This window comes from Benincasa hispida, chromosome 1 (genome assembly GCF_009727055.1).
Source record: "Benincasa hispida cultivar B227 chromosome 1, ASM972705v1, whole genome shotgun sequence".
In the NCBI taxonomy this organism is placed as follows: domain Eukaryota; kingdom Viridiplantae; phylum Streptophyta; class Magnoliopsida; order Cucurbitales; family Cucurbitaceae; genus Benincasa; species Benincasa hispida.
In genome coordinates, this window is record NC_052349.1 from 67,317,746 (window position 1) to 67,432,718 (window position 114,973).

The 114,973-nt window shown below is 35.0% G+C and overlaps 8 protein-coding genes across 19 annotated transcripts; 4 read left to right on the forward strand and 4 right to left on the reverse strand.

The window, feature by feature from the left end:
• Window positions 1-13,744: 13,744 nt before the first annotated feature.
• LOC120070167 (5'-nucleotidase SurE) lies at window positions 13,745-18,458 on the forward strand. Its single transcript, XM_039022021.1, has 10 exons — window positions 13,745-14,343; window positions 14,582-14,676; window positions 15,229-15,296; window positions 15,387-15,430; window positions 15,568-15,645; window positions 15,735-15,888; window positions 16,812-16,961; window positions 17,149-17,259; window positions 17,574-17,639; window positions 17,959-18,458. Exons 1-10 carry the CDS (start codon window positions 14,054-14,056, stop codon window positions 18,055-18,057), a joined length of 1,155 nt encoding a protein of 384 aa, XP_038877949.1. The 5' UTR covers window positions 13,745-14,053; the 3' UTR covers window positions 18,058-18,458.
• A 21,934-nt stretch (window positions 18,459-40,392) lies between these two features.
• Window positions 40,393-41,172, reverse strand: LOC120078683. Its single transcript, XM_039032985.1, has 3 exons — window positions 41,029-41,172; window positions 40,864-40,935; window positions 40,393-40,812 (listed from the first exon to the last, which is right to left on the reverse strand). The coding sequence occupies exons 1-3, from the start codon at window positions 41,170-41,172 to the stop codon at window positions 40,393-40,395; spliced, it is 636 nt and encodes a 211-aa protein (XP_038888913.1).
• A 7,855-nt stretch (window positions 41,173-49,027) lies between these two features.
• Window positions 49,028-56,800, forward strand: LOC120084370 (aminopeptidase M1-like). Of its 6 annotated transcripts, none has more exons than XM_039040164.1 (20): window positions 49,029-49,329; window positions 49,417-49,562; window positions 50,360-50,462; window positions 50,608-50,794; window positions 50,887-50,980; window positions 51,070-51,120; window positions 51,337-51,490; window positions 51,672-51,776; window positions 51,869-51,985; window positions 52,172-52,285; window positions 52,616-52,798; window positions 52,920-53,235; window positions 53,393-53,514; window positions 53,612-53,709; window positions 54,395-54,584; window positions 54,668-54,782; window positions 54,879-54,946; window positions 55,034-55,111; window positions 55,578-55,655; window positions 56,372-56,800. In XM_039040164.1, exons 1-20 carry the CDS (start codon window positions 49,102-49,104, stop codon window positions 56,552-56,554), a joined length of 2,730 nt encoding a protein of 909 aa, XP_038896092.1. In that variant the 5' UTR covers window positions 49,029-49,101; the 3' UTR covers window positions 56,555-56,800. The 6 variants fall into 6 exon arrangements, with proteins under 6 accessions (XP_038896116.1, XP_038896092.1, XP_038896093.1 ...); XM_039040165.1 differs by having other exon boundaries at window positions 49,030-49,329; window positions 54,407-54,584; XM_039040188.1 differs by lacking the exon at window positions 52,172-52,285 and having other exon boundaries at window positions 49,028-49,329.
• A 3,052-nt stretch (window positions 56,801-59,852) lies between these two features.
• On the reverse strand, window positions 59,853-61,648 carry LOC120086670. The gene has a single exon (XM_039043423.1). It carries the CDS (start codon window positions 61,459-61,461, stop codon window positions 60,151-60,153), a length of 1,311 nt encoding a protein of 436 aa, XP_038899351.1. The 5' UTR covers window positions 61,462-61,648; the 3' UTR covers window positions 59,853-60,150.
• A 4,560-nt stretch (window positions 61,649-66,208) lies between these two features.
• On the reverse strand, window positions 66,209-69,937 carry LOC120082558 (protein phosphatase 2C 16). Its single transcript, XM_039037791.1, has 4 exons — window positions 68,218-69,937; window positions 67,445-67,804; window positions 67,253-67,358; window positions 66,209-67,109 (listed from the first exon to the last, which is right to left on the reverse strand). Exons 1-4 carry the CDS (start codon window positions 69,025-69,027, stop codon window positions 66,775-66,777), a joined length of 1,611 nt encoding a protein of 536 aa, XP_038893719.1. The 5' UTR covers window positions 69,028-69,937; the 3' UTR covers window positions 66,209-66,774.
• A 2,134-nt stretch (window positions 69,938-72,071) lies between these two features.
• LOC120090629 (dihydrolipoyllysine-residue acetyltransferase component 2 of pyruvate dehydrogenase complex, mitochondrial) lies at window positions 72,072-79,025 on the reverse strand. 7 transcript variants are annotated; one of them, XR_005485580.1, is made up of 21 exons: window positions 78,436-78,474; window positions 77,317-77,404; window positions 76,873-76,949; window positions 76,624-76,694; window positions 76,424-76,464; window positions 75,936-75,991; window positions 75,787-75,861; window positions 75,578-75,670; window positions 75,121-75,366; window positions 74,959-75,031; window positions 74,677-74,771; window positions 74,194-74,279; window positions 74,044-74,119; window positions 73,694-73,761; window positions 73,544-73,610; window positions 73,370-73,465; window positions 73,177-73,279; window positions 72,997-73,092; window positions 72,793-72,905; window positions 72,477-72,533; window positions 72,072-72,374 (listed from the first exon to the last, which is right to left on the reverse strand). XR_005485580.1 is itself a non-coding variant. In XM_039048353.1 (20 exons), exons 2-20 carry the CDS (start codon window positions 78,472-78,474, stop codon window positions 72,835-72,837), a joined length of 1,617 nt encoding a protein of 538 aa, XP_038904281.1. In that variant the 5' UTR covers window positions 78,475-78,527; window positions 78,847-79,025. The 7 variants fall into 7 exon arrangements, 3 of the variants coding, with proteins under 3 accessions (XP_038904277.1, XP_038904281.1, XP_038904287.1); XR_005485578.1 differs by having other exon boundaries at window positions 72,072-72,377; XR_005485581.1 differs by having other exon boundaries at window positions 72,477-72,557.
• Window positions 79,026-97,191: 18,166 nt separating this feature from the next.
• Window positions 97,192-101,432, forward strand: LOC120078268 (telomere repeat-binding factor 4-like). Its single transcript, XM_039032827.1, has 6 exons — window positions 97,192-97,469; window positions 98,366-98,565; window positions 99,162-99,246; window positions 99,544-99,627; window positions 100,840-101,125; window positions 101,211-101,432. Exons 1-6 carry the CDS (start codon window positions 97,320-97,322, stop codon window positions 101,240-101,242), a joined length of 837 nt encoding a protein of 278 aa, XP_038888755.1. The 5' UTR covers window positions 97,192-97,319; the 3' UTR covers window positions 101,243-101,432.
• A 1,238-nt stretch (window positions 101,433-102,670) lies between these two features.
• On the forward strand, window positions 102,671-106,786 carry LOC120077515 (eukaryotic initiation factor 4A-8). Its single transcript, XM_039031776.1, has 5 exons — window positions 102,671-102,828; window positions 104,154-104,223; window positions 104,371-104,477; window positions 104,645-105,075; window positions 105,829-106,786. The coding sequence occupies exons 2-5, from the start codon at window positions 104,156-104,158 to the stop codon at window positions 106,462-106,464; spliced, it is 1,242 nt and encodes a 413-aa protein (XP_038887704.1). The 5' UTR covers window positions 102,671-102,828; window positions 104,154-104,155; the 3' UTR covers window positions 106,465-106,786.
• Window positions 106,787-114,973: the final 8,187 nt, after the last annotated feature.

The window sequence follows — 114,973 nt, forward strand, 5'->3', positions numbered from 1 at the left end:
TTGGAGTTAATGAAGATAAGAAAATGGGTTTTGTGTGAGCATGAAGAAGATGGTAGTGGAAAATGTTGATTTTCTATTTTTGCATGTATTTCAACTTTCCAACTTTTCTCAAAAATCAAAACCGATTTCTAAATTCAATTTTTATTTTAAAATTGAAAATTTAATTTAATAAAATTAATTTCATAAATCAATTTTTAAATAATACTAATTAATTTAATATCAAATATTTGCACAAAACCATCTTCATATATTTAAATCATATTTAAATATATATTCTCGTATTACGTTTAATTTTAATTTGAACGTTTTAAATTAATTTCTCAAGCTACCCTAAAGCTTAACCATTTACGAGCTAATAGGAGGACCTTGCAGACCTACAAATCATGGGCTCTAACGATCCAAGATTAATTGGCTAAACTCATTAGACCGATCTAGCCCCATTTCGTTAACTAATGGGTCACTCTACTATAGCCTATAGTTGAACTCCCCTCATTGTAGATATATTATGTCCATTTTATATAACCATAATCAGTAAGTCGATCCTTCACAAGTTGTTCATAATCACAACTGGGTCAAGATAACCGTTTTACCTCTGTGAATACATCTTGCTCCTTAAGTTCCCATTAACTCTCTAATGAACAATTCTGAATCATAACAACTATGAATCAAGTCCTTTCTCTATCATGAGTGTTGAGGTTGATTCCCTGAAGTCTTGTGTCTTGTAGTTTGTAAACTGTTTGTACGAACGTTTGTGTTGTATAATATATGATATTTACTTCACATCTTGATTTTGCTCAGTTGTATGTTTTATTTGCTTTACCACAAACCAATAAACATAAAATCCCTGGTTATCTCTATGTAATTTAAGCATGTATGTGGTGACATACAAGTGGATCATGTCTTGAGTGATAACCAAAATGGTCTGTAGTATATGGGTATAGGAGGAAAACCTTATCCTAGTAACGTACAGATGCGGTCCGCTTTGTGGAATGGTCACAAGTGTTATGACTTGTCACAGATGGTCTGATTCTGATCATTCATGTAGGGGACATGCGAGCGGGGGCATCCTATACAAAGAGTTTGTATAATACCTGACCACGGAGTGTTAATGTCTCATTATATAACACCGTTCATAATAGAGACTTCACTTCACTAGGATGACCATAGGTAACATGACCTCAATCCTGAGTGAGTTGGGAACTCCTACCATTGAGGACGATCTTTTGATTTGTATGGGTACGAGTGGCCAGGTCGCCGATTCAAACCTACCATTTTGGGTATTTTTCTGATTTGGGAGCTGGAAACTCAACTACACAAGAAGAAATTCACTCCTTCCCCGAAGCAGGAGTAAGTAGATAGATAGCTCCCTTAAGGGCTGATTCCAGGGCTTGAACGATGTGGCGCCATACACCTTCTCTTGGCCCGAGAGGTGTTTACACATAGTTGAACTATGTTGTATTGTTCATTAGAGGAATCAGTTGTACTTAAGGAGTGAGATGTAACTACAAGGGCAAAACGTTAAATTGGCCCAACTGTACTTGCGAGCATCTGTGAAGGGTCATCGTACTTATGATTGGTTATATCCGATAGACACAGAAATATATCCGTGGTAAGAAGAGTTTAGCTATTTGTCTTTAGTGGAATGCCTGATAGTTAATGGATGGTGGATCTCGTGGCTAAAGAGTTTAGTCAGTTATTCACGTACTGTTGGAGCTTCAAGCCACAGGTCTATTAGGTCCACTAGATAACTTGGATAAAGTTGACAGTTAGCTTGGTATTTGGGTCAGTTTGAAATGTTCAAATTGACAAGAGAGAGTTTGATTATATATGATATAATTGGCTAAATATATAAGATATATTATTTTAGAGGAAATTTGATATAAATATGATTTATATCAAGTGGAAGAGAAATTACTATAGTAGATATATGATATCAAACTATAGGGTAAGAATATAATATGATTATATTCATTTATTATTAAATTAGTTAATTATGAGATAATTGGTTGTATTATTCTCCTCAATCGTGCGTTAGTGGAAGTACCCGCATTCAGTTATGGCAACTGATGAATAAAATGAAAATTGGTTTCATTTTGCAAAAGTTCGAAAATTCGCAATCGGTGTAGAAATGTAAATGATCGCCTAGCTTGAGAGCCTATACGATAGAGTCTCATCGTCTAAACGATCGCACGCCTTTCCCTAAACGATCGCTTAGCTTTCCTAAACGATCGCATAGCGTGCCACGTTTTCTAAACTATCGCTTAGTATAAACTAAACGATAAGCATCCCTGCTATATAATAGCCTTTTTCTCTCCCACTTGCTTATTGTCTGCACGATCTATCTTTCCTCCTACCTCTACCAAATTTACCAAAGACCACACTTTGGATTCTCACTCCGATAATACCAAGGGTTCCAATTGGTGGTGTCGTCCCTGCTACTTTCTTGTTCGTGCTTGTTCGTGTTGCTGCCATTCGTGTAAAGGATCGTGTTGTCGCAGCCGACTGATTTGCTGGGTGATAGAGTTCGTGTAGAGGTTCTTCCGCTGCTTGGAGTGCGACGCTTGAAGAGAGTCCTCAACTGGTATGAGAACTCTTTCCCTTGTGTTCTATTTATCGAAGCATGCCGTTAATTAGTGTTAATTTGCATAACTATCTGTTAGAATGTATATGTTGTATTTCAGTCACAATGAAATCGGAAAGATCCGAGTGCGCTCATGGATGCTCTTTATTAAGAGTTCCTTCAACAAGAAGGCGGGGCCCCAATTGTTCAAGACCTGAAATCAGTACTTAAGAGAACAACCTATCAGCTAACCCTAAATCAAGTAGGAGTGAATTCCATCTTGCAGGGCTATGTCCCCAGCTATTCATCTGGTCTTATCCCTAAAATGGGAGGTTTATTGCGCAGTATTGTTGAACTATTCTCACCGTTTGTAGATCAAAGGATAATCCTGAACAAACAGGAGTTCATAGTTAGCTTAGGATTAAGATCGAGTTAACCTAGGTTATTTAATAAATGAAATAGTCAGTTTTAACAGTAAACAGTTGTTATAAAGAAAATGACTATATTCGTGGTCAAGTCTATATGTAAACTCATTGAATAGGATGTCCTCACTCACATGTCTCAACACGAACGATCTGTGGATCACATCATTTGTAGCACTTTACAACTCTTTGTAACAACTACAGAGTGGGTCATATCCAATAGTGTTACCAGAATGAGATACCCAATTTCATCCATATACTTATTAGACCATTTAGGCTATATACTGTTAACTTGATCCTGTTTATGTCACTATATAAAGTTACAGTATTCAGACTATAGTCATAGATATGTTTATTAGATTTTCATAATAGAATGCAAAATCAACAATTTATTATTATTGATAAATATAATGTTTAACACGAACTGCGAGTTTTAGGACATTCCCAATATTATGGTAATTGTGAGATAAATCAATAAGTTGATTTTTCACTCGGATTAATCTCACAAAAAGGCGATCAAGTAAAAGTGTTTTACTAAACGATCGCATAGAGAGCATACATGATCGAGCTACGAGTTTACTATAGGATAGTTACTCGCTTAACCGTTGCTACACGATCGAGTAGCAAAGTCTATACGATAGGCTTCTGTTTACTAAACGATCAAGTATTTCGTTATACGATAGACAACATACATCTCCCACTTACTCGATCGTTTACCTCCTGTTTTCTTCTATCCAAGATCATATAAAGCCCACAACTCTTAGATTCTCACACCGAGAATACCAAGATAACATTTGTGGTAGTGTTCCTTTTTAGTGCGAGGATCGAGTTGGACTCGATTGGGATCGAGGCGCATTCAAACATTCATTGAGATCGAGTTCTGATCGTTGCGATCGAGTTCGTGTTGTTGAATCAGTTGCTGAACGATCGAAGGATACTTGAAGAAAGGTTCTTCAAAGGTTTGCGTACTCTATCCCTTATATCTTTATATTAAGTAACATGCTGTAATTTCTGATTATGCATAATCTATTTTCGTTGGACTGTAATTGTTTGTGTTCATTCTGAATGGGATTTGGAACGATCTGCTTCCGCTCACAGGATATCTATTTAGATTTCCTTCATCAATAATTCTTGAGAGAGTCTTATGTTTAGAGGACAACCAAATCTCTACTGAAATACAACAAAGAGGTTGGGAGTTCCTGGTTGCCAACCCCAATAATGGAGTAATCCTGGTTGTTAGGGAATTTTGCCCCAACATGGATGAAAATAGGAGTGTCTCCCGTGTTAAAGGTGTCGCGGTTTCCTCTTAGTCTAGTCGAATCAACCAAGTCTATGGATTACCCGACGTAGAGAACGATGAGTATTGTCAGTTCCTATAGAGGTGTTGCCAGTTAGAGACAATTATCGAAGCCCTATGTAGGTCAGGCACTACATGGGTAGAGAAGAGCCCAACAAAATTAGGGAACAGACTTAATTGTTTCCAATTAGATATAGCATGCGCTTATATGTGCAAGGTTTATGTTCGTTACCCGCCTAGTTGATGTGATCAAAGATAAGGTGAAATTACTCTATTTCCTCTGTACGTCCCAAACAGTCGACGTTGGTAGAGTCATTAATGCCTTGATCTAACGTATTGCTCGCTGCTCGACCACTAGAGGACTTGGCTTTCTGTGTTTAATTATGGAGCTCTGTCGTAGGGCTGAAATCAAGATACGTCCACGGGAGGAAAGAGTTGGTCCTAAAGCCCTTGTCAACAGGACCATTATCGTCACTTTCCGTGGTCACTTAGACCATCCAGAAAGAGTGAAGAAGGTTGTAGATGATGATGATTATTAGAGTGATCATCAGGAGGAAGACCTGGAATAAGAGGTTAGGCCTGAGAAGAAGCCTAATAGTCAGCCTGCCCATGGTCAACTAGACTGAATCGAGAGGTTGGCTAAACAAAATTCACGTGCAATTCATCAAATGGGTAGGAACGTAGACTTTCTCATCGAGAGTCAACGTCTTTACTTTGCTCATTTGAGGTTTAACCCCGGGATCTAGAGGCAGCCAAACTCCTCAGACTCAGAGGATTTTTAGCTTGTTTTTCCTTAATGTCCTTGTTAGGAGTAGGTTTTCTTTTCTTAGGTTTTTAGTTTTTAGTTTTTAGGTTTAGTATAACTTATTTTAGGATAGATTATTGGACCGTTTTTAGCCCCTTTTCGATTTTCTTTTGTAGGGTCGGTCCTTTTCTTCTTTTCTTTTGAAAATGGTCCTCCGAAGCAACCCATCTCATGTTTTTCAATCTCAGGGAAGGTTTTCTGTTTTCCTTTTATATATTGTTCTTTTTTTTTTTCTTACTTGCATGCATTGGGAACAATTCCTAATTTTAGGTTGGGGGTGGGGTGTGTGCGTATTGCTTGCTTGCTTTCTTTCTTTCTTATTTAGTTGTTATGCATCAACTACTTTCCTGTTTTTATAGCATGCTAGTTTCAGGAGTAAATCTTGCATTTTTGCATGATTAAGATGGCTTAGGAAGTGCTCGTATGTTACCTTGTTTGTTTCTATTGAAATGAGCCTCTTTAATTTTTTTTTCTCGTCTTCTTTACAGTCCTGTGCACTAGCCAACTTTTTCTTTAATTCTTAGGGTTTAGGAAGGGTTTATGTTGTCCAAGGTATTTTGTCACCCCAAATGGCCCCATCAGTTAGAGGGTTGTCTAACTTGAGAAAGTGTAATGTGAGACTAGGAGGAATAAGAATTTTGTTAGCCTGAGTGAATAAGAAAAAAGAAAAAAGAAGAAAGAAGAAAGAAGAAAGAAAAGGGAAAAAAAACAAGTTTGTTGTGTGAGTGCATGGATAAGGGTAAAAAGAGCTACCTCTTGTGTGACTGATTAGGAATGCCCACGAGAAAAGAGTGGGTACAAGTCCTTGCAGTGGAGTGTAAAAGCTAGTAGGTAAAAGAAATGCCTTTTATTTTTTTTATTTTTTATTTTTGTTGTGCGTGTGTTTCAAGTGCCCTAGTCAAAGCATTACCCTTTTGATAAGTCTTGACAACTTAATGACTAGTGCCTGAGCCAAAAGTAGGGGGAAGATAGACAGAGGATGGTATAAGGTCGTCCTGGGTCTAGAGAGTTTCCTTAAGTTGGCTTCATCACACACACACGTAGGGAAATATAGAAAAAAAAAACTTTTAAAGAATGCTCATTGACTGAAATTTTCTCATTTTCAAACTCTGTAGCATGTGTTGCATGGAGGCCTAAGTTGTGCTTGTACGTAAAATTATCCATTGTTTTTTAGCATGTTTCTGGGTTATCTTGCTCGAGGACTAGAAAGGCTTAAATTGGGGGTGGTGATAGCTCTCTAAATCTTTTTCTACCCAAATCATGCTAGTTTCCATGAATTTAACGTTTATTCTAGTTTTTAGACAGGTTTTTGAGCATAAGGAGCCTTAGGGATAGTTTGGATGCATTTCGAGCTAAAATGAGCCAATTAGGAAGCAAATTGGATAGAACTAAACATAGTGTGAAGGAAGGGCAGACACCGCAGTGTCATGGCCAACGCCTGTGTGACACTTTTTCCAGAGGCTGCACTTGAGGTGCCGCGATGCTCTTGTTGCATACGGAGGGCACACACTCTTGTTACAATTTGCAAACTCATAATTGTGTGTGATTGCATAGCATGACCCTGGTAGTGAGGTTACTTATTGAATATTTTATATACTTAACTTTTCTTTAACATACTTTTTAGGTAAAGGCAAAGAATGTTCCAGAGGTATGACGAGGAGATCCATGATTGTGCGATGGGACTAGTCTTCTATTCAATTTTATATTTCCTAGTCATTCAATGTTTTGGCGTATGTTAGACAAAAAAACTTCAAGTTTTAATGTTGTTTTTCATAAATATTCTTAGGGACATCGAATAAAAGTTTCATTTTGTTTTTTATAAATTGTTTTGAAATTTATCATATTTGTTTCAATAAAATTTTCTTTTATGTCAAAATGATCAAAATGTTTTGGTTTAAAAAATTACCCCATTTAGAGATCTTGAAAACTCGAGTCATTAAAAAATGTTTAAAAAAATGCCATACATTAATATTAGATGGAAACAGTTTGTCTATACTCTAATTTACCTCCATCTTATATGTATTCTCTCTCCTATTCTTCAATGTATTTTTGGAACTTTTTAAAGTTTAGGGTTATTTTTAGAACAAAGTACAAAGTTCAAAGGTATCTAATAAAATTTAGCCAACTATTTTCAAAAGATCTTTTATGATGTGGAATTTTAGAAAATGATGCACCACTGAGCATATTTAGAATTTCAAGAAACTATAAAAATCCACAAAAAATAATTTCGTTATGTGAAAAATTATTACAATCACATAAAATTTTCTCCACAATCTCAATTACAAGAAAACTCTCTAAAAAATTTTATATCACTCACCCCATTTTCTCCACTCTCAAACTAGAGAATACAAAAAAGAAGAAGAAGAAGAAGAAGAAGAATTTATTAGAATTAGTACACCTAAATTAAAAGTGTTTATAATTAGAACGATTTAAAATTTAACTATAGGCTTCTCGCCTATCACTTCTTTAAATTTTTCTGTTATGGGGTAGATTTGGACTAGAGAACATAATCGACTTTATGCGCGTCCGCATACTATTGGATCAAGAAAAGGACAAAATTCGAGCCAAAAACCACATCTCATGACCCTATTGGGAATGGAGAAGGAGAGAGGTTGGGCCAAAAGCCCGAATTGACCTACTCTACCTTTGCCTTGGTGGAGACTGAGATTGAGGTCGAATCTTCTCATTTGATAAATTAAAAATGTCAAATCCATGTCCTAACCTATTTGGCTGAAGGATAAGCCAAATGTGACTCCAAAATCATGATATGGATGTCCTAGGTCATAAATTTTCTATAAATACTAACCTAATAAGAAGTAAGCTCAATCTTATTCCTCAAAACTTTTGCAACAATATAGCTTTTTATTGACTTAGGCGGTAGAAGTATTGTGGCAAGTATCACATGAATGTCCAGATTCTCCTTGATTTTTTTTGGTCATTTTTCTTCTAATGTGAAGGCTGCGTTTTTCCTTGTTGGCACCAACAATTTTCAATGTGTAACTGTTCTCTTACAAATAATTTGCCATAAAGGCTAAAATTAATGGAGTATCCATACTCGAGCAGCACCATAAATAAATGTTGTAAAGCGGTGCAAAATAATAAATTGTGTGGAGAAAATCGGATTTGAAACGTACGATATCTGACTATGACTTGGCCTGGGCATTGTCTGGGAAGTCCGTAAGCTAAAACCTTGATTGCACGTTTGTTTGGATTCGGGGAGAAACGCGGCAACGGAACGGGATAAGTGTATCCCTATTCCCCGTCCGGACCAAGACGCCAACGTGTCAGCCATAAAGTTTCGTTCAGTTTGACAATTTGAAATTGGGGCCCACCACGTCAGCTTAAATTACAGATGAGGAATCGACTAAGCCAACTCATTCACACAATCTTTATTATTTCTTTTTCAAAAGAAGTTTGTTGGGTCCAAAAACGGCGAAAAAGTTTGAAATTTTAGCCGATGATTAGTCTCTTAATTGCCCCTTAATCTCATCTCATTCCTAGTTAAGTCATATTTTGAATTTGAATTTAAAATTTACATTTTAAAATAGAAAATTTTTACATAAAAAATATCAAACTATTTACATAAATGATAAAAAAACATAGTGATGGACATTAATAAACTACTATCCTGTCTATCACATGGCATAATGAGATAATTAGCAGGATGATCCTACATTTTTAACCATTGTATTAATTTGTAACCAAATATTCATATAAATTATTTTTACATTATTAAAGGTATATTCAAAAGTGATACAATGTTATCAATTTTTTTGAGTTTGTCTGGATGTGATTAATAAACGCTAATGTAATTATTTCGAGCTTCGAGTGAATAAAATTAAGTTAGGATATGGTATAAATGTAATTTTTTTTTTGTTAGTACGATAATTGGAAGTAGGAGAATTCGAACCACATAATTTTTGGTTACTAGTACACTCAGATGTCAATCGCGCTATGTTCGTTTTGGTACCTATTTTAGGTTTAATTATTCTATAATAATAGTAGAGAGGCATGCAAACTAATCAAATGTTGGAAACTGATTTTTTTTTATTTAACCTAATTTATAATGCAATTTGTTGAACATGTTTACGAAGATGAAGAGAACAAGTATTGTCAGAAAAATGTGGACGAAACAAATAAACAGATATTAGTTTGAGTTGTTTGTTTTGTTTTGAGTTTTATAACATGTTGAGGTAAAAATTTTCGAAATACTAATCTCTATTGGTTGATGTTATAATATACCAATTATTTGAGTTATGGTCAAATTTACGGTTAGTTTTTTTAGAATATTTTTATCATTGGTCTAAATTATATAGTTGGAGTAATTCGAATTTTTCATAAAAGGAAAATAGTAAAGGATCAGGATGATCTTCCTTACAGTCAAACTATGCATGTACAAATGAAAATTATTTTTATTCCAATTCTAACCATTATTTATATTTTTTTAGCAGCCATTGAATTTTTATTTAATACGTTGAAAAGATGGAGATCGACTTATATTGATATTTTAATTTTGCGTGTGTATATTTTTTTATTGTGATATATTTTAGTGTTGTATTTAACGGAATATCATAAAACATATATATATATATATATATATATATATATATANATTTATTGAAAGGAAACACAATACAACATTATTATTATTATTATTATTATTATGAGGCAGAAACACCATACATTATTGTAAGGGCAATAACGTATACAAAATGCATATTTCAACATAAATATTATATATTTGTCTCCAAATATATATATATAATTGTAAAGTCGGCCAAGCAGTCAATAATAATACTATATTCAAAAAATTGTCACTTATACACAGAGGCATAAATATGCAAGGAAATCTAACTCTACTTATTTGTAAATAACAAACGATGTAAAAATCTTATCAAAAAGTAAAAAATAAAAAATGGTTGAATAGAAGAATGGTAAAATGACACAAAAAACCAATTTAATATTATTATGACCAATACTTGTGTGCATTTCCATATACATATGTATTCCATTCTCATCATACACAAAAAATATATATATGTAAAAAAATTTGTCACGTGACAAATTATGTTGGGATAATTTAGTGGGATGTACAAAGATAGATATAACCCAAATGTACCTAAGTATTTTTCTATTATTATTGCATGAGGAAAATTTAATGGTTAAAAATCATTTTGTCTCTAAACTTTTATAGAAGTAACAATTTAGTTTCTAAACTTTGGTTTGTAACGATTTAGTCTATATACTTTCGATTTTATAACAATTTAATCCATGAACTTTATTATGTAATAATTTAGTCCTCGTACTTTTGAATTTGTAACAATTTAGACTCTATTGTAGAAATTAGTGTTAAAATTTAATGAGATTTCTTGCATAAATAAACAGATAAACTAATTAGAGGCTCAATATTTTTATAAATACAAAGTCTACTTCACAAAATAATAAAATTTGACATCTAATTTTGATGAATTTTTTCATGTTAGGGACCAGATTATTACAAATTTGAAAGTACAACGACTAAATTATTATATATTAAAGTACATGGACTAAATTATTACTTTCATAAAAAATTTAGAAACAAAAAGTATTTATTTAACCAAAATTTAATTAATTATTTGGATAAAAAGACGACGTAATTATAAAATAAAACATTTAAAAGACCGATACAAAATTTCATTTTCTTATTCTTTTGGTACACAAAGTTCGTTTTCATTTTAAGAAGAGATAAAATGATGGATTATTAAAAGTGGTAACATGTTCCATTCACTAATTAAGTTCTATCATTGGCTAAAGTAAATATAATTTAACTGATCTAAAATATGTAGTTCGAAGTTAGAGTTCAATTCTCTCTCATTGTCGAAAAGTTATAACCCCTTTTTAATACAAATATTTTTACGATAGAAATGTGAAAGTTAAAAAGGTGTTAAAGAAGAATAATAAAATTTAAATTTGTTGGCACAATCTTGTAAGTTTAAGATTTTTTTTAATCAATTTTTAAGTTTATAGGCTACTCATCTTCCACTTGAACAATTTCTAGTACAATAAATTAAGTACGAAGATTTAATCTGAAAAAAAAAATACATGTCAATAATCTGCGAAATATGCTTTTCATGCGAAAAGAATTAGGAGTGTTTGATAAATGGGTATAAGTTGTTGGATTGGGTGGGTATTTATTATCCAGGTTTGTTAAGCGCATTAAGAAAAACTTTGGGTTATTAAAACCACATTTTTTATCTACTCAAAACTAACCCTAAAAATCAGTGATATTTTCATTTTCTTCTCTCTTCCCTCATCTTTGCCATTTGGATTTTTCACCAAATCTTTTTTTTTTTTTATTTTTTATTTATTTTTTATCGTCAAACCTTTGGAATGTCAAATTTGATATGATGATTTGGTTCATTATTTTTGTTGGATTTCTTACAAGGACCGATCTTATCTTATGTTATGTTTCATCTGAGATCCTCACTGTGTTATTTATAAGTATCGAAAAGAACATATATTTTGTATTTTTTTTAGAAACAACCACATGTTCGGTTGTTTCATTTTATTTTTGTGATCTTATGAAAAATGTTACTGTACTACATCACATTCTCACCATCATAATCAAATGAAAGGTAATTATCCTATGTACAATTTCAATTTCAAATATACTATCCATATTATATAAAAATAAATTGTATGATATGTGAAATAATAATGTTAAGTTAGCAAGATTCAATATATATATATACAATATACCAATTAGTATTGGGATAATTACCTTCAATATATGTACATACAATATACAATATACAAATTAATTTAGCAGCAATATGAAATGTATTTTGTTGGTATGTTTTACAGATTGAAGAAAGTTAGAATTATTACAATTTTTTAAAATAATATATGAAAAATAATCTATTATGTTCTACAAATTGAGATTGTCCAGTTTATGTCATAAATGATTTCAGAAAATACGTGTATATTTGAAAATTAATCAACAATAGCAAAGCATCAAACTAAAAAATAAAAGACAAACAGAAAAAAATAGAACTAATCTCATTTACAAAAATTTCATTAGATCCCCAACTCAACTCTGCACAATAAACAGACAATAATTATCAACACAACTGCAAACAAACACAGACAATTTAACTCTCCAGAGAATTTAACTCTCCAGATAATAATTATCAACTCAACTCTAAACTCTTTATTTTTATCACGCCCAAACACATCCTAAGAGGTTATATTTTTAGACTAAATAGTACATAATATTTAAAACTCTAGTCCATAAGTATCAATTAATTGATTCATGTTTGATTTTTTTGCCAATAAACTCTTCTATGTCAATGAAGGTTTTAATTGAAGGTACTAAGTATTAACAACATAATATTTAATATATCAATTTATACTCAGTTAAACTAGTTAAGAATAAATCATCTAAGTTAGAAATTATTGTTTTTTGAATTTAAAAAATTGTTATATATATTGAATATTTCAAGAATATAATTGAAAAATGTCAAAAAATGTATGTTTAAATTAATTTGTTTTAGTGAATTCAAACATAGTTTACGGTTTTAAAAAAATCCCAACGTAGTTTAACATATAAATGAATCAATTATCAACGCAAAAACGGATAGTTAAATTCTACCCTCACAATTATTCAATATTTTTTTTTCTTGTTTTAATTTTCAACAGTAGGATTATATTGATGAGAGCTCTTTTATCCAATTAACTTATTAGGTGGTTGAGTTAATTTATTATTGTTGAATATTATTCGATTGATGTTATTTGTATTATCAATGAGTCATCATCAGATATTTTAGAAACTGAGAATGTGGTTGATACTATGGTGGAGTTAACTCATCGTGCGAGTGTCATTTATGTTGTTAAGTGTAATCGTTCGTGTAATTTTGTTGCTCACTCATTTGTTCGAGTTGTGTATGATTATTTTGATGCTCTACCTTCTCCTACTGAAGAAGCGCATAGACTTGTTGAGGCTTTTATTTTCCTCATTGGTCTCATCTATTCTTCATGAAGATTTTGTTTGTGTTTAGCTTATTAACTTAACAAAGTTATATATATATATATATTTTTAAAAAATAATGTCAAAACAAACATAACTCTATTGAAATACAAGAGTGTCATCAACCAAATGTCGCATGAATCACCCTATCCTATTGTACTTAAAAAGAAAAAAGTAAGACTATATTGAAAACCATATATAAAAGTATTCATTTTCTTACTTTAAAATCTCGGATAATTGTAGAAATAGCCTCCTCAAGTTGTCGTCTTTCAAAATTAGCACATTTTTTAAAAATTCGTAGAGTTTTTCTCGATCCGTCTCACCCAAGATCAACCATCGATATTTACATAAAAAATTAATTTTTTCCAACTTATCAATTGTTTTGAGTTTTCTTGGTGTATTTTTCTAAATTTTATATATACCGAAAAATTCAAAATAATTCATAAATTAGATAAATTAAATTTTAAATTAAATCGATGTCGATCACGTTGGGATGGATTGAGAAAAATTAGTTTAACGAATTTAAAAAACAGGTTAATTTTGAAAAGTAAAAATTTAATATTGTTATTTCAGATAATTTATCCTCAAAACTAGCTGTGAGAAGAGAAAAGTGAAATTGTAGCTTCTTGAATTAAATTACTGTTGTTTCTTCTTCACCATCTTAGATGACGTACGCCATAAAAACCAGAGAACTCTCTCTCTCTCTACGAAAGTAACGGCGTTTGAACCGGACCACCAATCTATCTTCCTTCACCAATTTCACCGTTTTCATTTTCAGCGCTTTATTCTTCCTCTTCCCTTTCCTTCTTCCACGTCTTCTTCCCCTTCTTCATCTTCTCCTCATTTCCCTCTGATTTTAGGGTTCTGATTTCTGATTCCTTGCAGGGAAGCTTCTTCTTCTTCTTCTTCTTCTTCTTCCTCTTCTTGCTTCCTCCATTTTTCTTCCTTTTTGAATTGAAGTCCCATGACTTCCTCTACTTCTGTCAAGAAGAACTTCTTGCCTCCGGGCCTTGTTTCCAATCTTGAAGATGTTCTTCGCAGCAGGAAGGGCGCTGGCGAAGAATCCAAGGATGTTAATGCATCGCCTGAGCCTTCCTCTTCTACTTCTGATGCCAATCTTGAGGTTTCTGGAACTCAGAAACCCATTATTCTTGTTACCAACAGTGAAGGAATCGACTCTCCCGGCCTTACTTACCTCGTTGAAGGCCTTGTTCGTGAAGGTTCATATAACGTCCATGTCTGCGCTCCGCAATCGTGAGTGGCTGTTTCTTTTCATTTTTATCCATCTTTTAGTGGATTTGATTTATCTTTTTGCCTACTTGGGCTCTATTTCGATGTTTGTTTCCTGTTATAGAGATTACTATCGTTTTTTTTGGGTATCTTGTTTTGTTCTCTATTGCTTTCATCTGTATGCCTGATTTCTTTACTTGGTATCTTCGTTATTAAATATTAAATACTTGTGATTTAAATAGTTCGGGAATCTCCGCTGCAGGGACAAATCAGTTTCGAGTCATTCTGTGACTCTTCGAGAAACCGTTGCTGTGAGTTCTGCTGAAATTAACGGCGCCACAGCCTATGAAGTTTCGGGTATGACTACTGTTCTGGTTGTCCTTCAATATTTTTTCAACTGTCTTAACCCGTCATCAATACGATCTATTTTGAATAATTTTTTCTCTGATTTCTCTTGTTTGTGCATCAAATTTCGTCTGATCTTTTATTTTTTGGTTTAAAATGTTTTGTGCTCATGGTTTAGTTCATCAGCCAGAATCATGGTGTTCATTGCGTAACTTGTCTATTTTGAACTTGTTCGGGTATGATTACTATTGCGGTTGCCCTTCAATATTATTTCTTCAACTGTCATAATCCATCATGAATACGATCTATTTTGATTAAATTTAGGGTTGTATATTCTCTGATTTCTCTTGTTTGTGCATCAAATTTCTTCTGATCTTTTAGGTTTTGGTTTAAATTATTTTGCGCTGATAGTTCAGTTCATCAGCCAGAATCATGGTGTTCATTGCATAACTTATCTATTTTAAACTTGTTTTCTATCTGGCTACTGGTTGTACACAAACATGCATCCTTGCCTGCAGGCTGCAAAATTTCAATGCCTAATTACACTCGGTAACTCTTCCTCAGGAACGCCTGTAGATTGTGTCTCGTTAGCATTGTCTGGAGCTCTTTTTTCCTGGTCGAAGCCTCTTCTGGTTAGTATTTATAAATTGTAGCAGTGGGATTTTAGATCTAATTTAATTTCCAGTAACATGTCATGAGGATATATTTGACATAAATTTCAGGTAATTAGTGGAATTAACCGGGGATCGAGCTGTGGTCATCAAATGTAAGTTCTGTTTGTTATATGAAGATGTCAGTGTAGATCGTAATGTTTGTTCTCACAATAATTATCATTTGGCTCTTCTTTATGATTATGATTTGATCCTTTATCTAATGCCAAATTTGGTTGTTTAAATCTGCCAGGTTTTACTCAGGTGTCATTGCTGGAGCAAGGGAGGCATTGATTTGTGGTGTACCATCTATATCAATATCTCTGAATTGGTTGGTTGATGTTCTATTTTCCATATTGAGCTTCACTGCTGCTAATTATTATCCTTAAGGTATTTTTCCCTTTATTTATTTCACTTCAGGAAGAAGGATCAAAGCCAAGAAAGTGACTTCAAGGATGCTGTGTCGGTCTGTTTGCCCTTGATAAATGCAGCTATCAGTGATATAGAGAAGGGAAATTTCCCTAAAAGTTGCTCTCTCAACATTGAAATACCTACTTCACCTCTGACGAACAAGGTTCTGCACTTTCTTTTTGCCTCTTAAATTGAAAATTGTTCTAATTAACTTGATGGACAAATGTATTCCAAACATGGGAGTAGCTTTGATTAGGAATTTAGGGTGATATTTCATCTGAATTTTGCTTCTACCTGAACTTGAACGATTCTCCTTTATTATATCTAAAAGAAGTGATCAATGATCTTTGGAATTCCTCGTTGAGTGTTTTAATCAGAAGCAACTATAACTTGAAGAAAACCTATGTCTTTTTATTATGTAGGGGAATTAATTGAGAATCTGATAGCTGCTAGACCTAGAATTGTTGTATGATATATGTGGCAAATTATGAATCTCTAATAGACGAGACATTTGTTCATCTCATCTCTATCAGGTTCTTGCTTGTTTATATGTTAGTAGATACGAAGTACTTTACTTCCGTTCAAGTTCCTGAATGACTATAGTTGGGAGTTAGATTCTAAGTTATGTTCAATTTGTTCCACTTCGTGTTCACACCTGCAATGTTGTGTTCCTTTTTTACTAATTATTATATTTTTATCAGTAAGGTCCACATCTATTTTAACAGCTTGGAAAAGTAATGGCTAATTGGGCACTGCTTCAGTAGAGTTAAAATTATGGCTTTAGTCACGCAAACCTCAGTTTGTTGTCCCTAAGAGTCAACCTGTAAAATGACCTCATGTATTATCCCAGTGATACCGTTTCTAGTAATATTTTGCCAAAATTTTTCCTTTCCCCGTTTGTAATTGTTTTTATTTCTAAAATACTCTTGCAGCTTTTGGTTAATCATGGTATTTATCTTTTGTTTTTTTTTTGGGTGGGGGGGCAAAAAATACAGATAGTTTGTTTTGTTATCATTTTATTCTGTCTCAGGATGTAATTTCTCGCTATTCTTGGTCAGTAATCGACGTAGTTGACATTTTTGACAGGGATTTAAATCAACAAAGCAAAGTCTATGGAGGTCTACTCTAAATTGGCAGGCTGTTTCGGCCAACAGGTATCCTGCAGGACATTTTATGTCCAATCAGCAGAGTCTTGGTCTTCAGCTCGCACAACTTGGTCGAGATGCCTCTGCTGCTGTAAGTAGCTTGAAAAAATTATGATGCTTCTTCACGTTTGTGTACTTTTTGTAACTGGGTTTATTGGTCGAGTAGTTTTTAGCATCCTGTCATCTTGTCTTAATAATTTATATTCTTGTAAAGGAAGGATCTTTGTGCACTCAGTCTGTTTTTGTTGTTTAGAGTAATAAATTTTATTTTTCATTAGGGAGCAGCTCGCCGCTTGACCACTCAACGGCAGAATATGGTGGAAATTGAATCAACTGGAGCAGTGGGAAAATCTGATTCTGAGCGGGTGAAGAAGTTCTTCCGAATGGAGGTATTCACTATAAAATGAAACTTGGGTTCAGCTTGAAGAATGGTTTTGACATCTAGAATTGCACCCACCTGTTGAAATCGGGTGGATAGGTAGGGACATAGGGCCAGATAAACTCGGGTTGTGCTTGTCTCTCTCAGCGGCACGCTCAAGTGCTGTATCTGCATTTGTAATCTCGTCCAGCAATCTTCTAGATTTCCAGATTAAAGCAGATTTTTTACCACTAAATTGTTTATAGCTGTTGATCGTTTTTATGCCATACATCTATTCATAAATTCATAATATCACGAGGAATCACACTATTTTTTTATGTGCAGTTTCTGGATAAGGAGCAGGATAACAAGGACGATGACCTGGATTTTAGAGCCCTTGAAAATGAATTTGTAAGTTGATCGACTTTTGACCTCAATTCTGGTAATATATGTAGCTAGCTCAATTTTTATAGTGCTTATCTCCTCCAAGTTAGACACCGTTCTCATCCGAATAGTCCTTGCACTAGTGCTTAAAGTGGATCAATTATATAACAAAACAACGTGATAACAGACAAAGAAATCAATAAAAATCTTGAAATGATCTATTTTGTTTTCACATGAATAGAATAACTGAAGAAGTTTCTGTTTGATCTTTTTCCTCTATCCCTTGCACTTTTCATTATTTTTCCTTTCATATTTCTGATAAAAATAAATTGCTTTGGACAAACAGGTTGCTATAACCCCATTTTCCCTCACCGCCAACATTGATTTGGAGATCCAAACGGCGGCCTCTGATTGGATCTCCACTGCACTTCATCAGGCGCAATAAAATCAGTCTCTTTTCGGCGGCAATGATTTGTGTACATCTAGAGTTCGGCTCGCTACCCTACATTTTTCTCTTCCTCTTTCTTTTGTGGGTTTCGCATTCTGTCAATTGTTTTGTGAATTCAGCAAGCTCATTCTGATTACGGCTTTCATTCTATATATATATATATATATAGTTTTTAGTTTTGTTAGTGTCCCTATTGATTCATGTAGTGTAGTAAAAGTGTACTTGCTTACTGCAAATCTGTTTGGCATGTTTTATAAAATGCCAGTTTGTAAACTGCAAGTGGAATTGTGGTCAACGTTTGCTATGGATTGGGTTCTGTTTCATTTTAAATCTCATACATCTTGTTTGAGAATCTTTGGATAATTGATGAGGATCATTCTTTTCATTTTTATTTTCAATGTTGATGTAAATTTACCCGTGCTTTCGATTAATTTATTAAGGGTGTTTCAGACATTAAGGATGTTATTGTTGTAAATTTAATTAATGATGTTACATTAAATTTTTTCGATGGAGACATTTGTCTGACTAGGCTACAATTATTTTTAGTAGTAGTTTTAAGGAATGACATCGCATTACCTCGGGAGTTTGACTTCAAACGAATTTGTCAGACGTCATTTGATTTATTTAACATCATGGTAGTATAAATTGTTGAAAAAAACTTATGTGCCAGTAAAAATTTGTCATCTGAGATTTTTTTTTAATAAAAATAAAATGATTATTATTATTCTTGCTGATATAAGCATCTTAGGCAACATTCAATTATTGCCTAACTTGTTTATTATCAAATAGGTGGCATGTCTCCCCTTATTTTTTCACATTTATATTATTTTTTGTTTACTTGAATCTGAGATTTTTACTATTTTGGACCGTTAGTATTTTAATTTCAGAACATCAACCAGTAGCAATTTCTCCCATTGGCTAAGTTAAGTAAGCGGTCTTCAGGAACTAAGTTGCCTATTTAACTTTCTCTGCTCTCTTCTCGTATTTAGGGCAATTTCTCTTCCAGTCTCCATTTTCTTTACAGTGGAAACATTTCTCTTTGTCTGCAGCGGTTTTCTTACTTTTCTTGCCAGGTTTCTTTTTCCCTTTCCTTTTGCCCTTTTTTGCAGAAATACTCTTACTTTGTGAAGAGGAGGCAACATCAAGCTTGGAAGATCTTGGAAGATGTTCCTCTCTTCTCAACAGTAGCAACATTTACTTTTGATTCCAGACCCTTAGTTCTTAACATAGTTTGGAAAGTCTGTAGCTCATTCAGCAGTGTAGTCAAGTTGTATTCAATTTTATTCATCAATGCATTCGTACAGAATTGCAGAAAACTTTTCGGAAGAGATTTTAGAATAAAACAAACTTTTCTCTCATCCACAATAGCACTGTTTACTTCTGCCACATTAAAGTGGACCATCATGTCTAGGACATGTTCACGAATAAAGGTCTCCTCTTTCACGTGGCTGTTATAAACGTATTTGATAGCCATCGTGCCTCAGGATGAAGGACGGTTGTCCGAACATCCCTCTCAAAGATTCCATAATCTCTTTGGCAGTACTCAGATCCTCGTGTTTCTTTGTCAAAACGTCAAATAAGTTGGTGAGGATATAAGCATGGGCTTTATCATTCACCTTGATCCATCTATCAAATGCTTCCCAAACAATTCAGGTTGTATTAGAGCAAGGAATGAGAGGACATTTCTCTGTTAAGACAAATCGCAAATCGTCTATCATAAGTATGATGTTCAAATTTGATTTTCATGTCACATAGTTATCCCCGATGAGTTTGTCTGATGCCAACAATTGTATTATTGAACTTGTCATTCTGAAATTACAAATAAATCCTGTAAGTGAATTGCTTTTAAATCTAATCAAGTTTTAGCAAAGTAATAATGTAACAATAATCATTATTTTTGTAACGATACTTTAGCGATTTAGAACAATTGCTACCGAGAGGCAGTCAAGAATTCTTTATAGAAGCAAGACAATTCTTGACCAAATACTATCTCCAGAATAACTCATATTTCGATAGTCATTTAGTTATCGTTTTCGGTCAAGATCTTTACTAACACGTAATTCTTGTAAGTGTAGACCCGTCATTTTCAGATCTTACAGAACAGTATGAATATACCTCCGAAATAGAAGACAATACCCAAGACGAAACTATAAGACCCTATTCATTTTACTGAAGCCTAGGTTGTTTTGAATCCTATGTTACAACCCTCCGAAGGGATCGCTGTGGTTAACGACTAGATAGTGCCGCCTAAAAACGATAGCATGCGCAACGTAGGAATCTCACGGTTCAAACTAATGGAGGAGACCGTAGGACAATGTTGATACATTTCCTTCACCCACTTACTATGAATGACTTCCCTCATTCACCTTGTTATTGATCCATGCAAACACTTTCCGAATGGAGCAGTCACGATAAAAGCGATACGAAATCGAGCATGGATCTCACGGTGTAAACTCTTGAGGACGTGAGAACTAATAACTTTTAATCTCCCACTAAAGTGTTCTAAATGTTTGGGTAAATTTTTACTTAAGTTCTTTTTGGCTAATAAAAACATCCCTAAGTCTAGGTGGTTTATCCAAGTAACACTTATAAATGGATTTAAACCTACAATGTCTAGGTGATAAACCGTTTTATTACCTCACACCGCTCACGTATGCTCATAAAACCGGTTACCAATGCTCAATAATTTGACATCCCCAGGTAGGAGGTGTTTCGTAGACTGTCAACTTAAGTACCCCCAGCCTTCGACAGGATTATATACCAGTTGAGTTTGTAACCCTAGTTTTACAAGTTTAACGACATATTTTAACTATTAAAGCGAGTGGCAAAACATCCACAACAAACAACAAAGGCATTCAATATCTAATATAACTATTAGATTAAATAAAAAAAAAAAAAATCCTAACATGCATTCTACATATTATAACATTTTATAACATACTTTCAATGCATGTAACATGCTTCCTATGGTGGGATTTTAAATCTATATGGCATACTGTACGCACATACAAGATTTATTTAATTATAACATACATTAGATGCACAAATAATTAAACACAGACTGATATGATTTTAGTTTTGGCATAAACAACAAATGAAAACCTAATTATTACAAAACAGCTTCTAAACCGCTTTCGGACCGCTCCAAAACGAACTCAAAAAACTTAAACCGGACCCCAACCGTCTGAACCGGACCAGCCAAGTCTGAACCAGGCTAGCCAAAAAACCATTTGAGCCTAAACCAGACCAAACCTCAAAAGAACCGGTCGAACCGACTGCTCTCGCTCTATGCTCAACATCTTGCTATGGATCATTGTTTAGCATTGACGACCATTTTCATGCATTTGCCTGATCATTTAGTGTTTGCGTGATCGTGTAACACCAACACATGGCACCTGACCAAACTACACGATCGTGTAGTGTCATCCTTCTATCGTATAGGGTCATCGCCTAGTGTCGAACAACACTACACGATCACTTAGTGTCTAACACTATCGTGCAGCTCCATCGTCTAATGCTAGAAAAATACTACACGATCGCTTAGCGCCATCATCTAACGCCTGAAGTTGATCGTTTAGTGCGTACACAAAGGTAAGCGATCGTGTAGTGCTATCGCATAGCTCATCGACGCATCGCTTAGTTGCCGCACTAAGGTAAACGACCGTGTAGTGCTATCGCATAGTTTTTCAACGCATTGTTTAGCTCCCACCTGAAGCTACACGATCGTGTAGTGTCATCACATAGCAATACAACACATCGTTTAGCTCTCACGTGAAGCTACGCGATCGTGTAGTGCCATCGTATAGTAATACAACGCATTGTTTAGCTCCCGCAGGTACACAATCGTCTAGCGCACAACACTTCAACGCTCAACGCTCAAAGCTACACAATCATTTAGTTTTTCTTCACATCGTCTAATGCCTGAAGCTAAACGATCGTCTAGCAACTGAAGCTCAATGACGACATGAACAGAAGATGATAAACTGGAATCAACGTGGCCTCTTCACTTGTTTCTTCAATTACAGCTTAATTTCAACTATAATGACTCCAAATAAATTACAGACTTTTGGGAACACATATAAGCTCATCAAGCAAAAGCCAATTACAAATTTAATTGAGAAATCAAAAAGAAATTAAAAGCCAAAACTCAAAGAACCATATCAGTGCAACAGTTTCATATAACTCATATAAAACACTCACTACACCAAAATTAAACCGAATTGAATGCTTATATGATGCTCTGATGCCAGTTGTTGGAACGTACTAGCATGTAACAGAAGCGACCAGGATCCATAAGTACTCTAATTCATTAATTTTGGCAGGAACGAAAACATGCTATAGCAGAAATAAATGGGTTTCAAGACATACCTTTGTAGAACTTCTTTAAACCTTTAAACCCAGCTGCAAATCTCTCAGAATCTTAATGTAGACCACCATAAGATCTTCCCTACTATCCTCTTGGTGCTCTAGATTGAGTTGTGGGACTCAAAATAAATTGGAATCAAAGGAATTTGAAGACAAGCTCACAGTAGCAACCCAATGAAGAATACCTTCTTCTCACGAATTTTCAGCAAAATTCTTTTGATTGCATTGCTTCAAATTCACTCCAATCTCTTCAATATATTGCAGACAATCATGCAAAGAGAATAGCCGCATGAGATGCAGCTCATGCTTGGAGTAAATGAAGACTTAAGAAGTGGATTAAGTGTGAGTAGCTTGAAGAAGATAATGGAAAATGTCATTTCTCTAATTCCGTTTAATTCTAATTTGAACATTTCAAATTAACTTATCACGCTACTTTAGAGCTAATTCATTTGCGAGCTAGTAGGGGGACCTCACGGACCTACAGATCATGGGCTCCAAACGATCCGAGATTAATTGGTTAAACTCATTAGACCAAACTAACCCTCATTCGTTAACTAATGGGTCACTCCACTAAAAGCCATAGTTGAACTCCCCTCACTGTAGATATATTATGTCCACTCGATATAACCATGATCAGTAAGTTAACCCTTCACAGGTTGTTTGTAATAACGGCTGGGTCGAATCTCTGTTTTACCTCAGAAATTACCTTTTGTTCCTTAAGTCTCACTGATCCTCTAATGAACAATTGATTTGTGATCTAATCAACAAATCGCATCCCTTTCGGGCCAATGAGAGGGTGAGACCTCTTGTTTAAGACCCAGAATCAACACTTAAAGGGAACAACCTCTCTACTAACCCTAATCGGATAGGAGTGAATTCCATCTTACAGGGCTATGTCCCTAGCTATTCATCTGGTCTTATCCCCAAAATGGGAGGCTTATTGAGCAGAGACATCGGTCTACTCTCACCGTTTGCAGATCAAAGGATAATCCCGAACAAATAGGTGTTCATAGTTAGTTCAGGATTAAGGTTAAGTTACCTAGGTCATCGCTTTGAAATAGTCAATCTTAAATAGTAAACAACGTTATAAAGTAAGATTGACTAGTTTCATGGTCCGATCTTGTAGAAAACTCATTTCCACAGAATGCCCTCACTTCTCATGTCACAATATGTATGAATTAGGATCATTTCATTTGTAGCACTATACAACTCTTTGTAACAACTACAAAGTAGGCCGCATCCAATAGTGTTACCAGAATAAGGCACCCAATCTTATTTATATACTATAGATCATTTTTTAATATTTACTCGAACCTGATCCACTTTTATGTCTCCACATAAAGTCCAAATACTCATGTAATAGTCAAAGGACTTTTAGGTTTATTGGATTACTAAGAAAATAATATATTCAATAACAACTTATTGAATTTTTAGAATAAGTTCTATTGTTTACAAACCACTAGTTTTAGGACATAAAACCCAACATTAAGAACGATGAAAAAAAGCCATGCGGCTACACGGTTTTGCGAACAGAGCTCATTTGGTGCCCCAAATGGCTATCAGACCCGGCAGAGCTGCCTCGGGGCCCAAATTTTGTGCACAGACTTTCCGGCAGGTGAAAACGCGAAAATGGACCCAAGAGTTAAGAAGGATGAAAGAAAGTCGTACGCTAGACGGTTTTGCGAATGGAGATCATTTGGCACCCCAAATGGCTATCGGGGCCAGTGGGGCTGCCCCGGGGCCCAATTTTTGTGCGCAAACTTTCCGGCGGGTGAAAACGCAAAAACGGACCTAGGGGTTAAGAGTGATGAAAGAAAGTCGTGCACCAGCCGGTTTTGCGAACGGAGCTTATTTGGTACCCCAAATGGCTATCAGGCCTGGTGGGGCTGCCCCGGAGCCTGATTTTTGTTGCGCGAACTTTCGGGTGGGCAAAAACATGAAAACGGACCCAGGGGTTAAGAACGATGAAAAAAAAGTCATGCGCAGACGTTTGCGAATGTGCTCATTTGGTGCCCCAAAATGGCTATAGGCCTGGCGGGACTTGCACCGGGCCCAATTTTTGTGCGCAAATTTCCGACGGGCGAAAAACGTCAAAACGGACCCATGGGTAAGAACGATAAAGAAAATTGTACGCTAGACAGTTTTGCGAACGGAGCTTATTTGGTACCCCAAATGGCTATCAAGGCCTGGTGGGGCTGCCCGGAGCCTGATTTTTTGTGTGCTAAATTTCTGGCGGGCGAAAACGCGAAAACCGGACCTAGGGGTTAGGAATGGTGAAAAAGGTTGTTGCCAGACTTTTTTGCGAACGATACTCATTGGTGCCTCAAATGGCTATCGGGTCCGACGGGCTACCCCGGCCAATTTTTGTGTGCTAACTTTCTGGCGAGCGAAAACCACGAAAAAGAACGCAGGGTTCAGACGATGAAAAAGGTCATGGGCACACCGGTTTGTGAACGGAGCGATTTAGTGCCCCAAATGGCTATCGAGCCCGGCGGGGCTGCCCCATGGCCCAATTTTTGTGTGCGAATTTTCGACGGAGCGAAAACGCAAACAAACTGACCCAGGGGTTAAAAACGATGAAAGAAGTCGTGCGCCAGACTGTTTTGTGATAGAGCTCATTTGGTGCCCTAAATGGCTATCGGCCCGCAGAGCTGCCTGGATCAATTGTTGTGCGCGAACTTTCCGGCGGGGCGAAAAAGACCAGGGGTTAAGAACGATGAAAAAAAGCCATGCGTTAGACAGTTTTGTGACAGAGATCATTTGGTGGCCTAAATGCTATCGGCCCGACGAGGCTGCCCCAGGGCCTATTTTTGTTGCGAACTTTTCGACGGCGCGAACAACGCGAAACAACACCAGGGGTTTAAGAATGATGAAAGAAAGCTGGTATGCCAGACCACTTTGCGAACTGAGCTTATGTGGTTCCTATATCGGGACCGACAGGGCTGCCCCAAGACCCAATTTTTGTGTGTGCGAACTTTTGGCCGGCGAATACACGGAAAACGGACCTAGGGGTTAAGGAACGATGAAAAGAAAGCCGTGCACCAGACGGTTTTGCGAACGAGCTCATTTTGTGCCCTAATGGCTATTGGGCCCGACAAGGCTACCCCAGGGCCCAATTTTTGTGCGGAACTTTCCGACGGGCGAAAAACGCGAAAACAGGACTCGGGGGTTAAAGCGATGAAGAAAGCTGTGTGCCAGAAGGTTTGGCGAACGAAGCTCATTTGGTGCCCCAAATGGTATTGGGCCCGACAGGGCTACCCCTGGGCCCAATTTTGTGTGCGCGAGATTTTTTGACAAGCGGAAAACGCGGAAAACAAACCCAGGGATAAGAACGATGAAAGAAAAGAGCCATGCGCTAGACGATTTTGTGAACGGAGCTCATTTAGAGCCCCAAATGGCTTATCGGGCCCAGCGGGGCTGCCCCGAGGCTCAATTTTTGTGCACTAATTTTCCGGCTAATGAAAACGCCGAAAACGGAACGACCAGGTTAAAGAACGATAAAAAAAATCGTGCGCTAGACGATTCGCGAACGGAACTCATTTGGTCCTCAAATGGCTATCGGGCCCAGCGGGGTTGTCTGGGGCCTAATTTTGTGTGCAATGTTTCTGGCAAGGTAAAACGCGAAAACGGACCCAGGGGTTAAGAACGATGAAAGAAAGTCTTGCGCAAGACGGTTTTTGTGAACGGAGCTCATTTTTTGCCTCAAATGGCTATCGGCCCGACGGGGCTGCTTGAGGCCCAATTTTGTGTGCAAACTTTCCGGCGGCGAAAACGTTGAAAACAACCCAGAGGTTAAGAGCGATGAAAGAAAGTCGTTGCGCCAGACGGTTTTGCGAACAAGCCTCATTTGGTGCCCAAATGGCTATCGGGCTGCCCTAGAGCCTAATTTTGTGTGCGCGAACTTTCCGACAGGCGAAATTGTGAAAAAGGACCCAGGCGTTAAAACGATGAAAGAAAATCGTATACCAGACGGTTTTGTTGAACGGAGCTCATTTGGTCTCCCAAATGGCTATCGGGCTCGACGGGGCTTCCCGGGGGCTCAATTTTGTGCGCTAACTTTCAAGCGGTCGAAAATGCGAAAACAGACCCAGGGGCTAAGAATAATGAAAAAAAAGTCGTGCCGCCCAGACAGTTTTGCAAAACGGAGCTCATTTGGTACCCCAAATGTCTATTGGGCCCCGTGGGCTACCCTAGGCCCAATTTTTGTCCGCAACTTTTCGGCGGGTGGAAAACGCGAAAATGGACCGAAGGGTTAAGAATAATGAAAATAAGCCGTGCACAAGACTATTTGCGAATGGAGCTCATTTGGTTCCCCAAAATGGCTATCGGGCCCGGCAGGGCTGCCCCATACCCAATATTTGTGCGCGAGCTTTTCATTGGACGAAAACGCAAAAAACAGGCCTAGGGGTTAAAAACATGAAAAAAGTCGTGCGCCAGACGTTTTTGCGAATGGAGCTCATTTGGTGCCCCTAAATACCAATCGGGTCCAACGGGTTGCCCTGGTACAATTTTTGTGCGCAAACTTTCTGGCAGGTGAAAACGGACCCAGGTGTTAAGAACGATGAAAAAAATTCGTGCACCAGACGACTTTACGAACGAAGCTCATCTGGTGCTCGAAATGGCTATCGGGCCCGATGAGGCTGCCCAGGGCCCAACTTTTTTATGTGAACTTTCCAGCAGATGACAACGCGAAAACGGACCCGCGGGTTAAGAACGATGAAAAAAAGACGAGCGCCAGAAGGTTTTGCGAATGGAGCCCATTTGATTCCCAATTGGTTATCGGGCCTGGCGAGGCTGCCCTGGGTCCCAATTTTTATGTGCGAACTTTCCGACGGGCAAAAACGCGAAAACGGATCCAGGGTTGAGAACGATAAAAAAAAAAATTCGTAACACCAGACGGTTTTGGGAACGCTATTTGGTTCCCCAAAATGGCTATCGGCCCGGCGGGGCTGCCCCATTGCCCAATTTTTGTGCGTAAACTTTCTGATGGTCGAAAATGCGAGAACAGCCCCAGGGGTTAAGAAACGATGAAAAAATCCGTGCGCCAGGCGATTTTGCGAACAAAACTCATTTGGTGCCCAAAATGGCTATCGGCCTCGGTGGGCTGCTCTGCGGCCCAATTTTTGTACGCGAACTTTCTGGCGGGCGACAATGCGGAAATGGACCCAGGGGTTAGAACGATGAAGAAAGCCGTGCATTAGACAGTTTTGCGAATGGAGCTCATTTGGTGCCAAATTGGCTATCGGGCCTAGCGGGACTGCCCCGGGGCCCAATTTTTGTGCGAGAACTTTCCGACGGGCGAAAATGCGAAAACAAACCCAGGGGTTAAGAACGATGAAAAAAAGTCGTGCGTTATAAGGTTTTAGGAACTTAGCTCATTCTGTCCCCCAAATGGCTATCGGGCTCGGCGGGGTTGCCTCGTGGCCCAATTTTTGTGCTCGAATTTTCCGTCGGACGAAAACGGGAAAAAGGACCCAGGGGTTAGGAACGGATGAAAAAAGCTGTGCAACAAACGATTTTGTGAACACAACTCATTTAGTGCCCCAAATGGCTATCGGGCCTGGTGAGGCTACTACTGGGCCCATTTTTGTGCTCGAACTTTTGACGGGCAAACACGGAAAAAACAGATCCAGGGGTTAAGAATGATGAAAAAATGTCGTGCGCCAGACCGATTTTATGAATGAAGCTCATTTGTTTCCCCAAATGGCTATTAGGCCCGGTGAGGTTGCCCTGGGGCCCAATTTTTGTGTGCGAACTGTCCGGCAGGGGAAACGCAAGAACGGACTCAGAGGTTAAGAACAATGAAAAAAAGCCGTGTGCCAATTTTAAACTGGTATTAGTAGACCTACATCATTCTCAATTAGTAGTATATCGTCTACATACAATACTAAGAAAACTACTGAATTGTTGACTATTTTCTTGTAAACACAATGTTCATCAACGTTTTGGTCAAAGCCATACGATTTGATCACAGTATCAAACTGAATATTCCAAGATCGAGATGCCTGTTTCAGCCCATAAATGGACCTATTCAGTTTGTAAACCTTTTGCTCTTGTTCTTAGGCAATGAATCCTTCGGGTTGCACGATGTAAATGGTCTCTTGAAGATTGCCAAGAAAAGTCGTCTTGACTTCCATTTGCCAGATCTCATAATTATAATAAGCGGAAATGGACAAGAGGATGCAAGATCAACTTTAACATGGCAACAGGTGAGAAAGTCTCCTCATAGTCGACTCCCTCCACCTAGGTATAACCCTTTTGCCACAAGTTGAGTTTTGAAGGTTTGCACCTTCCCATCAGCACTCCATTTGTGCTTGTAGATCCATTCACAACCTATAGGTCTTTACCCCATCAGACTGATCTACAAGATCTCATACTGAGTTGAAGTACATTGCCTCCATCTTGAGATTCATGGCTTTGATCCATTCATCTCGGTCAACATCCTCCATTACCTTTTGATAAGACAACAGATCCTCAATGTCGCCATCTACCACCATAGCTAGGATTTTTGTAAAACCCAGAGCGATCAGGAGGGTTCAGAACCATCCCTCTACGTCGAGGTTCCCTCCCTCAACTCTTGAGGTGGAACTGACCTACCAGATGAACTATCATCAACAACTCTAGCTGATGAAATAGGTTCTTCAACAACTCTTGTTGAAGTTTCAGTAGTTTTGTTGGAAAGCTCAGCTAACACGACTTTACTACGTGGACTATGCTCCCTGATATGATCCTCTTCCAGGAAAGTAGTGTTCGTGGAAACAAATACCCTATTTTCGGACGGATCATAAAAGTAACCCCCTCGTGTACCTTTGGGGTAGCCTACAAAGAGGCACAACCTCGACTGTGATTTCAACTTCTTGGGATTTGCCTCAAGCACATGTGTTGGGCAACCCCATATGTGGAAGTGACGTAAACTAGCTTTACACCCGTCCCATAATTCTAGAAGTGTTCTCGCAACACTCTTGGAAGGACCACAGTTGAGTATTTATACTGCAGACTCCTCTGCGAAACTCCAAAACGAGTCCGGTAAGGAAGCGTAACTCATCATCGAACGAACCATGTGCAACAAGGTTCTGTTTCTCCTCTCCGCTACACCATTCTGCTGAGGTGTACCCGATGCTGAGAGTTGAGAAACGATTCCATGTCCTATCAAATAGTATTGGAACTCAGAATCCAAAAACTCTCCACCTCGATCTGATCAAAGTGTTTTAATCCGTCTATTCAAAGCATTCTCAACATCAGCCTTGAAAACTTTGAACTTTTCGAAAGATTCAGACATGCGTTGCATCAGATAAACATACCCATATCTAGAGTAATCATCAGTAAAACTGATAAAGTACTCATAGCCTCCTCGAGCTCGCACATTCATTGGACCGTAAAGGTCAGAATGTACTAATTCTAGAGGTTCTTTGGCTCGATAGCCTTTTCAAGAAAAAGGTCTTTTAATCATCTTACCCTCAAGGCAAGATTCACACACTGGTAAAGAATTTTCTTCTAACTCGGTTAGGAGGTCATTCTTCACCAATCTCTCAATCCTGTTAAGATTGATGTACCTTAATCGAAGGTGCCAAAGTTGGGCATTTTCTTTTGGAGAAACTCATTGACGTTTAGATTGAGTTACGACGGATTTAAACATCTCTATGTTATGGAGGGAACTTAAGGCTAATGGTCTTAGCACTTACAAGTTATTTTCCAGTTTAGCTATACAAATTTCAACACCATCCTTATGAATAAACACTTTATTCAATTTAAAAGAAAAAGTGTAATTGCATTGTTACAGTTACTTTACAGAAATAAGGTTCTTTTTAGTTCAGGAACTATAAAGACATCTTTTAATACAAGAAACTTATTCTGTAAAGTTAACTAGATGCGTCCCACTACTACAGCTGAGACGACGTGCTCGGTGCCTACTCGCAACGTCATCTCACCAGCCTCCAACTGTTGCTCGGATCTAATCCCCTGAAACGAAGAACAAACATGATTAGTGGTGCCTGAATCAATTATCCAGACAGAATCATCATTCTCTATTAAACAAGTTTCTAACACAAGTAAATCACATTTACCTTTGTCTGCCTTGGCCTTAGCCTTGGCTGCATTCCTTTCCTTTAGATAGTGAGGATAATTCCTCTTCCAGTGTCCGTTCTGGTTTCAGTGGAAATATTTTCATTTTCCAACTCGTGGTGGACGCTTTTTGGGCGAAAGATAGCGGGTTAGCAGGCGCTTTCCCTTTCCTTTTACCACTCTTCTTCTTCTTCTCATTTCCAAAGTTAGAAGTTGAAGGTGCAGACTTTGTTCTTGAGGTCGAACCTCGATGAAACTTTCTAGAAGACGAGACAACATTTGCCTTATCTCCATTTGGTAAGTCTGCAACTCGTTGAGGATAGTAGTAATGGTATAATCCACTTTGTTAAGAATCGTATTGCTAACAAAGTGAAGGAAACTCTCCTGCAATGAATGCAGGATAATGCTAACCTGACTGCCCTCATCGATTTTAGACCCATTCATCTCCGCCATGTTAAAGTGGACCATCATATTCAGTTGTGTTCACGAACAGAGGTGCCTTCCTCCATTTTGGAGCTAAAGATGTGTTTCAGGGCCTCGTGCTTGAGTTGTCCAGACGGTTGTTTGAACACTCCCCGCCAGGACTCCATGATCTCACGTGTTGAGACCATGGGCTCATGGTTCTTGGCCAACATGTCACTAAAACTGGCCAAGATATAGGCTGGGGCCTTCTTGTTTGTCTGTGTCCAACGCTCGTACGTCATCTGAACATATTTTGTGCCCCAAAGGACTATCAGACCCGACGGGGTTGCCCCGGGGCTAAATTTTTATGCGCAAACTTTTCGGCGAGCGAAAACATAAAAATGGACCCAAGTGTTAAGAATGATGAAAAAAAGTCGTGCGCCAATTAGTTTTGTGAACAGAGCTCATTTGGTGCCTCAAATGACTATCGGGCCTGGCTGGGCTACCCCGTGACCCAATTTTTGTGCGCAAACTTTCTGACGGGCGAAAACGCGAAAGCGGACCCAGGGGTTAAGAACGATGAAAAAAAGTCGAGCGCCAGACGGTTTTGTGAATGGAGCTCATTTGGTGCCCCAAATACCTATGGGCCCAGCGGGGCTATCCCGAGGCCCAATTTTTGTGTGCAAGCTTTCCAGCGGGCAAAAGCGTGAAAACGGACCCAGAGGTTAAGAATTATGAAAGAAAGCCTCCCATTTTCGGGATAAGACCAAATGAATCGCTTAGCGCCATCGTCTAATGCTTGAAGTTGATTGTTTAGTGCGCTCACAAAGGTAAACGATCGTGTAGTGCTATTGCATAACTCCTCAATGCATCGCTTAGCTGCTGCACTGAGGTAAATAATCGTGTCGTGTTATCGCATAGCTCTTCAACGCATTGTTTAGCTCCCACCCAAAGCTAATGAACATAATGTACATATTTTTGTTTTGAATGAAATGTTCATTTTTAGAAATTATGTTTGTTCTATCTCAAATCAACTTCTATTAAGAATCAAATTGCTAAAAGCCATTTGCAATATTCAGATATTTAAAAACAGCTAGATCAAAGTATAGTAAAGATTTCTAAATCTGACTGTTAACAAGAGTTGGTAAGACAGGTCAGACGCGTCTTAGTCAAAGAGTTGAGAGTATCTCAATGTAGTGGGAGGAAAGTGTGTTTCCTGGCTATTATTGAAAATTAGATTCATTCCTCTTATAGTTTAATTAAAAGCCTATTGTACATTAATATGTTTGCAAAGAGTCTCTCGACTAAAGTGTTTGAGAATCACCTCGTAAGACTAGGAATACCAGTTTAATAACCTAGAGCAAGTGGAAGAAATATCGGGTATAGGATATCGAATGGTAAACCATGAGTATGGGATGCCCTAGTTTATTATATTTCTCTATAAAACTCAGAAACTCAATTTTATATATGAGATATATAAGTTACCACTGGAGTTTTAGTCCAAGTGGGAGTTTGTTAGGTTTTATGTCCTAAAACTCGTGGTTTGTAAACAATAGAACTTATTTTGAAAATTCAATAAGTTGTTATTGAATATATTGTTTTTTTAGAAATCCAATAACCCTAATAACCCTAAAAGTCCCCTGACTATTACATGAGTACTTGAACTCTATGTGGATACATAAAAGTGGATCAGGTTCGAGTAAATAGTAAAAAATGATATATAGTATATGAATAAGGTTGGGTGCCTTATTCTAGTAACACTATTGGATGCGGCTTACTCTGTAGTTGCTACAAAGAGTTGTAAAGTGCTATAAACGAAGTGATCGTAATTCGTACATGTTATGACATGAGGAGTAGGGGCATCATGTGCAAATGAGTTTTGTAGAGGATCGAACCAAGAAACTAGTCACTCTTACTTTATAACATTATTTACTGTTTAAGACTGACTATTTCAAAGTGATGACCTAGGTAAATTGACCTTAATTCTGAGCCAACTATGAACTCTTGTTTGTTCAGGATTATCCTTTGATCTGCAAACAGTGAGAGTAGACCAATGATGCATTGTTTTATGCAACGAAATAATTGTGGGGATTGTGTTGATGAAAAATGCGTTAAGCATGCAAGTTTTCTCAGTAAGATTCAAGTATAAATCCTATTGAGTTGCCTGGTAAGCCCAGGGTCGAACTCAAGGACTAAGGAAAACAATATGCGGTGGTAATTTATAGATCACTTTGCGGTAACAATAAATCAAAGAGTTGGTTAGTTTCTTGTTTATAGTATAAAATGTAAGCGGCAGAGTTAAGAAAAGAGTTAGTATACGAAAGATGCGATGAATATGTGGGGGAACGGGTTGAGAAAGGGTTTAGCTAACACTTTCTAGGATTGCGTTCATATTATGCGGTCATGCTACACACATACAACAGCAAATCATCTCTCAACGCAAATGCTACGGCTTCTAGTTTTAGAACGCATGCGATATATGTGATGATGTCTATAAGACTTACACATAAGCCTTTATTCTTGTCTATGCGATGACAATTGACACACACACAAACAAGGCGACCGCATAATATCATAACCTATCTCTAGGGTGCATGCGATGCCTGTTGACAAACAGAGCTTATCTCTAAGTCTTCATATCTTGCTTATGTAGATCTAATCTTGCTCTCTCGAGTCTAGATTCTAACTTAGCTCTCTCAAGTCTTAGGTTCTTTCTTTAGACTCTCTCTCGAGTAGCTCTAAAGGGATGATGGACGCAACATAAGATAAGATGATTGCATGCAATGAAAATTCTAGGTCATGTTCGCTAAGTACTTCTCAACCCATTCGATAGATTTAGCTACTCATGCGTGTTTTAAAAAGAGTGAACAGATGTAGATAAGCAAGTTCCATTTTATAGATATCTAATCGAAGTATATAATGATAATGCGAAATAAGAATAAAGAGCCTGGTAGCAATTTCTTGCTTCCCAAGGCTTTTACATTGTTCTTCTCTACTCTGCTCAAAAGATATTCTTGCTCTCGCAAGAGTCGGCCCTCTCTCTGTTTTTCCATACCCCCTGGGTTCTCTCTCGAGCTGACCAAGATGAACTTCCGACATCTTTTCCCTTCTCTCGCTTCTGCCTTCTAAGTATAAAATAAGAACTAAGAACAAGGCTAACTAATTAAAAACTGAACTCTAAAAACTGGGTGAACTCCTTCACTGAAGATGGCCTTTGGTATTTATAGACTTCAGGGTGAGAAGCTTATTCTCTCTTATCATTGCACTAATGGGATGACATTAATTCTCTGTTTGATGCGTCGAATATTTGTCAACGAAAAGTTCAGTGTACTTGCTACAATGGTCATTAACGGCTTGTCAACTTAATTCGGAATCGACAGTCATTAGCTTTCTGTCCCATCGTGATTTATTAAGCTTTCACCCAGATGCGCCCACCTTGATGCGTCAGCTCTATGTGACCACCTTCTCGAGCAGATTTTTGAACGCAAACGATCGCATAGCCTTGCGGTCGCAATCGTGATTTCGTGAGCACAAACGATCGCATTGCGTTGCGGTCGCAATCTTGATTTCGCAAGCGCAAACGATCGCATAGCCTTGCAGTCACAATCTTGATTTCACGAGCACTAACATAGGTCGCAGTAGCCTTGTGGTCACAATCTCTTATGCGTCGGACGTTAATTTCTTCGGATTGCATTTTCGCTTGCGTCAATGCATTTTCCTGCACAAAATAACATAAGTTAACTATTTTAATGCGATGGACGCATGCGATCGCAATTGTTGTGAACTTGATGCTTTTGGACACAATATTGTATATTTTTATCATTGCAATCCTGCATTGTTTTATGACTTTGCGCTATAATAATGTGCATTTCTGCCCGTTATCACACCCCCAAATTTAAACAATGCTTGTCCTCAAGCATAAGCTAAAGATTTCCTTTAGAAAGTCGACCGCCTTCCTTTCCTAGATTTCTCAAGTATGCCTTATTCAAATCCTATACACCAATTCCTTAATTCTTATCAGATCTTTTCTTAAAATATTTCTAAAATTTAGGGACCGCAAGTTTAACCTTAAAATACTTTTTATAGATTCCAGGACATCGCATGATTTATTTCATAAAAAAAAACTTTTCACTGGGTATTTTTAAATGATTTTTTTATCCTTGCGTATTTTAGACATATTATTTTTTTAAAGCTAAAAATAGCAAGGTTGAAAATGAATACTGGATGACATGCAAAAATGCACGTCATCTTAGATCTTTTATTGAGAATTATGAAGGTTGTTAAGCAGAATATGCGGCGATTATGTTAGGAATTCATGAGAAAATGAGTTTTGCAGCCATCAGCATTAAGAATCTCAGTTAACCCACTATTATGCGTTTTTATGCGTTTCAATTTGTCTATCTTTGTAGCTAACGCAGGATGCAGGCGCATACGCGGAAGTTGGGCTATTGCAAAGACGACCGCATGCGGAGAATTTCTCCATCGCAAACACGAACGCATACGTTCGACGCATGGATGTTGTGGCCATCAACCGCATGCGTTCATCGCATAGGAGTTGCGATCGTCAAGCAATTGCGATCAATCATGTAGAAGTTGCGGTAATCAAGTGAATGTGGTCATTGCAAGATTGCGACTACACCGGAGTAGAGCTCGAGAGAGTCAGCTCCACCGCCCATCTATGGCACCACCAGCAGCCTTGACACATATTTGCTGGAAGCAAGACATTGCTTTCAGCTGGTCCTTTCATTTTCTCTTCTTTCCTTATATTGTATTGTATTACATTATGCCTTAAGAAATTAATACATTTTGTGAACAATGAATTTCTATAATTTCCTTTGACTCCATCTTCATCTTCATTACTTAACATCTTTAACTTTCATTGCATCACTTAGTGAGATTGCTAGAGTATCGCATACTTAGTCATGCGACATAGGAATATGAAGCATGTAGCAAACCACCGGGAGGTGTGCGTTGCGTGAGTGTTGCGAGAAAACCTTATTTGCTTAATGTGAAGTTGTAGCAACGCCTATCTATAGGCAGATGCAATGCTTGTCTATGAGTAAAATCAGCAACAACTAACTGTCTGGGAGGGTTTGTGGTTGGTCGCATTAAGCAATATAAGCAAGTGTTCACTAGGAATAGAAATAATCCTACGTTAACCAGGTTTTTGCGGTTACCTTGTCTTATACATGCGTCCAACACACCTTTAAAGCTACTCGGGAGAGTGTCTAAAGAAAGAACCTAAGACTTGAGAGAGCTAGGTTAGAATCGAGGCTCGGGAGAGCTAGATTAAGATCACATAGGTAAGAATGGAGACTTAGGAATAAGTTCCATTTGCTATTTAAATCACGTACATTTGCGGCGGGCGTGTATGGCATGATCGCATTAGTTTGCGTTGACTGAGGTTGCCCTTGCGGTCAACCTTAGGGTTGCGATGAAGATATCCTCACATTTTATCTATTTTCCATGCATCTTACTACGCGTCAACAGTTGTCGTGCCTCTATCTCTCATTAATATTCTCACTGCATTGTCTGTTAGTTAGGAGTAGAAGTAGTTTATAGCTTAAAACCCCCATCATTCTTTTATTCATTTGCCGCAAACACATCACCGCATACATTTAGCTACAAGTCCCTGAGTTCGACCTCAGATCACTCGAGAAACTTGCGTTCGCATTATACTTAGTGTGAGCGCAAAAAAACTTGTGACAGGAACACATGGTCATCGCATATAAGAGTAACGCATATTTTCATTCCAACGCATAACCACCGACGCATGAGTATCAATGCATACCTTAAGACATGCATCGCATATTGCGTCCCACATGATTTTAGCCATCAAGTTTTTTTTATCCTTGCATATTTTAAATTATTATTTTTATTTCTTTTTTAAAGCTACAAATAGCAAAGTCGAAAATGAATACTGTACCCCCAAATTTAAAATGTGACAATGTTTTCATTGGTAAATGATTGAAAGAAGTCATGCGATGCTCTTAAGAAGTTTTGTAAAGGGTCAGTTTGAAAGAAAGCTAGCAAACCACTAACTTCTAGAAATATTTCATGAGGAGACTGTCCTAAAATTAAGTTGACTCTAGTGCATACGAAAAAATAGAAGCATGTGTTTCATCATTGAAATCATAATTGGCAAGGAGAAATAATGCGGTGACCTACTAAATTAATCAATGTTAAATGATTGCATCGACTAAAAAGGATACGATGATAAAAATTTTAGAGTCAAAATTCGATGTGATAGTGCAAAATTTGGAAATAATGAAGTCAAGGAAAGTTACAACCCCCAAATTTGCGCTATCGCCCGCATTATTTGTGGACACATCCTGCTTTATGGCGAACAGCTTTCTTTGATTGTGGTGACGAAATAAAGTAGTTGCGTCTTCGTATAATGCCTCCGCGATTGTTGCAAAAAAACATTGAGAGGGTCAAATAATAATAAAACAAAGTTAGCAAAACCATTTTTTTAAGCAAACAAATAGCGAAATGACAATACTGAAAGGGAATAGAGATAAGTTCATGAATTCGGGAGTTTAACGGATACTTCACAAAACTTGCGTCCTTGATGAATTTGAATCGCATGATTGCGCAGAGACCGCCCACTTATTTTTCAGTCAGAGTTTCTCAGGTGTATAGAGGCGACCTTGTAATGTCAGTCTTCTCCGTGATATATTTTCACTCGTTGCCCATTAACTTTGAATATGTTGGTCCCGTCGTCATTGGATAACTGAACCGCACCATGCGGGAATACCTCTCTGACTATGAAGGGTCCGGACCAACGTGACTTTAATTTTCCAGGGAAGAGTCGTAGCCGTGAATTAAATAGTAAGACCTTTTTCCCGACTTGGAGATTCTTTCCGCCTAATTGTTTGTCGTGCCAGTGCTTTGCGCGCTCTTTGTACATCTTTGCGTTCTCGTATGCATGAGTTCTCCATTCCTCCAGCTCGACCAATTGAAGTTTCCTTGCTTCTCCTGTGGCCTTTAAGTCAAAGTTTAGCTTTTTCACCGCCCATAGTGCTTTATGCTCTAGCTCGAGTGGTAAATGACATGCCTTTCCAAATACCAATGCATACGGGGACATGCCTATGGGTGTCTTATAGGCGGTCCTGTATGCCCATAGCGCATCGTCTAGCTTTGTTGCCCAATCTTTTCATGAAAGCTTCACCATCTTCTCTAATATCAACTTGATCTCCCGGTTGGACACTTCAATGACCTTTGTCTGTGGATGGTATGCAGTGGCCACTTTATGGAGGATATTATATTTGCGTAGAAAATCTTTGACTGTGTGATTGACAAAGTGGGAGCCTTCATTATTTATTATGGCACACAGAGTGCCAAAACTAGTGAAAATATTTTTCTTCAGAGGGATCACATGTTTCCATGAAATATTACCTATGCGTTGGCACCGATCACACTTCATCGCGTAGTCTCTTGCGTCTTGAAATAGTGTTGGCCAATAATACCCACTTTGTAATACTTTTGCTGCTGTGCGCTGGCCTCCAAAGTGCCCTCCATAAGACAAGTCATGACATTGTGATAAAATGTGGTGAGCAGCATCCGGAACACACAGGCGCAGAATCTGGTCTGGCTCCCTCTTATAAAGATTTGGCTCATCCCAATAATATGATTTACATTCATGCTGAGCCGCCTCTTTTGGGGGTCGGTATAATCTTCGAAAAATTGCTCGCAAACCAGATAATTTACCACGTCTGCGTACCATGTCAATTCTTCAATTTGAAATAGTTGCTCGTCTGGGAACGTTGCGCTCACCTCTGAATGATTGCAGTCAACTTTTGGATTTTCTAATTTGGATAAGTGGTCCTCAACTTGGTTCTCCGTCCCTTTGCGATCAATTATTTCCATATCGAATTCCTGGAGGAGGAGAACTCATCTTATCAATCTTGGCTTCGCACCTTTCTTTGTCATCAAATATTTTATCGCCGAGTGATCAGTATGAATGAGCACTTTAGTTCCCAGCAAATAAGCTCTGAATTTCTCCAACGCAAATATCACCGCAAGCAATTCTTTTTCTGTGGTGGTGTAGTTTGTTTGAGCAAGATTCAAGGTTTTACTCGCATATGCGATGGGATATAATATTGTTTTTCTCTTTTGTGCCAGTACTGCTCTCATCGCATAACTGCTTGCGTCGCACATTAATTCAAAGGGCAATGTCCAGTCTGGTGCGATCAACACAGGTGTGGTCGTTAATGCATTCTTCAAAATTATAAATGCGTTGAGGCATTGGTCATCGAAGTCAAACTTTCTATCTGCCTCCATCAACGCACTCAATGGTCGTGCAATTTTTAAAAAGTCTTTGACAAAATATCTATAAAATTCAGCATGTCCCAAAAAGCTCCTGACAACCTTTACATTCGTTGGAGGTGAGAGCTTTTCAATCGTTTCAATTTTTGTCTTGTCCACCTCCAACCCGTCCCTGGAGACCTTGTGCCCAAGCACAATGCCTTCCTTCACCATGAAATGGCATTTCTCCCAATTAAGCACGAGGTTCATCTCCTCACATCTTTTCAATATCTTCTCCAAGTTGTTAAGACAGACCTCGTACGTTTGCCCATACACAGAGAAGTCGTCCATAAATATTTCTACAGAGTCTTTGAGATATGCCGAAAAGATGGTCATCATACACCTTTGGAAAGTGCTCGGCGCATTGCAGAGGCCGAACGGCATGCGTCAAAACGAAAATGTTCCATACGGGCAGGTGAATGTAGTTTTTTCTTGATCTTCAGGAGCGATCATGATCTGGTTATAACCGGCATACCCATCCAAGAAGCAGTAGAAATCATTTCCAGCTAGGCGATCCAGCATTTGGTCAATAAAAGGTAAAGGGAAATGATCCTTCTTTGTTGCCACATTTAATTTGCGGTAGTCCATGCAAATCCCCCATCCAGTGACAGTCCTTTGCGGTATCAGTTCGTTATTGGCATTAGGGACTACCGTCATCCCTCATTTCTTCGGCACGCATTGCACAGGGCTGACCTACATGCTGTCGGCTATTGTATAGATGATGCCCGCGTCTAACCACTTGATTATCTCCTTCTTTACGACCTTCATCGCAGGGTTGAGTCTGCGCTGATGTTCGATCGATCCTTTGTGATTCTCTTCGAAACGAATTCTATGCATACAGTATGCGAGGCTGATTCCTCTAATGTTTGCGAGCGTTCAACCAATTGCTTTTACATACTTTCTCAGAATGTTCAGCAGCGCATACTTCAAGTGGTTAGGAAGGGTCTTCAGTTCTATTGTTGGTGGTTGTTCTAAGGACGGTTTTGTTGTTTTCCTTTCTTCATTCACTGCCGGCTTATCTTCTTGAGATGTGATCATCTCATCTTCTTTGGTTATTTTTTCTAAGGTCGCATTGCATGCAACAATGGATGCGATCGCATCCTCATCCTCATTTTCATCTTCAGGCTTCTCTTCGTCATTCAAACTTTGTTCATCGTCGGATTCATTAAGGTCTTCTTCATCAAGATACTTCATGGCTCAGATAATGTCAAACCTGAGCTTCTGTCCATTCACGCTCAGCGTGATATCTCCTTTGTGCACATCAATCTGGGCGCGATCGGTGGATAAGAATGGTCGCCCTAGGATGATGGGCACATCTTTGTCTGTTTCATAGTCCATGATGATAAAGTTTGTTGGTAATATAAATTTTTCTATTGTAACTAGAACATTCCTCACCTTCTCCTCTGGATGCACAAGAGATCTATTCGTTAATTGGAGAGTCACCGTCGTGGGCGCAAGTTGCCCCACATTCAACTGCTTGAAAATTGACAGGGGCATCAAGTTAATGTTGGCCCCGAGATCGCATAGCGCTTGACCGATGTATAACCCTCCAATAGAGAAAGGTATAGTGAAACTCCCAGAGTCGTGCATTTTTGGTGGGATGATAGATTTTGCACTCTGCGTCAAAGCCACCGTTGCGAACTTACCAGTGCCTCTCTTCTTTGTCACCATATCCTTTAGAAACTTTGCATATGCGAGCATCTCCTCAATTGCTTTAGTGAACGGAATATTAATATGCAACTGTTTTAACATATTCATGAAGCGTTGATACTGTACCTCATCATTTTTCTTCTTTTTGAGTCTCTATGGGAATAGTGGCAGCTGTATTCTTACGGTCCCCTGTTTTTTTGGCTCCGAGGTGGACGCAATCTCTGGTTCCATCACCTCTTTTTCTTCTGTTTCTTCTCGAGTCAACGCAATCTCTGGTTCCAGTGCAATTGGAGCAATCCGGCTAGGCTTCTTCTTCTCCCCTGCCATAGTCTTTCCGCTCCGCAACGTCACGACTTGACATTACTCTTTGCTCGTACCCCCCTGGGTTACGTGGGAGTTCGGTTGAACTCGGCAGGGCCCCTTGCGGTCTGTTCTTGAGTTCACCCGCAATCTAGCTTATCTGAATTTTCAGAATACGGATGGATGTCGCTTGGTTTTGAAGCACATTTTCGTTCTTTTCAATTTATTGCTTTAACAAACTTTCCAAAGTGGAAGATTGCGGTGCCTGCGAACTGCTGGCTTGATTACTCGTTTGACCGTTGGTTCGTGGGAAAAATTTGGGTGGCCCTTCTTTTTGCACCACTGATTGAAAATTTTCCACGCGAAGTTGGGGTGGTTTCTCCACCCAGGGTTGTACGTGTTAGAAAACGGATTATCCTTCACAAAATAGATTGACTGTGGGTTTCGCGGGCATTCCTCCATTTGATGTCCTTCTCCGAAAGTAGCACAACTTGCGGTCGTCTGGTTGATTACGTTCACTTGCCCCCTATGCGTTGTTGGGCTATTGATTGCGATTCCTTGTATCAAGTTCATCATCGTAGTCATTTGACTCTGAAGGGATGCGATGACACCATTGTTCGCATCTCTGTCCTTGATTCTTAATCTTTGATCGCTTTCTCTCTAGTCTTCATGATTTTTAGAAATGCGATCAAGGATATTTTTAGCTTCATCATAAGTTCTATCCAGCTGTTGCTGCATTGGCAGCGGTCTGCGATGCAGGATTTAATCCATGATAAAAATCTCCATCTGTAAGCAGTCTGTTAAGCTGTTATGCAGGCAATCTCTTACCAGCCTCTTAAACCTTGCCTACGCGTCGCTGAGCGATTCGTCAGTATCCTGTTCAAAATTGGTTATCAACTTCCTTCTTCTCGCATTCTCCGTCGGAGGGAAGTACTTCTTCATAAACTTCTCTACTACTTGCTCCCATAAGGTAATCTCCCCTAGCTCGAGAGAATAAGCCCATTTTCGTGCCTGATCACACAACGAAAATGGAAACAAAGTTAGTCGAACCTCTTCAGTGGAGATTTTGGGGAACACAAAAGTGTTGCAGATCTCAATGAAACTCCGGAGGTGGGCATGCAGATCCTCACCACGCCTATCACCAAACTGTCCGGCAGTTTGGATCATCTACAGCATCACCGGTTTCATTTCGAATCTCGATCCGTCAAAAGCAGGCCTCATGATTCCTAGGGAGAAATCGTAGAGGTTGGGCGACGCATAGTCTCGAATAGGCCTATTGCGGTCGTTCGCCAATAGGATGGGATTCACCATGACATTATTTTCATTTAATGCTCTATTTCCTGGTTGCTCTGCCATTCTTGGAGTTCTATCTTGTTGTTGTTGGTGGTTGGTTCTCAATTTGCATCGGAACGTTCTTTCAATCTCCGGGTCGTAATTCGCCAAAGATTGAAAGTTGCAAAGAAAATCACAAAATTACCGTTAGCACAATGTATTGCTGAAGTTCCCGGCAATGGCGCCAAAAACTTGATGCGTTGTTTTATGCAATGAAATAATAGTGGGGATTGCATTGATGGAAAATGCATTGTACATGCAAGTTTTCTCAATAAGATCCAAGTATAAATCCTACTGAGTTGCCTGGTAAGCCCAGGGTCGAACTCAGGGACTAAGGAAAACAATATGCGGTGGTAATTTATAGATCACTTTGCGGTAACAATAAATCAAAGAGTTAGTTGGTTTGTTGTTTACAGTATAAAATGTATGCAGCGGAGTTAAGAAAAGAGTTAATATTACGAAAGTTGCGATGAATATGCGGGGGAACGGATTGAGAAGGGGTTTAGCTAACACTTCCTAGGATTGCGTTCATGTTATGCGATCATGCTACACACATACAACAACAAATCATCTCTCAACGCAAATGCTACGGCTTCTAGTTTTAGAATGCATGCGATATATGCGATTATGTTTATAGGACTTACACATAAGCCTCTATTCTTGTCTATGCGATGACGATTGACACATACACATACAAGGCGACCGCATAATACCATAACCTATCTCTAGGGTGCATGTGATGCATGTTGACAAACAGAGCTTATCTCTAAGTCTCTATCTCTTGCTTATGCAGATCTAATCTTGCTCTCTCGAGTCTAGATTCTAACCTAGCTCTTTTAAGTCTTAAGTTCTTTCTTTAGACTCTCTTTTGAGTAGCTCTAAAGGGATGATGGACACAACATAAGACAGATGATCGCATGCAATGAAAATCCTAGGTCATGTTAGCTAAGTACTTCTCAACTCATTCGATAGATTTAGCTATTCATGCGTGTTTTAAAGAGAGTGAACAGATGTAGATAAGCAAGTTCCATTTTATAGATATCTAATTAAAGTACATAATGATAATGCGAAATAAGAATAAAGAGCCTGGTAGCAATTTCTTGCTTCCCAAAGCTTTTACATTGTTCTTCTCTACTCTGCTCAAAAGATATTCTTGCTCTCGCAAGAGTCGGCCCTCTTTCTGTTTTTCCACGCCCACTGGGTTCTCTCTCGAGCTGACCAAGACGATCTTCCGACATCTTTTCCCTTCTCTTGCTTCCGCCTTCTAAGTATAAAATAAGAACTAAAAACAAGGCTAACTAAATAAAAACTAAACTCTAAAAACTGGGCGAACTCCTTCACTGAAGGTGGCCTTTGGTATTTATAGACTTCAGGGTGAGAAGCTTCTTCTCTCTTATGATTGTAATGATGGGATGACATTAATTCTCTGTCTGATGCGCCGAATATTTGTCACCGAAAAGTTGAGTTGTACTTGTTATAGTGGTCATCAACGGCTTGTCAACTTAATTCGGAATCGACCATCATCAACTTTCTGTCCCATTGTGATTTATTAACCTTTCACCCAGATGCGCCCATCTTGATGCATCGGCTCTATGCGGCCACCTTCTCGAGCAGATTTTTGAATGCAAACGATCGCATAGCGTTACGGTCGCAATCTTGATTTCGCAAGCGCAAACGATCACATAGCCTTGCGGTCGCAATCTCTTATGCGTCCGGACGTTAATTTCTTCGGATCGCATTTCCACCTTGTGTCAATGCATTTTCCTGCACAAAAATACATAAGTCAACTGTTTTAATGCGGTAAACGCATGCAATCGCAATGTTGTGAGTTTAATGCTTTTGGAAGCTATATTGTATTTTTTTTATCATCGCAATCCTGCATTGTTTTATGACTTTGCACTGTAATAACGTGCATTTCTGCCCGTTATCAACCAACGTGTCTGCTCAATAAGCCTCCTATTTTGGGATAATACCAGATTAATAGCTAGGGACATACCCTACAAGATGGAATTTACTCCTACCCGATTAGGGTTAGTAGAGAGGTTGTTCCCTTTATGTGCTGATTTTAGGTCTTGAACAAGAGACCTCAACCTCTCATTGGCCCGAGAGGGATTCGATTTGTTGATTGGATCACAAATTAATTTTTCATTAGAGGATTAGTGGGACTTAAGGAATAAGAGGTAATTTCGGGGGTAAAATAGAGATTCGACCTAGCTGTTATTATGAACAACCTGTGAATGATTAACTTACTGATCATTGTTATATCGAGTGGACATAATATATCTACAGTGAGGGGAGTTCAACTATGGGCTTTAGTGGAGTGACCCATTAGTTAACAAACGGGGGTTAGTTCGGTCTAATGAGTTTAGCCAATTAATCTCAGGTTATTGGAGCCCATGATCTGTAGGTCCGCGAGGTCCCCCTACTAACTCGTAATGGATTAGCTCTAGAGTAGCGTGATAAGTTAATTTGAAATGTTCAAATTAGAATTAAACGAAATTAGAGAAATAATATTTAAATATGATTTAAATATTTGAAGATGGAATTGTGTAAAATTAATTTAATATTTAATATTAAATTAATTAGAATGATTTAAATTGTTTAAATAATTATTTATTAATTTTATTAAGAAAATTAATTTTGTAAAATTAATAATTTTTCAATTTTATTTTATAAAATTGATTTATGAAATCAGTTTATCAAAAGTTGAAAAAGAGAGAAAAACACAAAATGGAAAAATGACATTTTCCATTGTCTTCTTCAAGTTGCTCACACTTAACCCACTTCTTAAGTCTTCATTTACTCCAAACATGAGCTGCATCTCATGCAGCTATTCTCTTTGTATGATCGTCTACAATATATTGAAGAGATTAGAGTGAATTTGAGGCAATGCAATCAAAAGAATTTTGCTGAAAATTCGTGAGAAGAAGGTGTTCTTCATTTGGTTGCTGCTGTGAGCTTGTCTTTAAATTCCCTCGTTTCCAGCTTATTTTGAGTCTCACAACTCAATCTAGAGCACCAAGAGGATAGTAGGAAAGATCTTGGGGTGGTCTACATCAAGATTCAGAGAGATTTGTAGCTGGATTCAAGCTTTGAAGAAGTTCTATAAATGCATGTCTTGAAACTCATTTATTTCTGCTATAGCATGCTTAACCATGGGTATGGGATGCCCTGGTTTATTTTATTTCTCTATAAAACTCAGAAACTCAATTTTATATATGGGATATATAAGTTACCACTGGAGTTTTAGTCCAAGTGGGAGTTTGTTAGGTCTTATGTCCTAAAACTCGTGGTTTGTAAACAATAGAACTTATTCTGAAAATTCAATAAGTTGTTATTGAATGTATTATTTTTTCAGAAATCCAATAAACCTAAAAGTCCATTGACTATTATATGAGTACTTGAACTTTATATGGGACATAAAAGTGGATCAGGTTCGAGTAAATAGTAAAAAATCATCTATAGTATATAAATAAAGTTGGGTGCCTTATTCTGGTAACACTATTGGATGCGGTCTACTTTGTAGTTGTCAACCTCTCTACTAACCTTAATCGGGTAGGAGTGAATTTCATCTTGCAGGGCTCTGTCCCTAGCTATTCATCTGGTCTTATCCCAAAATGGAAGACTTATTGAGCAGAATCAGAACATTTTTTTTTTTTTTAGTACCTCGACTTTTTAAAAAAAATATCTATCATAGTATCTCTATTAATTGCTCTAAATACTCTGATATTGAGTTAACAGATGGTGATGTGTATTTTTATCTATTTTAATTAAAGGTAAATAAATCAATTTCAATCATGTAATTGTTGAGTTATGTCATTTTAATTCTAGACGTTTAACTTCATTAAGTTTCATTTCAAACTTAGGTAAACTTAGGTGAATATTGCAATTTTAACCTAACGCTTTGAAAATGTATTATAATCTTAAGTCTCTAATATGTCCTTATAGTTAAAAATTTCTCTTATTTGTTCACTAAATTATAAATTATACGTAGGACATCAAAATTGATAAAATTTTCGAGTAAAATGGCAGTAGAACTAAATTCTAAGTTGCAATTTACGAAAATTAACAAGTTTATGAAGATTTTTTTGGTTTACATTTAGGGGGCAGATTAGTAGTAATTAAATTGAGGTAAAAATTGTAACACATATTTTAGTACCCAAATTGATGTAATCGGGTTATTAAAATTTCAGACCTCCAAATGGAACAATCAAAATTGAATTAGCTGAATATAACTGGAGGGTTGACTTAGCCAAAAAATTTCAAAACGAATAAAACACAACATGAGGAAAGTAGGTTATATTAAAATTTTAGTCATGTTTGAGTCTATTTTTCCTATCAACTTTTGAAGTTACAAATTTAGTTGATGCACTTTTGAATTTTTTAAAAATTCATAAGATTTTCTATGCACAATATTGAAAGTATAGAGTTTTATTAAATACAAGATTTATATTTAAATTCTATAGATCAATTAATTTTTTTAAAACAGTTGAATATATCATAAGACTTATTAAGCATTATTTAAAAGTTTAGGAACTTATTAAATAAAAATTTGAAAGCATAGAGACTCATCAGATGCTTTTAAAAGTATTTAGGACCAAATAGATACAAATCTCAAACTTTAGGTATTAATTTCTGATTTAACTCATTAGGAAATTATAAGGTTAAAATACTATTTTGGTCCATGTATTTTTAGTTCCTTCCAATTTAGCCTATGTAATTTCAAATTTTCTTCTACTTTATCCTTAATTGTGTATCAATAAGTATACTGATATACTTTATATTTAGAATATCAATCAACTGATATACTTTATTTTTTGTATATAAAAAATGCATGAGCACTTGTTGACAAATTTAACCATTACATGTTGATATGATGTACTAGAAAAATAATACTTTGAAACAAATGAATAAGAATTCAAAATAACAAATGCATAAGCATTGTTGACTAATAAGTTTGGTATAATGAATGGTAAATTTGGTATTTCAATTGTATAACTAGTCGATCTACCAATATAAAGTATATCAAATATATTACTAAAACGAAAATCAGCTCCAATATATATATTTTTTTTTTTTTTTTTTTTTTCCTCTTTTGCTATATTTTGTAAATTCGATACTTTAACAATTTTTAGAATTTTTTTCCTTTGTTGTTACTGCAACTATCCTAATAAAATACCCAACATAGTCTAGATTGCACTTAGGCCATGTTTACTTCTCCGTAAACGAAATCAATTAATGGAAATAAGAAAAGTGGAGCCCATTTAAATAGTTTCATTGTTATTTATTAATATTCTATAATAATAACAAACTGTGGGTCTCACAAAAAGATCTGTAATCCACATCCATAATTCGATTGTGAAGGTGATGGTACCCAATCCAATTACGTTTGAGAATTACGTGGGATCCATTAGTTTTTTGTAGGAGCATTTTAAAGATTTTCTAGATTTGCCCTCACGTGTCATCAACTAATATTTCAACCGTTAGAATTGGTAACAGTAGCCATGGCCTAAATGGTCGTATATCGTTTTTAGTGAGATTATAGATATCAATTTTACGATTTGGTCTAAGCAATAGTAACAAATGATAACTGAAAAAATTAAGTGAATCTGAATATGTTTTTCTTCAATGTTATAACATATTGAATAACAAGATGACTAACAAAGTAAATAGTATAAAAGAATAAACAGAGACTGATAACCCAATTCAGTGTAAAGCCACCTATCTCTAGGAGAGGGGGGTAGTGTGTCCAGTGGAAAGAAACTTCACTCATGAAAAAGTTTAGTAATTACAACACAGCCTACAATGACTCGCGAATAGCAACTCTTAGTTTCCTCCTAAACTTGAGGTCCTCTCACTTCCACAAATATAATATACTTTTCACTTAGCAAGAGTCTGAGATTCCTTCAAACTAGCTTAATTTGACTCTTCTTAAGTATGAGCTTCTCTCACACAAGAATGAAGAAAATAACACAACTTAGGTCCCCTTTAAGTACAAACATACTCTTGAACATTCTAGTGTGAAACAAACCATACAATATCTCATAGCTTAGTCTAGATGATAATAGACTACAAGCTCTAACCACATGATTAACAATGGAGCTACAAACTTTCATGAAAATAAATAAGGAAAGATATTTCTAAACGAAGACCGACTATTATGGAGCATGTTGCTTGACACAAGGTAGAACATTTTGCCCATGAAAAAGATATTCGTGTAATCATCTATATTTGAAAATATTAGTGACATTTTGCTATATTTGAAAAATATGTTTTGTAATTTTATCATATAAATCAATTTCTCAAAGATATTCGTGTAATCATCTATATTTCATTTTTGGTCAACAACACCAATAAATTTTTTCTTATGATTGTATGTAGTAAACACGATCAAAAGAGTTTCATTCCTGACAATTTTGATTATAGGTTAGTAAATTTTTTTTTTTTTCGAGGAATTTGTGTACAACTTTTGGGTGAGGGAAAAGAAACGAGAGGTAACTGTCAGCAACGGAAAATGGAGGCAAATATCATTGACTTCTTTCTTCACTACAACACACTACTTCAAAACTTATCTTCTTCTCTCACTGACAAACAAACATTTTGAACTCTTGTTTCAGGGTTGTTATGGAACAGAAGCAGAAGATATTACATCAATTCAAATCCCAATCCCGTCTCCCCAACTTCGCTATTCCAATCCGCTACGATCTTCATCTCAAAACCCATCTCTCAGCCTGCACTTTCTCAGGAATTGTACAGATTACTCTCACCATTCTTCACGATACCAAGTTCATCGTCTTGAATGCTTTGGAGCTCGACGTTCATGGAGTTTCCTACTCCAACTCCAACACCCAGGTTATTTAACCCTTCCATTTCCTACTATTCTGTTCTAACTAGGCCCACTTTTGCTGTTTTATTTTTTTGGCCTTAATCGATTTGCAGAAATATAAGCCTTCCGATGTTATTCTGGATGAGGAAGATGAGATACTTGTTTTGGTGTTTGATGATATGCTTCGCGTTGGGGAAGGAATTTTGGAGATTGAGTTTTCTGCTCCTCTCAACAGCCATTTAAAGGGATTCTACAAATGGTTTTTTCCCGGCCCTCTGTCTTGGATCTGATTCACTTTTTCTTAATATTATTATTATCGCAATCTTAGAGTTGAAAGAATCATCTGCTGATGCTTGATTTTGAATATACATGCATCCTTCAATTATAAATTTGTTTTCCCTTATGCTGATTCAATTCTTGGTCAAATACTAGAGTAGACCATCAATGTTTTAAAAGGTTAAATCGACTTTGAGGCTCTTCTTCTTTAAGAGGTGAGGTGTAAGCTTCAAGGCGAAGTGACGCATAAGCCTTAAATAGTGAATTAAAAATATTTTATAATTTCTGAATTTGTATGACCTATGCTTAAACATGATAGTCATGTAAAAAAGAAAAGAGAGCGAGAAAATCACTACCACAAATTTCACTTAATCAAAAATTCTAAAAGAATATCTTTATCGTCACAATTATTATCATTAATAGAATTGATTTACACTATAAATTTTTGCCTTCAATTTTTTTTGAAGTGTTAATAGAAAAAGTAATATTGATTCAAATCGTCACAATTCAAACCTTCATAATTTTAAATAATTATTCACTATTACTTTTCTAATCATTATAAGAGGCGTAGAGATTTAAAGTTTCAGTGCCTTTTCAAAAGGCATAAACCTCTTATGGTTGAACAAAGATGCAAGTCTTGAGGCTAAAATTTAGAGTTTTGCCTCAAGGAGAGCTTTAAGGCGTAAGCCTCAATAACTTTTTAAAACATTAAGAGCAACACCTTCTGTCCAATATATGTTTGAAAATAAACAGTGCCTTTGTACTTTTGATCTTTCCCAGCACTTATGTTGATGGAGGTGTGAAGAAGAATATGGCAGTTACTCAGTTTGAAGCAGTGGACGCACGGCGGTGTTTTCCATGTTGGGATGAACCTGCCTTGAAGGTTTCTTTATAAATTGGATATACTGAACTCGATTTGAAATCTTTCTATTTATGGGTTTCTTATGAATTTCAATTCTTTTCTTTGTTTGAATTCTTAAGTAAGGGTATCCTGGCTTTTTAATTTTGCTTTGTCTTACCATGATTAGGCGAGCTTCAAAATTACATTAGATGTACCAAAAGAGTTGATGGCACTATCCAACATGCCTGTTTTGGAGGAAAAGGTCAATGGGGACATTAAGACTGTTTATTTTGAGGAATCTCCATATATGTCAACCTATGTGGTGGCTTTTGTGATTGGTTTGTTTGATTATATTGAAGAAACCACGGCAGAAGGTCTGTTATGCCTTGAGGCTTTATTTTTCCTTGTTGTAACAATCTGAGGTTAGTTCAGATTTTGTTATATAAATGTTAAACCATTCGTCCAGGGATAAAGGTTCGTGTATACTGTCCTTTGGGAAAGAGGGAGGAAGGGAGGTATTCCCTAAATCTTGCTATCAAGGTCCTCGATTATTTTGCGAAGTAAGGATGCTACCAACAGACATTGTTTCCTTAATTCCTTTCTCTGTCTAGTATATGTCACCATATAATTAGTTATACTATGCTCTTAGCAATTTATTGACAGATTACTCGCCATTCTCAAACTTATCTCCACTTGAGAGGTAATAAATTCTACAATAGAATTGCCTGCCTAAATCCGTTTTGCATTTAATGACTGATTCAAACAAGCTAGTGTTAAAATGTAAATTTTGCATCTTTGGATATCAATATAACTCTTTGTTCTCTACCCCACATAGCATTTTGGTCTAGAACCAACCCCCATTCTACATTATATCTTAGTTTTTAGTGATCTCTGGTTGTAATTATAAAACTATTAGGTACTTCTCAATGAGTTATCCGCTTCCTAAACTCGATATGGTTGCTGTTCCTGAATTTTGTGGTGGGGCTATGGAGAATAATGGTTTGATCATATATCGTGAAAACTTAATGCTCTGTGATGCCTTGCATTCTAGTGCCGAAAACAAGCAAGTTGTAAGTTTGCGGATATCTATCTGAATACGTTTTAGATTTTTGGCCTACTAGCATTCTTCATTGTTTTCATATGAAACTTTCTGAAGTAAAAAATATCACATTCATCTCACCTACACAAATGCTTGAATTGTAAAGTAAAATACAGCGAGTAACACTAAAGCAATAATCTTGTTCTTATCAGCTCGGTATATGTGTGGCACATGAAGTGGCACACCATTGGTTCGGAAATCTGGTCACTATGGCTTGGTGGAGTGATTTATGGCTGAACGAGGGGTTTGCTACATGGGTAATTTGAGCTTTCTACGTACTTACAAGCTTACATTGTAATATAAAATATTTTGTATATCATCATCCTCATCTATGATATTCGACTCGTAGGTAAGCTATATGGCAATTGATACATTGTTTCCTGAATGGAAAATGTGGACACAATTTCTCCAACAGACTGCTAGCGGCCTAGTTATTGATGCATTGGAAGAATCTCATCCAATTGAAGTGAGTAAAAGATCTATCTTAGCTGTCCTCATCCATCACATTTAAAAAGATTATTCTCAGTGGTTTTATAGAATGAAATTTGACATACTTTTACCTAATGGTCGCTAGCTGGTATTTTCTTTCGATGAGATTTTAGTTAAAAGGGAAGTAGAGCTGAAAGCAATGTCTAATGAATTGGCAATACAGATGGAGATACACCCTGCTCGTTCAATTGATGACAAATTTGATGCTATAAGCTATAAGAAAGGATCTACGATAATTCGGATGTTACAGATATACCTTGGAGATGACAAATTTCAAGTCAGTGATGAGTTCACATTCAAATTTTCTTTTTAATTTTGACGTGATCCTTACCTTGAGGAACAAGTCACAATCATGACCTGCTATTTTCATCTGCACTCTACACTGAAATGACCAGCTATATAAATTGTTATGATTATTCGTCAAGATCTAATATAATCTTAAAGATTGATTATCTAAATTCTTCATTCAAGATCTTATATATTATTAAAGAATATTCCCCACTATAATTCATTTTGGTATTTCTTGTGTGCGAGATTTCAGGACCAATTTTCCTTAATTAGTGACTTTCACAAGTTTGTTTCTTTGACGTGTGATTTTGTGAAACAGAAAGCTCTGAGTGAGTACATAGAGAGATACGCTTGGAAAAATGCAAAAACGGATGATTTATGGGCTGTCATTTCCGAGGAATCTGGTACCCAAATAAACTCAATGATGAACACCTGGACAAAACAGATGGGATATCCTGTTATCTCTGTGAAGTCCAGAGATAATACAGTGGAATTTGAGCAGGTATTAAAACTGATATTGATTAAAAGGAAAAGTAGCTTGGATTCTTCAATGGAGTTTGATTTTTAGTGCTTTTTATGTGTGTGTGTAAGTTAGAAGCTTGACACCGTTCTGCATTTTGCAGTCACATTTCTTGTTGTCTGGTCAGCATTCTGATAGCCAATGGATCATCCCAATCACCTTGTCAGTTGGTTCATACAACAAACAGAAGAACTTCCTTCTGGAAACAAAGTTTCATGAGGTCGATATATCAAAAGATTTTGCTGGTGCTAATACCACTACAACCACTGAAACAATACCAAACTTAGAGGATGGAAATTTTTGGATCAAAGTTAACATAAGCCAGAGTGGTTTTTATAGGGTAAAATATGATGATAAGCTTGCATCTCAATTGAGGAAGGCAATAGAAAACAACGTACTGTCAGAAACAGATAAATTTGGTCAGTGACAGAGAACCATGCTGCATTTACAAGTTCCACAGTTTTTTATTTATTAAGAGAAGCGTTATAGATCTTGAGATTCTACCTTTTTCATTTATCTGAGAACTTTATATTTAAATACTCACAAAGTTAGTTAAACAATTGAATTATGTTGCAGGCATCTTAGATGATGCATATGCACTTTGTCAGGCTGGTCAACAATCATTATCATCCGTGCTTTCGTTAATTGATGTGTACAGGAAAGAGCTCGACTGCATTGTGACTTCAAGGCTCATTCATGTGAGGAATAAGATATGATCATGTCTTTAAAATTGTATCTTGCAGTTGCAGGCAACTATTTTTGCTCGCATTGACTTCTCAAATTTTTTTGTTTCAGGTCTGTAATGCCATCGTAAACATTGCAACTGAAGCCATTCCTGATTTAGTTTTTGAACTGAAGCAATTTTTCATCAATGTCCTCCAGTTCCCTGCCACGTAAGAACTCTCTTCTGAGGGTGCTGCGAAGCCTTGCTTTATGCTTCATTTAGATGACTGAAACTCCCTTTTAATTTTTATTTTTTTTTTAATGGTCGGATCAAATGTCTCATTATCTAGCCAAACCAGTATATTAGGCCCTGTTCAATTTTATTCATCATCAAAATTATACAACCAGATTATTGCATTGTCAACAATGATGGTTGTTGATGTCAAAATTTAGATGGGAAAAATGCATCTGACCTTCTCGTGACATCGTAAATAAAAGAGGTAACCGTGTAACAAGTAGAAAGTTTGAGTATTAGAATGAACTTACTTCCTTTGGACCTATCTTGATGTATTTATAGGTGTTGTTGACCTAGAAACCCTCCCCTTAGGATTTCTGAGTTGCTTTAGATTTCTCCTTTGACTTATTGGGCTAGGGCCTACGAGGGACGAGCACCTCACTTCAGTTATATTTTGGGCCTACAAAGATCTCTTGGGCTGGGGCATGCAGAGGTATTCTGTGAGGTCGGCCTCGGCCTACTGGCTTGGGCCAAGGCCCAAGTCAAACACTTCTCCTTGGTCCATTTTGGTCCTAAGTTGTCACCCTCTATTCAAATCATGCTATCTTCTCAACTTTGTTGCTCGTGTTCTCGCCAAATGTCGTTTGTGCCATTTGGTCCAAAATCATCCATAATAATAGTATTTGCTGCAGAAAATTAGGTTGGGAACCAATACCTGATGAGGACCATTCCAGTGCTATACTGAGAGGAAGACTTTACCGGGCGCTAGCCTCATTTGATGATGATAAAACTCACGAGGAAGCAATGCAATGTTTTCAAGCTTATATGAGAGATAGAAAGACCACTCTTCTTTCAGCTGACACGAAGATGGTAACAACCATTCATTGTGTCAAGATTTTTTTCTCTCCATTTGGAGATCTTTAGCAATCACAAATTCGGGGATGTTGTTTTAGGCTGCTTATTTGGCTGTGATAAGGAAAGCCACCGTTTCAAATAGGTATGGATTTGAATCCATTTTGCAACTCTACAGAGAAGCTGATGCTGCTGAAGATAGAGAAGATATTTTGCGTAAGTTTCGTACAATCCTTCAGAAGCTTATGATAATATAATTGTTGACAGGCACTGTCCTCTGTCCACATTACTAAAATTTTCCATCCTATTCAGGAATTTTATCTGCTTGTCCAGACCCAGATTTACTTGTGGAAGCACTGGACTTTTTAGTGTCCGATGAGGTATTGCCAACCTTAATCTGTAAGATCCTTCGATACAAAAGTCACATTCATAACTTCTAGAACTTTCACTTCTCTTGTCATCATTAGGTTCGAGAGCAAGACATTGTCTATGGGCTTGCGGGAATAAGCTTTCAGGGTCGTCACAGAGCATGGAAATGGTTTAAGGTATGCTATTCCCCAGTTGTAAAGATTTATCCATCACTCTTTGCTTCATCCATATCAAAAGTGCAGTAAAAATTGCAATTGTGATAACATTGTGGTCCCCAATCCTTGCCCTGCCCCAAAAAGATGCAAACCTCTCGATATAATTAAATTTACCATAACCCATCAGACATCAACTTAACATAGTATTAGATCGGGAGGTCATATGTTCATATCCCTATAATATCATTTCATTTCCAATTAGTATTGATTTCTACTTGTTAGGTCTTCTACATTCTTGCTAGATAAGAAAAGCTGAATCTGCATAGGTCTAAGACTAGAAAGATTTTTCCCCCAAAGGTTTCACATGCATACATGTATACGTATACAATTTTCTTCTTCTGACTTTCCGTATCGCTGATTTTCAACAACAGAGAACAGATTCTCTTTCTTGAGTTTCATAGTGATGTATACTTGCTCAAAAATGCAGGAGAATTGGGACCCCATCTTTAACAAATATGGAGCTAATTTTTTGTTAACTAACTTCGTCCGTGACCTCATCACTCCGGTAAGCTATTAAACTATTCTGAATAACTCAGAAGGCACAGAGCATATCAGTAAAACAAATTTAACAGTGTGTTGTCGAAGTTCCAACTTTTTTATTTGAGTTCATTCATTAGGAAGTGAGAAATTGAACCAGAAATATTTAGAATGATAATTGGTTCTTATCCACTAGATAAGCTATATTCGGATTGGTAACTTCAAACAATAGTTTTTCTCTGTAAATTATTATTTAAGAAGCAAGGGTATGGATACGAGATACGCACACAATAAACCACTGACATGGTGACATGTCATCTTTTAAAAATTTAGGACACGAACACGCTAAGGACATACTTATTAAAACATGCATTTTAAACATACATTTTGAAAAAATATATCATTTTTAAACAAGAAGGAAAAAAGTCAATGAGTTTATTTATTTCTATGATTAAATTAAAATTTTATTATTTTTGTCATATGTGTGTTGACTTAGTATATATAAGAACTAAGAAGTATTTGATGTATGTCTACCAAATGATGTTGGTCCTATTTTGACTTTGTACAACTAGTAGTGTCTAACATATCTATTGCACTAATAAGTGTTTGATACATGTCCAACAAGTGTCGAAGTGTTCAAGTATCGGACATGTATCGGACACGAACACGCTAACCAAACTAAAGTGTTTATGGTTCTTGTTTTGGGATTTTTTGGGGGTCACATTTGCATTCCCCACTTGTCAGTTTTGCAGCAATGAGGAAGCAGACGAAATAGAAGCGTTTTTCGCTACTCACCCACACGAAAAGGTTGCTATGGATCTAAAGCAAAGCCTGGAGCAAGTACGCATCAAGGCGAGGTGGGTTGAGTTCATTAAGCAAGATCATTCTCTACCTGATCTCATTAACAAACTTGCTGCCAAAGGTTAATCTTGAACAATCTACTCACTCTTCAGTTCATTACTCATCTAAAAATTAAACTAAAGGAGTTAAATATTCATACGAACTTATCGAATATATAGGATCATGGACTGAAATTTAAGTTGTGGAAGTATTGGAATGTTGACTTGTAAATAGAAATAAAAGAACCGTCAACTGTATGATTCATAAAGTATCTCTCTGGTAATAGTTTGATTGATATATTTTATAGGTAAAAGTTTTCATTTTAGTTTTTAATATGAGATTGGGAATTGAACTTTTGATCTTATGGGATATAGTACGTGTCAATTATCAGTGGGTGAACTCACTTTGGCAAATGTTTATATAAAGGTTAAATGTGTGGGAATTAATTGTTTGGAATAATAAATGTATGCATTTAGATAGGTAGGATAGTTAACATGAAAGGTTAGATTTTTATGTTAGAGGTTTAACCCATGAAAATATAATTCAAATTAATAAATTTAATAAAAATATTTGTATTAGATATTTAATAATAATAAAAGATAGTAGGTCTTTTTTAGTACAAGGATAGTGTAGGAATTTGAATCTCCAATCCAGGTGAAAGAACACCTGCTCATAAATAAATAGCAACTAAAGCAACTAAAATTAATTTATAAATTAACAGTGAATTATAAGAATATTTTTCTCTCATCTTTTCTATGCATTTTTCAAGAATAAAAATCTCATAATTCATGGTAATTTCAAGAATAATGTTAGGGGTTGTTTGGGACATGATATAGGATGTGGGGAGTTCTGATGTCTGGAGAATTTTGATCAAGTATGAACGATTGTTCATGCATGGAGATGATATACGATACATGAAAGGAAAATGATGGTGAGATACAAAACAGTTCCGAAAATAGGCCCACAAATAATTAAAATCGATGAGACAGTATAATGAGCCTCCAAACAATGATATAGGATGTGGGGATATACCATCTTATGTTGGCCCTCCAAATAGCCCTTCGTGATATATTCTGGTTTCTCTATTTTTCAAAAGATTTATGTTGGTTCTTGTATTTTTAAAAGTTCATATTGGTCTCTATACTTTTAAAAAGTCATCATTTTGATACCTTAAAAATGAAATTAAAAAATAAAATATATGGACTAAATGACCACCTTTTCAAAATACAAGGACATAAATGAATATTGTGAAATTATAATGATTCAAATAAACCAAAATTTAAAATATGAGGATCAAAATGAATATTTTGAAAGTACAAGAATTAAAATATACTAAAGCCAAAAATACAAAGATGAAAATAATATTTAAATCTTTTATCTTCCAACAATAATTTTCCAATTTAGATTTTAAAAGGTGAATATCCATAGAACAAACATTGGCCTTCTATGCTCAAATTTATCTCAAAACATGTTAAGAATGGGCCTAACTAGTTAATTGTGTTCTATATAATGTAGGATAAATTATTCATAATTCAATTAATAAAATCTATTAACATTGGAAAATTGTCAAAAATAATACGTTTAGGTTTTTACTTTACAAAAAATTAGCATACTTTTTGAAAACTCATAAAAATAGTTTTTCTTGGTCCATCTCAGATCGACCAACGAGAAGTAGCTAAAAATCAACTTCTTCTTAGTTATCGATTATTTTGGGTTTTCTCGATACATCTTGCATGATTACACATCGAGATTTGCTAATCTTTTTTTATGTAATCTTCTCAAATCTTATACCAAATCTTATATTATTTTCAAAATTTCTCCAAAGTCGGTTATGTTTACTAAATATTATATCAAACTATTTCGTAATTTGTCAAATCTTTAATGTATCTTATGTTTTCACAATGATATGAATTCCCAAAATTCCAAATGGGTCTTCCAATTATCAAAATAGATTTTCCAAATTGATTCAACATTTTTAAATTTTGGGAAAGATCAAATTTTTCAAAAAATTGGGTAAGATTTGGGATATATGTAGAATCTCGGGGTTAATCATGTTCGAGATTCCAACGAGTAAACTCAAATATATGAATTCCAGTGTTAAATATATAGAATCTCAGTGTTATTTTACTTAGGATTAACACTCAGATGCACATAATCTTATGGTCGATAAATTGAAAAAAAGTGATTTTTTTAACTAAAACCTTGTGGTCGATCTCGTTCGAGATGAACCGAGAAAAATTATTTTTACGAGTTTTTAAAAAAGATGCTAAATTTGTGAGATAAACATTTAAACGTGCTATCTTTGACCATTTGCCATTAACATTATACATGTTTGAACTTTCATTTCCATTGTTGAACTAAAAAATAATGAAAATAATTAGGAAATGAATTATATATTAATCATTAATAAACAAACAAATAAATAAAAGGGATTTCTACAAAGCCATTAAAAATAGGTCCATATTACGATAAAGTCTTGAACCTTTCATTTTTTATGAAAAAGACCTATTGGCCTTCCTATTTTCATTAATACCACTTGCTATTTACAATTTAACCCTCACTTATAAATATAGCCCTCACTTACGTTATATATNCTCACTTACGTTATATATATATATATATATATATATATATAATTCTCTCCCTCATGCATTTCTTTCTTTCCCACGCACACTCTCTCTCCTCCATGTAGGTATTCTCTCCCTCAATGCTTCAAGACATTCCTCCTCCCTCTCTTTTCTCCTTTTCCCTCCTTCTCTTTTCTCCTTCCAGCGTGTAAGTTGCATCCAGCGACGAGATGAGCACGGGACGACAAGAACAACGATGGCGGACTTGAAAAAGACAAATGACAATAGCGGCCTTGGAGCAAATGGACGACAACGGACTTGGAGCAGACGAACGGCGGATCCGATTCAACTTTTTTATTTTTTTTTCCTATTTTTAATATATATTGTGATATATATGTACTTTTTTTCAGCTTTGGTAGGAAATTTGATATATACTGTGGTATATGTATTAGTTTATTTAATATAAACGAGAATGTTTTTTTTTTTAATTTAGATTTCATGTATTATGATACATACAAATTTTAACTATTGTGATTTCTGACTACCTAAATGGTATATATGATATATATTTTTGTGGTGTAAATAAAATTTATGAAGATTTATATATTGGGTATATTTCATATATTGATTTATACTGTGATTTATGTAGAACATTAAGTCAATCTCTTATTTATAAATTGTAGTATATTTCATATATTTGTTAGAATATTTTCAAATACCTAACAAAATGTTCTAAGGTTTATTTAAAATAACCATGAATCTGTCAAAATATTCCAATAAGTTGATACATGAAAACCAATGAAGATAGAAAATAAAATTTCATTAAGTGCATTTTTTTCCAAATTGAAAAATGGAAAAAAAAATTACAATAAATGCATTTTCTCTCTTCAATTGATAAATAAGAAAAATTATATTAAATACATTTTTTTTATTTTCTCTCTTCTCATTAAGTGGCTTCGAAAATAGTGAAATATATACAAAAATCAGATATAAATAAATGAAAAATGATACAATTGTCCTAAAAAGACCTCCTTAAAAAAAATCAAAATTCAAGATATTTATGAAATACTAACTTTTCTTAAACCCCTAAATAAAATTTTTGGGCCGAGCAACTTACTATTCTGGGCCCATACGGCCCAAAATGGATGTCTTCGTCTTCCTCTGCCTTTCCTTGATCGAGTTCATCCTCTCCAATTTCAAACCCTCTCTGAATCTCTCAATGAAACTATCAGCTTTACTGTTTACATCTGGAATCCCACGAATTTCCGTAATCGTTCTCTCTGCATTTTCGTTTCTTGTTGAATCCCCTTTCATTACAATCTGCAATTCCGCCGCCGTCGACGGCGGTTGCTCACCGGTGCTATTTTGGGTTCTCACACCAATGAGTTTTTGCGGCGGAGATTCTGGTGGCGCTGGGAAATCTCTATTTATTTCGCCGATTATACTTGAAGTTTGGTAGTGATGAACCGCCACTGACGGCGGTGGCGCTGGTGGCGGAGGTAAAGGTCGATTGTACCGATGTTGTGGAGTAAGAAATTCTTTGAAATTCTCAACACCCTTTTTCCATTTCTTCATCTTCTTCTTCTTGTTGTTCCTCTTTGTTTCTTTACTCTCAACCTCTCTCTGTTTCTCGTTTTCGTTCATTTCACCTTCCAATGCCTGAAAATTCAGTCCGAGCAATTCAGGTTCAAAATTTTCATCCTCTTCATTGTTTCTCTCTACTTCTGCTTCAACCACCGCACCTGGCGGCGGAATTATCACCGGCGGCGAAGAAGGCTGAGGTGGTGCTGTCATTAATGGCGGAACAGAGAACTGATGCAGAGCCGAAAACGAAGAGGAAATTTCTTCATCATAAACAGAAAATGTAGCTCTAGAAGCTCTTTTGGAAACAAACCCATCATCAAAATCCTTCAAATTTCGACAATGCTGAAGAGAATCTGAACTTAGAGATTGGTAATTGGTCATATAACTACTGCCGGAGAAGAGGTTCCAGTATTCAACGCCGGGGACCTCCGGTAGATGATGGAGAAGAATCTGGTCCGTCCGATCTGAATAACCATTCCATTGATTTGGGGTTGAAGGATTTGACTTGTGGGTTTGTTCTGAATCATTTGAAGTAACAATAGCGCTGTAAATTTCTTCTTGTGTGTTTTCGCCATTGTTTTTGCTGAGAAGCCCACAGGCAATGGCGAAGAGGACCAAAGCAAGACTGACGAAGTCCATGCTTTTCCATGGAGATTGAGGCTTAAAGAAATGGAAACTGAAACTGTAAAATGGAGAAATTAAGATAACGAAGATGAAACAGAGAGAAATGATGAGGAAGAGTATTGCAAAGGCATTGAAATTGAGGGATTGAAATGGTGTAGTACGGCGGAGGTAGCGGTTGTCGGAAGTTGGTTCCGACCGGTGTGGCGGCGGAATGTCCATTTTGGTTTGTAGCCTCTTTTTTTTCTAATGGGGGAAGAAGTGTTTTTGTGTTGCCACTTGCCACAGTGTGGAGAGAATAGAGCCATATAAATCATATCCATATTTTATTTATTTATTTTTATAGTGAGTGCAATTTGTAAAATGTAAATGTAAAATATGAATTGTAATCTCCACCATAATAAATAAATACAATATGTGTTACTTAAAACCCACGTACACATATATTATCAGGTAATGATAAGATATTTGTAGTTAGAATCCTCTCGGCTTTCGGTATTAAAAAATATCTAATTCTTATTATTATTATTATAAGGATCTCTTTTACTTTTGTCCACTCTTCGTTCACACGGTTCTTGAAGTAGACGAGGAAGGGTGAGCAATACGTACCTAGAATCTTTTGTCACATAAGAAGTAAGTATAGTTCACTAGATCTACTAAATGTACTCTCAATAAAAATTGTGTGAGTGTACAATTATGCTTCGTCATAGAATAAATCTAGTATTTATTTTTTTTCAATTTATCTCACTTTACATATCTAACCTTTGTGATTTTTAATTCAGTATTTAGATTAAAGATTCAAGTATCATAGCCTCCATGCTTCAACCACTCAAACTATACTCAATTTAAATATCTAGTATATTTTACAAGGGAACTTATCATCTCCACTATTGTCCACACATTTGCCTAAAGTTATACTTTCTTTTTTTTTTTAATCTTTTAACTTCTAGTTATTTACTGTCAAAGTGAGCTTGGCCCAATTGTATTGGTATGCACTAATTCCTTAGAGTAATGTATAAAAAATCGTTGAATGGAAAAAATGTAATAGTGACTGCGACACCCGCTTGAATTAAGTCCGACAAAATGACATATAGACATGTCAACTTTTCAACCAGCATTCTACCAATTTTTTATTTTTTTACACCAAGAGCATTTTTGACATGTCAATTTTTCGATCAACATTCTAACAATTTTTTTATTTTTTACTTTAAGTGCAGTTTTGAAACCTAAAATGAAAGGTCTAAAGTAAAGTTGCAACTTTTGAAATGATAATGATATTTCTTAAACACCAAACAAAATGAGTAGTTTTATGATTTAGCCTTAACGTTATCTTGCTTAGTAGTTAACATATGCAATCTTCTCTATAAACTATAAGTCTGCGAACGAAATATAGATATGAAACTAGGGTTTAGGGTTTAGGGGAACTTTGTTTAAAAAATATTCATTTAACTTTCAAAAGGTTTATTAATCTCCTTAAACTTTAAAAATAATTAAAAAAAAAAAAAATTGAAAGATACTCTCACAATTAATTTTGGGATGTAAAGAGTTCGTACTTTGTTTTAAAAATACCTATGAACTTAAAGTTTCAGTAATATCCTTAAACTTTCAAAAATTATGACATGTTTTATTTTATTATTATTATTTTTTTTTTTTGTAAGGTTAAGGATGTTAATGTAGTGGCTTTTAAACGTTAGAGGTATTTTTAAAATGAGAGACTAATGGTTCCTTTTATGCTTACAATATTGATATTTTTAACATTTTCTTAAGTTCCAAGGGTATTATGAAAATCTTTGAAAGTTCATGGGCATTTGTAACCAAAATTCAAACAATGTCCATATAGAGCTAACAATATGAGACTGTTTGTTACACAAATATTGTTATGGGATTTCAGATATTTAATATCTATATTTGTTTCACATGATTTCACCTTTTAAAACCCATAATATTATTACTAACTTTAAAGTACATATGGCATGAGATTTTTAGTGCCTCCATAGTTGTGAGATTTTTATACCTAGGAGATGAATAAAGTCCGATTAATTAATAAATTAATATCAATTAATTATATTTATTTATTAAATGTAAATATATTATTTAGACTTAATAATTTTTTAATTAATACATTTATCATAATATCTTAATTATTTAATATAAAATTTAATATTAATTATTAATATTCTAATGAATTAACATTTATTTAATTATTTTATTAATTAATAAAAAAAATTTAAGTAATGTTTAATTAAATCTATTCTTGATATTTTAAATGATTTTAATGAATCAATATAAAAATATATTAAATAACTAAAATTAATTATCAATTATTTTACTTGTCACTTATATTTGATAAAAATAATTATTTCGTTTTAGTTTCTATATACAAAAATGGTAATCAAACACATTGATTTAACTTCCCTACATTAATTATCATGCAAATCCAAACATTTAAAAATTTTAAATTTTAGATATTTAATATCTATATCCACAGAAACAATAGTTTTAGGTCCAAACAGCCGCTAAGAATATTTTTTAACGTTTGCTTTAAAAAGTTTAATTATATTAATTGAAACTTTTAAAACTCTATAGTTTTGTATTCCAAAGTTGGAATATTTTCTATAATTTGTCAATTTTTGCAAAAAATGTTGTTTTATTTATCAATCTTTTTTCTTTCAAGTATAAGAACAAAGTCTATATATATTATATATATTATATTTTAAAAAAAAAAAAAAAAAAAAAAAAAAGTTAAATAGTTGCTAGCAAGAAATAAAAAGTTAAATAGTAAGTATTACAATTTATTGGTAATGGAACTTTATGTGTTACTTGAATCGTTAATAGAATAATTGGGTGCACTGTCTCTGTGTATCTCATTCAATCACAAAAGAAAGAATTTATAAAATACATCGATGCAGCGAAAAATGAGATTTAAGTTAAATTCATGGCTAAGCAAGGTAAATCCATCCCTTAAAGATGAGAGAACTCTCACAAAGAACTAAATGTTCTATATTCAAATGGATGATCGAAAACCAAATATTCTATATTAAAATGGATGATCAGAATCTCTCTATTGCAAACCCTAAATGGTTGTCTACAGCCTTACATGAAAATAAATAATTAATCAATTAATTATAAAATATTAATTTATCTAAATTAACAATTAAACAAATATCAAATTTAATTATACTAATCACTCTATAATTATCCTCAAAATCACACATGCGCACACACATGACTATTTTTTTTTAAAAAAAAAAAAAAAAAAAAAAAAAAAAAATCCATCATGTGATAACTTAAGATTGAACGCTTGAATGTATAGCACAAAAATTGGTGTAGTTCAGAATAGATATAGGTATTATTCTTGCCAATATATATTATAGTTTAATTAAGAGCATATGTTAGAATGAGATTAGAAAAAGTATCCCAATTAGATGAGATGAGTTGTGAAAGGAAAGGCAGAAGAGATTTTATATGTTGTTGTGTCAATACTCATAAAGAACTGGAGACAGCACGGTCCATGTTTGGTGGGATATGATTCCAACCTCATGTGACTACTGGATTCTCACTGCATACATTACTTTAATTCACCTCTTTATTTCTTTTTTTAACTTCTAATTACTATTTTCATTATTAACTTTAAATTGATACCATTTAAGTCTTGTTTGATAACTATTTCGTTTCTTATTTTTTGTTTTTAAGAATTAATTTTATTTCCTCCTTCTTTCTTATAATTATTTGCATATTTTTTTATGATTTGCACTAGTTGAATTCTTAGCTAAATTTCAAAAACAAAAACAGGTTTTTAAAAACTACTTTGTTTAGCTTTCAAATTTTGATTTGGTTTTTTAGATCATTGGTAAAATTTGACAATAAGTAAAGAAATTTGGAAGTAAAAATAATATCTATAGGTTTAGTTTCTAAATTTTTTTTTTTAAAAAAATATTAATTGATTACCAAACGAAACTTTAATCTTTTGTTTTTTTATTTCGAGAACTAAAACATTGGTCTTTCTTATTAATTTTGCTCTTTTTCCCTTAAGAAAATCTTAAGAAATCTTTTTTTCTTTTTTAACAAATTATACTTTTAGTCCAAGTTGTGAAGTTTCAAAAGTAACATTTTGATCCCAAGATTTGAAAAATGATTTTAAATGATCTTTAGAATTAGTTGACGTAACAAAAGAATGATGTGGGAGTTAATTAGATAACATTATTAAATGACCACAATAATTTATATAAAATTAATAATATCACATCAACATAATCTTATCACATCTTTTTCTCAAAAATAAAAATAAAAAATAATTGACACATCATCAATTCAATAAGTCAACTAACTCGAGAAACCGTTGAAAACTATTCTTCAAATCTCGAGAATAAAGTATCAGATGTATATCCAAAATTTTTAGGTTAGAACTGTCTCGTAAATTATCTTAGTTTACTTTATCAATATGATAGTTACATAACACACCAAGTATCTTGGTTAAGAATTATGTAGCAACCTTAATGGAGTTACAATCGAAACCGTTCCACACAAATTTAAGACCTATTGACTAAATATATAAAAACAAATATTCTTAAAATAAATAGGCAAGGGTTAGACGGACACAATTTGTAATTTCACCCCTCCATCCCATACCATCTTAACATTTGAACTTCATAATATAGTCTTTTTTATATGAGATCCTAACTTGAAAACAATGATATACATCTCTTAACTAGGTGGTCAACTGTAGCATCATTAGTGGATATATCGAAATCATATCATATTAGTTAAGTATTGTTTGTTAAACATGTATTACGTCTGTCGGCTTTGAGTTTCATAGTTAGCTAGTCAACTAATGAATAAATCAACTGATTCGAGACATATATCCTCAACTATAAGTTCAGAAGTTCAAACACATTCATTTAAATTCAACTTTAAAATAACAATTTCTTCAATAAACAGTAGATGAAAAGATGGAGGCGGCAAAATGAAATGAATGTAATAAATCTACAATATCATTGTCTTGTAAGGAATTTGGAGTTGATCCAAGAAAAAGATATAACTAATCAAACACAACACAACCCTGAAAACAATGGGGATGTTGCTCTCCAATCCTATTTCCTACCATTGAAAAGTAGTAATCAAGAGACTATATAATGTAAGCAGAACCAGATAACTCAACTTATATCCCCAGAAGTTTAGACTTGGCTGTAAGAAACCAAAGAATAGATCCACAGAAACTGTATCAGTAAATCCCAAAATTCTCTACCTATACAGATGGTATGGCAGTTCAAGATGGCATCATCAAGTATTGGGTATGGTGAAGTCCAAAAGCATAGATTAGAACTTCATTACAGATGCTGTTTCTCTTTTTCTGGTGAATTTCCATGAGGAAAGTTCTATGATACATATACAGTTTTCTATATTTTGGAACTCATTAAAACTCGTGAGAGTACGAATGGACTGAGTTGTAACCTGCTAAAACGTACTGTGTCTCTTGAGGTATGAAGCTATGAGCTCGATGGGCACGTTTAGTTTGGTTTGGTATATTATTTGTTGTCAAGATTTGGTCTTGAACTTCCTTTGAGCTTTCAAGTCCACTACAATCACAGAGATGTTGTCTTTGCTTCCCTTTTGGAGAGCAAGCATTGAGAGGTAATCTGCTGCAGCTTGTGCAGCTGGGTCAACTCCTGTGCCCCGATCGGCAAGAGATGAAGCCCCGTGTTTCCTGTGCCAAAGCAGAATCCGCCTTCGAGCTACTTCACAGACTTCCTCATTTGTCATCACATCCCATAGTCCGTCGCTGGCTAAAATAAGACATTCATCTTCTTTCGCGCGAGGAACGAACATGACTTCTGGATCAGGAATAATCCATGGCTTCAAATATCTGTCACCTGTTAGGTATGTGGAGAACGAGATAAATCTAATCTCTCTGTGCTAAAGTATAGTTCAAAAGGCATGCAATTCCATTGCCACAACTTCCAAATTACATGATGCACAAGCAAGAGCAAAAAAGATTTGATCAGAATGAACGTACCAATGGATCTTGACATTGCAAGAACTCCGAACACACGATGTCCATTCCACTGGATGACCTTGCCTCCAGATGATTCAATCCTAGCATATTCATCTTCACGATTTGGCTGTGGAAAAATTACATTTAGTATTAGTTCCTTCACAAGATAGAGGTTGCTCTATCATTCTACATGAGATCGGATGCATAGCGTACTTTATGATCGACCGATAGAGCCATGGATTCTTTACCACGGTATAGGACTGCTCTTGAATCACCACAGTTTGCAACTATGATGTGTGATGAACAGACCAAGGCAACAACAGCCGTAGAGCCAACAGTTTCCGGGGCAACAGGCTCAAAGCTTGTATCGGAAACATCTCCACCACTCCCACAGACTGTTCTACCAACTTTTCCTTCTATTTCATCATCAACCCTATGAAAGCAATTGTTAAAGGTTCTCTCCCAATCCTGCTGCCAGTTTTCTCCATTGCTTCCATTATTTAAATTTTGTTGAAATCCTCTTATCTCTTCAGCTAATGCCAAGTGTATGCGTTCTTGACAATAATCAGCAACCTACATGAAAACCTTTATTTCAGAATACAACACAGAACTCGAGAATCGTCTACTGTTAGCAGGACACATTAAAAGTTCTAAACTGCTTGATTGTGCTGTTTAAAATTTTTGATTGTGCAGAACATAAATTTTGTTCATATACTAAAAAGGAAGAAAAAACTTCCATCACTGCTTCAAGTCCTCCTTTCTAAAGTATAGATCCTATACAAGTTTTTACAAATTTACATAGACTATGAAACAGACTCGGGTCAAGAAGAGGAGGTAGTAAAAGATAGCAAAATAACTGTTAAGTTCTACACATACAGAATTCAAAACTCTTTACAGTCAAACAAGAATGACAGCACATTCAGCAAAGAGAAATTGAGGAGCTCTTTAGTAGAACAAATTAACTGCTGTCTGGTAAGAGATAATACCTGAGGGCCCCCATGTCCATCATAAACACCAAAAAAATGGCTGTTGAGATGTGTTATACTTTGACCGGCTCCATTCAGCATACCATTTCCTACAAGCATTTTGATAGGAATCTTTGCAAAACAAGGAACGGCAGAAACTGCATCTTCCATTTCTGGTCTTCTACCACAAATCGACACAGACCCCCAAAGGGGTACACAATCGCGTTCAAAGACACTACGGATAACTTTATGAACACTATCCCCCCCTTTCGATTGGAAAACTACTGCAGGAACATTTAGCTCCGACGATGCAGATACTTCTAAATCTGGGCTTACTGTCGCCACAATAAGTTCACTAGTAGGGATCTTCCCTGATTCCACCAAGATGATAGCCTTAGCAACGATATGACCATTACTAACATCTCCAATTTTGACAACTTCTTGCACATTAATACTTGAACCGCCATCAATAGCAAACAACCCATCATCTACCATTTCATCAGGATCATCCAGAGTAGCTAAGGATGCATCTTCCTTATCTACAGTCAAATTTGTGCCATTCTTCGGCAATAACCCCCAAAAACTGTCTATACCTTGACCACTCTCAGTCGGTTGCGACACAGTTACGCTGTCGACTATACCATTACAATCATGGCAACTACCATTACCAATAGAACCCGACTCAGGGGATGATGCAGAGAACAAATTTACTGTGTCCGTCACTAACTTTAGCCGTGTGAATTCGACATGACCAGAATTTACTGAGCTATCAGACTTTGGATTACCCAAACTAAGGGTCAGAGAAACAGCAGGAGACATCTCTTCCATCATTCTTACAAATCCTACAGATATCTATCTATCTATCTTCCAATATCTCTACAACCTCATCATTTAGCAGATATATTTTCCCATCACAACATCTTACCAATCAAACTAGAGAAAACTAAGCTGATTTAACTTCTACCAATCCTCAACATAAATCCACAAAACTTTTCAATGACAAACTTCACAATCAAATTACAGATTCTCAATAGTGTAAGCTCAAAACAAGCAGAAGAAATCAGTCGCCTACTCCTTAGATCTATATAAGAAAAAGGGATCTAACCTTGCAATAATTCAAAATTCAAGCAATGACAAAAGAAGGAATTCCACCAAAAACTTCACTCACCATCAAATTCTTCCCTTCTGATAAGAACTGCTAACTATCAACAATCTTTTCTCCAGTATCAGCTCTTATATACTCAGAAATATGAGAAACGAGGATATCTCACCTTTATCCAATAAAGAAAAGAAAAACCCGCGAAGGAGACAGGTGGAAGGATCTAAAATAAAGTGAAATCACAAGAAATCCCCAAAAGGGTTCGCCTCTTTTTTCACATAGAACTTGACAGTTTCCTGGATCCAAGGCAACCCATCAAAATCCGATCCAAAACAACGAATCTTTTAACACACACACACTCCTCCTCCTTTTTAGAAACGAAAAAACCAAAACCCACATAGAATTAAACAAAAATCAGAAGTTTAAAGATCCCATTTGCTCAAAAAGGGGAAGAGATTAGGGGAAATTAGTAGTAGAAGAGAAGAAGAAAATGAACAACACTTCTCACCAGTTGAATGTTGTGGAAAAGCTGAAGGAGTAGTAGAATCAAGAACTCTATAATGACTTTGATTCTATTTTGATTTATCAACTCTCAAGAGAGAGAGAGAGAGAAATTTTTTGAAAAAAAATTAAAAATTTTAAAAATGGGTGTGTTTTAATTGAGACAATGAAGCTCCATCGATGGACACGTAGTGAGTATACAAGTAATTATCTTGAATCGTTGAAAGCTGTCTGCGACAGAAAAATGCTCGATTCATATCACCAAAGGTTATTAACTCATGGATCTTTCATGAGAAAAGACACGTGTCCAGATACTTTTTTATTTTTTGGAAAAGGCAAAAAAATTAAAAATAGAAAAAGTCCACTGGGGACCAATCATGTCGATGGAATCTGGACTTTGTTAAAAGAGAGGATCCTTTGGGATAATGCCACGTGGTGGACTTTGCTTTGTCATTGACAAATTTTTCCCCCAAACGCTTCTCTTTCTTCTCTACTCTCTCACGTAACAACAAACCTAATATTTTTACAAATAATCAAATAACAATGGCGGTGCAAATTATTTCTTTTTTATTTTATATATAAATAAAAAGGGAATTGCATGCATTTTATTATATTATTATTGTTATTGTTATTATGTTTCTTTTTTTTTAATTCTTTTTTGCTTTTTGCGATACATTTTAATCGAAATTTTAGATCTAAATTCTTTTTTTATCTGTGTTGTTTTTTAGAACATGGATCTAAGTTTAGTTGGGAAGTTTTGATCTTATCGATTTGATATAGTTTTATATGATATATGTTTGGATTATTTATGGGAACTTGGAATATGTGTAATTTATGTTTGATTTTCTCATTAGTTTGAAATATATTATCTAGGTCAACTTGTAGATTTGGTCCCTATTATTTAGAGAGAGCTAGAATTCAGTTTCTATTATTAGCATCGACTAGTTATGAGTTTTTATTAAATTATAGGAACTAAATTTTAACTTTTAAAGTGGTATGATAGTTCATATGACATAGTCCTTCTATTATTAATCTCAAAGTCAGAGATTCAATTTTACTACCCCATATATTACCTAAAAAACTATATGGACCAAATTCTGATGATATGATATTAAATTTGTTTTTACCCATCAATTTAAACTTTTGGGTCAATTAATAATTTTACATGGTACTAGAGTAGGTGGTTTAAGGAGGTTATGTGCTTAAGCTTTTGGTTCAATCGACAATTTAATATTCTAATTTTTTTCAAAGAAAAATTATTTTAAATAACAAAAAAAATTCAAAAGAAAATTATTTTAAGTGACAAAACTGGTAAAAATATTTACACAAAATATCTATCGCAGTCTATTACAGTATTTGTAATATTTTATTATTATTTATAAATATTTTAGTTCATTTTTCTATATTTGAAAACAATATTTTTTTCAAATTATAGAGACCAAAATTATGTTCGTAAGATAATATCTCTTAAAGGTTTGACGTGTAAGTTTCTACTCTCGACTTTGTTTTGTTATATAAATTGTTTTAATTTTTATTATTAAAAAAGAAGGAAAAAAAAAAAGATGATTAACATACCAATCATGAACATAGTTAAGTCATAAACAAAACCACGATATAGCTTTTTACCTTTTTCAGTTTAAAATCTTAACTATTTAGACTGTTTGGAAAAATAAATTATTTACTATTCTATCCATAATCACTTTTTAATCCGTCCTAATATTCCATCCTGAGCTATTAGATATAACTTTTAGATTTTAGCTTCTTTGAAAATTTAATATCTTCCCCGACCATTTTTTATTCTCAAATTTATCATTCCATGTTAATTTATTTTCTCACAGTTATTCCCAAATTTTAATTGATTAAATTTCTTATAACAATTATTAAAAAAACACTTTTATCTAATAATTTAGATTAAACAAGATATACATATATAATTTAAAATTTAAAATTACCAACGACTATTTCTTCCTCTCATAATTAATTTTTCTAAGAACACAATTACTAATAATTATTTTAAAAATTACAAGAGAAGTTTATCGAAATTTTCATTATATCGTAAAAGTATACATAAATCCATACAATAACAAAATGTCAATAATGTAAATATAACTAATAAATGTCAACTTATTTTTTATTAATAAACTTAAAAAGAGATTTATTTATTAATTTTCGATATTTCATCAGTAATATTTTCATCGACGTCTACCTTTTAAACATTACTTGCATTTATACCTTTTGCTTTCTTTTTTTTTCCCTAGAAAAGAGAGAGGGGGTGTGCATAACTTTATTTTCTTGAGCTCATTGATGATTATGTTTTGCAGCTTTAGGTGTAAGTACAAAATGGAATGTGAGAGATTGGCGTTTAAAGCATTATCCTTTTAGTTTTTCAACTAAATTAATTGGGCACACATTTTCATGCACCCCAAATACACTGCATGCGCATCCCAAACCAATCTCTGCATTTCGTGCCTGAATCTCTGTCATTCCCAACTTGCAATGTCATATCTTTCGGCTAAATCATAACCCCATTGATAAGCTCTGCAACAAAGCAATGGCTCCTTGCCTTCTATTTATCAAACTTCTGATGCAAAAGTTCAATGTTCAAGCTCAAGACTGAGATATCATATCGAAAGAAGCAGTTGAAAGAATAAAGACCAGTTTAGATTGACTTTTTAAGTACCTAAAATTGTGACCGATGGAGACAAATTTTCCTCTTCGTCGTCTATCTTTTATTGATCTGGCAATGGACCAATGGAAAAGTCTGTGGCTCGTTAAAAAAAAGGAAAACAAATTACAAGCTACATTCGGAAGTTTAATTCCTCAACAATGACCACCTTATTCCCTTTAGTCTATATATGCAAACTCCAATCTCCTTTGGTTGCCAAGAAGGAGACCGTAAGGGTACAACCGAAGCCGAAAATAGAAAATCCAAAAAACTAGCTGAGATCGCATTCATATCTTCCCACCACAGGATTGCTTATGCGACAAAACAATACCTTTTTTTGCTTTTTGGTATGAAAATGGTGAAATCAATCAATCTATAGCAACATTGATTCAGGATTCTCGATGTAACCCTTGAATGCTTTGAGCCAATCTGCACCAATTGCCCCTGAACAAACAAAGAACATAATGTTACACACCTTACACTTCTTTTTTCAAGTTTTATAGAATCTTAAAGGACTTCAGGTTCAAAATTCTACCATCAATAACGCGGTGATCGCAGCTCAGTGTAACAGACATGAAGGAAGCAAACTTGAATTCTTCAGCGCCTGATCCTGGTATGACCCTCTTCTCAGCTGCTCAAGATTAAATGTGAATGTTAATAATTTTAAAGAACAGCAATAAAAAAATAAAAACAAAAGATATGGTCTGCATCATACCAGATCCAACAGCAAGAATGCCCGACTGTGGAGGGTTGATAATGGCACAAAATTGTTTGATTCCAAATGGACCTCCCAAGTTAGACACGGTAAAAGTGCCTCCCTACAAAAGGATTTAACTGCGAATCAAAATCCTAAAACCAAGAGTAAATCTTGTTCCCATAGCATCAAACCAATATTGAACGCTGCCCACCTCATAATCTTCTGGTTTTAAGCTGTTATCTCTTGCTTTCTGAGCTAATTTCTTTACCTCATCCGAAATAGTAGATAAACCTTTTTTGTCTGCATCCTGTAGATTATACAAATTCACATTTTCTTGAACATAAAGCACAGTATATTAATAGCATATGCAGAGACGACTACTGACCCTGATGACTGGTACAAAGAGTCCGTTATCAGTCTGCACTGCAACATTAATATTCACGTTGTGATACCTGGATGTGGACAAAGAAAAAAATCACATCACAATGTGAGAATGAAAATAAGCAAATTAGAATTAACAAGTCTTATCACTTACTGTCTAATATAATTGTCCGTCCATGAACTGTTGCATTGAGGGACTTTCCTAAGAGCCAAGGCAGCAGCCTGCAGCAGTATTATGATTACAAGGATTTTTTTCATATATATAAATATATAAAAGATGGGGTTGGACCGTTGGATAGAATGGATGTAGAGAATTGTTGAAAATATGAAGTACGTTTCTCTCCTAGGCTTAGGTTTCAATATACATATATATAAAGGGCAAAAAGTCCTAGACCAATGAAAAGAAAAATGAACAGATAGAAAGTCCAAACTGATGATAATTGCTTCAGTACCTGCAGAAAACAACTGAACCACATACCCAATTATATAATTTCTTTAAAATACCTTAATAACAAGGTCATTGACAGAGATCCTCTTTCCACCAGATGCTTCTTGTAGTGCATTTAGCTGGTTTCTCAAACTGCAAAAAGAATGCTGATTAAATCTATAACTTTGGTCAATATTTAACTGCAAATGTGTGGAGGAATTACTTACTCCATGAGCTTGTCAACGCATGTATCTACTGTTAAATAATAATGAGGAATGGTTTGCTTTGAGAATAGTAATCGTGATGCTGTAACCTGTTAAAATGTAGAATATTAGCTCTTGGAAAACATGGCCCAAGTTGGAATATTTAGAATGGTATGTCTATTAACCCAATAAATAAGATTCAAATTTGAAAATAGAGAAGCCGCTAACAAAACATATAACAGATACAAGAAATCCACTTGATAGAATATCCAACAGCTGAAAGGTGTAGAGTCTGATATAAAAAAACACACAACTGCATTACTTTTGTGTTTCTAGAACATGTGCAAGCCTGTATGCGTTGTTAAGGAATAAAGTAGCAAAGACACTGAGAATATAGATGAAGGCACTGCAGAGAGTGAAATATCACCACATTACACTAAAAGCTTGCCAGAAAATACCGAGAAATTTTATTATCGTGGTGAGAGAGATGGAGAAAGCGGGTGGTACCTTTCTAATTTGAGTGTGTGGGATATCACTATAATCCAATGGTGCACCTGCTGCATCCTTGGCTTTGGGAGCTGTTGATTCCTTCCCACGTGAAGCTAGAGACATATAAGGTAAAAGATATTAATGGGTCACGTTTTTAACAATAAGAAACGTATTATAGGTATGAAGACAACAGAGATGTCAGATGTTAACAAATATTAACAGATCGAAGACAACAGCACAGGAATAAATAAATAAATAAAGATGTCGGTGCCACTGCCCAGCATAAAGAAAATGAGTTACCCAAGTAATCTTCTATATCAGCCTTCACAATGCTCCCATCAGGACCTGTTCCTTTGATACTTGAAATGGGCACCTATGCTCATAAAATTCAAAATATAACTAGAAAGAAATCACAAACATAAGGTTCCAAATATTAATTGAAAAAGATATTTTGCAACGAACATTGTTTTCTTCTGCTAATTTTCTTGCCAGAGGACTAGCAAAAATACGCTCTCCAACTGGAGGAGGAGGACTCTGCTTAACAGTCTTTGGCTCAGATGAACGAACAGGTTCTTCAACTACTTCTTTCTTTGGTGGACTAGGGGCAGATTTCTCCGCAGCAGCTGGAGCACCAGTATTTGATGAAGTGGGTTTATAATCTTTAAACTTTGCTATATCCTCTTCATCTTCAACAGTAATGGCAATTACCTATAAAAATAAATAAATAAATAAAATATTCATTTCAACCATGTCAAAGTGTGGGAAAAATATCATGTGCCTCTCTCCCAATAGAGCTTTCAATGATGGCCATTGTCATCACCTCTATGACAATGGTGCAATACAACGATCAATCCTTTTCCCCTTGCAAGTTTTCACAAAGATAAGAGGGATGGAAAATGATGGAAAGCATTATCAATACCTCACCAACTTTAATTTCCTTTGCTCCATCCCCACAAATTATCTTGGCAAGATAACCTTCCTCCATGCATTCCATTTCTACTGTTGCTTTATCCTTCAAGTATGCAGAAGAAAAATCAGAAACTGTACTTCTATAATCCTACCATAAAAAGGCAGTAAAAAAAAACTACTTTCAGCCTCCAACTGCAAAAAGGTATTAGAATAATATACCGTTTCAACTTCGCAAAGCACTTCCCCAGGAGAAATTTTATCACCCTCTTTTTTCAACCACCTTGCAATATTGCCCTGCATACCATAGAGAACAACTTAGCATTTATTTGCCAATAAATTATTATGCCAAATTAGTGACCATAAGCTACCTCTGTCATTGTAGGGGACAGCGAAGGCATTCCAACCTCTTGATGTGGGGGAAGACCTGAAGCATGTTGAATGATTCTATGTAAAATGTATATTTGAAGATAGTTTTCCATGGGAAGATAAGTTGAACGTAATACGAAAAGACAAATTTGAGAAAAGAATCTTAACAAAATCCAGCATGAAGTGCAGTTATATCATTGACAAGTACATAGTTAGAGTTGTTCTTTAGAACTCAAGGATGCAGTTGAACAACCTATAGAATAGATCCTATTCAAGTAAGGCCATCATAGTTATAGTTGTTCTAATGAAAAATGGCATTATGCAAACACTTCATGCTTAATCGGGTTAGAAGTAAACAAAACCACACAATGATGGTGGTGGGGAGAATCATAATCAAAATCTTTCTGTATATACAGAAAATCAATTGAAAAAGTGAAGCAAATTCATGTATGTCTGCAGAATGGAAAAAGAAAATAAAACCACAATGTACCTGAATCAGAGGAGAAACCTCTCATAGCGTTAATTCGTGAACTGTTGGGGGAAAAGACAGATATTAGACACTTTTTGAGTTTTGATCACGATCAGAACAATAGCCCTAGCATCCTAACTCACAAATAAATTGCACATGCTGATATGTAATGTGTTGTTTTATAAGGGAGCGTGTGTGCATGTGTGTGGTTAGATGCTGACCCAGAAAAGGGATTCCCAATACTTGTCGTCATCATTGAAACACCTCTTTGACATTGTAGAAAGTGCGATCTCTACAAAGGGAAGAGTACAATGCAGTACAAAACATGTTATATCAGAAGTTGTTACACAAATGGTACAGTGACAAGCTAAAGCAGAAGATGGAAGAAATTATGACAAGCAACATTTCAATCAGCTAGAAAGTACTGATTAATGATTTCATGAACAGACAAACTTGTGGTTACAACTCACGTTGTTAAAATTGGCATAGTTCTTGATTCCCCCCTTTTCCCAAGCCTGGTAACCACGACCCTGGATCTTCCAGATTTCTGTGAAACAACTACTTTTGTTAGGGCAACTTCAAGAGCCAGCTGTTGGAGACTCGGAAGCACTCACACTATAACAGTTTATATAACATGCAAAATAATCAAACATATAATTCATTAAACTGACCAACAAAACAAAATTTCATACCAAAGTACCAAAGTAACCAAGCAGTGTTCTTAAACTTCAGATGTTCTTAAACATATAATTCATTTCTAATTAATTACATCAAATAAATACCAAAGTAACCAAGCAGTGTTCTTAAACTTCAGATGTACAATCAGGAACATTAGAGGATAGCAAATAAATACCAAAAAGTAACCTGACCAAGCAGGTTTTCTTGGTTCAGAGTTCTTGGTTACAACTGCTTACCATTGTCCTTAACAATAGAGGACTGCACATCCTCTGAAAACCAGCGAACCACGCTAGCTTGCCGAAGTAACTTTGGAGCACTTCTTAACTGCAAGAACAACATGCATGGGATAAACGTTCTGATTAAAACCAGGGAACATTGTGAGAGCCTTGTATGAAGAAACGGCTTCGAGAAGATGAATGTGAATCATGAGAAGATAAAAATATATAATATATATATATATTATATATATATAAAGAAATCAAGATAAATGCATGTACATGAGAAGTATAAGATAATTCCTAATAGTGACATTGGCAAATCATTGAAAAGAAACAAATGATGCCACGTTCAGTTTATGAGCATCCAACGCCCTATCGGAATGCAATATCCTATCAACAACAAACCTCTTCCATGGCTTTGTATGATGGACATGATATAATTTGTTGACATAAATTAGCAAGTGAGGGTTCAATTATGAACCTGTGATAATAAATCAGTGTATTCAAGTTGAAAACTACAGGACAACTATAAATCAGGCAATGCAACAACATTACACGGAAGTCAATGAGCATGAGCAACGGTTCAAATCCACAAGAACAGATAAAAGAACCTCCCTCCAGCTAAAACTGACATCCAGCATGAAGGGGTGAAACTAATATGGCCAATTCCCCCCAACCCCCACCACACCCCACACCAAAAGTAACGAAAACCAAATATATAAACACCCCCCAAAAGCTTATTTGTGGAACAAGGAGAATCAATAAGGTTCAATAGCATGATGAGGGGAAAATGAAGAGAGAAAATGAAAGAACCATAAATAACCTTAATAAAAAACCAAAACTGCAATCGAAATGAAATGCCCATCAGATATTAGTGTCCATAAATAAATATTAGCTTAATTATCCCATTCGATATAGCAGCTAAATTTTGTGCGCAATACAGTCAAAAGTCTAAACGAATTTGAAAGACCACAAAACAAAATATATACCCTCCTGTTTGTGCAACATGCATATGACCCAAATCACGAAGCTTACAACCAGAATGATTCAGAGAGTAATTCCAAAATCAAATTGGAAACAGATGAATCAATAATTCACAGAGTACGGAAATGATGTGATATTCGAATTGAACCTCACCTTTTTAGAATGGTTGATAATTTGCGATGCGTAAGCCATATTGTCTGGCGCAAAACTGGATCGTCCAAGAACAAATGGAGATCGATCTGCAGCTGAGATGATGAACAACACGTTAAAAAGGAAATTAGAATTGGAATATTGGGTAAAGCTTATTAGGGTTCAGTAGTAGATCTCTGACTCCGATTCCATTCAGCTTAATTCACGTCGAGGCATTTGTTTTTCTGCGACTTTTCGTTTATTTCTTTTTCTCCCCACGCTAGGTGGCAGCTAGGGGTCTGCACGGCTCAATTCGCTCTGGTTTTCGCCGAATACCATAAACCGAATCGAACCCCTTAATTCTCAAAACTTCTAAACCGATAAAACCGAGGATTTCTCCGCTTCGGTTCAACCGAATGTTGGATTTACATTTACCTTAATTTTACCCACCGACGAGTTTGGAGGCGGCTGCCGGCCGGAGATGAGAGTAAGGAGGGTGGAGGCGTGGGCCGACGTACGGCGAAGAGTAGCGCAGTTGCCGGCACGTTGTTGGCGGCGGCCGAGGAGGATAATGTTACCGTTGCCGGCGAAAGGTTGGGCGACTGCCGATTAAAACTGATGGGAGATGGAGAGTGAGAAGTAGAAAATGGAGATAAATGGATTGGGGAACGATACGAGAAGAACCGATTTCTACTTCCGGTTTGAACCGCTCGGTTCGGTTCGATTTAGTCGAGAAAACTCTCGAGCCGGGCTTGGGCTGGGAATTATTCAATGTACATAAAATATTAAAACGCAGACATAAATATAACCTAAAACAGTCTTAAATATAGCAAAAACGTACATGTAGTGATTATAATTTGTGATTGTCTTTTAATTAGGATATAGCCATCGACATAAATTTGTATTATCAATTTAAGGACAAAGATTCATTCTCCCACTCATAAGTAAAAAAAAAAATGTACCTCTAAAGTTATTGTTTTCGATTATAATATATATATTTCTAAATCTCGAGATAGAAGTTTGAATGCTCTATCAATTTTTTTTTTTCATTTATTCATGGTTATTATTTTGGAATAGTAAGTTTTATTTTTGTTGTTTTTTTTTCTATAGACTTTTTTTTTTTTTTTACATTGAACCTGTATAGATAAATATCTAATATGAAATTATTTATATTTTGCCTGTTAAAGGGAAATTCATTTATTTAGGATTCAAGTATTTAGTTTAAATAGGAAAATTCTATTTCGGAATACTTTATATGTTATATATATATATATAATATATATATATATAATAAGTGTCCTTTTTGGACATTTGGAAACGAATGTTGGCTCCGGGAAAAATTTGTCCATCTGGGCGCGTAAGGGTCGCAATTCGCAAATATAATCATACGACACCCTTCCGTCAAATATGAGTTAAACTTTGTTTTTTCGGATATCTCGATTTATACTCCAAACTTTTTAGTTATATAGATATAAATGTACAAATTTTTGTTAATATATTAATTTACACTATTTTTAGATTTGGTTTGAATAACATCATATAAAATTTATAATTTGAATCAATCAAATTCTTATGGGACAATTAGATTAAAGGAATTAGAATAAAAATAAATATGGAAATAGGTAAGGGATACATATCCCTTGGTACAAATTTAGAAACTTTAAGCATGGAAATAAGTTATTCTCATACATTTTTTATACCCATAGATTACAGCCAAAAGTGTGTATTCTTTTATTCCCACTCTCTTCCCTTTTAATATATATATTAAATTTACAATTTAAACAAAATTATATTATGTTTTAAACTAGGGAAATTTTCACATATAGAAAAAATGTCAAATTATAAACAGAAATAGCAAAAAAAAAAAAAACACTGGTAGACATTGTTAGACTAGTATCAGTATCTATTAATGGTAGATTTCTATCAATTTCTATCACTATAGACACTGATCGACTTCTATCGGTCTCTATAAAAAAATTATGATTTTGTTATTTTGTGTAAATAATTTCCCTTGTTTTTCTTTTTTTGAAAATCCCTTTTGAATTCTGATATTTGAATTTAACTATTCCATACTCATAAATAAATAGATTATATATAATAAACCATAAAGAATTGATGCATTAATACTATTAAATTAATTAATAAATCATATATGTAGTTAATTAATTGTCATTATCATTAATATTTTATGAAATTATTTTTCAATAATTATGATTAGTTTATCTTTGATTAATTATAATTCATTAATTTGTTATCTTAAAATTTTATATTTGTTTTTTTCAAACTACTTTTATTGTTTTATTAATTAATACATCGCAATTACATAAATTCATCAAATTGACAAATTATGTAATCAAGTAACTTGAATTATAAATTACTCATTTTATAAATACTTGTAATTAATAATTTAATTGATATTATTAGTTGGTTGTTAAATAATTAATTTTGCTCAAAACGTTGAATTAAATTTATTGTTTATCAATTAATCTATTAAAATTTTAGGGAGGTGATTTTATAAATTAAATACAAAAATAATTTATTATCATAAAATTCTGATAACATTCTTATATACAACCAAACACAGTCATCTTAATTTTCAACAATCTTATTCCCCAACTTTTTATTCTTAGACATCCTTAATTTCTGAACATCTTTAAAACTTCAAATCAAATGACTCCTTAGAACCTGTTTGGTTGGCGATTCGGACCTTATTTTGGGTTTTCAAATTCACATAGTTCAATAAATATGTGTTTGGAAGACAACTTGAATTATATTTCTAAAAGTTGTTTTTGAATTATGTTATCTAAATAGAGCAAATTTTGAAAACAAATTTTTTAGAACAAAATATACTTTTAGTTGTTAAAGTTTGAACGGAGTGTCTATTTGATTTTTTAGATTTGAAATGAAAGTTTTGGTCTCCAATATTTGGTTAATGGTTTTAAATGGTTCTTGAAATGTTAATTTGACCCTACATGATGATGCGGATGTTAAGTTGTTGACTCTACGTGGATGATTGAGTAAATATATTACTTTAATGATAATCTTCATTTTTCTTTTTCTTTTTTTTTTTTCATTTTATTCTTGTACCGTCTGTATTTTCTAAAAATCTAGAAGAATAACCCTAAATGTCTATCGTCTGTATTTCTTCTAAATGGAACAAACGTTTAGAAGAAATTGAAAATAAAGATAGAGAACGAGTAAGTAGAGAATAAACTAGCTCACCAGCAAAATTATTATTAAATTAAGATATTTACCCACTCATCCATACACAATTTAACAGCTACGTCACTTTTTGTCGGTCAAACTAATGGTCCAATGACTATTTAGAACCATTAACCAAATCTCGGAGACTAAAATGTTCATTTTCAAATCTCGAAAATAAAAAAGACACTTAGTTCAAATCTTAGGGATTAAAAATGCATTTTGCCCAAATTTATTTGTTTTCCTTGTATTCTTATTTTGAATTTTAAATTTTAAAATGTATAACATGTTAAATAAATATAAAAATATTTAGAAATATAGTATCTCATATTATAAGTTTAGTTTATTTTTTTTCAAAAAAATATATATTATAAATTATATAATATTACAAAATAATAATTATAAAAAAAAATTTCAACATAAAACATGTTTATACAAAAATAATAATTATTTATTGTCAACTAATATTTAGTGGTAAGCACAACTAGCTTAGTGATTTATAAACATAGTATCAAGCACATTTTTAAAAATTGTTTTAATTAGAATCTAGTTTTTGAATATGCTACCAAATACATATTTGAAAATATGAAATATTATTTTATTTTAATTCATTGTTTTCAAGTTTATATTTTCAAGTTCTTTACCAGATATCCTTTAAATTTGTATAAGTCAATCAATTTAGATAATTCATTATAATTTACCTTTGAAAATCATCAACGCATTAATTCTTAAACACTTGTAAGCTTGTTCAAATATCGATTTTTCAAAATAGATTGTTAGAGTAAATGAATGGACGATTCTCAAAGAAAATTCTAACTAAGAGTCTAAATTGATTCATTTATGAAAATCAATGTTTAATTTATACAACTATAAGTTTCACAAGGTGTTTCTGAACATAATTAAAGACGTAAATTGATACACTTACAAAAGTGTAAGATTTAAATGGATACAATTTTAGTTTGTAGATTAAATTAATACAAACCTGAAATTTAAGGATATAAATTGATAATTTTTTTATAATATTTTTAGGAGCAATGGCTCTTTTTAACCTTTTTTTTGACTGATGTAAGTCGAATCATTCACCTCAAACAACTTTATGCCAAAAATTACTTTTTTAAAAAAAACTTTAAACTAAAATATCAATTTTAGTTTATAAATTGATATTTTATATATATATTTTTTTAGGATTGATAGCCTTGTTAACCTTTTTTTCTTTTTTTACTGATGGCAAGTCGAATCTTTCACCTTAGAACAATTTTGTGCCAAAAAACACCTTTTTTTTTTCTTTACTTTATTTAAAATAACTATCTATTTAATATTTTTTTTAGGAAAAAAAAATCATAATATTTTTCCTTTTTAGCTCTAAATATAAATAAGAAAATCCAGTGTTTATAATCAAATCTTATGGAAAAAAAAAAAAGGTTGAAGCTTATGCTATTCAAGATCACGACGATATCTATAAATCAATAACGTAATATTGCAAATAAGTAACAATCAAATTATTATTATAAAAAAAACAACGTAATATTGCAAATATGTAACAATCAATTTATTATTATAAAGATTCTACAAAATATATATTACTATAAAGGACAAAGAAAAAAAGTTGAAGCTTATGCTATTTAAGTTCACAGCGATAATCTATGAATCGATAAAGTAAAATTGCAAATAAGTAACAATCAAATTATTATTCTAGGGATTCTACAAAATATATAATATAATTTTAAAGGATGAATCACAAAGGAGACGTTTGACAACAAGAATTTGGTTGAGTTCGTAATAATTATCTGTAAAGTTAAATTATTTTTGGAATTAAAAGGTATATAATATAGCATAGCGTTGAGTTGAGTTATAGGTCTATATTTGGAGTGCTAAATGGAGTTATATTATGAAGATATATGGTGCAATCTTTTGTAACTTAAGGATTCTATTTTCTTTTACATGTTTTCGTTGCTTAAAATTTTCTTTTAATTATTTCATTACACACATGTTTTTCTCAATTTTCAACACTCAATTGAGATGATAATTTAAAAAAACTTCACATATATTTTGCAATTGAGGCTTGATGGGCTTAATGCGATGGTCTTTCATAAATATTAGGAAGCGATGTGAGTTGATGTTGGAAATTTATGCGATATGTAAATAAATTTGGAATAAACTAAATTATATCGTAAACTTCCACTTCACAAACCAATTAAGTAGTCAATCATAAAATAGCAAATAAAGACGACAAGGATAAAAGAGAATGACACTGAAAAATATACTAATCCCTTCCCAAACTCGGGACTACATCCAATAGATCTTCTATAACTCCAAGTTCTACTACAATGGAGATTGCAAAGAACCCTCAAACTCATGCTACAAATCTCTCCCCAGATAATCCTATACAAACTATTTGAATCTAGTACACAACTTAGTATTGAAATAAACAAACAAAGAGAAATCCGTAGTTCTGAAATTTCGATGTAGATATCGACATCGATATTTTAATTCTTGCCCGCTGCAACGAAACTTATCATCTTGGACAATTCTAAGATTTACTCCCATTACAAATGTTATCTCTGATATTCTTAGCAAACTCCAAAGATCAACATAAAAACTATAAAATCAACAAAGTAACAAAATAAGAAACCATAAAAAAATAGCTGTAGTTCATCTATGCTTGCCTCGACGTATGAGCAAGCTACGTGGAACTGTCCCCCAGACATAAAGAATAGTTACGTACTCCTACTTCAGTTAAGTGGTACCAACTGACATCTTTTCCAATCCTAAATATCTGTTCTTGAAGAAGATATATTCTAAAAGTGGCTTGACTCTTTCCTTAAAGTTTCCTGCCAAGCTGGAGACTTTGTCTTCGACCTCAGTAACTGCTTTGGCCTTTCAACCTGATGTCCTTATTCGCTTTGGCGACTTCATCAATTCATTTGAATGTTTGACAACTAGGGTTCGTGAGAGCCATCAACTTCCTTTCTCGGACTTCCCAACTATTTCTAAATCTATGGATCTTGATTTGACTGATTGAAATTGGCTATCTTTACTGCTAGCTCAACTGCACCTTTCTTTAACTGGTATCCACTATCTCGCTGATCTTTTGGCAACATGAAATTGACATTTGAACAATGTAGAATATTTTGGCCAACTGCCACTACATGGGATCCTAACGTGAGCTCGCACTAGTGACTGCCAAACTCACAATTGTAACCCTCACCATTTAACTTGCCAATAGATATGAGATTTATCTTCATTCTAGCCACAAACTTGACATTTTGTAGCACTAACTTTTCTCCATGCTTCATCTTCATATTAACATCTCCAATTCTAATTATTTTGGAAACTTTACCATTACTCATTCTCACTAAATCATGGTGCCCTGATGTTAAATTCCTATTTGAAGTTATGCGTATAGAAGCTACACTGTCAAACGTTCATTTTGATGAGTGGCCACCATTTTCTGTATTACTCTTAATAGACACATACACCATCAATTTCGACTATATTTGCCTACTTCTTTCTTTTTAATATCCTCTTCTAATTTCCTGCACTAGTTTTTAAAGTTGCCCTTTTCGTGATTGTAAAGCACTCTATCTCATTTTTCCTATTCTTTCACTTTTTATACTACTACTCGACCCATCATTTTCAGAATTTATCTTGTCTTCACCTCTATTTACAACTAAAGTTGAACCTACAATAGATTCTTTACTATTGTCCTTCCTACGAATTTCTTTAGCTATAACTAAATCACAAACGGCTAAAAACTTCAATGTGTAATACCCAATAGAATTAGGCATTGCTATTTTCATCAATAAATTCTATCTTGACATATTTCAATTGAATAATTAAAGTGGTAACCTCGTTGATATAGGAATTAACATAAAGATCCTCAATCATTTGCATGTTGAAATTTTCTTAAGGAGATAAACTTTACTATTAGCATATGGTTTCTCATACCTATTGGTAAGTGCTTCCATCAAATCGACTGCATTAGTCTCAGTGGCTACAAGATTGGCAACATTCATCGGCAAACACATTTTGATGACTGTGACTGCTTCTTCATCCAGCTTCTCCCAAATCTTATGACATCCTTATCAATCTCTTCTTCAATGCTTTATACATTTTCTTGTAAGTCGAGAAATTTTTAACCTGCATTTTCCAATATGAAAATTTGTCCCACTAAATTTTATGATTCCTTCGAAACTTCTTGGCTCTAGATCTACGACTCTTGAACCAAAAGCTCTGATACCACTTGTTGGGAACTTATGAAAGATATAAATAAATACGAAATAAACTAAATTATATCTTAAACTCCCACTTCACAGGGTAGAGCCAAATAAGTAATCGATCATAAAATAGCAAATAAAGAGGATAAGGATAAAAAAGAATGGCACTGATACTGGTTCATGCCAAACTTGGGGTTACGTCTATGTTAGGGTTGATGCTCTAAATCTCGTGAGTTTTGTAGTTTGTAAATTATTCGTATATAAATTATTTATTTAATAAAATATAGTGTTGTTCTATTTGACATTTAGTTTGTATTAACCCAAATCCAATAAACTAAGATCATAGGTTATTTAATATAGCTTAAACATGTATGTGGTGACATACAAGTAGATCATGTTTAAGTAATAATCTAAATAGTCTGTAGTAGATGGATAAGGTTGAATACCTTATTCTGATGATACTATGGATATGACCCACTTTGTAATTGTTACAACTGTTGTAAAGTGTTACAAATGATTTGATCCTGATCATTCATATGGAGACATGTGAGCGAGGTATCCTATACAAAGAGTTTGTAGAAGATCTGACCATGAACTAATTAGTCTCTCTTTATAACACTGTTACTTGAAGAGACTTACATTTCACTAGGATTATCATAGGTAATTAACCCTAATTATGAGTGAGTTGTGAACTTTTGCCTGTGAATGCGGTCTTTTGATTTGTATGAGTGAGAGTGGCCAGTTTCGCCAACTCAATATGCCTACCATTTTGGGGATTCATTCGAGTGAAGAGCTGGAAACACAGCTACACAATATGGAATTCACTCATTCCCGTTGTTAGAGTAAGTAGATGAATTACTTCCTTAAGGGCTGATTTTAGATCTTAAACAATGAGGCGCCTCACTCTCTTACTAGTCATAAAGGGGTATAGTTTATAGTTAGACTATAACTAATTGTTCATTAGAAGGATTAGTGGTGCTTAAGAAGTTAGATGTGTAACTACGGGAGTAAAACGGTAATTTTGACCCATTTGTGAATGGTCAACTTACTGCTGATTGGTTATATCCAATGGACAAAGAAATATATTTACAGTGTGAAGAGTACAACTCTCAGTCTTTAATAGATTGACCGATAGTTAATGAATGTTGATTAATTTAATTAAAGAGTTTATAATTAATCCCGTATCATTGGAGCTTCTAATCTGTAAGTTCATAAGGTATCTTGCTAGCTTAATAAGGGTTAAATGATAACCAATTAATTTTGAATTAAATTTGGTTCATTCAAATTAATTACAGAGAATTAATTGTATGAGATGGAATTAATATAAATATGAATACATTATAATATTAAGTTTAATGAGAGAGATAAACACTTGAATATGATTCAAATATTAATTATATAAATGAGATTCATATAAAAACTATTAATTAAAATTAATATGAATATGATTCATGTTAAAACTATATATTATATGGAAAAATTTAAAGTTAGATTTGAAAGAACTTGTGAGGGCCCTGAGCGAAAATGTGGATCGTCCTCATTTTTAATATTTCATAGAATGCAAACTTACATAATGTAAAATTATGCAAAAACTAAATTTACAGCATGCCTTAATAAATGAAAAGAAGAGAAATAGGGTTAGAGAGAACTTATACTTGAAGAACTCACAATCTTCACGAAAATTCCATTCTCCGGATTATCGTGAACAAAACACGATCAATCCCAAAATGGCCTCCACACTGAAAATTACTTATGTATTCTCTGGGAAGATAATCCAAGGAGCTATGGGCTCTTTAGAAAATTGGAAGAGAATGAGATTGAGAAGAGGGGGAGAATTTTATTTTATTTTTTTTCAGATAACTTTTTCTCTGTTTTCTGTAAACTGTCAGAAGAAGCATAAAGAGTCTCACATTTACAACCACTTTGATTTTGAGATAAATAGAGAATTAAGGGAAGGGAAGTTACTGCCCTCCCTTTAAAATTCAAAAGTAAAAAAAAATTAATTAATAATAAANATATAATAATAATAATTAATTTATTATATATATGTGTGTGTAACTATATATTATATCATATATAACATATAACTTATGGTTTAATATTGTATCATATACAATATAACCTATAGTTTTAATTCTCTCATCAATGACATTTAATATAAATCTCATTTATACTAAATTTAATTATATGAATCCAATTCACATAATTATATTTGAATCATATTCAAATATTTTTTCTCTTTCAAATAAACTTTATATTATAATGTATCAAATATATTATATTAATTATATCATATGTAATTAAATTAAATATAATTAATTCCCTTATTTAATTTTAACAATTCTCATTAAATCGCTGTTGAGTTATAGAGGGGACCTCATGGACCTATGGATTGAAGCTCCAATGGTACTTGAATAAGTAATTAAACTCCTTTAATTAAATTATTTAACATCCATTAATTGGTGGGCACTCCACTAAAGACCGACAACTGCATTTTTTGCACTACAGATATATTTCTGTGTTCATTGGATATAACTAGTCAACAGCGTGATTGAAGGAACTCTTATCAAAGAGTACCTCTGAGTGGAAGCAAGATCATTCCAAACTCATTGTGATAGAATTACCGCATTCACAATCAAACACACAAGTTATTCATTAACAACAAATTACAGGCATGTTTTGAAACTTTAAATTACAAAGAGAACGAAATACATACCAGTTTAAGAACTCTTCTTCACAGAAAACCCGTTCTCGTCCAGGAAGCCAATCTCGCTCTCGCTGAGATTGTCCAAGCAATCGTCCACCAAATCGTTATTGTCTACCCACGAACAGACTCCTCACGAACACGGTAGCAAGGAAGACACCACCACTTGAAACCCTCAGTGTAACGACCCGACCCCCTAGGAATTAAGTTAGGCCATTACTAAAATACATGCATGCATGGCACTTAAAGCGACACTCCTTTATGTTGAAATACATGTTAAATAGATAAGGAAGTTCAAAGGCCCTTTATTAAATGCAAACGTCAAAAACAAAATTAGGATACCCATAAATCATAAAGGTTAATAAATAAATATGAAAAAACAATTCTTACTAACAAGTTCGAACATCAAAACTAACATTAAGGAAAATATGAAAAGAACTTTAAATCTCTTTATGCAAAAGCGTAAAAACTAGTCCCAGTGGCTTGATCACAGATTCCGCTTGTCCATCGCAGGTGCATCTCTACCCTTACATGAAACAACAACACGAGAAAGAATAAGTATAAAATACTCAGTAAGTAACCCCACTACTGGGTCGGCCTGGGCATCTATGTTCTCTAGATACCCACCTATGGCATATATACACATGAAGCAAGAAGGAGACTGAGTCTTATCCTACTGTAGTTAAACATGCCCCTACCTCTGGTGAATCCCGAAAGAGACACAAACTGGTGAATCCCGAAGGAAACACAAAATCTAAAGAGGCATCTAACTAATCAGTAAAGACAATCACATGATCTCAACATCCAAAATCACCACTGTACGAATCTATGACATACATATAATCCTCGATACCATGGCTTTACCACATACACATATACCTCAACAGCATATTCTACAACATTCAAGTATACATTAATATCATAGTTCTACAACATACATGTATGCCTCAACATCAATAGCTCAGATACAATCATATGGAAACACATACCATCTCATACTAACATTCAAGTATCTATGTGTATATTTAAACAATTCAGATCTCGTGCCAGAACATACTTTGGTTCAGATCATACTATCATCGTCATGCTAACATTCGCCATAACACACACTCATCACACTGGCATACAACTAAAGCCTGGCCCGTGGGCAGTTCCAGTAGTAAGATTACTTACCTTAATCGAAATTCCACAGATAAAATCAGACAACCAAACGATGACCGCGGTTTGAAGTAACAACCTTAACATACGAATACAACCATTAAATTTTAGTCCAACAATAATTGCAAAATCTCAGATTCAAAACCACAATACTCAAAGCTTAACCAAAGAACTTGATCAATAACCACTCCCAAGATTTCGACTCCAAAAATCTTCTGCTAACAGATTTTAACTCCTAATGGACGATGACTTGGAACCTTAAAGATACAAGGGTTAAGTCAAACTTAATTCAATAACCAAAGCGTTCCCATAAACCAACAATAAGGATCAAAACTCTTACCAATACTCTTGCCGAACGATCTTGAATCTGCTGGACAGTCGCTGCTTTGATTTCCCAAGTTCAAATATGAAATTAAATAAGGTGACTAATTTAATCCTTAATCCAACTTAGTGTGGGCATCCAAAGTCTTTCAAAAACCCAACCACAAAAAATAGATATTACCCAAAAGCTAAAAGCCAAGCTCCTGGAAGACGGCGCGGCGGGCGGTGGAGAAACCGGTTGGGCGAGCGGCGGCGAGTTCGGATCTGGGCAGTGAAGGGAGGCGACGCGTCGTTTGGAATGGCAGTGAGGGGAGGGGGCATGACGTTCGGAATGGGCAGTGAGGGGAGGCGGCTCGTGAAGGCAAGAAGAAAGTTTTTTGGGGAAGAGGGGAAACCGTGCGTGAGGGAGATGAGGGGGGTTTCTTTTTATTTAAAAAAGTGATAATAATAATAATAAAAGGAAAATATTATAATTATAAATAAATCATTTCCTTATTCCACTTTATACTATTTAATTCCTTTTCTTTTCCAAAGAAAATTAATTCATGCCATTAATTTTCAAATTGAATAATTTTGAATAACTTTCACGGCAACACTTAAATTCTCGCACTTATACTTCAAATCCAAAATTCCAAACATGTTCTTCAACTAAGGACAATTACTGAATTTTCAACTAATAAAGTTACTAAAAATTACATTATTATTAAATAAAAATGTGCGGGATGTTACACTCGGTATTCTCAGAGTGAGAATCCAGGAGGTGTGGCTCTGTTGAATTTGGTAGAGGGAAGAAGGAAGAGACGATAGTTTACCACGACCAAGCAAGTGGAAGATATCGAGTGTCTATCGTATAGATGACGATTGATCGTTTAGGTAAAGGTACACAATCGTGTAGTAAAAGGAGCGAGATCATATAGACGATCGTTTAGTAAAACGCTCAGGTGCACGATCGTTTAGAAAGAACTAGACAATCGTTTAGATAATCCTATGCGATCGTTTAGTAAACTGTATACGTGTATACGATCATTTAGAAACTTTGAGTTATCGTGTAAGCTCTTGATTTGCTATGCGATAGGTAGTATGCACAACTCGATGAGCGAATGTCTGATTTTTTGCAAAATGAAAACAATTTTTATTTTATTCTTCAGTTACGAAAATTGAATGCAACCTCCCACTAACTCATTCGGTTACAGGGAAAAAACATACACAGTTATCCCATAATTGTTAAATTAAAAAAATAAATATAATCTTATTATATTTATAACTTGTAGTTTAATATCACATCATATGCAATACATTAACCATAGCCCTTTTCTCCTCCACTAGATATAAATCATATTTATGTCATTTCCCTCCAATTAATGTATCTCATACATCATGTCAACCATATCATATATAATTGACCCGTTCAATCACATCATATATAATCGAACTCCCTCTTGTCAATTTGAACATTTCAAACTGACCCAAAAACTAATTTTCAACTTGAATCTATTGAGCTACCAAAGGGATCTTATGAACCAATGGCACGAAGCTCCAACGATACGTGAATAGCTGACTAAACTTTTTAGCCACGAGATCCACCATTCGTTAACTGCCAGGTATTCCACTAAAGATTGACAGTTGTACTCTTCTCACCACAAATATATTTTCGTGTCCATTGGATATAACCAATCAACAGTACGATAACCCTTCACAGATGCTTGTAAGTACAGTTGGGTCAATTTACCGTTTTGCCCATGTAGTTACATCTAACTTTTTAAGTACCACTGATCCCTCTAATGAACAATACAACATAGTTCTACTATGTGTGGACACCTCTCGGGCCATGAGAAGGTGTGTGGCGCCATATCGTTCAAGCCCTGAAATCAGCCCTTAAGGGAGCAATCTATCTACATACCCCTTCTTCGAGAAAGAGTGAATCCCATCTTGTGTAGCTGAATTCTCAGCTCCCAAATCGGACGAATCTTCAAAGTGGTAGGTTTGAGTCGGTGAACTAGCCATTCGCACCCATGCAAATCAAAAAACCGCCCTCAAAGGCAAAAATTCTCAACTCACTTAGGATTGAAGTCATGTTACCTATGGTCATCCTCGTGAAGTGAAGTCTCTGTCATGAACGACGTTATATAACGAGACTATAACACTTCGTGGTCCGGTCTTATACAAACTATGCTTTAGACTATGAGGGCGAGTCTCTAAACTATGCTTTAGAAGAAGAAAAATTTCTAAGTGTTGGAAACATAGTAAGTTAAGAGCCCAAATTTTGGCTAAGTGTCCAGGCTATGCTATGAGGTTGAGAAGCTGAATCCATAGCATAAGGGAAAAGAAGGGACTTGGACACATTAAACATCTTTAAGGGAGTTTTGGACAACCTCGGATGGCTAATGCAAAAAGGAAGCTATGCTATGAGGGGAGATGAGTGAACTATGCTATGATTAGGGCATTGGTACCCTCATGAGCGCATAGGACATCTCATGAACACATGAGAGGAGTTAATGAACGCATAAGGGCCTTTAGAAAGGAAGAATTGACTAAGTGTTGAAGGCTTTGAAGCACCACAAGTGAAGAAACCCTAAAAAGGGAGGGTTAGACACATAAATGAGCCAATTGGACTTCATGGGTGCATACCATAAAGAGAGGTAGGGCATGAAGAGCATATGGCTAAGTCCATGGGTGTAGAAGATAGACTATGCATGGAAAGAGGAAGCAAAGACCAAAGGAAGAAGAAAGAAGATGATTGATGCATGGATTGAGGCATGGGCGCATATTGGCCATTGGATGGTGCAAGAATGTGGTCTGGGGCTCAAAATGAAGCTTTGAGGTGAGCTTAGGGTTGATTTTAGGAGCCAAACCACCAAATTAAGAGAGCATGTCTTGAAAAACTTCATCATGGGCACATAGAAGGCAACGATGAGTGCATAGGGTAGGTTGTTAAAGCAACCATGCGCCCAACATAGGTTAAATGCACCAATGGGTGTTGTCTTGGAGGACAAAGATGAGTTGACAACAAAATGGAGTGCGTGGCTCAACCAAATGAAGGATGGGACAACCTAGAAGGAGGTGGACACATATCAAGGCATGCAAAAGAGGTTCATACATTGGACAATGCATGAAGAAGACACCTCAAATTTATACAAGTATGAGGTGTCATGGACCCTTGCGCTGGACATTGCATGGTACTGACACTTAGGATTTTCATGCACTCAATGTGGCATGCGTTGATGGCTTGTATTCAACGACTAAGCTGCTTCCTAAGGCTTGTAAATACCCCACAAGACTTCATTTCAGCTCACAACACAATCTTCCTTCAAAGAACATTCAAAATAAGTGATTAAGGGCAAGATTTCGGGTTTTGGGGGAAGGCCTCGCATTAACCACAAGGGGGTTCCATTGATCAAGGAGGGCACAAATTAATCAGCATAGTCCATGCATTAATCAGGTGTTCCAAGAGTCCAGAAGGTGCAACCCTGCATCCAATAAGCTCTCTGGCCGTTGAGATCATTCAGTGTTGCTGCATCAATTTCAAACAAGAAGTTCTCTCAAACTACTCATGCAAATCAGGTGATTCTTGAACCAAAATCTCATAAATTGAGTTTAATTTATGTATGAGGGTTTCTGTGAGGAATAAGATAAGGGTTGTCAAAATTGAAGGAAACTGAGAAGTGTTCATAGAAGTTGTGACGGTCGAGCAAGGTGGAGTAATCTTGAGCTATTGAGCTCTTGAGTTGGAATCTGAAGCTCAAATTTTAAGGTAAGTAAGTTAAGACATTTCTAAACAAGTTTATAGGAGAATGTGTCTCAAAATAAGGTCTTAAATAATGAGTAATTGGAGCTTCAATATGAATCTAGAAATTAGGGTTCGAAAAGGGAGCCAGGAGAAACCACGAAACTTACGAGGAGAGAAGGGTTTCGACAAATAAACTGTGAGTGGTATTCTTTTAAGGTCTTAAACATATCTTTTAGATTATATATTTATGTCATGAATGAGTAGCCAGAATGAGAATGAGAATATGTGGATGAGATGGTCAGGGATTCATTGAACCTAGTTCCTGAGCTCGGGGCAAAATCTCACAGGATGGTTAGGGGGCCATAAGGACTAGTTCCTGACCTTATGGGAGGAACCTCATATGGGATGGTCAGAGGGTCAACAGGCCTAGATTCTGAGCCTATGAGAGGAAAATCTATGTGCATATAGAAGATAGAGCGAATATGATGAGTGCTAGCTTTAACTATCTACCGTGTGTGTAGGTATGGTAGAAAACAGACTTGTTCAAGGGTTGGGGTTTAAGTATTAACCTCGTAATATGATATGCTTTTATTTTTTTGAGTTAAAAAAGATTCGTTGAGCTGTCGCCACTCACTGAACTTTCCAACTCGTGCTTTTCTTTTATGTTTTCCTTGCAGGTAGCAGAAGAGTCCAGGTTGCTGCGAGAAGTCGAGGTCTGCCACAGGCTAGAATGTGATTAATTTAGTTGTAGCTGAAGTAGGGCTAATGTTGTAAAAACTTGTCGACCTTGTATAAACTGATTTTCAAATGAATTACGCTTTCAATTATTTTCTCAAATACCGTTGCGAGTTTATTGTTTTAAGCAAGCTAGAAGAGTTGGACAGTAGATATCACACAAGGGTGGTATCTATTGTCCTCACACCCCCTTTTAGGTTCAAGAGGTGAGCTCGGAAGGAGGTGTGATAGTTCAAGCCCCAAAATCAGCCCTTAAGGGAGTAATTTATCTACTTACCCTGACATCGATGAATGAGTGAATTTCGTCTTGTGTAATTGTGTTCCCAACTCCCCAATCAAACGAATCTCCAAAATGGTAGGCTTATTGAGACGATAATCTGGCCACTTTTACTCATACAAAATCAAATAACCGCCTTTATAGACAAGAGTTCACAATTCACTTAGGATTCAGGTCATTCACTTATGGTCATCCTAATGAAATGTAAGTCTTTATTATGAATGGTGTTATATAATGAGACTAGTCATTTTATGGTCCGGTCTTATACAAACTCTTTTGCATAGAACACCCTTATTTACATGCCTTCATATGAATGATCAAGATCAGATCATTTGTAGCACTTTACAACAATTGTAACACCTACAAAACATATCATATTTGTAGTGTCACCAAGATAAGGTATCCAATCTTATTCGTCTACTACAGACTATTTAGGTTATCACTTAAACACGATCCATCTGTATGTCTCACATACATGTTTAAGCTACAAATGATAACCTTTGATGTATAGTTTGGTTTGTGGGTTTAATACTACTAAATATCAAATAAAACATCTCATATTTGATTCAATACATTATTTGTATGATACAATTACAAACTACAAAACCCTACGAGATTATATTATATCATATATAATATAAAGTACATGTTATATTATATGAGATATAATATAATGTTTTAATTTAATATATGATTTTAATATAATTAAAGGTAAAATAACTCTTAGGTGATGAACGGAGTTAAGAAAATAACTCCCCTTATCTTTCTCATATATGGGAATTAGAGGAACTTTTGAAAGATGCGTGAAACACAATGAAGATTTTATCTCTGCAAATTTCTTCCTCCCTCTCCCAAAAACTCTCTAAAGAATTCCTCCCAATTCCTCCACCAAAATTAAATGGAGAGCCCACAACTCCATCTTGATTCTCACCCTAAAAACAGTAAGGAAGACTTAAGTGGTGGTGTCCAAGAGTTTTTGTGTTCTTGCTATGTTTGTGGAAGAAGGTCTCGTGATGTAGAGGATGGGTCTGTGATCATTATGAGAGGAGCACATGAAGAATGATTTCTTCAAGGGTAAGCATTTACTCTTCTCTTTCCTCTCTGTACGTTTAGAAAGCATGATTAAAATTATGTTTATCGTTCTGTGTTTTTGTAGGATCGATATGGCAACCCTATAGAAAGCGAATAGGGTTTAATCAAACTAATTGATTTTTTTTACTAATGTGAATCCAATTATTCAAATTAACAAACTTTTTGCTAACAAGTAATTTATACAAATAATTTCACTTTGAATTAAACAAAAAATTAACCATTATACTTCAAAGCACAATTTTTAAATCTAATAAAAGGATTGGTAAAGGATATATAAATTTAAGAATTATCAATAAAATAGACATATATGAGCAATTAAATTTAAGAACAAAAATTGCAAATAATTTCAACCAATAAAATTTAAGAACAAATTAATTGCAAAATTAAATAGTTAAGAGATAGAGAAATTGACATCGAGAAATAAATCTTACTTGACTATCAATGAAATAAACCTTACTTGCCTAGTCTTAGATCCTTGTCCAGCTACGTCGTCGGTCTACCAAATATGCATGCACCACTGTCTAGATTTGCCCACTGCAACATCTTTGTTCATCATCTGCAGCCTCCATCACGCTAACCATCGTGTCACCAACGTTAGTATTTTGTCATCCATCATGCCACCATTGATTCCTCTCTTGCCAACGTAATCGACTATTCATCGCGCCACCATCGTTCACCCGAATCGACCATTGCATCGTCTAGCCACCTACAAGTCATGTCAATGGGAAGAAGAAAAAGAGATAGGAGGAAGAAAGGAGAAAGGAGAACAATGACGGAAAAAAGAAAAAGAGAGAGGAGGAAGAAATAAGAAAGAAGAAGAAAAAAATGTGGTCCAACAAAGTTTTTTTTTTTTTTTTTGTTTTATTATTATTATTGTTGTAGTTGTTTTTTTTTTTTTTTTTTTTTAATAAAAAGTAATATCAACAAGCACATGGATACGAAAGCATAGGCTATAAGGAAAGATACACAAAAACCTAGGTTTATTTATTTATTTTTTAAATATATATTAAATTGTAAATAGTCCACAATATTAGTAATAATAGGGAGATCAATAGATTTATTTATATATTTATTATTATTATTATTATTATTTTGGAAANAAATAGTCCACAATATTAGTAATAATAGGGAGATCAATAGATTTATTTATATATTTATTATTATTATTATTATTATTTTGGAAAAGTGAAATGTTCATGTCATTAACCTAATTTAAGTTTATTTTTAAAGGGTAGAAATTCCTAAAAAAAATTAATGGCCCATTATGGAGTTTGAATTTTGGGCCGGCCCATTGCGACAAAATTCAAAGAACATGACGAAAAGAAACGAACGAAAAAATTGACCAGAGACAAAAAGAGGCCGAAGAACAGCCTACTCCTCTTCTTCTTCTCGTTGTTGTTGGAAGTAATAACCCCAACGAAGGCGAACTTTTCTTCACGAAGTGATCTTCAGATAAGCCAAAAACGGCGAATCAGAATGGGAAACCAGAAGCAAAAGTGGACGTCAGAGGAGGAAGACGCACTTTTGGCGGGCGTCAATAAGCACGGTCCTGGAAAGTGGAAGAACATTCTCAAAGATCCTGATTTCGCTCCGTCTCTCACTCATCGCTCTAACATTGACCTCAAGGTCCCCATTCAACCATCTGTTCCTTTCAATTCCCTTATGCGTGTTTTTTCGCATTTGGTTTACCTGTTTGAATTGATATTTAGGGTTTTAAGTAGAAACTCGAGGTGGGACTGACTGAAATCTTGTGGGATTTTTGTTCAAGTTTAGCTTTGGTTTGTTTAGAATCTAATGGTATTTGCCTGGTTTAGTTGCAATTCCACTCGCTTAGTTGAGTGGTTTAACATGGAAGAATTTGGGTTTATTCTTACATTTTTCAAATAAATATAAATCTTTTCCCAATGCTCTCCAACAGTTTTCTACGTTGATTTTTGGACTGAACTCTACTTTATGGTTTGCCCTTAGTTTTGCTTTTGATCAACTGAATTATGTAAGAAGATCTTTTTCAGAACGTGGAACTTAAGGTGGTATTTAAACATAAATATCATTAATATGATGGCGCGTTTTTTTAGCTTGCTTCAATGGATGCCATGTACTTGGTTGATTGACAATTTTTTTGCGGTTTTGGGGCGATAATGAGTTCATAGGATAGGGTTTTCTTGTGAGGGGAGATTCGTGGCAATGGTCATTGATTACCCAAAGGCTTAAAGCTATGTCTGGATAACGCTATTCTAGTGGACCCCAAGTAACTGTGGCCTTGGATTGGATGAACTGTATAAGATCGTCTTCGAGTCTGTTACTAGATGCATCTTTGAGATTACTAATATTCCAGTATTACTTAAAACAATGATGATATGGTTTTTGTTCACCTCAAATTTAAGGTTTAAATAAGTAAATCCCTTGATTAAAAATCTTATGTCTTTCATGTAACTTTAAAACATTGTGTACTCGAAACAGCATGGCTATCTAACTAATAATTTTTGCAACTATTTATTCTATCGTGTTGCTTATGAACCCAGGATAAATGGCGTAATTTGAGTGTCAGTACTGCTTCACAAGGCTCAAAAGAGAAGTCTAGGGCGGCTCCTAAAGCAAAAGCTATTGTTGCTGCTATTTCTAACAACCAAAACTCTGCTCCTGCTAAGGTTAATGCATCTGCTGATACTGCAGGGGATGATACACCAAACAACAGCACACAAGATGGGAAAAATGTCCCAAGGTCTGTCTCTCTAACCATTTAGTTATTTTAGATTTTTAGCACAGAAATCATCTGTTTATTATTGTTATTATTATTTTCTTGGACCTCATGGGGGAGGGGGGAGAGTGTTTATAAACCTAGCCTCCCCCCCTCTCCACTCACGACCACCTACCCCACCCCAATCCACAAGTGAAGGAAAGATAAAAGAGTAGTTTTTAAAGAGGTTCAATGGTTTATGGAAATTGAATATCTGATGAAATATTTTTAGATAGAAATGGAATAGGAACCGAAATCATATTTTAATCTTATAGTATTTTATTCGTCAACAAAAGATTGTAGTACATTTTCTTTGCTCTATCATAAATTATGATTGGGTCTGCGGAATGTTGTTTTTCTTTACTATTGACAATTATAGTTGAGTTTTATGACTTCTTTTACACATGAGAAAATTCACCTCTTCTGTAGACTGTAAATGAAAGAAACAAATTTTATTTGATCTACCTCAAGCAAAATTTTGCTCACTAGAAAATCACAGTAGGGTGGCGATTGACCTTTTCATAGTCATTTATTATTTTGTTGAGGTCTCATCATTGGTCTTATAACGATCTCTTGACCAGGTATTATTCAATGATTTTTGAAGCCCTCTCAACCATAAAAGATTCTAATGGATGTGACATAGGTACAATTGTTAACTTTATTGAGGTAAGATGGCAGTTGCTTTTCTTCTCCTCTTCCTTTCATTTTTATTAAAGGAGCAATGGTAGTACTCTTTTATGTGACAATGATCTGCATGGAGATCATGATTATAATTTTACTCAGGCCAGACACTCAGTTTTTCGAGAAGGTTATTCCAACATACCATTTACACACTTGCAATATATATTTGTGAAATATGGGGATGCTTCATGCTTTTTTAGCTTCTTTGAACTATTTTTGTTATTCATTAACATCATTGTTCGTATTACATGATATTTCAACTGTTGATTTCACGTGATGCAGCAAAGGCATGAGGTGCCACAAAATTTTAGAAGGCAATTGAGCTCAAAGTTGAGGAGGCTTGTTTCACAAGGGAAGCTTGAAAAGGTGAATGTTCTCTTCATTTTTTTATTGAATCAGTTTTGAAGGCTATTTGTTGGTGCTGTGATATTTTATATGCTTTACCAATTTATGTAGTTTGACTCTTATATATGCTTACATCTATATCCCCTTCCCCCCTGCTAAAAGAAAACTTTGTATTTTTATGGGAAAAATTAAGATGTTACATGGGACATTTGAGGAAAAGTTACACTTTTGGTCCTTGGGGCTTGGGACTTAGGTTAGATAGCATTTTGGTTCATGCTGTCAATTTTCTATTACTGTAGTCTATAGTGAATGAAAGCTGATGCGGCACTTTTTTTCATAAAAATTAAAACAATGTTTTTGTCTTCTCTCTTCTCTTTCTCCCTCTTCCCATCCTTGCATCAATGGCCATTGCCACTGATCCTGCCCCCGCCGTTGTACATTGCCCTTTTTTTGTTATCTTTTCCTCTTCCTTTCATCTTCTTCTCTTTCCACTTCCTCTTCTTTCTCTTTCCCCTCATCCATGGCTATTGCCACAGCCCCCACCGTTGCATATTGCCCCTTTTTTCCCCTATCTTTTCCTTTTCTTCCTTCCTCTTCTTTCTTCTTCTTCTTCTCTTTCCCCTTCTTTATCATTCTTCCTCCTTCCACGCGCAATTAAGAAAAAAAAAATCCCCATGTCAGATGAAACAGAGGAGTTTTAAGCATCTCCATCGTTTCTCTTTCGAGAATGTCTTATTTATTATTTATTATTTATTTTAAAACAATAATAATAAATGGGAGGAGAGAAGGAAAGGGAAAGAGAAAGAAGAAGAAAGTAAGAAGAGGAAAGGAGAAAAAGAAAAGACAAAAAGAAAGAGGTGAGCACGGCAGCGGCAATGGCCTTGGATGGGGGGAGGGAGAAAGAAGAGGGAGAAAAAAGAAAACATATTAAAATTTTTATTTTGGAAATATAATTTTTTTTAATTAAAATAAGTGCCACATCGCATTTGTTACTATAGTTATGTTTAAATTACATTATGCTTCCATTTTTCAACCAATCACGAGAAGTTTTTCAACCTTTTTCAATGTTAACGATCGATATTAACAACTTGGGGATTAGTTGGTCTATATATTATTAATAAATAGGAGTTCGGTGATGACATGGGGTTGTGGTTGTGAACAGTTTTGTAGGAGTTAAAATATTTGTTTGAAATCTTTATGAATCGGGTTTCTTTGTTCTCTGCCACACTACAGGTTCAGAATTGCTACAAGGTAAAAAAAGACAATTCGTTGGCAGTTAAAACTCCTACTCCCAAACAAAAAGATGTCAGGCAACGGATAGCGCAATATACTATGGGAGGGGTGATGCCATCGGGGGAGACGGTGGAAGATGCAGCGAAAGCGGCTGCCTACAAAGTTGCTGATGCAGAGAACAAATCTTTCTTAGCTGCTGAAGCTGTCAAGGAGGCAGAGAGAATCGCAAAGATGGCAGAAGATACAGATTCGATGCTACAGATTATAAAAGAGATGTATGAAAAATGTAAGTGAAGTGTCTATTCCTCATGAAGTACAGGCGCTTTGGAACTTCTAAAACAACCTCTCTTTTTCTGTGTGTAATGTCACAGGTTCCCGTGGTGAAATTATTCTCTTGGCTTAGATCACTTGTAAGTTTAATGGCCAATCCTTTGTTGTTTTTAGTATCCGCAGTGTAAATTCTTCAATCCAGTGGAATTTTCAGCCTTCTCTGTGCCTCCAAATTCCACGTTGCTTCGTTTTTTCTTCTTTTTCGGGATGCATCGAATTAATTATAGTTTGGTATACAAATATTTAACTAGATGTTCTTAAAATGAACTTGTTTTTCCTTTGAAATTTGGTTGGACAGTTTTAACAAGAGGTTACTCAGTTTTGGTTTGGTAGTTTCTTTCCAAAGGATATTAAGGTCATAATTGGTTCATTTTTCCAAAAATAGTGTTTTTTTTAATATATAAAAAAAACAATGGCGTTGGAAACAACCATTATTCGCTGCATCTAAAATCAAAGTAAGAAATTTGGTGTAATGTTGGATATTTTTGGCTAATTTGAATAACTTGTCCTTGAATTTTGCATGATTTGTCAACTTTTAATATGCCTATCGTTTTCAACTGCTTAGGTGAAGTTTGAAGACCTTTTAATTTTGAGTTAATAAGGGTATTGTAAGTGGTAGAGTGGTCTTGTGACCACGATCTATTGAGATTTAGTCTTTCGTCGCTTTGATTTGTAATTTTGAGTTAATAATAAGAAATTATAGGTTCGATTAAATTCGTGAAATTCAAGAACTTCAAGAACTTCAATCTATCATATCAAGGATTTTGTTAAATATTATAGTAGGAAAAGGTTTAAGAAGAAGAATAGACCCTATACTAATAGATAATCAATGACTAAATGAAAATTCCAAGGAAGCTATCTTCATGGAAGCTATTTTCTTGTCATATGTTAATTTGACTCACTATGAAAGACTATTTGAAGATACTTTTAGTAAAACCAAAAAAAGAAAAAAAAAGAAGAGAGAAAAAGAAAGATTTCACCACCACAATTGTTGATAAGTAAATAATTTATCTACGTGGTTAGAACTAAATGTATATATTACATATTGACAAGTATCACATGAAAATTCAATTTATAGTTTTTTTTTTAAAGTATTAGGAGGGATTTGATTTACAGATCTCATGATTTTTAATACTTATATACTAATTGAGTTATGCTCGGTTTGATATAATTTATAAATATTATAAATATAAATTATGAATTAGGTGTTTAAAACAAAAGTAAGATTCAAAAAACATGATGTATATTCCACTTCCACAGGTATAATCATCCGAAATGACATACTTATAAACTATAATGTTAGCCAAGAAAAGGAAAAAAACGTAGAGAAAGGGAGGAAAAAAAGAAAAACATGCACACGTTCACTCACACGCAAGTCACGTGACTAATGATTACGAAGTCCATATTTCTAAGGGCATAAAGTAATAAAAAATAAAAGTAAGGGTAAAGATGTAATTTGATACCGCAGATTTGGAGCAGAAGCCGAAAGGCCAGAGGGCCGCCTTAGAAAACCTAACGCCCTCGCATTATAACTTCAGTCCTTAAGCATTAGCCTCCTTTTCAACTCCACGGCGCAGATCCGAGGAGTTTGTGAATCTCTCGCTATCTTCCAACGCTTTCTAATCTTCTTCCAATCCTTCGTTTCTCACTGATCTACAGGTTTCTTTCTACTTCCTTTCTTATATCTATTGTTCATATCGATTTGTTTGATTCACCGTGAATGCTCTGTTTTTACTTTTCTTAATCTTCCCGGTGACATCTTGGTTGGATTTAGTCAGTTTTTACCTTGTTGTAATCTCTGAAATCGATTCATGTTGGATCTGGTATCGATTTCTACGTTTTTCGTCGAGTTTTTTCGTTTTCTTTTTTGGTTTGAGCGTCGATCGTCTGTGTGTGTTTTTTGTTGAGAAATCTGCTGCTTGTGAGCTATGAATAGGCTTTAAATAATGATTATTGCGTTTTTTAAGTGTATGTTAAGATTAGTTGATGTTTTGGACATGCGCTGTGCGATTATGTGGTATGGAGTGTAGAAATTTGATTAACTTGGCTAATCTTTTCTTCTAATGCCTCTGGGGAGGTGGATGATGCGGATTTAGCAGTATCGGAGGAGATTTTCTTCTCTGAGGTGCTTCTGTTATAATAATTTGTTTGATTCTCTTATGACACACTTGCGCTGCTCTGTATATTGTTTTGATGTTTCATCAGGATAATCTCTTCTTCTTTATCATCTGATTCTATATCAAGCAGATACTTTCCTTGCTTTCTGTACGTTTCATCATTTATTCGTGAAGTTTTGGGGAGCGGTAAAGTGGCTTCTGATGCGGGAAGATTGTACTGATACATCAGTTAGCCATTCTCGTTTTTCATTAACGTCTCCCGAAAAATAAAGACAGAATTTTAATGCTTGCGCTCTTCTTTGTCTGGTGTGCAAGTTTGGCTTTTCTGTTACATTTTCTCTTCCACCTTTTACCCTCCGTTTTGGGTCAAGAGACTTGAAGTTAAGTTCTTCATATTGTTTGGAACCAGAAGGTTTTGTAATGAATGTACATTAAGCTTTGTGTTTTGCTGGAAAAGAAATTTACTAATAGAGGCTTTTTATATTAATTTATTAATAGAAAATTAAAATATGACGAATTAGCCTCCGAATTCTACGAAATTCTGCAAACCAATCTCCTTCTCATATGATAACTAACAGAATTCATTTGTAATCTACGATGAATTTGGAGACCAGGAAAAACCTAACAGATCATTAGGGTTTGATGTCGCCACGGCATCAAATATGTTTACACTTCATTTTTATTTTCTTTCCATGTGGCATATGTTTAAAATTTTCTACAATCTTCTTTTCCTCTATTCTTGTCTAGATTTGGTAGTGCTGAAATTAAAGGTCGTGTGAGCTTGTGCGTGTTTATTGGTAATAGATGTCTTTATAACATTTTTTTAACCTGAACTACCCCCATGTTTTATATGTTGTCTGCATACAGATATGGCTGGTTTGGCTCCGGAAGGTTCTCAATTTGATGCACGTCAATATGACACGAAAATGAATGAGTTGTAAGTTTTCTGTTTTAACTTTTCTGGACATCCTAGACCATTTTTGTATGTGATATTATTATGCTTCATTGCATTTTATCTTCATTACTTTCTTGTAACCTTCTAATTCTAGATTCCTTCTTATATATTATCTCTTGGTCAATTTAGACTTTCAGCTGATGGACAGGATTTCTTCACCTCATATGATGAAGTTTACGATAGTTTTGATTCTATGGGCCTGCAAGAAAATCTTCTCAGAGGCATCTATGCCTATGGTTGGTATATAGCACTATTTATTTTCTCCTCGAGTTGTTTATTGTTTTCTTTTTAATATTTAATAATTAAGCAAACTATACGGTTATTTAAGTGGTAGTAGTTTATTTTTTTGTCGCTCTGGCTTGTTTGCAATTTGCTGTATTGTAATTTCAATATCGTTTTAAAGGTTTTGAGAAGCCATCTGCAATTCAGCAAAGGGGAATTGTTCCTTTTTGCAAAGGGCTTGATGTGATCCAACAAGCCCAGTCTGGAACTGGGAAGACTGCAACTTTTTGCTCTGGCATTTTGCAACAACTTGATTACGGTGTTGTGCAATGCCAGGCTTTGGTCCTGGCACCCACTAGGGAACTTGCACAACAGATTGAGAAGGTTATGCGAGCCCTTGGTGATTATCTTGGTGTGAAGGTTCATGCTTGTGTTGGTGGGACAAGTGTACGTGAAGATCAACGCATTCTCCAAGCTGGTGTTCATGTGGTTGTTGGTACACCTGGTCGTGTGTTTGATATGTTACGTAGACAGTCACTTCGTCCCGACTACATTCGGATGTTTGTGTTGGATGAGGCTGATGAAATGCTTTCTCGTGGATTTAAGGATCAGGTTTGTAGTTTTACTCTTTTACTATCATGACTATTGTCCTGCATGCGTGGAAACTTTGTTTTAGTTTATTACACTGATTTTAATATTTTCCTCTCTCTCTCTCTCTACCCACTCTTTAAGATGGCAATGTGTTGTTGCCTGGACTGTGTTATCAATTTAGTTTAGCTTATATTGTCTCCACCATGACAAAGAGCATTCTGAAGATTGAGTCTATTCTATACTTGGTTGGGGTTGTGATGTAAGTTGTAAGATAAGTACAACAGAAGAGATTGATCATTGGCTGGCTTTAAAATTTTTATGGTATGGTGCTTTTTTTGTTTTCCTTTATTAAAATTTTCACTTTCTTATTTTTCATTAAGAATCTATTAAGTGGTTATGGATTGTTATTCTGACAGTTTGTTTGATCAGTTGTCAACGAGACATGTTATGTACTGTTTGAATTCTCTACTTTTATCTGCGTAATTAGTTCTTGAAGATGTAGAAAATGATGTAGGATGCTTCCACCAATGTTCTTTCTTCAATCTTTTTCTGAGAACTATTGGTGATGAAGTTTGTAGCCGTTTGTTTATTTTGCTCTTGTGCTGTGCTTTGATTTATATATTTTAATTTTATACTTCACCATTCTTCAATTTACAGAATCTGTATACGTAAATGACGGATTTGTACATTGCTGATTGCCTTGGAACTGATCACATCTTTGAGTTGTGTGGTTTCAATCTTCTAACTGCCCTTACATGTTTATCCCCATTGCAGATTTATGACATTTTCCAGCTGCTGCCATCCAAGATTCAGGTCGGGGTCTTCTCTGCTACAATGCCTCCTGAAGCCCTTGAGATCACCAGGAAGTTCATGAACAAGCCTGTTAGAATTCTTGTAAAGCGTGACGAGCTCACTTTGGAAGGTATCAAGCAGTTCTATGTCAATGTTGACAAGGAAGACTGGAAGCTTGAGACTCTTTGTGATCTTTACGAGACTTTGGCCATCACCCAGAGTGTTATCTTTGTCAATACTCGACGTAAAGTTGATTGGCTCACTGATAAGATGCGAAGCCGTGACCACACCGTATCTGCTACTCATGGTGACATGGACCAGAACACCCGAGACATTATTATGCGTGAGTTCCGATCGGGTTCTTCTAGGGTTCTGATCACCACTGATCTATTGGCCCGTGGTATCGATGTCCAGCAGGTTTCTCTCGTTATTAACTATGATCTGCCGACACAACCGGAGAATTACCTTCATCGTATTGGAAGAAGTGGACGTTTTGGAAGGAAAGGTGTTGCGATCAACTTTGTAACGACGGAGGATGAAAGAATGCTATTCGACATTCAGAAGTTCTACAATGTGGTAATTGAAGAGCTGCCCGCTAATGTTGCTGATCTCCTGTGAGAAGGGAAGGGAAGGGAAGGGGAAATATTGTGGTAGAGATTGAGGCGTGGTTTTCTCGTTGAAGTACTCAAGCTTTTTTCAACCTCTTTTATCTTTTTGCTCTCTACTTTTTTAGTGTCTTAAATTAAAATATTCTTGAACCTATCTGACCTTGGAAAATGGTGTGCTCTACACCACTGCAATATAAAAGATTGTCAAATTGCCTTTCTGGTAAATTATGGGCCTTTTTGTTTCTGTTGGGGTTTTGTATTGTATTTGAGGTTTTTTTCTGTTGCCTTTTTTTCCAAGTTATAAAAAAAAACTCGGTTGGTTGTCTTTGCAATTCTAGGTCTTTGTTGGCTACTTTCTTCTTTCTTTCATTTTTGGACAATTTTTTTGTCTCAGCAAGCTGTCATTGCCTTTTTTAATTGACTATTGATCTTCGAGACTTGTGTGGAAGTTTTCTGGGATTTTGTTAACGTTAGCACTTGCACTGGGTCAATCTTACATTACTTTCACCCGAATTTACACAAAAATGTGCCTAAGTTCCATGCATTGCCGTGCAATTTGTTATTTGTACAATATTTAACACTTTTTTAAAACAAAGTTATACAGGAGTGATTTTCGTCATTTTTTAAAAGCACTCTAGAATAAGGTTTTAATCCTTCGTAATCTATTTTAACAAAGTACAAAATTAAATATTAAATAAATTTTGGATGATTAAAAGCACGTTAATTTCAAATCACTCTCAAATAATTATTTTACTTTAAACTTTAATAAACTAATTTTATATTTAATAATCTTGAGAGCGATTTGAATCTACCATTATAATAATTATTTTACTTGAACGTTAATAAACTAATTTAGTTAAACAAACTAAGTTGGAATTCAACTCATGTAGAACTTTAAATGAATATATTATAATTAATTATAAATTAATTATCAATACGAAAATAATAGAAAAAATAAGTTTGCTTTGGTTCATCATTGCAAACTATTTACCAATCTCAAAATTTTCATTGCGTAACTAGTTTAGTTTTCTTTTTAAATTTAAAATCAAAATTTATCAGAGACTATTTAACTTCCTTTCACGTAAATTTAAAAGTTACTACATAATATTAAAAGAAAAAGGAAAAGTAATTGGCAATTGTCATAAACAGCACAAAAGAGTTTTATCTTTAATAAATAGCACTCTTTCTTCCTATATATAAAAAAACACTATCTTTGATCAATTGTTTTAATGACTTGTCTTGTTTCTTTTCGGCCAGGTTTGATATTAATATCAAAATAAAAACTTTACTTTTTCTTAATATACATTCAAATCACATATTTTTTGGATTTTCTCGGTGGAGTCTCAGTCCTGACAATCCAGATTGAATAAAAATGAAGAGAAAAAGAAGTGAAAGTTTTGGTGTTCTTGCGTTATGTATGGTCAAATTTCCTAGAGAAAGGAGGGATGCTTTTGGTTTATTCTTTTCTATTTTTTTAGGAATTTTTACATAAAAGGCTAAAGAATAGGTAATATTACTTGAATATTTCATTTTTTTTTACCAAAAAAGATTTATTGGTCTCTCTATTTTCAATCGGTGACTATTTATAATTTAACTCCACGTTCATTATATATATATATGTTTATTTATTTCTCTCTCCCCATGCACATTCTCTCTCCCACATGCATATATTCTTTCTCCTCAATAATATATTTAGTATATTTTCTCCCCCATAATTCACACCAATTTCTTCCTCTTCCCTCTTTTTTCTCCTTCACACTCCCTCTCTTTTCTCCTTCCAGCGGTGTGAGTAGCAGGCGGTAGACGATGGTGTGGAGCGAATTGATGGCTCAACACGAGATGACACAAATGACTTGGGACGAATTGATGACACGAATCGCGTGGGACGAATCGATAGTGATGGATTGAGCAGATTCGATCGACGGCATGGTGGGACAAGCAAATCTGGTCGACGATGTCGGGGAGAGAGATCCGTGGTGGCCATGACTGAAGAAGAAGAGATAAAGATGGAGAATTATGTATTATAAACCCCCATATGAAGATGAACTTTATTTTTTTTCCTATTTTTTATATATACTGTGATATATATGTACTTTTTTTTAGCTTTTGTAGGAAATTTGTTATATATTGTGGTATATGTATTCGTTTATTTGATATAAACGAGTGTTTTTTCTTTATTTAGACCTATTGTATTATGATATATATACTGTAGTGTAAATGAAATTTATGAAGATTTATATACTATGGTATATTTCATTGGTTTATATTGTGATTTATGTCAAGCATTGAAATCTTTAATTTATAAACTGGTAGTATAATTCATATATTGGTTAGAATATTTTCAAATACCTAACAAAATATTCTAAGATATATTTAAAATAATTATGAATCCGTCAAAATATTCTAAGATATATTTAAAATAACTATTAATCCATAAAAAAAAACCAATAAAATGATATGTGAAAACCAACGTAAATAGAAATAAAATTTCATTAAATGCACTTTTTCCAAATTGAAAAATAGAAAAAATTAAAATAAATTCATTTTCTCTCTCCAATTGATAAATGGGAAAACTATCATTACAAGAATTTTGGGTTTTAATGTCGGTTGAAAAAAGTAAAATCGGATGTATAATTTCGGTTTTAAATAAAAAAATAAACAAATCTTTAATGTCGGTTTTAAATTGACATTGAAGATGGAATTTAATGTCGGTTTTAAATCGACATTAAAGGTCTAATTTATTTTTTCTTACTTTATTAAAAATCCCTTTTATTTCGACATATCTCACGCCGATCTATCTTACCCAAACCCTTTCATTTCTCTCTGACCCAAACCCTATCTCCCCTTGGCCATGCGAATCAGGGTGTCTGCCGTCCGTTCGTCCGTCAGTCTCCATCACGTTTGGGTCTCTCCTTGGTCGTGGGTCTCTGTCAGTATTCAGATTTGTAGTCGTTTGCCATTGCCGTTGCTATTCCTTGTGGTCGTGGGTCGTCTCTACCAGTATTCAGATCTGTAGCCGTTTGCTATTGCCGTTGCTATTCCTTGTGGTCGTGGGTCGTCTCTGCCAGTGTTCAGATCTGTAGCCATTGCCGTTGCTATTCCTTGTGGTCGTGGGTTTCTGCCGTTACCGTTGCTGTTGCTATTCCTTGTGGTCGTGGGTCTCTGCCGTGAAGGCCACTTCTCCTTCACCCAAGTTAGATTCTGAAACTCCCATGGAATCAGAGATGGGTGACTTCTTTGTCGTTCGAAAGGGAGATATTATTGGGGTATATAGAAGTTTTGATGATTGTCAGGCGAAAAAAGGATCTTCGGTATTCATTTCTTTAGATTTCAGTAGTGATTTTTGCCAATATTATTGTTGTTAATGTGTTTGTTGTTCAGCTACTGGCTTATATTGATCTTCGGTATTCATTTCTCTGTCGTTAATGTGTTAACAGTGTTTTTTGTCTTGTTTACATAAGAAAATGCCAATATTTTCTGTCTTGTTTATATAAGAAAATGGTAGGAGACAAATAATAACTCTGCTCTTTAGAATTATTCAAGCATCCCATTGATTAATATTTTCACATATAGGTTATCCCAGTTTGGTCATTATTGAAGATTCAATCGACATTTTTCCATTTTAGATTTAATTGAGCCAGATTCAATTTCTTCATTTTCTCAAAATATTCCCATTGTACAACTATTATAATAGTTTGACATTTTTCCATTGGATCTCCAAATTAACAATTGCAGATATAGTTTCTTCAATTCCCTATTTGTGAATTATTGACAAATACCATCATGACATATAAATCTGTGAAAAAAATAAGGTATTTTTCTTCTTTAGAAAGATTCTGGATTCTTATATGTAGGTTCATGACAACAAATTATCCTCAAGCCCTCCATTATTGGGCAAACATTACGTGATAGTATAAATTCTTAGACTTTCTTTTTAGGATTGTTGATTCATTGTTTGCATATGTTAAATTGAGATAAGAATTAAACTATTTCAGAGTAAGGTTCTTTTGGAAAGTAGTTGAATTAGAATCTTTGAGCCAACTCATTTGAGCAATAATGAAATGATTTTGAGTGAAGTTTTTCATTTGTTAGGTTCAAGTTTGACGTGTAAGGCTAAATTTTGATTCTTGGGGATTTGGAAGGAAGATAGAAAGATTGCATTGGACATGTTTTAAGAAGGTTGATAAGTGGAGAAGGTGCACCCAACACAAAAAGGACTTTATAACAATTTAATAACAAGTACAAGGTAATATTTATAAGATGCTTATCTTAAAAGTCTATTTATTCTATTTGTTCTAAATTTGTTGATGTTGCATATTTTACAATCATAATTTTATGCTTTTAAATTTTTCCTTGTTATTGTTTTTCTTTTCTGTAGATTAAGTTGCATATTTTACAATCATGGATAAGTCATGAATGAAAATGAATAGAATGTCAACTGAGTATGGTTTAGGGGTCGAGATGTTTATTAAAAATGGTCTACAACATTCAAATATACCGAATGTCATGAGTTGTCCATGTTTGAAGTGTGTGAATGCAAAGACTCTAAATGTGAACAAAATAAGAGATCACTTATTTTTTAATGGTATAGATCAAAGTTGTCAGACATGGATTTTCACGGTGAATCATTACTGATTAAGAGAAACATTGAAAATGTGTCTACTAGTGAAAGAGACAAAATTGATGAGGATGATGTTGATGTTGATGACACAATTGGAATGTTTGACGCTGCATACAATAACTATTTTAGTGGAAAATCCAATAATTTTGATGAATTATTAGATGTGCAAAGAAACCATTGTACCCAAATTGTAAAACTTTTTACAAAATATCTACATTGGTAAAGTTATATAATTTGAAAGCTAAATTTGGATGGAGCGATAAGAGTTTCACTGAGCAGTTGGAATTAATTCATGACATATTACCTAGTCCTAATGAAATTTCAACTTCTACTTATGAAGTAAAAAAGATGCTGGGTACTCTTGGAATGAAGTACGAGAAGATTCATGCATGTAGAAATAATTGTTGCTTGTTTAGAAAAGAACTCTCTAATGCAAATGTATGCCTCATTTCTGGTGTGAAAATGGAAGCTTAAAAAAAATTTAAAGGAAAGGGCTAAGAATATCCCAATAAAAGTCATGTGGTATTTTCCCCCAATTCCAAGATTTGAAAGAATATTTCAAAGTAAAGAAACAACAAGTTTATTGACGTGGCATGCTAAAAAAAAAAGAAACAGATGGTTTATTAAAACATCCCAAAGATGCCCTATCGTGGAAAAAATAGACAATTTGTGGCCAGAGTTTGGGTCAGAACCTAGAAATCTTCGTCTTTCTCTTTCGACAAATGTGATAAATCTACATGGAGATCTTAGTAGTAGATATAGTTGTTGGTCAGTGATATTAGTGACGTACAATCTACCTCCATGGTTGTGCATGAGGTGAATTTTTTTGATGTTGACTGCACTAATATCTGGTCCTAAACAATCGGAAAATGACATAGATGTTTATTTAGCTCCATTAGTAGATGACTTGAAAAAACTTTGGAAAGATGAGGTAGAATGTTACGATACATATGAAGAACAACGTTTCATGCTTAAAGCCATTTTATTATGAACCATTAATGATTTTTCTGTGTATGGTAACTTGTGTGGTTGTACGATTAAAGGATATCATGCATGTCCAATTTGTGGAGAGAATACTTTATCTACTTATTTACCAAAAGGGAAGAAGATGACATATCTCGGGCATCACAAGTTTCTACCCCGCCATCATCCATATAGGAAACAAAAGAAAGCTTTTAATAGCGCAAAAGAATTAGAATTTGGTCAAGAACCATTGAGTAGGGAAGAAATTCTTGCAGAAACAAGCAAGTATCAATATTCATTTGGCAAGAAAACTATCAAGGAAAAGAACAGTGGAGATAGCCCTTCAACTTATTGGAAGAAAAAATCTATTCTTTTTGAGTTAGAATACTGGAAGTATCTTGACGTATGACATTGTTTAGACGTGATGCACATTGAAAAGAATGTATGTGCAAATCTTATTTGCACATTGCTTGATATTTCTGGTAAAACGAAGGATGGAAATAAAAACCTGATTAGATTTGGTGGAACTGAACATAGAAATCAGAGTTAGCCCCTTCAAGTAACGGAGAGAAAAAAGTCTTTTTACCTCCCACATGTTATACATTAAACGATGATGAAAAATTGAGCTTTTTTGTAAGGTACTATCAGGAAAATTTAAAGTACTTTGAAGGCCTATTCATCGAACAATTCAAAAGTTTAGTGTCGCTCACTAGATTTGAAAACTCTACGGACCTTAAAAGTCGCATGACCGTATCACGTTCCTTAGATGCAACAATTATTACCTCATTACCCGGTAGCCATTCATGGATATTTTACCCAAACATGTAAGACTTGCAAATTTACTCGCCTATACTTCTACTCTTTAATGCTTATAATGTTGCAAGGCGATCAATTCATCTAGTTAAAGGGTAATGCAAGAGGATATCGTTTGTCACTCTATGCCTTGTCTTGCTTTTTACTTTTTTTTAAGAGAAGTTTTTTTTTTATCTTTATTTTTTTTTTGGTCTTTTTCCACCTCATTCTTTATAATTTGGTAACAACCTTGTAGTGCATCTTTTGTAAGAAAAGTTGGAGTTTTGTGAACCTATTTTGATTTGAGGTGGATTGTAATCTTTTGAACGACTACATGAAAGTATTGGGAATAACTTTACTGTACAAAAATAGCAATCGACCAGAGGATGTTGTTGGAAGAAAATTAATATTGTCAAGAGACTATGATGAGTTTTGTCTGATATGTCGGTATGCCTGGTGTTTAATTCCTATTGGCCTAAAACTCATCAACTAAAGAAAATAAACTTTAAACATCGAATCAGATGTCAATTGTCACCTGCTTCTTTTTAATCAGACCGAGTTTTTTTTTTTAAAAGGATAATGGAAGTTTGGAATTTCAAGCTCATCTTTTTTTAATGGTTATTCATGTAAATGATGTTGCTATCCCTTACGTCGAGTATGTAAGATTTCTCCATCCTAAAATTCTCGTTTTAGGTTACTTTGATTATTAAATAATATATTAATTTTTTTCATTTATATAGGCAACAATTAATGGATATTTTGTCTAAGCTCAATTCCGAGTGAAAATAAATAAGTAGAAATGGGCTCAAGATAAGACATATCCGACATCTTGGTCCCAAAAAGAAAAGTTGTTTCGGTGGTTGTCCACAATGGTAATCTCTAGAGACCCTTTACTATGATGTATAATTAAATTTAACTACTTTAAAATATTACCACAAGCCGGGATATTTTGCGGGAAATAATAATCAATAGGCTTGCACTATGCCTTTCTCGGAAAGTTCCTAAAATTTTAATAAATTCGCCTTCTATTGAGATGGATAGCTTAATAGGAACCTTGGTCCAACTGGGCAAAGTATTTTGGTTACGCTGGTCAATGGTTCTACTATCACATAAGATCGCGATGATGTTTAGGAGGATTCAAAAAATAAGTGGAGTGTAGGTTATAAACGACTTCCACAAATGCAAGTCATCTAATGCTAAGGACAAAAAGGCCCGTCATGTCAGAAATAATGACCTTTTATGGTTGGGTAATACAAGAAATACTGAGGAGCTTGAAAACTAATCAAATGGGATTATCGAATTTATTTTATTCAAATATTGGGTATTGAAGAATAGAACTAGAGTTCAAAACACACACACAGACGAGTTTGAGTTTACTAAATTAATGGACCTCAATCGTTTTGGACATAAATCGACCTTTATTTTAGCCTCCCAAGCAATAGTTGTTTCTGATGTAAAGGTCCTGCAAATTCGAGTTGATTCAATTTGGTTTTTTAAATATCCCCCCTGGTCCACACAAAACAATTGAGGATGATTTTATGAGTGAATAGGAAATATGCTACAAGAGTTGTGGTTACTGTGATGGTATGCAAGATGCCCAATGTTGGATACATCTATTGAGATTGATGATACAACATTCACATACATTAGATAAATTGATGTGAGGGTAAAGATGGGTTGATAAATAATGTTATAACATGGTATGTCATTTACATGGTATATGTATTAAATATTAAGATTATATGTTTTTTGTGTGAATAATGTTTTTTTTTTTTTTTTTTTTTTTTTTTTTTTTTTTTTTCAGATTGGACATGGAAAAATTTTTGTTTTTCCCAACAAGTAATTAGGTTTTAGCAAGGATGATAGAAATATAATCCCACAAAACTAGCAAGGATAAGTATACACACGTGGCCTAAACTAACAAATGTCTGAGTTTTGACACAAATAAGAACATCTGGGCCAACAGTTGACCATTGATTATAAATGAAACATGGACAACGGTTGGATTTGGAGCAAAGAAGAATTGCAAATTATATAGAGTTTGTGTTCGACACAAATACCTATAACATATAATTCTTGGAAAAAGTTTCCAAACCATTTAAAAGACAAACTTTTTTGATTGTGTAAGCGGTATGTTTCTTTC

Excerpts from the sequence above, each read along its gene's own strand:
- LOC120078683 (XM_039032985.1), bottom strand. The coding sequence starts at position 41,172 with ATGGCAGGGGAGAAGAAGAAGCCTAGCCGGATTGCTCCAATTGCACTG. Across the intron at positions 40,936-41,028 it reads AGCCAAAAAAACAGGGGACC|TTGCATATTAATATTCCGTT; the intron begins GTAAGAATACAG and ends ATGTTAAAACAG. Across the intron at positions 40,813-40,863 it reads CAAAGTTTCTAAAGGATATG|AGTGCAAAATCTATCATCCC; the intron begins GTGACAAAGAAG and ends GCTTTGACGCAG.
- LOC120084370 (XM_039040164.1), top strand. The coding sequence starts at position 49,102 with ATGGAACAGAAGCAGAAGATATTACATCAATTCAAATCCCAATCCCGT. Across the intron at positions 53,236-53,392 it reads GTCAGAAACAGATAAATTTG|GCATCTTAGATGATGCATAT; the intron begins GTCAGTGACAGA and ends ATTATGTTGCAG. Across the intron at positions 54,585-54,667 it reads TTTCAGCTGACACGAAGATG|GCTGCTTATTTGGCTGTGAT; the intron begins GTAACAACCATT and ends ATGTTGTTTTAG.
- LOC120070167 (XM_039022021.1), top strand. The coding sequence starts at position 14,054 with ATGACTTCCTCTACTTCTGTCAAGAAGAACTTCTTGCCTCCGGGCCTT. Across the intron at positions 15,297-15,386 it reads CCTGGTCGAAGCCTCTTCTG|GTAATTAGTGGAATTAACCG; the intron begins GTTAGTATTTAT and ends CATAAATTTCAG. Across the intron at positions 15,646-15,734 it reads ATATCAATATCTCTGAATTG|GAAGAAGGATCAAAGCCAAG; the intron begins GTTGGTTGATGT and ends ATTTCACTTCAG.
- LOC120078268 (XM_039032827.1), top strand. The coding sequence starts at position 97,320 with ATGGGAAACCAGAAGCAAAAGTGGACGTCAGAGGAGGAAGACGCACTT. Across the intron at positions 97,470-98,365 it reads GCTCTAACATTGACCTCAAG|GATAAATGGCGTAATTTGAG; the intron begins GTCCCCATTCAA and ends TTATGAACCCAG. Across the intron at positions 101,126-101,210 it reads AAAAGAGATGTATGAAAAAT|GTTCCCGTGGTGAAATTATT; the intron begins GTAAGTGAAGTG and ends GTAATGTCACAG.
- LOC120077515 (XM_039031776.1), top strand. The coding sequence starts at position 104,156 with ATGGCTGGTTTGGCTCCGGAAGGTTCTCAATTTGATGCACGTCAATAT. Across the intron at positions 104,224-104,370 it reads GACACGAAAATGAATGAGTT|ACTTTCAGCTGATGGACAGG; the intron begins GTAAGTTTTCTG and ends TGGTCAATTTAG. Across the intron at positions 105,076-105,828 it reads CTCGTGGATTTAAGGATCAG|ATTTATGACATTTTCCAGCT; the intron begins GTTTGTAGTTTT and ends TCCCCATTGCAG.
- LOC120086670 (XM_039043423.1), bottom strand. The coding sequence starts at position 61,461 with ATGGACATTCCGCCGCCACACCGGTCGGAACCAACTTCCGACAACCGC.
- LOC120090629 (XM_039048349.1), bottom strand. The coding sequence starts at position 78,474 with ATGGCTTACGCATCGCAAATTATCAACCATTCTAAAAAG. Across the intron at positions 74,280-74,676 it reads CACACACTCAAATTAGAAAG|GTTACAGCATCACGATTACT; the intron begins GTACCACCCGCT and ends ACATTTTAACAG. Across the intron at positions 73,466-73,543 it reads TCTTTGTACCAGTCATCAGG|GATGCAGACAAAAAAGGTTT; the intron begins GTCAGTAGTCGT and ends TATAATCTACAG.
- LOC120082558 (XM_039037791.1), bottom strand. The coding sequence starts at position 69,027 with ATGATGGAAGAGATGTCTCCTGCTGTTTCTCTGACCCTTAGTTTGGGT. Across the intron at positions 67,805-68,217 it reads ATGGACATGGGGGCCCTCAG|GTTGCTGATTATTGTCAAGA; the intron begins GTATTATCTCTT and ends GTTTTCATGTAG. Across the intron at positions 67,110-67,252 it reads TGCAATGTCAAGATCCATTG|GTGACAGATATTTGAAGCCA; the intron begins GTACGTTCATTC and ends CATACCTAACAG.